General features: G+C 45.0%; 10 protein-coding genes across 16 annotated transcripts; 7 read left to right on the forward strand and 3 right to left on the reverse strand.

Annotated features, from left to right (window-relative positions):
* Positions 1–36644: 36644 nt before the first annotated feature.
* Positions 36645–36886, forward strand: Smim40 (small integral membrane protein 40). The gene is given in 2 exon segments (XM_046464396.1): positions 36645–36681; positions 36684–36886. Coding segments are annotated over 2 exon segments (240 nt in total).
* A 3824-nt stretch (positions 36887–40710) lies between these two features.
* Daxx (death domain associated protein) lies at positions 40711–45042 on the forward strand. 2 transcript variants are annotated; one of them, XM_046464397.2, is made up of 8 exons: positions 40711–40852; positions 41707–41965; positions 42120–42951; positions 43062–43270; positions 43427–43625; positions 43780–44257; positions 44412–44634; positions 44811–45042. In XM_046464397.2, exons 2-8 carry the CDS (start codon positions 41759–41761, stop codon positions 44868–44870), a joined length of 2208 nt encoding a protein of 735 aa, XP_046320353.1. In that variant the 5' UTR covers positions 40711–40852; positions 41707–41758; the 3' UTR covers positions 44871–45042. The 2 variants fall into 2 exon arrangements, with proteins under 2 accessions (XP_046320353.1, XP_046320354.1); XM_046464398.2 differs by having other exon boundaries at positions 40718–40852; positions 41710–41965.
* A 356-nt stretch (positions 45043–45398) lies between these two features.
* Zbtb22 (zinc finger and BTB domain containing 22) lies at positions 45399–48968 on the forward strand. Of its 2 annotated transcripts, none has more exons than XM_046464405.2 (2): positions 45399–45532; positions 46415–48968. In XM_046464405.2, exon 2 carries the CDS (start codon positions 46484–46486, stop codon positions 48383–48385), a length of 1902 nt encoding a protein of 633 aa, XP_046320361.1. In that variant the 5' UTR covers positions 45399–45532; positions 46415–46483; the 3' UTR covers positions 48386–48968. The 2 variants fall into 2 exon arrangements, with proteins under 2 accessions (XP_046320361.1, XP_046320360.1); XM_046464404.1 differs by lacking the exon at positions 45399–45532 and adding an exon at positions 45682–45767.
* Positions 48969–49157: 189 nt separating this feature from the next.
* Tapbp (TAP binding protein) lies at positions 49158–61260 on the forward strand. Of its 2 annotated transcripts, XM_046464406.2 has the most exons (8): positions 49158–49377; positions 49528–49698; positions 49926–50186; positions 57584–57982; positions 58286–58627; positions 58707–58796; positions 58906–58943; positions 60027–60181. In XM_046464406.2, the coding sequence occupies exons 1-8, from the start codon at positions 49341–49343 to the stop codon at positions 60036–60038; spliced, it is 1350 nt and encodes a 449-aa protein (XP_046320362.1). In that variant the 5' UTR covers positions 49158–49340; the 3' UTR covers positions 60039–60181. The 2 variants fall into 2 exon arrangements, with proteins under 2 accessions (XP_046320362.1, XP_058441583.1); XM_058585600.1 differs by lacking the exon at positions 58906–58943 and having other exon boundaries at positions 60027–61260.
* A 676-nt stretch (positions 61261–61936) lies between these two features.
* Rgl2 (ral guanine nucleotide dissociation stimulator like 2) lies at positions 61937–69303 on the forward strand. 3 transcript variants are annotated; one of them, XM_046464399.2, is made up of 18 exons: positions 61937–62069; positions 62294–62490; positions 63915–63998; positions 64255–64433; positions 64582–64632; positions 64718–65015; positions 65280–65531; positions 65612–65715; positions 65805–65889; positions 65967–66035; positions 66231–66305; positions 66955–66987; positions 67090–67229; positions 67318–67413; positions 67495–67606; positions 67714–68007; positions 68422–68536; positions 68661–69303. In XM_046464399.2, the coding sequence occupies exons 2-18, from the start codon at positions 62335–62337 to the stop codon at positions 68870–68872; spliced, it is 2355 nt and encodes a 784-aa protein (XP_046320355.1). In that variant the 5' UTR covers positions 61937–62069; positions 62294–62334; the 3' UTR covers positions 68873–69303. The 3 variants fall into 3 exon arrangements, with proteins under 3 accessions (XP_046320355.1, XP_046320356.1, XP_046320359.1); XM_046464400.2 differs by having other exon boundaries at positions 67108–67229; XM_046464403.2 differs by lacking the exons at positions 61937–62069; positions 62294–62490 and adding an exon at positions 63462–63817.
* A 902-nt stretch (positions 69304–70205) lies between these two features.
* Pfdn6 (prefoldin subunit 6) lies at positions 70206–71499 on the reverse strand. Its single transcript, XM_046464407.2, has 4 exons — positions 71192–71499; positions 70882–70952; positions 70679–70803; positions 70206–70423 (listed from the first exon to the last, which is right to left on the reverse strand). The coding sequence occupies exons 1-4, from the start codon at positions 71253–71255 to the stop codon at positions 70294–70296; spliced, it is 390 nt and encodes a 129-aa protein (XP_046320363.1). The 5' UTR covers positions 71256–71499; the 3' UTR covers positions 70206–70293.
* A 316-nt stretch (positions 71500–71815) lies between these two features.
* Positions 71816–81426, forward strand: Wdr46 (WD repeat domain 46). The gene is made up of 15 exons (XM_046464409.2): positions 71816–71970; positions 72068–72280; positions 72389–72469; positions 72607–72719; positions 73084–73171; positions 73409–73470; positions 74037–74141; positions 74248–74398; positions 74511–74646; positions 74969–75068; positions 79898–80211; positions 80345–80439; positions 80610–80705; positions 80849–80962; positions 81179–81426. The coding sequence occupies exons 1-15, from the start codon at positions 71902–71904 to the stop codon at positions 81281–81283; spliced, it is 1842 nt and encodes a 613-aa protein (XP_046320365.1). The 5' UTR covers positions 71816–71901; the 3' UTR covers positions 81284–81426.
* Positions 81427–81692: 266 nt separating this feature from the next.
* On the reverse strand, positions 81693–83850 carry B3galt4 (beta-1,3-galactosyltransferase 4). 2 transcript variants are annotated; one of them, XM_046464411.2, is made up of 2 exons: positions 83815–83850; positions 81693–83149 (listed from the first exon to the last, which is right to left on the reverse strand). In XM_046464411.2, exon 2 carries the CDS (start codon positions 83124–83126, stop codon positions 81978–81980), a length of 1149 nt encoding a protein of 382 aa, XP_046320367.1. In that variant the 5' UTR covers positions 83127–83149; positions 83815–83850; the 3' UTR covers positions 81693–81977. The 2 variants fall into 2 exon arrangements, with proteins under 2 accessions (XP_046320367.1, XP_046320366.1); XM_046464410.2 differs by lacking the exon at positions 83815–83850 and adding an exon at positions 83326–83448.
* A 284-nt stretch (positions 83851–84134) lies between these two features.
* On the reverse strand, positions 84135–88661 carry Rps18 (ribosomal protein S18). Its single transcript, XM_046464413.2, has 6 exons — positions 88531–88661; positions 87938–88036; positions 84741–84827; positions 84554–84655; positions 84373–84464; positions 84135–84256 (listed from the first exon to the last, which is right to left on the reverse strand). The coding sequence occupies exons 1-6, from the start codon at positions 88531–88533 to the stop codon at positions 84181–84183; spliced, it is 459 nt and encodes a 152-aa protein (XP_046320369.1). The 5' UTR covers positions 88534–88661; the 3' UTR covers positions 84135–84180.
* An 85-nt stretch (positions 88662–88746) lies between these two features.
* Vps52 (VPS52 subunit of GARP complex) lies at positions 88747–106362 on the forward strand. Its single transcript, XM_046464408.2, has 20 exons — positions 88747–89050; positions 89927–90011; positions 90695–90747; positions 90923–90998; positions 91187–91254; positions 91552–91727; positions 92119–92269; positions 92500–92600; positions 92711–92843; positions 92984–93041; positions 93552–93685; positions 94113–94268; positions 94712–94830; positions 95080–95203; positions 95454–95549; positions 95668–95775; positions 95982–96047; positions 105088–105199; positions 105395–105513; positions 105701–106362. The coding sequence occupies exons 1-20, from the start codon at positions 88961–88963 to the stop codon at positions 105845–105847; spliced, it is 2172 nt and encodes a 723-aa protein (XP_046320364.1). The 5' UTR covers positions 88747–88960; the 3' UTR covers positions 105848–106362.
* The last annotated feature ends 13687 nt before the right edge of the window (positions 106363–120049 follow it).

Here is a 120049-nt window from a genome sequence, read left to right on the forward strand (position 1 = left end):
GGAGCTAGGGGTGTAGCTCAGTGGTTAAGTGCCCCTGGGTTCAATCCCTGATACACACACAAACACACAAATAGCATGTGTGAGACCCTAGGTTTGATTCTCAGCAGTGATGACAAAAAAAAAAAAATTCCTACAACATACATCCCAATAATGGTAAATGTTTGAAAGCATATCTCTTAAAATGAGGAACAAGGATAGAATGTTCTATTCTTGAGTCGTGTGTGTGTGTGTGTGTGTGTGTGTGTGTAGCAACTTAGTGAGACCCTGTCTCAAAAAGAGAGGGCTAGGGATGTAGTTCAGTGGTAAGTGTCCCTGGGCTCAATCCCAAGTATCTCTCTCTCTCTCTCTCTCTCTCTCTCTCTCTCTCACACACACACACACACACACACACACATGAAAGTTGCAAAATAGTATTCCGTGTTATGACAGCAGCAGCCTCATATATCTTGTGTTTAACTGCATCTCTTGATTGCGTCAAAAGGCCATGTGTGTCCACCACCCAGTTGTACCAGGTGGATAGATTGTGGAGAGGCCAAAGAAAATACTCAGAAATGGTATATGGGGCATTAGGCTTTATGCTTTGTGGAGAAATGCTTACAGAAAAGGTTCAGTGGCAACAGGCTGAACCAATAGCATCTCTGTCACTATTCTCCGCTAAGCAGTGCCTTCTCTTCCTTTTGTCCAGTGGTAGCCTGCTGGATAAATAACATGTATCCTTTTCAGTTCCATTCCAGTCGCCACTGAGAGAGGGGTTTTATATGTTAAGCTGCAGAAGTAGTGCCATCATCAGCATTAACTTGCTTGGTTTGTTTATAAGACCAGCATCCTGGGGAGCAACTGTCCTGATGTAGGTGCAAAAAGCACCTGTCTACAGATAACACTAGCTTGTCCTAGTTCCCAGCATACATGAGACAAAGTCAGTGTCCTTCTGGTTTATCTAGGCATTCCTGGCTCAGGCTTTTTCTCTTTGTTCCCTAACTTGGCTAAGTTTTTGGGAACTAGAGTGGCATTCCAGGAACGTGATGTCTATTATCCTTCTTTTCGGATGATACACCATGTCAAATGATGGACCTCATCTACCACCTAGGTTTGTGTGAGTGTGATTTATGATGTTCTCACAACGATGGCATCATCTAACAATACATTTCTTAAAACATCCCCATTGTTAAATGACACAATTGTAACCATCTGAATATTATCTTGCCAAGTTAGATTCCAAATCTAGAGTTTCCTTCATTGTGGGTTGTGTTAGTCAGCTTTTCATCACTGGGACCAAAATACCTGATATGAACAACTTAGAAGAGAAAAGATTAATTTTAGCCCACAGTTTCAGAGGTTTTAGTCCTTGTTTAGCCAGCTCCATTGCTTTGGGCCTGACGTAAAGCAGAATATCAAGGCAGAAGGGCATGGTAAAGGAAAGCATCTTAGCTCATAGCAGCCAGGAAGCAGAGAGTGGGTGAAAAGGGGGCCAGGGACAAGAAGTAGTCCCCATGTGCCTGGCTGCAATGACCTACAGTTTTCTGCCACCTCCCAGTAATTCATTTAGCTATCCATGGATTAATCTACTGATGAGGTGAGAGCCCTCTTGATCTAATCATTTCCTAAAAGCCCCATCTTGGGACATTGCTGCTTTGGGGACAGGCCTTCAACACATGAGCTTTTGGAGGATATTCTAAATCCAAACCATGACATGGGTCATATAAGTAAAATAAAACGGTATTTACCTTATTCTGTTTATGCTGCTATAACAAAAGACCAGATGCTGGGTAGTAATTTATAACAATAGAAACTTGTTTCTCATAGACTGTGAGACTGAGAAGTCCAAGATCAAGACACTAACAGGTACAGTGTCTGTTGAGGGATCTGACGTTTCCTTTCTAGATGGCGCCTTGTTGCTGCATCCTCCAGAAAGCATGCAAGCTTTAGGTCCTTACATGGCAGAAGACAGCAGGGCAAAACAGATTTTTTTTCTTTTTTTGGGGTGGGGGTGAGGGTGGGTTTTGCTTGGTTTTATTCTTTTTGCTTATTTGTTTGTATGGCAGTGCTGGGGATTAAGCCCAGGGCCTCCTCACACATGCTAGGCAAGCACTCTGCCACTGAGTCACACCCCCACTGGCTCCCTTCCCCAGATATATTTGAAAAGAAAAGATGCATTTGGAGTACTGGGGATACAGATCAGTGGTAAAGAGCTTGCCTAGCATGCACAAGGCCCTGGGTTTGATCCTTAGCACTGAAAACATAAAAATAAAAAGAGTGGGAAAACATAATCAAAATGCAATGTTTTTTCACTGTTTTCAAATTTTATTAAGTATAGTTATAACACTAGGTATGATGTGTGTGTGTGTGTGTGTGTGTGTTGCTGGGGGTTGAAACCAGGGTCTTGCTCAAGCTAGGCAAGCACTCTACCACTGAGCTACATCCCCAGCCCTAAGAAATATTTTTGAAAGGTTTCCCTGAAACCAAGGAGTAAATCTTCCTCCAGACCAGTGATATCAATTGAGATGTTCTTGAGGACACAAAGGTCAGAGAGGGGACATGGAAAATTCCACTTTTTATTTTCTTACCAAAAAAGACCAATAGAGATTTCTTAGTCCATGTATTACTTATTTCCCTCATGATTTTCCAGTTCTCGGAAAGATAAGAGAGCTCCTAACATTAACTCCAAACAGATGGCTTCAGGATTTTGCCATCTCGCCCTTCCTCCCCAGATTCTCCCAGATTACTCATATGCAGCTAAAGGTGCCGACTGGAATAGGAGGCAGAAGCAAGTTGGGCTGAGAAAGTTTGTGTGACATCAGGTTTGAAGGCACTTTCAAAGGCCAGGTGTCATCTGTGTTTCATTTCAAATTGTGGCAGGAATGTTATTTCTAACCATGTGCAGATATCACAAATTCCGTGCTTCAACAGGACTGGTCATTTGAAGGTCCTGGAGAGTCTCTCATGATGGAAAAATTTAAATCTAGACTTGGAAATAGCTGGTCATTTAAATGGGCCAGGGATCGAATTAGGAAAAAAAAAATTGTCATTTCTTTGATAGAAAATGGAAGATTTTGAATAAAAAAAGAAAAAAAGAAAGAAAGAAAGAAAAAGGTCTGTGGCTGGAGATATAGTTTGCTTGGTAGAGTGCTTGCCCCCCATGCACAAGACTTTGGGTTCAATCCCCAGCACCACAAAAAAAAAAAAAAAAAAGAGGGTCTATGCACACACTCCCTTATTAGTCAACTTTGCATTGCTGACGAGAACAACTTGGAAGAGGAAAAGTCTATTTTGGCTCATAGTTTCAGAGGTCTCAGTTCATGGTCAGCCAGCTGCCCTGCTCTGGGCCTGAAGTGGGATAGAACATAATGGGTGAAGGGTGTGGTAGAGAAAGTTGCTCAGCTCAAGGCAGCCAGGAAGCAGAGGGTGGAGGAGAAGGAGAGGAAGGGACCAGGGAGAAGATAAACTATTCCAGAGCATGCCCCCAATGACCTCCTTCTTCCAACTATTTCCCACCTCCTAGTAGTCCATTCAGCTATCAAGGGGTTAATTCTCGTAGATTAATCCACTGATGAGGTCAGAACTCTCATGATCCAATCATTGCCTAAAAGCCCCACTTCTGAACCTTGGTGCTTTGGGGACCGTGCTTTCAACACATGCGCTTTGGGAGGACATTCAGATCCAAACCATAATAAACCCCTTCTCCCAGATCCCTGCCTTTAGACATAAAGATCTTCCTCTACGGTCCCCAATCCCAGTTTTCAGGGAGACATTACTCAGCACCACCACACCCTCCATCTGTGTGGACAGGGCTCTCAGAAGATGGCTTTGTGTAAGGTTCATTATCACTCCAAAATCTCAAAGATCCAGGAAAGATATTCCTTCAGAGGGAGTCTAATGAACCTTTTCCTTTCTGTGGTCATTGCTGCTCAGGAAAAATTAGCCATGAAATGGGGGCGGGGGTGACTATGCTTAATAACATCTTGCTTCATTTTTATGCAAGATGCAAATTCAATGTAAGAACCACTTATCTCATGCCAGCTGTCTGGAGCAGGGCTCTGTGAAAGCACCACACTGTGCTGGATGCTGGGAATACAGCAGTGATCAGGAGAGACATGAGGCCTCCCTTTCTCAAAGTTCCTGCCCCATGAGGAGTACAGTCAGAAGACAGGCAATGATAGAAATGGATTGTCAGTTAGCTCCCCATCACTGTGACAAATACCTAAGAGAAACAACTTAAAAAAGGAAAAGTTTATTGCGGCTCACAATTTCAGAGGTTTCAGTCCATAAAGTTGCTTGGCCCTGTTGCTTTGGGCCTGTGGCAGCACAGTACATCATGGTGGGAGCACTGGAGGAGGAGGTCTGTTCACCTCATGGTGACCAGTAAATGAAGAAGAGAGAATGGCTGGGTCCCAATATCCCCTTCAAAGGCATACTCCCAGTGACCTAAGTTGCTTCCACTAGGTCCCACATCCAGAGGCTGGCAACCAAGCCTTTAGCATATGGACTTTTGGGGGATATTTAAGATTCCCCCCAAACTGTAAAAGAGATCATGTGTTGGAAGTTATTAGCACAGTTAATTCAATCATGTGTATCCCTAAATTACAGCAGAGTGGGACAGACCAGAACCAGGCTCATCCAGCATGCAGAACTGGAGGGGCTAAAGCACAGGACAATTTGGGGAGGTGAGGATGGAGGGTTAAGTGGGAGTGGGCAGACCATGAAGGCTTTACCTGGGGATAGGAGCAAGAGGTGGTAGAGGACTGGACGTGGTGGCACATTCTTATACTCCCAGCTACTTGGGAAGTTGAGGTAGGATTGCTTGAGGTGAGGAGTTCTAGGCTAAAAAAAAAAGTTAGTAGAGGAAGTCATCTATAAAGCTTCCAGTAGGCGTGGGCCCCTACTTCCAGGTTGGGGAAGAATGGAACTTTACAGGGACAAAGACTGTGCAAAAGTAAATGCTCCTCTTCATATGCACTGAGCAGTTACGCACTTGGAAGCAATCTGCCACCATCTGCCAGTGGAAAGGCCCATTGGGCAAAGTTTCCTGATGGGACACTTCAGATGTGGTTGGGCTGCCTGGTGTCCAGGGTTACTTCTGGCCCAATCATTCAACCTTCGGCCCATGTTTTATACTGGGCTAATACTAATGAAAACCACAGCAGTATTGCCTTGGGGAGAAGCTTCTGGGCCTGCTCCCCACCCCCACATTATTTCTTTAATTTAATTAAAGAAATTAAATTAATTTAATTTAATCCATTGATGAGCTACATCCTCAGATATGTAATTTTTATTTGTTCTTTTTAGTTTCACATGACAGTAGGATGTATTTGAAAAAAAAATTTTTTTGTAGTTGTAAATGGACAGCATAACTTTTTTTTTTTTTTTAATTTTATGTGGTGCTAAGGATCAAACCCAGTGCCTCACACATGCTAGGCAAGTGCTCTGCCACTGAGCTATAGCCCCAGCCCAGTAAAATGTATTTTGACATATTATACATACATTGGAGTACAACTTCCCATTCTTGTGGTTGTACATGATGTGGAGTTATACTGGTCATGTATTCATATATGAACATTCCTCTTTTTTTTTTTTTTAACCCAGGGTCTCCTACATGGTAGGTGAGTACTCTATCACTGAGCTACATCCCCCAAACACTCTTTATTTTGAGACAGGATCTTACAAAGTTGCCCAGACTACCCTTGAACTTTCAATCCTCCTGCCTCAACCTCTTGAGTAGCTGGGATTACAGTTGTGCATCAACCTTGTCTGCTTCACTTTTTTTTTTCCATTTAATAAATCCTGAATCTTTAACAAGACACTTATTTTTTAAAAAGAACCTCACTGGGTGCTGTGGCGCACGTCTGTAATCCCAGCAGCTTGGGAAGCTGAGGCCAGAGGATCATGAGTTCAAAGCCAGCCTTAGCAACAGCAAGGCCCTAAGCAACTCAGTGAGACCCTGTCTCTAAATAAAATACAAAAAAGGTCTGGGGATATGGCTGAGTGGTTGAGTGTCCCTGAATTCAATTCCAGGTACCTCCACCCCCAAGAAAAGACCCCCAATTTCCAGTCTTCCATGACACTAGGTATTGCTGTGATTTGGGTTCTGGCCCACAGAATACAAATACAAATACAAATCATTTATTTACATTTCAGGGACGGCTCTTGAAGGCAGGATGTGCCCTCCTCCTGTGTTCTGTGCTCATACAGTTGACAAACAGGAGGTATGAGCCATTTTTTTGAGGATGGAAGAATAACAACCTAGAAACATCTTGCCTCCCTAATGATCTTGGAGGTGCCACACCAGATGGAGGCTAATCACCTCAGATTTCCTGAACTTTCCTGAAATTCATTTCTCTCTTGTATAAGCCATTGTTATTTGAGGTTCTCTGTCACATGCTGCTGAACCAGTCCTATCTGATGTAGGCGTAATTAGCACTTATTCAGGGTGCACAAGATTCCAGTCACTGCATCGGTTTGTAGCTGATGCTGCCAGTGACCTCTGGTACCTCCCAGAACTTCAGTCCAGGACATGTTGACAAAGGAACTCCCAACTCACCACCTCAGCCCCTGGGGATCAGCTTTCAGCCAGTGAGTGAGTCAGTAAAATCAACCCTGCTTCAACTCCTCATCCTTTCCACTTACTACTTCTATGTCCCTTTATGTCCAGACTTATACAGCAGGGTGTCTGCATTGTCTCCGCTTGCCCGTTCCTTCCTCACTCTCATGGGCTTCTATTCCCAGCACTCATCTAAAACTGGGATTGCAAAGGTTGCCCCCACCACCTGCATGTCAATGAAGCCAGTAGCAGTTGGAATCTTCCTCCTACTAGACTTCTCAGCAAGAAGGAAGTTGTGGCCACACCTTTGTTCTTGAAATCTTCAATAATTTACCTCTATGATGCCCCCGAGTCTATTTTCAGGCTGTTTTCCTCCCCCTGTCCTTCGAGCAGCTCTGATTTCTTAGTTCTTCTGGTCTTTCTCTCTAGATGATCACGTCCAATCCTCTGCTTTGATGGTCTCTGTATGTTTATGATTCTGAATCTCCATCCAGCACAGACTTCTGAGTTCTAACATCCATGTCCAGATTTCTTTTAGACACCCATTCTTTTTTATTTTTAATATTTTTTTAGTTATAGATGGACACAATACCTTTATTTTATTTATTTATTTTTATGTGGTGCTAAGGATTGAACTCAGTGCCTTGTACGTGCTAGGCAAGTGCTCTAGCATTAAGCCACAACCTCAGGCCTAGACACCCATTCTTGCTGTGCCTCAGCACAATACCACCCTCAGACCTAAGTAGTGATGGCCACTGCCCCTTACCAGGTGCTTCAGGGAGCCCTGCACTTTGGATTATCTTCCTTGACATTTCCTAAGTAAACCTACAGAGCTTGGAATCAGCCTAGGCCAGCATAGGATTCACTTCCATGGGGTGATTATGGGATTCTGTAACCCCACAGAACCACTCTGGTCCTGCGGTCTGGAGTGGTATTTTGTTCATAGATCATACATTATCAGGCTAATGTCATGGTTTAGATATTTGGTGTCCTCCAAAAACTCCCGTGTGAGACAATGCAAAAACATTCAGAGGTGAAATGATTGGGTTATTGACAGCCTTAATCCAATCCTGATGGGGATTAACTGAGTGATAACTAAGGTATCACTGGTAGGGTGTGGCTGAAGACGTGGGTCCATGAGGCGTGCCTTTCAGGTATATATTTGGTGAGCCGAACCTAGGATCTCTCTGCACTCTGATCATCCTGTGAGCTGCTTCCCTCCACCACACTCTTGTACCATGATTTACTGCCTTATCTCAAGCCGGGAGGAATGGAGTCAGCTGTCTGTGGACTGAGCCCTCTAAAAGTGAGCTCCCCAATAAACTTTTCCTTCTCTAAAGTTGTTCTTGTCAGTCTTTTAGTCACAGCAGCAAAAAGGATGACTAAAATAGCCACTAAATGGTATACCTTGACCTTAGGCTTGAGCTCTGTGTGTCAGCCCTTGCATTGGCTCCCGATCCCAGCTCTCTGCATCTCTGCCACCCTAGGGTGGCAGGTGGTTGGCATACCCTGTGTGCCCCCCACTATTGGCATCACTCCATAGGCTCTGCTGGCATCCAGGGAAGTCACCACAAGTACCCCCCAAGTCTCTGTGCTACATGGTAGGCTGTCTTCTGCCAGTCTCCTCTCAGAACTTGTTCCACAAGCCAACATGCTCTTCCCAATAATGTCCTTTGTTCCCTTCAATTGATGTGGTGAGTCCAAGCTCTCAGAGCTGGGTTAGTCTTTAGCTATGTAGGCCAAGGGCTGGGCATTCCTTGTGTAAATGGGGCTATTCTTACTCCACTTTCCAGCCCAGACATCTCCTATCCACCCTGCTGGCAGTGTGGGAAAGGCAGGAATGCCACCATCAGTGAAACTGGTCATATTCTAGGAATGCAGTGATTATGGTCTATAACCTCAAGAGAATAAATGGGAGAAAAGGGTCATTCTATGCCTATATTATCAAATTCCACATAACAAACTTAACATGACCAAAAAATAAAAAAAATAAACAATTATCCCTTACATTTTCCTGCATACCCTGCATAAGACTTGCAATTGTGGTCAATATCAGTGAAGCTCTGTGATAACTGTTGAGAGTGTTTAGAAGCAAGAATCATAATATGATGCAGGGTCATGAGTAATGACATATTAACATTAAGTAAATGGTATGAGAGGACTGCAAAGGTAAGAAATTTATATGATTTCATACAAAGAGCCATGTCATTGTGCATGATAATATCATTGCTGTCTGTTTCCTTTGGTAGAAGGTATGAAATTATCCAAGAGTAGCATATTTGACAATAAAGAAAATGAAGCAATGGTCCTTGAACCAGAATGGGAAGAGATGCTATCTACAAAGAATCTTCATGTGCATTAATTAGACAATTAGAAATACATAAGTACATTTCTTCAATACATCACTATACTTCACATAGGCCTTGACCTTCTATAAAACTTATAGAAGGTGCTTGACTCTCAGTGATGAACTTTGCCACCCAATTTCTCAATCCAGAAACTTAACATTCCCCCTCCAACTATGCTTTCTCCTCTAACACCCACCTCAAATCTCATCCATCTCCAAGTTCTGCAGGTTCTACCTACTAAGCCTCCTTCCCTATCTCTGACCTCTCTGAATCTCCAAGCTTGCACCTCTTTATCTAGGTTTCTTTTTCCTCTCATCTGCATGACTACAGTAGCATCCTGATTCCCCTCATCCTTTCCTAATTCTTGCCAACCTATTATGACATCTGACCCTGGATTAAGAGCATTGCCTCTCATGGCTAAAGTATAAAGTCCAAACTTCTTAACAGGGCTTAAAAGAGAGTACTAAAGAGCATTGTTCCAAGGGCCTGGGAGTTTAGCTCAGTGGTAGAGTGCTTCCCTAGCAGGTGTGAAACACTGAGTTTGATCCTCAGCACTCCATTAAAATAAGTAAATACATAAAAAAAAGGTATTGTGTCCATTTGCAACTAAAAAAAAAAAGCATTGTTCCACGTTTGGGATTCAGGGGGTTAAACATTTACTGCATGGAGCTCTGTCCTCCATCTTTCCATGTCACTATAGGGTGTCAAGAATATCCTAGCTGTTGTCAAGAGAATCAGCAATGCTGAAAAAAAAAGAGGCAAACACCAAGTTATTATTAGGTCATGTCTAAATTTATTGTCTGATTTCTAATTGTGATGATAAAACATGATTATATTGGCAAGTTTGAAATTATTGCTTATCACAAAGCTGGGGAAATTGTGAATTTCACTGGTAGTGTGGAGTGATCAGCTCCAGATCTAATGTGCAACTCAAAGACCTAGAAAAATGGCAGAATAATCTACTCCCATCCCGCCAGTTTGATTTCATTGTACTGACAACCTCAAGGTATCCTGGACCACAAAGAAACAAGACAAAGACCCACAGAAAGGAAAATCTCAGGATTTTCTTTCTAGGGAATTGATACATTACACACAATGAAATGCACTGATGGACAAAAAATAAATTTAAAAAAGTAGTCTTTAACTACTTTTATCACCAGTTTTTGTTTTGTCTTTTAAAAAAAATAGCATAATTTTGGGGAAAAGCCTAGTAAATTTACTTATGCCTCATTAATTAACTAACACAAATTTTTAAACCACCATTAAATTTCACAGACACCCTTATAATTTCTCTAAACAATGTGCTGGAAGCATTTGAAACAACTGAATCATATAATAACAGGTCTTCACAAATTACCAGCCCTAGGAGAATTGTTTTTTATTATTATTATTTTTTTTTGTAGTTGTAGATGGACAGTATGCTTTTATTTTATTTGTTTCATTTTTTATGTGGTGCTAAGGATCTAACCCAGTGCCTCACACAGGCTACACAAGTGCTCTGCCACTACTGAGCTACAGCCTCAGACCCAAACAATGTAATTTTTTTTTTTTTTTTTGGTGCTGAGAATCAAACCCAGGGCCTTGTGCATGCAAGGTAAGCACTCTACCAACTGAACTATATTCCCAGCCCTGAGAATTCTTATTTTTTTTCCCCTTGGATACTAGAATCTTGAGAGCAGTGAGTGCAATCCAATAAAAAAATGCATTCACTTTGAAAACTTTTTTTAGCTTTTTCAGGTTTTCTAAATCTAGCTAGTGATCCCTTTGCTAATTAAAAACATACTTCTACTCTTCAAAGGAAAATTCATATATCTGATCTTATATTTTCTTTTAAAAGAAGGCCTTAGCCAGGCCTATAATTCCAATGACTTTGGAGGCTGAGGCAGGAGAATTACAAGTTTAAGCCCAGCCTGGACAATTTAGCAAGGCCCTGTTTCAAAATAAAAAGGGCTAGGATGTAATTCAGTGGTAGAGTGCCCTTGGGTTGAATCCTCAGTACCAGATGATTTGTACCCCCATAGCCAGACTTCTGCCAGGCAAGTCCTCTCATAGCAAAATCCAGCCATAGAAGCTTTTTTTTTCCCCAAATTCCTCCAAAATGCCACATTCTCTCTCACATCCAGGCCTTAAAATACTTAAGTAGAAAACTATAGAATAGCTATAAGGAATGTATGAGCCTCTACCCTCTTATCCAACTGTAAAAGGAAAAAACAAACTGTTTTTCTCTTACTATGCTCCCACATGACACAGAATACTGTGATCAGATGTAGGGGAGGTGGTTCCTGAGCTGTTCTCCAGTGGACACCAGCTGGGTGCCCTCTAATTCAGTTCAGTTGATCTCCAGGTAGACAGTGTCAGCTTCCACAGGGCAAGAGCTCAGTCCCACAAGACTGCCCACCCCCTTCAGAAGTCGATCAAAAGTTCTTGTTGGGCTGGGGTTGTGGCTCAGTGGTAGAGCGCTGGCCTCGCATGTGCAAGACCTTGGGTTCCATCCTCAGCACCACATAAAAAAATAAATAAGTGAAATAAAGGTATTGTGTCCAACTTCAACTAACAAATAAATATTTAAAAAAAAAAAAGTTCCTGTTGTCACCTGTGCTTCTGACCAACTGGCTACGAATCAGCATTCCCCTTCTTTGGGTTCAACAATTTGCCAAGATGGCTCACAGAACTAAAGGCACGTTTTTTGTTGTTGTTGTTGTTGTTTTTTTGAGAGAGAGAGAAAAAAATTTTTTTTAATGTTTTTTTTTTTTTTTTTTAGTTTTCGGCGCACACAACATCTTTGTTGTTTGTGGTTCTGAGGATCAAACCCGGGCCGCACGCATGCCAGGCGAGCGTGCTACCCCTTGAGCCATATCCCCAGCCCCTACCATTTTTAAAAGATATTTATTTTTTAGTTGTAGTTGGACACATACACTTATTTTATTTATTTATTTTTATGTGGTGCTGAGGATCCAACCCAGGGCCTCCCACATGGGAGGTGAACGCTCTACCGCTAAGCCCCAACCCCAGCCCAGGGCACCATTTTAATTGGCTTAGTATAAAGGATATTTTACAAGATACAGATGAACCATCAGACAGCAGAGGTGTGTAGGGGGAGGTATGAGGCAGGAGAGGCTCCCAGTCTTCATGCCCTCTCTAGTCATACCACGTTCCCAGTATATCCACATGTTCATAACCAGGAAGCTTGTCAGTTCTTCCCCAACCCCCCAAAGGAGATAGGGTCTCACTATGTTGCCCAGACTGGCCTTGAACTCCTTGACTCAAGTGATCCTCCTGCCTCAGCCTCCTGAGTAGGTGGGACTACAGGTACACACTCAACCACTGCATTTTTAATGTGTCTCAAACTGGATTTATTTATGAGCTAACACATTGAAGTTTAATTTTGTTTTCAAATTATATTTGTCTGTTCCTTCTTCCTTTACAAGCACTTTCAAGACTTTTGGCTATACCCAAAGGTTTTCATTTCCATATGAAACAAATGCAGAGAACTGAGCAAGAGTTTGCTGTAGAAGTTTGGGTGCAAAGATTCAAATATCACATTCTGGGGGCTGGAGTTGTGGCTCAGTGGTAGAGTGCTCGCCTAGCATCCATGAGGCACTGGGTTTGATCCTCAGTACCACATAAAAATAAAATAAAGATATTGTGTCCACTTAAAACTAAAAAATATATATTTTTTTTTAAAAATTCATATTCTGTTGACAGCATAAAATCATCACTGAGAAGAAAAACAAGATTTCTTTTACCTGGTGAATGGGTTTCAATAAATACCAATAAAAATGTTTTTGATAAAATTCAAAAAAGCTGTGCAAGCATTGGCTCTTTTTCTTGGACTTGGTTGAGGTTAGGAGAATTTATTTGATTATTTTTGAATAGATGATACAGTTGCATGGTTCAAAATTTAAAAGATACAGCCTATAAGTCCAGCAATTTGGGAGGCTGAGGCAGAAGGATCACTTGAGTACACAAGTTCAAGGGACCAGTCTCAAAAGAAAAAAAAAAAAAAATTAAAAGATGCAAAATGGTGTATGTAAAAAGTTTCTCTGCCACTTTGTCCCTCATCCACATACTTCCTTCCCCTGAAGGCAACTAATGTTATCAGTTCCTTCCAAACTTTATTTAAATGTGAAGATATTCCAAGTATACTTCTGAAACCTGCTTACTTTTTTCAACCAGCTTTATATTTCTGAGACCTATATTTTGAAATATGTAGATCCAGATGGCTCATTTTGTTCCCTAGCAGTGCCGTCCAATAGAATTTTATGCACTGATGGAAATGTTCTATATCTGCATTGTCTACTATGGTACACACTAACCACACATGGCTACTAAGCACGTGAAATGTGGCTAATGTGATTCAGCAACTGAATTTAAAATTTAAAACATAGAATTAATTTTAATGAATTTAAATTTAATTAGATTTAAGTTTAAATAGCCACATGTAGCTTGTGGAACCATATTGGACAGTGCAGTTCTATAATATCCAATTATATAAATATACCACAAATAAAGTATCTATTTTTGTGTTTATGGGTATTAAAAGTAGTTTCTAGGCAGGAAGATCTCAAGTTCAAGGCCATCCTCAGCAATATAGGAAGACCCCCTCTCAAAATTTTAAAAAGGGCTGGGGCTGGGCACAGTGGCCCATGCCTCTAATCCCCGTGGCTCAGAAGGCTGAAGCAAGAGGATAGCGAGTTCAAAGCCAGTTTCAGCAAAAGCAAGGCACTAAGAAACTTAGTGAGACTCTGTCTCTAAATTAATCAATAAATAATACACTGATGAGGTCAAAGCCCTCATGATCTAATTGGTTCCTCAAATCCATAGCTCTGAACATTGCTACCCTGAGGAACACGCTTTCACCACATGAGATTATGAGATTTCGGGGTCATTCCAGATCCAACCCATAACAATGCCATATATGGTGTTTACTACGCTGTGCCTTTCATTTTAATTTTTAATTTTTGCATTATCAGTATATTCACCTGGGTCTGGTCATGATGCTCCATGGTAAAGCCTTTTAGCATATGAGAGGCCCTGGGTTTGATCCTCAGCACTGAAAAAAAAAAAAAAATGTACACACCTATACACATGTATTTCAAAAGGTGCCAAAAGATAATCAGGATCTTCAAAAAAGTTCAACAAAAGTGCATATGACTGACAAAGATTCTCTTCTGATCAAACTCTAGCCAGGCTCCTGTGAGCCCTTTCCCTATTAGGCCTCAACCTTGGAAGATAAAGACAAACTATATTTCTAACATAGAAACTGTGTTTTTGTTTTTGGGGGGTGGTGGTGGTGGTGGTGTTGGGATTGAACCCAGGGCCTCACAAATGCTAGGCAAGTGCTCTATCACTGAGCCATATCCCCAGCCCTTCTCTCTCCTCTTTCTCTCTATTCCCCCACACCTTTTTTTTGGGGTGGGTGGGTGGGAGAAACCGTGTTATAAAATAGCTTGAAAGTATACTTCCTTTAAGCTTTTATGGAAAGGTGTATTTTTTGGTCTTTTTTTTTTTTTGCTTATTTATTATAAATTTTTTTTAACATTGATTATAACTCCGGGTGAGGGGATAATGGTCTCATGAAGTGTTTCTATGTTATTGAAAGCAATTTGTATAAATCAGTGAGCCTCCCTTCCCCGACTCCGTCTCTGGGCTAATTTCTATTCATCCCTCAGTTCTCATTTAAACCTCACATCCTCAGAAAGATCTTTGCTGTCTCTTGCCCTGGCGTCAGTGTTCCTGTTCCTCACGCTCATGGCACACTGTATTTTCTGGGTCCTGGCTCTGCATTTCATTGGTGCGCATCACTAAACATTGGTAATCTTAGCCAGACCAAAGGCTGCAGGAAGGCAGGGACCTAATGTTTGTTCACCACTAGCCCAGTGTTCACCATGTTGATGTCACAAGTTGGCCATCGATAAAAATGTGTTGACTGAGTGAATGAGTGAAAGGAACAGCCTCAAAAGAGGACATAAATCAAGTTGTCCCTCCATATGGGCAAACCTAGCTCCCTGTGAAGGCCTCCTGCTTCAGAACAAGGGAGAAGACAAGAATCAAGGCAGGTTGCAGCCCCGTTGCAGAGCAGAGGCCTGTGGAAGGAATGAGTGGTCCTGACCCCTCTGCACAGGAGTCTGGTATAAAAACAGAGATGTACCACGCAAGGGACCCCATCATCACTGGAGGCCAGGGACATCAAGGGATTTCAGCAGACGCAGCACAACTGAACACTTAAGAGAGTCTGGGACACTCTTTAGGCCACCTGGGAGGGAACAACAATGTAGGGTCATGGGGCCCACAGCAGAGCTTCCTAGGGATTTCCTTCACAGAGAGAGGGGCTGGAAAGGGGCTAGATTTCTCTTAATAGTGCTGGTGCCTAAATATCAACTTAAGTGTTTTTTATGTGTTTGTTTTGTACTTTACGGTCAAATTGTATCCAAGCCTGTGGTTTAGATTACATTTTTAAAACTCTCAAATGCAGGGCTGAGGAGATAGCTCAGTTGGTAAAGTGCTTTCCTCGCATGCACAAGGCCCTGGGTTCAATCCCCAGCAACACACACACACACGCACGCACAAAACAAAACAAAAACTCTCCCAAATCCAGGCTGGGGGTTATAGGTCAGTGGTAGGGTGCTTAGCATGGAAGAGGCCCTGCGTTCCATCTCCAGCACCACAAATGAAACCCAAAACTCCCAAATCCACTCAAAGCCATGATGAGTCAATAGCTTCTGCAGGTCACCATGACCTTGCCTCTCTAACTCATGCTCAACAACCACCTCATTTAGAATGTAAACTCAGTACTAGGCAGTGCCTTGGACAGAGGCCCTCACTGGGCAAACAGGATATTCTGGACTCCAGATTTTGTCAGTCTCTGTCACTTTGGCTAACTATGAGATTACATGCCTCTGCCACGAGGTCACAGTCTTCCTGCCACACCACACTCCACGGTAGACTCACCATTGGGGAAGGGCTGGAAAAGGAAACTAGACCCTTTTTCTCAGCCAGTTCATCCTGATGTGCCCACTTACCTGTACTAGGCAAAATGTTTTACTAGCTTCAATAATTTCTTGAATTTTCTAGATATTTCTGAATGCACTTCCCAAGTTAGGGCCCAATGATGGCTATCTTACTTGAACCTCCCAGTCAATCCTAGAGAAGAAGGAGAAGGGGCAGGGTAGGCTTCTCTTCACACACACACACACACACATGAGCTGGGGATTGAACTCAGAGCCTCACACATAGTAGGCAGTTGCTCTACCTCTGAGCCACACCCCGAACCTGCTTTTACTGCTTTCACATCATATCTTCAGCTTCTTGGCTATAGTGGCCCGTTCAGCAGACAAAGGTTCCTTTTAGAAACAATCCTTTGAGGTAAGTGTTACTATCCTCATCATGGACAGATTGGAAATCAGAGATGAGAGAGTCAATTACCTCCTCCTTTGGGAGAAACTTGATTCTAGATCTGGATCTTGATTATATTAAAAGGGAGCTTAATGAATGCAGAAAATTGTTTCTTTCTCATAAAGTACGGTTTTCGGTCTATTGTCTTTGTGCAAACCCCTATTTTGAATTTCAGTAGATGCATATAAGGTTTTTTCCTTCTCTTTTTGCTTCTAAAACAAACTGAATATTCTCAGAAACAAATGGATGCTACAACCAAATAAGGGGGAACTTATTATTTGCTGAGGGCAAATGAAAAAATAGTCCCTTCATACATTTTCCATCCCAACTACCTGCTTCCATCAGACTTCCCCCACTCCAAAGTCTGGAGAATTTTTATCTAGTTTTTCAATGTATACAGGCACATGTGTGAGAGTGTGTACATAAGTGTATATGTGACAATGTTAAGAAAAATGAACTCAATTATTCTTCCAAAGCTGTATGTATTCATAATGAGTCCTTGGCTTTTAAAACTCCAAAGTTAATAATTTGACTCATTTATAATTGATGTCTGCTGCCATTTCTTTAGACAATAAAGCCAGAATTCTTGTGTGTGAGTGTGTGTGTGTGTGTGTGTATGTGTATGTTTTGTTATGGGAGATAAGGAGAAGAGTTACAGGAAATAGAGAATAACAGATAAATATTTTTAAAATATTTTGTAGTTGTTGATGAACCTTTAGTTTTTATTTATTTGTATGTGGTGCTGAGAATCAAACCCAGTGCCTCACACATGCTAGGCTAGTGCTTCACCACTGAGCCACAACCCCAGCCCCACAGATAAATATTTAAAAAATATTCTCTTTTGAGCTGGGCATGGTGGCACGTGCCTATAATTTAGAGATTCCAGAGGAAATCCTAGCAACTCAGCAGGCTGAGGCAGGAGGATCACATGTTTAATCCGAGCCTGAATAACTTAGTGAGACCCTGTCTTTTTATATATATATTTGTAGTTGGACACAAGACCTTTAGTTTATTTATTTTCATGTGGTGCTGAGGATCAAACCCAGTGCCTCACACATGCTAGGTGGGTATTCTACCCCTGAGCCACAACCCCAGCCCTGAGACTCTGTCTTAAAATAATAAAAAGTGTGGGCTGGGGATATAGCTCAGTTGGTAGAGTGCCTGCCTCGAATGCACAAGGCCCTCGGTTCAATCCCCAGGGTTCAATCCCCAGCACCACAAAAATAATAATAATAAAAAGTGCTAGGGAACCCAGCTCAGAGGTAAAGCATTCTTGGGCTCAATTTCCAGTATCAAAACAAAATTTCTCTCTCTAGGCTCAACCCCAGAAGGGATGGAAAGAGAGAACAATGGTAACCCAAACAAATGGCCATTGACTGAATCATAACGATGGTTGGAACAGCCTGCCAATGCAGAAAAATAAAACCAAGCTATTTTTGAGTGTCAGTGATATGCTAGGCAATATATGATGCACTTTTATATCCATCATCTCATTTTCCTCAAGGTAATCCTGCAAGGTAGGCATCGCCGAACTCACTTTTTAGGAATGAGGGAACACAGGCTGAGAAAGGTTGAGTAACTTCTCCAGGGCCACACAGAATGAAAGAGGTAGGATTCCAACTCTCATCCATGACTGCTAACCTTACCATCCTTTCCCTACAATAGTATTCTCTAGAGAAAATATGTCAGCACTATATGTTGAAGGCTCTATAAAGATTTTTCTACCTTATAGGAACTAATTTTAAAGACAAGAATAAAATGAGTTTATCCAACCTGGCTTTAAACTAGAGGAGTCAGACTTGAACCCCTGCCAAAGAAAGAGAGTCAGTGAACTCTGGTCCCAGCTTCTGTGGTCATATGCTGGATTAGAATCCACCTGATCTGGAGGTGATCTCTTTCCTTCAGCTTTTAATTATGACCAAAAGAAAAAATGCCTACAGTTTGTATTTTTCAGAGATTTTAAAAATTATAAAATGCATATTTTCTTCCTGACCACATATACTCTTTAAATTTTTTTAATTTAATATTTAAATTAAATAGTAGTTGACACAATACCTTTATTTTATTTATTTATTTTTATGTGGGGTGCCAGGGATCGAACCCAGGGCGCTGCCCGTGCTAGGTGAGTGCTCTACTGCTGAGCCACAACCTCAGCCCCAGACCACTTATACTTTTATTTGCCCTCTCTGTTTGGTTCATTTAGCCCAGTCTAAATGTCACCAGAGCTTCCTGGTCTGTAGAGGAAGACCCTCAAACATCAGTTTTGATTATCTATTGCTGTGTAACAAATGGCTCCAAAACTTTGCATATAAAAGTGACAACCATTTTAGGATTTCTCCCAATTCAGTAGGTCAGGAATTCCAGCAGGGCCTGGCTAGCCTCTGAACCATGTGGTGTCTGATGTAAGAAACACCATGAGGGCTTTTTCTTTCTTTCCTTTTTTTTAATTGGTGCATAATAATTATACAGAATAGGGGTTTCATTCTGGAATATTTGTACATGCACACATTGATCAATTCAGTTCTCCAGTACTTTCCCTTGTCCTCCCCTCTTCCCTCCCCCTGACCCCCTTTGTCTACCCTACTGGTCTTCCTTTTATTTTCATAAGATGCCCCTTTTTCCTTTTTTCTCTCTAGCTTCCATATATGAAAGAAAACATATGACCCTTAACCAGGTATGGTGGCACAGGGCTATAATGCCAGCGACTTGAGAGGCTGAGGCAGGAGGATCACAAGTTCAAGGACAATCTCAGCAATTTAGTAAGACCCTGTCTCAAAATAAAAAGGATTGGGGACGTAGTTCAGTGATCAAGCACCTGGGTTCAATTCCCAGTACCATAAACAACAACAAAACCTTGATTTTTTGAGTCACTTATTTTGCTTAACATGTTGCTCTCCAGTTCCATCCATTTTCCTGCAAAAGGCATGATTTTGTTCTTCTTTATGGCTCAATAAGATTTCATTGGGTGCCAGAAGCAGTGGTGCATGCATGCCTGTAATCCCAGCTACTTAGGAGGCAGAGGCAGAGGCAGGAGGATCACAAGTTCCAACCCAGACTCAGCAATTTAGCAAGGCCCTGAGCAACTCAGTGAGACCCTGTCTCTAATAAAATATAAAAAATGGGCTGAGAATGTGACTTGGTGGTTAAGTACCCCTGGGTTTAATCCCTGGTACCAAAAGAAAAAAAAAAAAAGATTTCATTATGTATACATACCACATTTTCTTTATCTGTACCTAGGTTGGCTTTTGTGAATTGTGCTGCTATAAACATGGGTATGCATGCATCTCTACAGTGTGCTGACTTTAATTCTGTAGGATAAATACCAAGGAGTGGAATAGCTGGGTCATATGGTGGTTCCATTTCTAGTCTTTTGATGAAACCCCATATTAATTTCCATAGTGGTTGTACTAATTTACAATTTTTACAATCCCAACAACAGTGTATAAGAGTCAGTTTCCTGCCTCCACCCCCCCCCCCCACATTCTTGCCAGCATTTCTATTGTTGGTGTCCTTGATGACTGCTTTTCTAACTGGACTTTAGAATTTTAGTGTTTTGTTTTGTTTTCTTTTCTTTTGTACCAAGGAATTGAACCCAGGGACACTTAAACACCAAGCCACATTCCAACACTTTTTACATTTTATTTAGAGACAGGGTCTCACTTGCTTAGGGCCTCACTGAATTGCTGAGGTTGGCTTTGAATTTTTTATTTTTTTTTAACTTGCTAGTGCTCTACCGCTGAGCCATAACCCCAGCCCCCCCACCCCCACTGCTTTGAATTTTTAATCCTACTGCCTCAACCCCCCAGACAGTGGGATTATAGGCATTGGCCATCTGGCCTGGTTTCAGTGTGTTTTTGATTTGCATTTCCCAGATGACTAAAAATGTTGAACATTTTTTCATATATTTGTTAGCCTTTATACTTCTTTTGAGAAGTGTCTGTTGAGTTTATTTGCTCATTTACTGAATGGGTTATTATTATTTTTTTAACATGAAGACTTTTTAACTCAAACGTCTAGAGCCTCAGTTTGGAGGGCTTGAATGGCTGGGGGGTGACTGGCACTACTCATCTGGGTCACACAGGAGACTCAGACAGGAATGGAGATAAAAGTAGGAATCAATACCTGTTGTTTTTGTAAAATGTCCTATAAAATGATATGACTTTTTGTTCTTTGGTTTCTTCATTGATTTTTTTTTTATTAAAATATAACATGCATACTCAAAGCATACATAAGTATACAACTTGATTTTTTTTTTCCAGAAAGTGAACCCAGCCTTGTAATTACCACATAGATGAAGAAACAGAGCTGGGCCAGGCACAGTGGCGTATGCCTGTAATCCCAGTGATTTGGGAAGCTGAGACAGGAGGATCCCAAGTTCAAAGCCAGCCTCCTCAAAAGTGAGGGGCTAAGCACCTCAGTGAGATCCTGTCTCTAAATAAAATACAAAATAGGGCTGGGGATGTGGCTCAGTGGTTGAGTGCCCCTGAGTTCAATTCCTGTTACCAAAAAAGAAAGAAACAGAGCTTGGTACAGTGGCATTCACCTGTGATCCCAGTAATTTGGGAGGATGAGGCTGGAGGATCATAAATTTGAGGCCAGCCTCAGCAACTGAGTAAGGCCTTGTCAGCCTCAGCAACTGAGTAAGGCCTTATCTCAAAAAATAAAAAGGGCTGGGGATATAGTCCTGTCTTAGCAATCAATAAGTAGACAGAAAATCAGCTGAAGATATGGAAGACCTGAAAACACTATCTAATTGACATTTATAGAGAATTTCATGCAACAACAGAACACACATTCTTTTCAAGGGTACATGGAACATTTGTCAAGATAGATTGTATTCTGGTCCGTAAAGCCAACCTCAACCAACTTAAAATAATTATAATAATAAAAAGGATATTCTCTGACCACAACTGAATTAAATTAGAAATTAATATCAGAAATGTCTGGAAAATCTGCCAAATATTTGCAAGTTAAGCAACACATGTATGAATAAGCAATGGGTCAAAAAAATCACAAGGGAAATTAGAAAATACTTTGAATTAAATAAAAATGAAAACATAGTCCACTTATGTGGATTCCATTCAAGGCAAGCCAGCTTTACTCTTCAGGTCTCTTCATCACTTTGGAATCATTGCATTAGAAGCCATTTCAAGAAAGTTTTGTGGGGCTGGGGATGTGGCTCAAGCGGTAGGGCACTCGCCTGGCATGCGTGTGGCCCGGGTTCGATCCTCAGCACCACATACAAAGATGTTGTGTCCGCCGAAAACTAAAAAATAAATATTAAAAAAAAAAAAAGTTTTGTGTGATTTGATTGTACTAGATATTTTTAAAATTATAGAGAATATTATTATTCCTTGTCTGGAAAATATAGTCACTTCTCAGAGAAAAAAAGAGGGCATTAAAATAAATCTTTATATACAGACATTCTAATAAGGAATGCTTGACTTTCATTACACACATTTCATTGTAGTAGCTGTAACCATGCTATAGAAAACAGAACATGTCCTTTTTATGCAAGTGACATTTTCATTTAATGTACCAAATTGTTAATTTGATTTTTATAATATAAGTTGAACACAGATCCTTTCTAAAATGGCATTATCTAATCTTTACTTAAATAATGTCACTTATAAATAGAAGAGACTGTACTTAAGTCAATGTATACAGCAGATTTAAATTGACTATTATGTTAAAGTTTGAAAGAATGAAACAGGTTCCAGTCATGAGAAGATGCTTGAAAAACAATCAAAGTACCCAGTGCAGTGGCTATAGTCTTATTTCATCATTTGATTAATCTTAAGTCATTTTGGAAGAATGAATACTTCAGTTTTACACTGCTTGCACTTTATTTTGCATAGATATCTCATTAACTCTTATTTGAGGGGCAACTCTTCTGAATATAGCTTTCATTTTGAGCAAAATTTGTCATGGCAATAAATAAATTATGCATTCAAGAAAAACCAAAAAAAAAAAAAAAAAATGAAAACATAACACACAAAAATCTGTGGAACATAGCCAAGATGGTACTTAAATGGTTTTTTTGGTTTTTTTGTTTGTTTGTTTGTTTTTTGTTTTTTCAGTGCTGGGAAATGAACACAGGGCATTGCTAATCAAGTGCTTTACCGCTGAGTCACATCCCCAGCCTTTAAATGGGAATTTAAACATTGCATTAGAAAATAAGAAAAGTTTCAGATCAATGACTAAACCTTCTACTTTAATAAATCAGAAAAAAAGAACAAGTTAAATCCAATAAGAAGGAAGATTAAAGCAGAAATCAATGAAATTGAGAACAGAAAAAAGAGAAATATCAATGATAAACAAGAGCTTGTTCTTTATAAAATGATCATTAAAATCGATTAACGTCTAAAAAAAGCAAAGAAAAAAATCAATACATTTCTAAACAGACACATAAATAGTAAAAACTATTTTGAAAAATCTATAAAGAGAGAAATCAGGTCAGAGTGCATCAAGATCAGCAGGTTGCAAGTTGGGGGAGGGGAGTGAGTGTAAAGAGACAGAAGGGAACTTTCAGGAGCTAGACAGGCTCTACATCCTGATTCGGATGATGTATATGATTGGGTACATTTGTCAAAGCACAGAGAACTATTTATCTAAACAGAATGAATTTTATAGTATTAAATTATCTCTCAGTAACCTGATGATAAAGAAAATATAAAGGCCAGGTGGGGTGGCACATGCCTGCAATCTCAGCCACTTGGAAAGCTGAGGCAGAAGGATCCCAAGTTAGAGGTCAGCCTCAGCCACCTAGCAAAGCCCTAAGCAACTTAGTTGGACCCTGTCTCAGAATAAAAAAATAAAAAAGCCTGTGGATGTAGCTCAGTGTAAAATACCCTTGGATTCAATCCCCAGTTCCTCCCCACTCAAAAGAAAAAAAAAAAAAAAAGGAGAGGGAAAGATAAAAAGAAAAAACAAGAATGCATTTTAGTATTTTATGTAGAAGGAGTTTTATTTTTCAGTGCAGGGGATTGAAACCAGAACCTCAGTATTGCTAGGAAAATGCTCTACCGTTAAGCTACATCCTCCATCCTACAGTGTATTTTTTACTCCATGAATTGTGGTTTAAAGAAGAAAGAAAACCAGTCAGTGCTTTAGAACATGTCAAGGTCTTTCCTGTCTCTGGACTTTGCACTAACTGCTTCTTCCTCTGCCTGCAATGCTGGGACATTCTCCTGTTTTAAGCTGCCTCCTTAGGGAGCCCTTCCCAAACTATTCTGAAATCTATCTTTGTTTTCCATCTATAGGAGGACTTTGAACCTCTGGACTTGAAGATTGCTATCATCTAGGAGTTCTTAGCACCCCGCCCCCTGCCATCCCTCACCCAACAGTAAATCAGCCCTGGGGCTGGTGGCCTAGCTCAGGGTAGAGCACTTGCCTAGTTTACTGGAAGCCCTAGGTTCAATCCCAGGCATTACCACCACCACCAAAACCCAAAAACCTCCTAACTTAGAATGAAGTGTCTATTCTTATCCAGCAGAGACTGGCTTGACACGGGCAAGTTGCAGGCTATCTCTTACCTCCACTCCCAAGGTTTCAATTTGTCTAGGTGTTAGACAATAAACCTGGATGCAGATTTATTAATTTTCAGTGGGCCAACCACCACCAGGCCTGGGAACAAGAGTGGCCAGATCTGAAACAGATACTCCCTTCCTGGTGGTAAGTGGTTTCCCTCAGGAGACCAGACTATTTATCAGAGGGTGTGCAGGAGAAATTCCAGCTAGCTATTCTAGAAGATCACCACTTCAAACCCTAATTCTTTTGATCAGGTCAGAAAGATTTCAGATAAGTCATTCTGAGTAACAGGAATGAGTTCATCAAAGGGATAGGAAAAGCCAGCAAACAAGTTCAAGCAAGTCTTGTGGATGATAAGATATGTGGTTCAGGCAGACCTTGCAATCCCAGCAACCTCTAGAAGCAGAGCTGTCTAGCTGACCAGCAGCTGACTGCTAAAAGGGAGAGAGTGGGTCCTCTCAGAGAGGAGAGGGCTAATGTGCCTCTTCTGCACTCCAGTTGTATTGGGATCCCAGAGAAGTTTTCAGAGAGTCCCACCCAAACCCACCTCTTAACTTTTGACTAAAAGCAAGATGACATCAGATTTTCAAGTACTCACTGCCATGGCAACTCTAGGTCACTTAGGCCCATACTGGCCTGTTCTGATTGGATTCTTAACCACATATTCTTACAGATTTTATGGTTAGGAGAAATTATCCTTATTTCCCTGAGTTTCAGGATCTGGTCACAAAAGTCTCTGCCTTCAAGGTAATTTGAGTCCCTCTTATACACATCATCTTGGGCCTGCATTTCTCCTAAAGATAACAAATAGTTCTCAGAGGAATGTGACTCAGCCTGTCCACTTAGGCTAGGCAGAGCTACAGGTAAGTTGCCTCTTGGAAAAGAAAGTATGTAGGGGTCAGCACAGGGGGTCCATTTTATAGAATCATTCCCTTAGCCTCCTGTTCCCACCATTTACACCCGTCTGTCTCCTAAAATTCCCATCAAAAGGTAGTTTGTTCTTCCATCCCTTCACCTTTATTCTTTTTTTCCTTTGAGATAGAGTTTTGCCCAGGCTGGCCTTGAACTCCTGGGTTCTCATGATCCTCTTGCCTCAGACTCCCAAGCAGCTGGGATGAGAATGTGTGCCACTGTTACTGCTGTTGACCTGTGATGAGTCCTTGTTTCCCCAATGTTGAAGAATAACACCAGAGAGCACACTCCGAGGCAAGGTCAGAGTAGAAATTAGAAGTTTATTAAAGGACAGCAAAAAGACTTCTCCCGGAGGAAGAAGGGGACCCAAGAGGTGGAATCCGTGGAAGTGCGGTTGTCTCTCCATTTTATAGTTTCTTTCAGTGATGGAATGTAGGTGGGAAGGCCCGAGGGGTGGAACACAGGTGGGCCAAAGAAGTAGTCTGAGCAGGAAGGACTTCATTAACACTTCTTTGGGATGGACTTTGGCCTAGGGCCTTTTCAGGACTTCATTAACATTCCATGAGTTGTCCTGCGTTTCCTGGAATCATTCTCAGCATGGCCTCCATTTTAGATTTCACTTGGTATTAGACCCGATTTATCTAACTACACTGACTACCTAACTTTAAATCTGGCTTCACCACCATGCCCAGCTTGCTCTGCATTTCTTGAATCTGGATTGGCCTTGTGACTTGGATTGTGCCACTGAGCACGGCAGAGCGGCACTGTGCTGGCTCTGAGCCTGGGTCTAGGGAAACCTTGTTCACTTTGCTCTCAATTCTGGATCATGGCCAGCAAACAAGTTCAAGCCAGTCTTGTGGAGGATAAGATATGTGGTTCAGGCGCGCCTAGTCATTCCAAAACCTCTAGAACAGAGCTGTCTAGCTGACCAGCAGCTGACCACTAAAAACCTTGTTGAGATGAAAAGGACTGCCTGTGGGAGCCCAGCCCATACTGCTGACCCATAGAAGCATGAGCTAACCGGGCACGATGGCACATGCCTGTAATCCCAGAGGCTCAGGAGACTGAGGCAGGAGGATCATGAGTTCAAAGCCAGTCTTAGGAACTCAGAGAGGTGCTAGGTAACTCAGCGAAACCCTCTCTCTAAAAAAAAAAGGGGCCGCTGGGGGTGTGGCTCAGTGGTTAAGTATGTGCCCCTGGGTACTTAACCACTGGTACCAAAAAAACAAAAACAAAAACAAAAACAAACAAACAAAAACCAACTCTTTCAGATCAACAAGAAAAAGATAACCAATAGAAAATGGACAAAGCATGTAAGCTATTCATAGGAAAGGAAGTTTGAATGGTGAAAAACCAAGAAAAAAAATAAAAGGCTTAAGTTTTCATTTCCCATCTATGTTGATCTTACAGCTCCTCCTTTTTGGTTTCTCATAATACCCTGTTTTTCTGTCACTCTCACTCTGAGGAAGTTTATTATAGTTGATATGAAGTGTTTGTCTTCTGACTGTCTCTCTTTCCTCTATCTTGATTTTTACATGTAATTCTGTTTTTTTGCTCATGTCTTCCTCAAATATCTGGTGGTCCTTAATGGAAGACTCACACTTAAGAAAGAGCCACCAACAGATTGATGGGCTGCTCTAGCACCTGGGCAGAAACCTAGTGGCCCTCACATTAATGGGATTAAGAAAGAACCTGGTTATTTTTTCTAAGAATTACATCCAAATGTCAATTTTTGAAGGTATTTTCTCTTTTCTTTTCTTTTTTTTTGGACTGGGTCTTGCTAAGTTGCCCAGGCAGGATCCTTCCTGCCTCAATTTCCTGAGTCACTGGGATTTACAAGCATGTCCCCCACTGCACCCAGCTCCTCTAGGTATTTTTCCTAGGTGAGCTCAGTTCCTCAGAGGTTCAGAATAAGAAGGGGGAAAGATGGATTGCCAACCTTCTGGAAACCAGTTGGAAAGGGGTCTGCAGAAGGCTTCACTGCCTGGCTCACCTTTACTAAGTTCCCTGTTTTCAGTCTGGAGCCTTATTCTGTCTTTCTGCTGGGCTTGGTGTCCCCAAAGCCAGACTGTCTGGTTTGTCCTTTCCCACCCACTTCTCCCATGTGACTAGGTGGGGTGAAGGGAGTGCTGCCTGGTCATCCAGTGTGGGGGAGGGTGACTAGCTCTGCAGGCATCTTGATTCCTTCAAGATTTTAAGTCCATCTTCCTATTGCGACACTGCACTCCTCTATCAAAGGAAATGGGGCCTTGACTTCTGTGCCTTCGCCCAGTTCTGCCTTTAGAATGGACTTGATTTTCTTTTATCTTTTTTTTTTTTTTTGGTGGCGCTGGAGATCAACCCAGGGCCTCATGCATACCAGGCAAGAGCTCTACCTCTGAGCTGCAACCCCAGCCCCAAAGCCCCAGTCAGCCTGCTTCTTGTTGCCTAGCAACCACTTTCCCCACTCAGGTTTTGTTTTCTCCAGTGGAGAAGTTGGTTAATACTTTTCTCTCACTCTGAACTCTCTCCATCTAAAAGTTGTCCTTTCTTGTCTGATGTTGATCTCTTCTTCTGTTTTCTTTGTCCCTGTAGGTCTGTGCCTTTTTTTTTTACATCCTTACTATCCCCTTTAGGGAGGTTTGAGGCAGGATCTCACTGAGTTGCTTAGCACCTTGCCATTGCTGAGGCTGGCTTTGAACTCAACATCCTCCTGCCTCAGCCTCCCAAGCCTCTGGGATTACAGACCGTGCCTGACAATTATTTTGAGACAGGGTCTTGCTAAGTTGCTGAGGCTGGCCTGAAACTTGTGATCTTCCTGTTTCAGCCTCCCAACTGGCTGGGATTAGAGGCCTGTACCATCACACCTGGTTCTATATTATCCTTTATTTCTCCTTGTCTTTTTCCTAAAACTGATTTGTCTGGGAATTGTTGTGCAGATCTGATATCTCTCCTTGACTTCTATCATTGCCCCATTCTCTCAAGGTAGGAAAATGTAAAAAACACGTGGGTTGCCAAACAAAAATGCAATTTGAAATATTGGAAATACCGCTTTTGAAAGTGAATGAGTCTAATGATTGAGTAATGAGCCCTGTTAGCAAGTCAAGTGGTTTCCAGATTCTTTGCTTTCGAAGATGTTGTAGGAGAATCTAATTGAGTTGTCAGCTTAAATATGATTAAAAATAATTTTAATGATAGCTCACAATGTGATTCTTGACATATACTTCAGAAGGAGTTCAAAGAAGGGAGTGTCATTGATAGAATAAAAATCTTTCCGTTGCCAGTTTTTTACGTGAGCAAGGACTCAGCCCTTATAGTAATAAAAAAGAAAAAATCCAGAGAATTGATACTAAATGCCATGTCATTGAGCAATACAATCAAATGACACACAAACTACTTGAAACTGACTACAAATGTATTTCTGATAAAATTTTGTATTTATGTTGGATAATTATTTATAAACCATTATAGTATTCTTGATTTTGATCAATTTGTGCTACTAATGATTCCATACAGAAGAAATTTGTTTGGGGGCTGGGGATGTGGCTCAAGCAGTAGCGCGCTCGCCTGGCATGTGTATGGCCCGGGTTCGATCCTCAGCACCACATACAAACATAGATGTTGTGTCTGCCGAAAACTAAAAAATATATATTAAAAAATTCTCTCTAAAAAAAAAAAAAAGAAATTTGTTTGGTACTGGGGACTGAACACAAGGATGCTTGCACACTAAGCACATGATCTGCTACTGATCTAGCTATACCCTTAGCCCAGAAGAAAAATTAAGCACTTAAAGAGTGTTACAGTTAAAAAAAAATTAAAGTGCTAATTATTTATTTATGTTTTGGTATCAAGCATTGAACTTAGGGGTGCTTACTCACTAAACATATCCCCAGCCTTTTTTATGTTTTATTTTGAGACAGGGTATCCCTAAATTGCTTAGGGCCTTGCTAAATAGCTGAGGCTAGTTTTGAACTTGCAATCCTCCTTCAGCCTCCAAAGTAGCTGGGATTACAAGCATGAGTCACATAGTGCCTGGCTTTCCAAAATGTTTTTAAGGAGCATGCGTGCCAAAAATTTGAAGACTGATGAATCAATCCTAGTACAGTTCTTATACTGCATAGGAAGAGACCTGCTTTTAGCCCCACAATTTAGAAGGCCCCAGGTAGCTGGGTGTGGTGGTGCATACCTTTAATCCCAGTGACTTGAGCCTGAGATAGAAGGATCTCAAATTCAAGGCCAGTCTCAGCAATTTAAGGAGATTCTTAGCAATTTAGTAAGACTTTATCTCAAGATGAAAAATAAAGAGGGCTGGGAATGTGGTTCAGTGCCCCTGAGTTCAATCCCCAGTACCAAAAAAGAAAAGGAAAAGGAGGAAGAAGAGGAGGAGGAGGAGGAGGAGGAGGAGGAGGAGGAGGAGGAGGCAGTGAAAAGGGAGACAGTAAAATACCAAGTCCCTGAATCCTGTCTCTCTGTTCCTCAAAACCTAGCCAAGTTAAGGAACACTGAGAGCAATCCTGAGCAGGAATTCAGATATATATTATCTTGAAAGACAATGACTTTCTCTTATACACACTGGGAAATAGGGAAAGTTGGTGTTATCTCCTAGAGAGCTATTTTCTTGCATCTACACCAGGACAATTTCTCCTTGGGATGCAGGTCCTACAAGCATATTAAGCACACTAATGTCACTGCTTCTGCAGCCTCACATATAAATCCCCTCTGAGTGGGATAGGCAACAGAATTGAAAACACTATGGAAAGGATATGTATCACTTGTCCAGCTGACCCCTCTGGACAGGGCACCGTGAGAGAAAGGAGGCACTGCTTGGGAAAGCATGGTGAGGGATGGAGATGCTATCTGTCTACCTGTCACTCCTGAATTCTTCTTGGAGCAGTCACTGATCTCCTGTAAGCTTTCCTCAATAAATCATGTCTTCCAGACTGCCTTGGGCATTCATTTTATTTATTTATTTATTTTTAGTTGTAGATGGACGCAATGCCTTTATTCATTTGTTTGTTTGTTTGTTTATTTATTTTTATGTGGTGCCGGGGATCGAACCCAGTGCCTCATGCAGGCTAGGCAAGCACTCTACCACTGAGCCACAACCCCAGCCCCCATATTTTAAAAAATACTTTCCTGCAACCTATCCCATTGCCCTAGCACAACTGGAGTGAAAAGATGTGGAGATATATATATATATATATATATATATATATATATATATATATATATATATATATATATAATTTTTTTTTTTAGAGAGAGAGAGAGAATTTTAATATTTATTTTTTAGTTTTTCGGCGGATACAACATCTTTGTTTGTATGTGGTGCTGAGGATCGAACCCGGGGCGCACGCATGCCAGGCAAGCGCGCTACCACTTGAGTCACATCCCCAGCCCCTATATCTCAATATATCGAAGTGCTCCAGTGTTGACTGCAGCACTATTCACAATAACCAAGATATAGAATTAATTGAGGTGTCCAATGATGGGTGAATGGATAAATGTGATTTATCTATCTACCTGTCTATCTATTCATCCATCCATACACACATACACACACGCACACACACAGAGGAATATTATTCAACCAAAAAAAGGAACAAAATCTTGTCATTTGCGGCAATGTGGGTGGAACTTGGAGGACACTATGTTAAGTGAAATAAACCAGGCAAAGGCAGACAAATATGGCATGCTGTCACTCATATGTGGAAGCTAAAAAAAGCTGATCTCATAGAATTAGAGTAGAAGAGTGGCTACTAGAGGTTAGGAAGGGTAAGAGGGAGGTGGGTAGAGGGAGGGAGGTACCAAAGTACAAAGTACCAAAACACAGTTAAAGAGGAAAAATAGGGCTTTTTTTTTTTTCTTTTGCAATATTGGAGATGGAACTTAGGGCCTTCGAGAATGCTAAACAAGTGCTCTACCAAGTTAGTCCAGTGAAAAATAAGTTCTACTATTCTGTAGCACAATAGCATGATGATTACAGTTCATAACAACTTACTATACAATTTACAAAGAACTATAAAAAAAGGAGTTTGAAACTGCCTAACATAAAGAAATGATAAACATTTAAGAAGATGGAAATGATAATTGCCCTGATTCGATCATTATACATTGCATAAACAGATCAAATTATTATACTGTTACCCACAAATGTGTACAAATATTACATCAGGTTTTTAAAAGAATTTTAAAATTGAATTAACAGTCAGACAATATAATTTTCACCAAAAGTTTCTCTCAAAAATTTAAAACTGATTAAATAAAATACATGTGAGGAAATAACATGTTTGGAAGAAGACATTAGTAAGATTCAAAAAATTTACAATCATCACTGTTTTTCTACTTTAACCCAGCTAGCACTTTCCTCATTTTTTCTATAAGAAAACAAGCATGTTTATCTAAGAATTTGTGTTCAATAATATTCATTTAGGTCTTATTAGACATAATGACAAATGGGAAATAACTTTTCAGTCCATCAGGAGAATGGTGAAGTTAATTATGGCGTGTACATCCTCTAGATAAAAAACACAGAGGCCAGGGGTGTAACTCAGGGGTAGAGTGTTTGCCTAGCATGTGTGAGGCCTTGGGTTGGATCCGAGCAATAAATAAATAAGTAAACGAACAAATAAATACAATGGGTAAGCAATAAAAATGATGGGAACTGGGAGCAGACATGCCCTGGGGGCAGTAATGCATACTTGAAATCCCCTTACTTGGGAGGCTGAGACAAGAGAATCACAAGTTCAAGGTTGCTTCCTCAGGCAATTTTGGAAGCCTGTACCAAAACAAAAAGGGGCTGATGAAGTAGCTCAATGGTAAAGTGCTGGCCTCACAAGTATGAAGCCTGAGTTTGATCCCCAGCACCAAAACCAAAACCAAATCCCTGTTATCTCATGGTTTTGTGTGTCAGGAATCCGGGTGAATCTTTTTCTGGGTCCATCTTTTATTGGCTCTTATAAAACTGCAGTCAAGAGATCTCATGTGAAAGCTCAAAAGGGAAAGAATATGTTCTTTTTTTTTTTAATATCTTTATTCTATTCATTCATTTTTATGTGGTGCTGAGGATCCAATCCAGGGCCCTGAATGTGCTAGGCAAGGGCTCTACCACTGAACCACAACCCCAGCTCCAAGAATCTGTTCTTAGCTCACTTAAATATTGGCAGGATTCAGATCCTTAAGGGTTGGATCTCAGCTCTGTTATCAATCAGCCTAAGGTTCTTTTTCTCAATTTGAGATAAAAATCATAAAGAGGCAAGCAGTATCAACCAAAAAGGCTTTATTGGGTCTTATGCTTGAGTTAAAGGAAGACAGCATAAGGGATAGGGTTCCTGAACTGGCTCTCAGAGGAGACTTTAGGGCAAAGTTTTTACAGCTCTGCTTGTGCAGGTGTACTTGGTGGCTATTGCACAAGGTCCAGGATTTCTGCACATGTCCTGTCTTCGCGTAGCACCAAGGCTTGCATTTGTAAAGGTGATCTGCTCATGCACATTGGGTCCATAAGCTCTTGACTGGTAAAAGATGGCAGAGGTGCTTACTACTGCCACCCCAGGAAGGTTACATAGCAGACAAAGCCAGGCATTCTGGGCCTAAGGAGTTGCTGGACCATCTGTTTACAAGCTGAGAGGGGAGTTGGTTGTTGCAACATAATTATCTGGAGAATATAAAACCTTGGTAGGTGGAGAGGTTGGGGAGTGATGGGGTGGGGATCAGAACCTCTTGATTTTGTCTGGATTCCTTATTGCATGTTGTCTTGAGGCCATGTTCAGTTTCTTGCCAAGTAAGCCTTTCCCACTTGGCAGATTGTTTCTTCCAGAGTCGGGTGTGGTGGTGCTGGTCTGCAATCCCAGTGACCCAAGAGCCTGAGGCAGGAGTATTGCAAGTTCGAGCCCTGCCTTGGAAATTTAGCAAGACAGCTGTCTCAAAATAAAAAATAAAAAGGACTGGGGATATAGCCCAATGGTAGTGCACCCCAGGGTTCAATCCCTAGTCAAAACAATAACAAAAACTGGGAGTTCCAGCAAGATGAAAGCCATATCTTTTATAACTTTACCTTAATCTTAGAAGTGATATCCATTATTTTTAGCATATTCTGTTTGTTGGAAACAAGTCATGAGGTACAGTCCACACTCAAAGGGAGGGGATTACCTTAGGGCAAGAATAAAGCCAGGAAGTAAGGATTTCTTGGAACCATTTTAGAAGGCTGCTTACAATATGCAATGGCAATCTAAACAGAAGTTGATAATTAATTCTACTCAGAACCTAGGGAAATGTGTCTCCATACCTCTTGTCCTGTTGTTGAAACAAAAAAATGACCAAATGCTGTGAAGATTTATGGGTTGTTCTGCTGCTGACTCTAGAGAAAGACCCTTGTTTAGAATTCAAGGCAGAATTTGAGCAATATAACTGAATAGGGAAGAAGAAAGACAAATTAATGAACTTTCCAAAACCACGTTCTCAGTCAATAGGGAATGCAATACCTTCTAACATAGCAATGGTGTCTGTAGGGCCACAGTTGCATATGGTGGCTGAGAAACATTTTCCTATACTAAATGGTTTCTGTTATTCTGAAACTTGTTTATAGTTGCTTCTTTTCTTACAATGGGGTCTCATCTCTCTATATGCATTGGAAGTTGAAAATATTGTAAATTGAAAATGCATTTAATGTATCTAACCAGTTGGGCATAGTAGCACACACTTGTAATAACAGCTATTTGGGACACTGAGACAGGAGGATCACAAGTTTGAAGTCAGCCTCAGCAACTTAACAAGACCCTATTGAAAGGAAAGTGACCACAACACTCAGAGCAACCAAAAGATCTTTATTGCAGCAGTGCAACAAAGAGAAAGGAAAGAAGGGGAGAGAGAGAGAGAGAGAGAGAAGAGATGAAGAGGGAGAGAGCAAGAGCAAGAGACAGACAGAGAGTGCGTGCAAGAAAGATAAAGAGCAAGAGAGAGAGGGCAAGAGAGAGAGAGCAAGAGAGAGAGGGAGCAAGAGAGAGGGGGGCCTGGCAGGAGGGAGTTTTTATAGCCCAAATCTAATGGGGCCTCTGAGTCTGCAAGCTGCCTTGTTGGCCCAAGGGGGGGTTAAGTGTTCAGCCTTGAGCAGGGTTGAATGTTCAGACTTGAGGGAAACAGGTGATAAAGGACCAGATAGAGGGGGGTTTGAGTGCGTGGGCTATCTTGCAGCCAACATCTGTTCAGCCTGCCCTGCAGACAACACAGTTCAGCCTGCTCTGCACCCAACACCTATCTTAAAATAAAAAATAAATAGGGCTGGGGATGTAACTCAGTGGTAAAAAGTCCCTGGGTTCAATCCCCAGTATAGAAAAAAAGAAAAGAAATACACCTAACTTATCAAATGCCATAGCTTAGCAACACAGTATACTATAGAGTACTTATTATCCTTGTGTATTACCCTTGTGATTATATGGGTGACTGGGCCCTGAGGCTCTCTGCCACTGTACAGCATTGCAAAGAATACCACATATCACCAACTAGGGAAAAGATCAAGATTGAGATTTTAAGGTGTAGCTTCTACTGAGTGTGTATCAGTTTTGTACCATTGTAAAGGAAAACATTGTAAGTCTAACCATAAGTCAGAAACTGTCAGTATACATAAACCTAGGTATAACAAGCATGACTCTTGAAGTTACACTAGCAAGTACATAGGTGACCAAAGCTTGAGTTACATGTAGTTTCTAAAAACTTTTGATAAAATGTCAGATTTCTGTAAACAATTTAACTTTTAATATCTATTAATTATAATTTGCAATTTTGTACTTCAATTTTTATTTTTTGTGGTACTGGGAATGAAATCCAGGGCCTGAGCAGGTACTTTACCACTGAGCTACATCCCCAGCCCTTTTTATTTTTTATTTGGAGACAGAGTCCCACTAAATTGCTGAGGCTGGCCATGAATTTGCAATCCTTCTGCCTCAGCCTCCCCAGTAACTGGGATTACAGGTGTGTGCCATCATGCCTGGCTACAAATTATGCAACGTTTGATCACAGTTGCATTTAACTTTTTAATTTAGTTCATTACCATCAACTGAACACAGATTATGTGAAAATCTTGATTATAGCAACATAATTAGTAACTTCACTGAAATGAAGACAAGAAAAACAAATTTGTAATGTGTATGTGTGTGTGTGTGTGTATTTATAAATAATGTGCTTCTGTTTTATTACTCATTCAACCATATCTGGTCTACCCTCAGAATTCCTAAATACATGCAATAATAAAAAAAATGTGGTCATTTTAATATTTTTCTAATCGTGTACCTGTGAGGGGCAAAGAACCAATTTTTTTCTTCCCCTACTCCCGCTCTCTTCTGGTACCAGATTTTTATGGGGTCCCTCCCCCCACCACACACACACACCAAGAAATTCTCCAATAGACATCTACTGGGTGGTTTTGTTTTTGTTTTTGGCACTAGGGATAGAACCCAGAGGCCCTTAATCATTGAGCCACATCCCCAGTCCTTTTTTATTTTTTATTTTGAGACAGGGTTTCAGTAAATTGCTTAGGGCCTCACTAAATTGCTGAGGCTGGCTTTGAATTTGTGATCCTCCAGCCTCAGCTGGGATTACAGGCGTGCGCGACGGTGCCCAGCTATTGGGAATCTTTAATTAAATTCTGACACTAACTACCTGGAGTTAGATCCTATAGGGTATGGGCTCAGTCCCACAAGACTGCTCTCTACCTATAGTATCAATAGAAAATAGTGGAGTACCACCTATACTTCTGACCCACTAGTTACAAACCCGGGTTCCCACAATTCTCTCCTTGGGTTCAATTAATTTGCTGGAGCTCACAGGACTAAGGACACCCGTTTCTTGGTTACAAAGGTTATTTCAATACAGAGATATAGCCACATGAAAAGTGCACAGGGCAAGATCTGGAAAGGAGCAGGGAAAGGGACAGGGAGCTTCTGTCCCTGTGAAGTTGGGATGGATCGTTCTCCATCCGGAAAACTCATCAAATCTTGTCTCAGGAGTTTTTAATGGAGCTTAATCTCCAGTCCGCCTCCCTTCCCTGAAGTTGGTGGATGGGACTGAAACCTTGGTCTTTCCGGAGACCAGACTCCACAGGCTAACTAGGGGTCCCACTAAGTCACCCCACTAGCATAAGCTCTGGTGCCCCAATGACAACTTACTTCCTCCAGGTTTTCTCCACCAGCTACCGCTCAGAGCACAGCGCTCCGCAGGCAAAATCTCGGTCCCCCTTAGAGTTTCCCCAATAATAGAGTTCCAGACACACGCCCTCGCCCCGCTGACCAATCACGCTCTTTCTTATTTCATGAACTTCTCTTGGGCTCAGGCAGTCCAGTTATAATCCTCCCGGGGCATCGCAGGTAACAGGAATTAGGGAGTCTTCATGCTTTTAAAAAGTCCCACCCTCAGCCACCCACAGAACCCGAAAGCACTACGCCTGCGCGAACTGGGACACCGCCCCCGCCCCCTGCCGAGCCCTCCCCGCCTTCCCTACCCAGTGGCTTATCCGAGACCACCTAACGCGTCCGCTACCCGCCAGAAAGCCGGAAGTGGCTATAGCTGCCTGATTGACCGCGGCTCACACTAGGTCATCTTGCTCACTGTAGGGGCCCAAGACTGACCCTTGAGCCTAGACTCAAAATGATGGACAGTTGCAGTTTATGTCTCTAGGTTGGTCCCTCCGTTTTCAAATCACTGGATTATACTATGGTAAAGCTGATCAGAGTTGAGAAATCATTTACTGTAGGCCTGTCACATCACCTGGATGATTGAATAATTGCTCCCAAGATTCAGAGACCCTTTTCTCCTTTCTCTCCGGTGTTGGAATTAGGGTCAAGAACGGCAGGTGCAGGACTTGCCACAGCCGCGTCCCTTAATCTTGGCAGTGCTGAGCCAAGGCTTCCATCCCAGGCCCACTTTTCCAGCCAGCTGTCAGACCATGGGTGAGAATGGCACAGGAGGAAGGCAAGGTGGACGAGGGAGATGTGTCCTGGCATTTGCCCAAGGTCCCTCTCCTCCCAGGAGTCCCCTGCAACGTGCTTTGGACACGGCCTTCCTTATTTTCCTGATTCTGTTCTTGACACTGCTAATGTTGGAGGCTGCTTATAAGCTGCTGTGGATTCTGCCATGCGCAAAACTGGGGGACTGGCTCCTAGGGACACCTCAGAAAGAGGAGGAGCTGGAATTGTGACCACCATTCCTATAAACTTCCTCTTTCCTTGCCACAGAGGTGAGAGGGGAGACAGGAGGGAAATGGGACTGTTGGGGCCTGTGGTGGGGATACTGGACAGCTTATGTCAGCAGTCTAAAATTTCTGCACCTACAGTCTGGGTAACAATTTGTTTAAAGTATATGCTCCCTAACATATTTTGTAAAACTTTTAAATTGACACAAAATTATTGTACATATTCATAAGGAACACTGTTATTTTGACCCATGTTTATGATGTGCAGTGATCAAATCAGAGTAATTATCACATCCATCACTTCAAATATTTATCATTTGTGTTGGGAACATTCAAAGTCCTGTCTTCCAGCTATTTTGAAATATACAATAAATTATTAACTATTGTCATCTTATTATGCTATAGAACACTAGAACTTAATAATCCTTTTTTTAAAACTCTCTATCCCCCTATACCCTTCCCAGCCTCTGATAACCACTATTCTACTCTCTACTTCTATAAGATCAACTTTTTAAGCTTCCACATATGAAAACATGTAATATTTGTTCATTACTTATTTCATAACATAGTGTCCTCCAGGTTCATTCATGTTGCCTTTTTATGGCTGATCTCTCTCTCTCTCTCTCTCTCTCTCTCTCTCTCTCTCTCTCTATATATATATATATATATATATATGGATATATACATGGTATTTTGGTATTTTCTTCACCCATTCATCCATTATTCATGGACACCAATGTTGATTCTGTATCTTTAATTTTTTTTTTAGTTGTAGTTGGACAATACCTTTATTTTTATATGGTGCTGAGGATCAAACCCAGTGCCTCACACATGCTAGGTGAGCACTCTACTGCTGAGCTACAACCCCAGCCCTGATTCTGTATTTTGATTTTTGTATATCCTGAATATTAATCCCTTGATGAATGATAGTTTGCAAATATTTTCTGCTGTTCTGCAGGCTGTCTGTCCACTCTGTTGGATGTTCCCTTTGCTGTGCTGGAACCTTCATATATTTCAAAGTAAGCATCTAAAATTTTTCATTATCAATTAAAATTGTTTCAAGGATGTAGTTCCTGGTATGTTGAAAACATTCATGTTTTAAGATAAGAAAAATTGCTTTTTTGAAAGTCCAGGGGATTTAAAATACCACAGCATCTTGGTACCTACCACCACCCATTTAAAATAATCACTTATGAACTGGGACACATTCTTTTTTTGTGTGTGTGTGGGGGGGGTGCTGGGGATTGAACCCAGGGCCTTGTGCATGCAAGCAGCCATCCAACTGAGCTATATCCCTAGCCTGGAACACATCCCTTTCTTTCATCAATTTTTCTTCTTGAACTTTTATTACCATTTCACTTCTTGACAACTGTTTTTTTTTTTTTTTTTTTTTGAGGGGGGTGGTACTGGGGAATGAACTCAGGTGCACTCGACCACTCTGAGCCACATCCCCAGACCTATTTTTTTTTTTTTTTTTTTTTTAGATACAAGGTCTCACAGAGATGCTGAGCACCTTGCTTTTGCTGAGGCTGGTTTTGTACTCAAGATCCTCCTGCCTCAGCCTCCCAAGCCACTGGGATTATATGAGTACACCACAGTGCCCGGCTTGGCCAGGACGTCTTTTTTTTTTTTTTTTTTAAGAGAGAGAGAGAGAGAGAGAGAGAGAGAGAGAGAGAGAGAGAGAGAGAGAGAGAGAGAGAGTGTGTTTTTAATATTTATTTTTTAGTTTTCGGCAGACACAACATCTTTATTTGTATGTGGTGCTGAGGATCGAACCCAGCGCAGCGTGCATGCCAGGGGATCGCGCTACCACTTGAGCCACATCCCCAGGCTGTCTGTTTTTATACTAGAAAGTTTTTTTGTTTTGTGCTGGAGATTGAACCAATGGCCTTGCACATGCGAAGTGGGGACTCTAAGCCATATCCTAGCCCCTAGCCCTGTAGTTTTTATACTGACCAATCATATCTCCCTGTATATACATATATATTAATTGAGAAGAAAACTCTTTGTTATGATTGTAGGACTCCAGTTAAAAAATTTTGGGTTATCATTACACTTATAAAAAAATAATCCGCAGGGCTCAGTGGTCTACCCCTGTAATCCTAGAGGCTCTTGAGGCTGAGGCAGGAGGATCCTGAGTTCAAGGTCAGCCTCAGCAATTTAGTGAGGCCCTAAACAACTCAATGAGACCTTGTCTCTAAATATATAAAAGGGCCGGAGATGTGGCTCCTTGATTAAACGACCCTGGGTTCAATCCCGGATTAAAAAAAAAATCTATTAAATCGCATAAAAATATGCAAATTTTTAAATTAAAGCGAAATTTTAATAAATTAGAAGAGGTGGTGTTCACAGAGCTTTGATGAAAGAAATAGGCTACATGCTTCTATATTTAAGAGGTAAGATTGCCCCAGGGGATTTCATAGTTGAGAACTACCTCTCTCCCTCTTTTTTTTTTTCTTTTTAAGAGGAAGAAGGTCCATCAGGAAAAGGAAGGGGAAAGGGGGAATCTAAAGTCCGCGTCTATTTAGGAAGACCAGTTTCAGGAAAATCGAGGATCTGGAAATTAAATTCTTTATATCTCAAGTCTCAACTTTTTGGAAGGTTTTCCTGTTCCCCAATTTGAAGGCTGTAGGTTTAGACAATGTAGAGAAGCGATGTGGGATTCTTCAATTGAAGGGTGACTTTGAGGTTCTGGGAGTCTTGAGAGTGACAGGAACGTAAGGTCTGCGGTCCTGGATTTTGGCAAGGTGCCCACCACTTGTGGAATGCGGAAGAATGAACAGGTGGGGCTCTCATTAACTGGGACCATATTAACCTTTCTGGTTTCTTCATCTCTCACCTCTCGACCCAGCCTTGCCTCCAGGAACCTTCAACCTCCCTAAATTGGGCGTGGCGGGCATCACACCCGATTTCTTCCCTCTTCGTTCTTTACTCGACTCTCAAGAAGAGGAGACGAGACCTGCGGTATTTTATGAGCCTCATTCCGTCTCCCAGCTCTCCTGGCGGCAATCTGAGTTCTTCTCAAAGTCCCAGCGCCTTCATCACCCGCCCTCCGGGCTCTGGACCTCCACGACAAAGCAGGGTCTTGGTCTTCACCGCCGGCCCTTCTTGTCCTTCAGAGAAGAGCCACTCGGGCCCCATCAGCTTGGTTGGTCTGTAGTTCTCTAGTGGAGCTTGAACAGCAAATCGGCAATAGCAATAATAAGCACAACCCATCTGTGTAGCGCGTTGTGCTCATTTGTATGTATGTGTTATGATTTCTCGATCAGAGACCCAGCCTCCGGCAGTGGAGGTAGCTGCTGGACAGCGGCAAGGAGCGCGCTGCCTTTGCAGTGAAGGGGCGAGCGCAGTCGATTAAGCCGTGGAAACGGGTACCTCCGAGATGGGAAAGCGGGGCCAGAAGGCGTGCCAACAGCCCAGCGAAAGGAAAAGATTTTATTTCCCACTTCAGACACTCCAGCCTTTTCAGGAAACGCTGCACAGCCTTAGAGAGCCCAATGCTTTATCCACCCTGCACCGCCCTCTTCCCCTCCGTGGAAAGGTGGTTTAATCCTCCCTGCACGCGACTCGCGGGCGATTGGGCCCGAGACCAGGAAGTTTCTGATTGGTCAAGTCGTAGAAGCACCGGATGAAAAGAGCTCCAAGGCTGCAGGCCCGAGTCCCCTAGAAGCCAGTGCCGTACGGCAAAATGGTGGTTCCCAGGTACTTTGGGACGCCTTGCCGGGACAAGCCCCGCCCCTTACAGGTTAAAGGGAAGAGAATCTTAGAGTATGTGGGCGGGCCTACAGCCACTTCCGGCCACTGGAAGCCTGAGTTCCGTACAATATGGCCGCGCTTGGTTGCATGTAGGCGGAAACTCTGCGACTTCCGGTCCGGAGTGGGGCCTGCGGTGGGAGGGGGAAGAAAGGCGCAGGGAACCATGCGAGGTTCTGAGATCAGCGGCGAGGGTCGCCTGGAGAGACCGTTTTTGAGGTGGGGGCCTGACCATGCGGGGAGTTAAGGCGGGGGCGGGGATATAGAGGAAGAGGTATTGGGGAAACCTGGGTACTGAGTCTGAGGGGCAAGCTATAGTACCTTCCCGTCCCTGAAGGGGAGTGGGGCGGCCGGGGCCCGAACTGGGGGAGGGGGTACTTGGCGGGAAGCTCATACACCGACCCGGCCTGACTCAGGGTTGGAGTCCGAAGGAATCAGGAGAGCCTGGAGGCGGGGTGCTCACAGTCGGTTACTAGTCACTGAGAGAATGGGGAAAATTAGGGTGGGGTGGGAGGGAGGGTACTTGTTGAAAAATCTCAACCTAAAGGTTCTTTAGAACCTGAGAGGAACCTATTAGAAGGTGAAATATGAAGATAATTAATGGAGGGGAAAGGAGAATGGGTTGTTGGGAGGGACCTCTTTCACTCAGTCTAGAAGTTGGGGTGATCATTCGGGATGGGGTGTGGGTTTGGCGTGTTTGAGGGTGAGGGGTAAACACGTGAGATGGCATTGACAGGAGGGGTGTGTTCCCTGTGGAAGCGGGTTTCAGGGAAACTTGGGATGCAGTGTAGGAGGTGGTACTAGAATTTAGAGTAAGAATTGCCAACTATGAAAAAGTGGGGAAATGGAACTGAAAGACCGGAAATTGACATGAGGGGTGGAGCTGGGGGTGGGGCCTTAAGGTTTCGAGGAGGTTTGCCCTCTCACATGTAAAGTTGCTGAAGATAGTCAGTGAGGACACTTTTGGCAGAGCTAGGAGGTACTGAAATGTAAGGTGATTGGAATATGTGTGAGCTGAAGGGATGGGCTGTCTATGCTGGAGGGGCTTTTTCTGAGGCCCCATCCCCTTCCAGCAGGAATTCCGAAATCCCCAACACTTCCTCCCTCCTGGGGATTTGATCCCCCATGGCCACCGCTAATAGCATCATTGTGCTGGATGATGATGATGAAGATGAAGCAGCTGCTCAGCCAGGGCCCTCCCACCCACTCCCCAATCCGGCCTCACCCCGGCCAGAAGCCCCTGGCTCCTCTGAGCCCCATGGGGCCGGAGGAAGCAGTAGTTCTGGCGGCAAGAAATGCTACAAGTTGGAGAATGAGAAGCTGTTTGAAGAGGTGAGCTTTAGGGGAGAAGATTCTTGTGCCCTAGGGAGGGGGATGGCTGACTGGCTCTCCTGTCTTGTCTTCCCCACTAACCCCAAATTGCCTTCTTTCTCTCAACCCCCTCCCTTGTTTCTTTCCCCTTCCCTTTTTTCCTTGAATCGTCTAGTTCCTTGAACTGTGTAAGACACAGACATCGGACCACCCTGAGGTGGTCCCATTCCTCTATAACCGGCAGCAGCGTGCCCACTCTCTGTTTTTGGCTTCTGCGGAGTTCTGCAACATCCTTTCTCGGGTCTTATCTCGGGCCCGGAACCGGCCATCTAAGCTCTATGTATATATCAATGAGCTCTGCACTGTTCTCAAGGCCCACTCAGCCAAGAAGAAGCTGAACCTTACCCCTGCTGCCACCACTTCTAGTGAGCCATCTGGGAATAACCCTCCCACAGATTCTGCTTCAGACCCTGCAAATGCTGAAACTACTGCTTCTGAGACCCCAAGGACGCGTGGTTCTCGGAGGCAGATCCAGCGCTTAGAGCAGCTGCTGGCACTCTACGTTGCAGAGATTCGTCGACTGCAGGAGAAAGAGCTGGATCTTTCAGAGTTGGATGACCCAGACTCTACATATCTGCAGGAGGCCCGGTTGAAGCGTAAACTGATTCGCCTCTTTGGGCGTCTGTGTGAGCTGAAGGACTGCTCTTCGTTGACAGGCCGTGTCATAGAGCAGCGCATCCCCTACCGTGGTACTCGCTACCCAGAGGTTAATAGGCGCATTGAGCGGCTCATCAACAAGCCAGGGCCTGATACTTTCCCTGACTATGGAGATGTGTTGAGGGCTATAGAGAAGGCAGCTACTCGTCACAGTCTTGGCCTTCCCCGACAGCAGCTCCAGGTCCTGGCTCAAGATGCCTTCCGAGATGTGGGCGTCAGGTTACAGGAGCGACGCCACCTTGATCTCATTTACAACTTTGGCTGTCACCTCACAGATGACTATAGGCCAGGTAGGGGGTTAGAGGGATGCTCATCAGTGATTCTTTAGTAGCAGAGGGGGCATGTCCCTAATTCCTTCCAGGGTTTGGGCTGAGTGCTGTCACTATATCTTCCCACATAGGCATTGATCCTGCACTATCGGATCCTGCATTGGCCCGGCGCCTTCGGGAAAACCGAAGCTTGGCTTTGAGCCGGCTGGATGAGGTCATTACCAAATATGCAATGATGCAAGACAAAAGTGAGGAGGGCGAGAGACAGAGGAGAAGAGCCCGGCTTCCCGGCACCTCTTCCCCCTCTGCAGAACCCCGCAAAGCCTTGGATTCTGGTGAGGTGTGGAAGGGATACACCCTTAAGAGAGACCTTATCCTCTCCCCCACAGTAACCACCAGGGATTCCAGGGTGACCAAGAGGGGGTGTGCAGAAGGAATGCAAGAACTGAACCCTCTGGGGCAAGGAATTTCTTAGAAAAACTGCTTTTTCCCTCAGGGCCCTAGTGGAATGGCATCTCCAAAGTGCCCTGCTACCTCCAAGGCCGAGACAGATGATGAAGAAGATGAGGAAACTGATGATGAGGAGGAGGAAGAGGAAGAGGAGGTCACAGATTCTGAAGAAGAGGAGGATCTAGAACAGATACCGGAAGGTCAGGGGGATGATGAAGAGGAAGAAGAAGAGGAGGAGAGAGCAGGTATGTAAGAGAAACCTCCTTCTTGTAAGTTCTACTCTTTTGGGCATCAGCCACCTGTTGAGACTCTTTTCTTTCCTCTTATTCCTAGTTTATTCTCAGTAGTATTTCCCCCTTAGTCCTCATACTACTCCTCCCTTCTTTTTTTCTTTCTCAGGTAAGGATGGAGACAAGAGCTCCATGTCCCCACTACATATTTCCAATGAAAAGAAGCTGGAATCTGGCAAAGAGATCAGCGGGTCTTCAGGGGAGCAGCAAAACAAAGAACTCACACTGTCACCAGCTTCACTGTTGGAAGAACCTCTGGCTCCCTCCAGCATTCATGCAGAAAGCAGTGGAGAACATCTTGAAGAGTTGCCCCTGGAGGAAGAGAGCCCTATGTCTCAGATCTTTGAGCTAGAGATTGAAGCATTGCCGGTGGATACTACCCCTTCCCCTGAAGGCAGCGATATTTCCTCATCCAGGAAGCAGACAGAGGATCCCCTCATCACTGTCTTGGAGAATGGGGCAGCCATGGTCACCTCCACGTCCTTCAATGGAGGTGTCTCTCCCCATATTTGGGGAGGTTCCAGTCCCCCCTGCAAGAAATTTCGGAAGGAGAGGAAGCAAAAAGGATCTGGACCATTAGAAAACAGGTAAAAACAACAGGAGGAAGAAGAGAAGTTGAGGAGGGATTGCCGGGTTCTTTCTTCAGAGAAATACTGGAGAACTGAGTCTGCTGGGAGAGCCTGTGCACTCTCCCTCCAGCCTTAGGTCCTCATACTCTTCATGCATTTGTTTTGTCCTCAGCTTTGTAGAAGATCAAAAGACAGTGCATGAGAAGAATGGGAAGAAAATATATACCCTGTCCAGCCCACCTTCCCCCTTGGCTTCCACAGTCCCAGTTGCCGATTCCTCCACGAGGGTGGACTCTCCCAGTCATGGCCTGGTGACCAGCTCCCTCTGTAGCCCTTCTCCAGCCCGGTTGTCCCAAATTCCCCAATTACAACCTCCCCGGCCTGGCACTTACAAGGTAAGAGGGGAGGCTGTTTTTCCCCTTACAGTTCATTCTCTTTCATTGCTTCAGTTCTGTAAATATGACACCTGCCACATCTCTTCCCTTTTTCCCATTCTGTTTTTTTAATCTCCTAAGTCATTCCCTCATACTTCTCCCCCAGTACTCCAGACTTTTCTCTCACTTCCCTGCAGATGAGTGTGGCCACACAGTGTGATCCAGAGGAGATCATCGTACTCTCAGACTCTGATTAGCTGCCTCCTCCTCTCCCTGCCTCTAAAATGTTTTGGGATAGCATTTGGAGGATGGTGGGAAGCAGATGACCGAGGAAGGGATGGACTGAGCTAATCTCTTTTTGGTGGTGATTCTTTTAAACAAAGCTTAAGTTTTACACAGAAACATTAATAAAGTTCTTTTCTTATTGTATTCCTGTCTTTTTCTTGTCCTTCTGTTGTCACAGCTTGGTATCAGCTGCCCCTTGGCTCAGGTTAGCCCAGGACCCCAAGTAGTGCAAGATTTGCCCTTTATACCCTGGCCCGCACACCTCTCTCGAGGCTTCCTAGCGCTCAGGCCTTCCTGGTGCACTCCTCTAGGCACTTAAAAAAACAAAAAGTGCTTCAGCCTCCTTAACGCGCTGTACTTTCTCACTTCAAGCTCTAAGAAGGAAAAGGCCAATCGGAGGCCGACTCAAGGTTACATGGCCAATCCAGGCCCGGAGGAAGGGGGCGGGGCTTCAACGAGACTGTCAGAAGCAGGGAAGAGGGTTATTAGATCCCCCAAAGCCGCTAATGGCCACAGCTTGGGGGCGGAGTCAGGAGCGAAGACCAGGACCCGTCACCAGTGGCTTATGGAATTAAAGGGGAATGAAGGATTTGGCTAAACCAAGTCCCGGGTCTTCAACAGAAGAGGGAACCAGGTACCTTTAAGGTGTAATGCGACGACGGTTCTTTAAAGGAGAAGTGGCTGAGTCGGCGGAGTATTGCCCAGCGGCACGGGCGGGTGCCCGCCTGTGCCTTTAAAGTCGGAGGGGCAGGAGGCGGAGCGGAGGCGGAGGGCGGAGGGAGTCGGCGCAAGATGGCGGCGGGAGGGGCCCAGGCTGCAGCTCTGGCCGCCGAGTGAGGGGCGGGGGGGGCCCGGGGGCGCGCGGCCCGGTAAGCGGGGGCGCGCGGGGCTGGGGGCGCCTTCCGGGTGGGAGAAGAGGCCGAGGTAGTGCTTGGGGCGGAGCAGGGGGGGCGGGGTCCGATGTGGGCGGGGGCAGCCAAGGGGCGGGGTCGAAAGATCCTGTGGGGGCGGAGCACGGGGAGGGTCTCGAAAGGGGCGGGGTTAGTGGTGCGCCGGGGCGAAAGGGGCGTGGTCTGTGAGAGGGGGTCAGAGCCCCAAGAGATGGAGCCAAGGGTGGTTTTCAGTAGAGGAGCAGACCTGCCCCGCCTCAAGCAATGGGTGCAAAACACCAAAAAGGTGGATTTTTGGAAAGTCAGGCTCTCAGGGAAATAGGATGTAATTCCAAGGTGAAGTTACCCTTACTCCTTAAGAGTGCCTTATTTCTCTAACCTTCAAGGAAAGGGTACTAAATTTGGGGTCTGGACACCTTCGTTTTCTGGTGCTGCCATTTACTGGTTGTGTGACCTTGGATAATCTCTTAATCTTCCTGAGCCTTAGTTTACTCATCTGTCAAATGGGGTTGAGAGGTATACCTTACCAGTATTGTAAAGTGTTGCTTAGAGACCAGCATGAACATGTTTTTAAACTGCAATAGTCTATGTCTTTATAAAATGTTATTCTTTTTTTTTTTCCCCAGAGACCCCCCCGGCCGCCCTCCTCCTTCCTTTGTTCCAGTGGCTGGGGGGGTGTCCCCTCCCTCCACAACATGGAGCCATCTGGTCTATCACCCAGTGGGGCAGCACTCCCCTTGCCTCTATCGCTGGCTCCACCCCCACTGCCCCTGCCAGCCGCTGCAGTGGTACATGTGTCCTTCCCTGAAGTGACCAGTGCCCTTCTGGAATCCCTCAATCAGCAGCGGCTTCAGGGCCAGCTCTGTGATGTATCCATCCGAGTGCAAGGCCGGGAGTTTCGGGCTCATCGGGCTGTCTTGGCTGCCTCATCTCCTTACTTCCATGACCAGGTCCTACTCAAGGGCATGACCTCCATCTCACTGCCCAGCGTCATGGACCCAGGTGCCTTTGAGACTGTCCTGGCCTCTGCTTACACTGGCCGCCTGAGCATGGCTGCTGCTGACATTGTCAACTTCCTCACTGTGGGGTCTGTGCTCCAGATGTGGCACATTGTGGACAAGTGCACTGAACTCCTCCGAGAGGGCCGAGCGTCAGCCACCACAACCATCAGTACTGCCGCAGCCACTTCTGTCACTGTCCCTGGTGCTGGGGCCCCATCAGGGAGTGGGAGTACTGTGGCCCCTACCACCACAGGCTCTGTGCGCTCCCATACCTCCAGCCGGGCCAGTGAGAATCAGTCTCCCAGCAGCAGCAACTACTTCAGTCCCCGGGAGTCCACTGATTTCTCATCTTCCACCCAAGAGGCATTTGCAGCTTCTGCAGTGGGCAGTGGGGAGCGACGAGGAGGTGGCCCTGTATTCCCAGCCCCTGTAGTTGGCAGTGGGGGTGCCACCTCTGGGAAGTTGCTGCTGGAGGCAGATGAGCTATGCGATGATGGTGGGGATGGGAGGGGGGCGGTGGTCCCTGGGGCTGGGCTTCGGCGACCCACCTATACACCTGCCAGTGTCATGCCACAGAAACATTGGGTATATGTGAAACGGGGTGGAAATTGCCCTGCACCAGCACCCCTGGTTTCCCAGGACCCAGATCTAGAGGAAGAGGAGGAAGAGGAAGACCTGGTGTTGACCTGTGAGGATGATGAAGATGAAGAGCTGGGGGGTGGCTCTGGGGTTCCAGCTGGGGGAGGGCCTGAGGCTACTCTCAGTATCAGTGATGTCCGGACCCTGACTGAGCCCCCAGACAAGGGCGAGGAGCAGGTCAACTTCTGTGAGTCCTCTAATGACTTTGGCCCTTATGAGAGTGGGGGTTCTGGGGCAGGGCTTGATGACTCAGGGGGACCCACCCCCTCCTCCTATGCCCCCACCCATCCCCCAAGACCCCTCCTTCCCTTAGACATGCAGGGCAACCAGATTTTGGTCTTCCCATCATCTTCCTCTTCCTCCTCCTCACAGGCTCCGGGCCAGCCACCAGGGAACCAGGCAGAACACGGGGCTGTCACCCTGGGGGGCACATCAGGGGGAGGCCTGGGTGTGCCAGGTGGCACTGGTGGAGCCCCTGGAGGGACCAGCAGCGGGGACGGTAATAAGATCTTTCTGTGTCACTGCGGGAAGGCCTTCTCCCACAAGAGTATGAGGGATCGGCACGTGAACATGCACCTCAACCTGCGGCCCTTTGACTGCCCCGTGTGCAACAAAAAGTTCAAGATGAAACACCACCTGACGGAACACATGAAGACACATACAGGTCTCAAGCCCTACGAGTGCGGTGTCTGTGCCAAGAAGTTCATGTGGCGAGACAGTTTCATGCGTCACCGGGGACACTGTGAGCGCCGGCACCGCATGGGTGGGGGCGGGGCGGGACTTGGACCTGCAGCGCCCACTGGGCCAGCCTTGCTTCCCAAGAGAGAGTCTGCCGGTGCGGGCGGGGGCAGTGGTGACGAGGCGAGTGGCACGCCCCCATCCAGCAGACGAGTCTGGTCCCCACCCACTGTCCACAAGGTGGAGATGGGCTTCAATGGGGGCGGCGGAGCAAACTGAAGGGGCAAGCAAGTGGGGTTACTTCGGGGGGAAGAGGGAATAGGGAGCACGATCCAGGGGCACCATGGCCCCCTGGTGATCTCCCATCACACTCACTGTCTTCCTTTATCTCTTTGGACTTGTATATATTGTGGAGGGGGAACCACATTGCACCACCGCCAGCCCATTCCACTCTTTAGCCCCTTCCTTTCAAGGTATCCGGAATTAAGTCACCTTTCTTTCCCCTCTGGTGGGTATTCCGAAGCCCCAGTTCCACATAGGAGGGCGAACATGGTGGGGGAGGGAAAGGGGCGTGTAGAGCATCTTGAATTCACAGGGTCAAGGGTCAGGTTGTTGTAGTCTGTGCCTGAAGTCTGTGTTTGTGTTGTGGGGACAAGGCCTTTGAGCCCCACTGTTGTCCTAGAACCTACCCCTTCCTGCAGGATGCGACCCTATTTCTATGCTCTCTCACACACACACCTCCCCTGGGGATCCTCACTCAACTTGGTTCTCAATAGGGAGTGGGTGGAAATAGGAGGGAGTAAGTCGTAGTACAAGCTTTTAATTTTTTAAACAGTGATTAAAATATTTATTGGTCATTTCACTTGGCTTCCCTATAACCCCTACGTGCTTATTGGGGACCTGACACCGGTGTGCGAAGCGGGAGTAATAGTTCTCAGGGAAGTGCATAGTGCGGGGAAGATCCTAGAGGGGAGTTTAGGTTTGGGGAGGGCTCAAATCCGGCGATGCTGGGTAGTCCAGGAGGTGGTGGCAGGGCTGAGGCGTCCACTGAAACCTGGAGAGGAAGTAACCAGAATATCCGTGCTTGACCAGTGGGGGATACATCCACCTCCACGGTCCTCACCTAACCTGAGCGGGGATTGCCTCGGCTCCTCCTGCTGTCCTTTGGAGGAAAGGAAAGCGAAAGTGAAAGGAGGAAGAGAAGGCTTCTCGGGGCTGAGGAGATTGCAGCGCCATGAAGCCCCTGTCCCTGCTCCTTGCTGTGACTTTGGGTGAGCGAACCCCGCGACTTCTCGCCCAGGAACAGGGGTGGGGAAGCGGAAAAGGAAGCCCCACCGAGCGTCGGCACCGTGTGTGTGGGGGGGGCGGGGGTTGGGTCATATGACATCGGCCGCCCAGTCACCCGCGGCCCGCTCCCCCAGGCCTGGCGACCACCGTCTCAGCAGGACCATCTGCGATCGAGTGTTGGTTCGTGGAGGATGTGGGCGGGGGCGGCCTGGCCAAGAGACCCGCCGCACTGCTTCTGCGCCAGGGACCCGAGGGACCGCCACCCCGGCCAGACCTCGACCCTAAGCTCTACCTCAAAGTGGACGGTGAGTCTTCCGGGACTCGCCCCCATCTCTGTGTACTCTACCGAAAATCCCTCCTCTTTAGAACGCGCATTGACCTCGGGCCTGAGTTTCTCCCTCTATCTAAATGAGTCTGGATTACCTCTAAGCTTCTCGCTACGAGGTACACTGTTCAACTGAAGTTTACTGAACCGTACCCTTCCAGTCCCGGGCAGTGACTCTACAGCTGCATTTCTTCCCCGATCTCACAGACCCCACGGGCACCCTGCAGGCTGCCTTCAGGAGGTACCCCCGGGGCGTCCCCGCACCACACTGCGAGATAAGCCGATACATCCCGCTCCCTGCCTCTGCAAATTGGGCCAGCGGCCTGACCCCGGAGCGGAGCTGCCCGCGGGCCCTGGACGGGGCTTGGCTGACCGTCAGCATGTCCAGCTCGGTTCTTAGCCTCTCCAGCCTCTTGCGACTCCAGCCAGAGCCTCAGCAGGAGCCTGTTCTTATCACCGTGGCAACAGGTAGCTGGGGAGGGGAGATAAGAGATGGAGGGGGAAATTCTAACCATTCTGATTACCTGGACTCGCAGTATGGTCTTAAGCTAATCATTTCTGCACTCAGGGTTCAGTTTCCGTTTTGTAAAGCGAGATAGTTTAGCTAGAATTAATCGGCCTCTAGTGTTCCTCCTAGCCCTGAACCAGTAAGATAAAAACCAACCGCGGTTTGGGGGCGGGACTTCGTGGTGCTTTGAAGGGCGGGGCTTTGGAGAGGCGAGGTTTCTGGGCATCAAATTTTGGGATATTTGTAAGGTTATGGAGTAGGGAGGTGTTTAGAAGCTGGAACTTTTTTTCTCCGCTCCTCTCAGGTCTGTATCTTGTTAGGCAACCCCCTAGCTTTGCAGTACACCCTGTTCCAAATACCAATCTTCGACCCTCACCCGCTCCCACAAGCCCGATGAGGCAATCAGCAAAGCAATGGCTGTTGCTCTAAAGTGCATTTTCCTTCCCTTAGGCACGTTGGTATGCGCTATGATTCCCCAAACAGTGGGCTCTAGTGGGCTAAAGGGACATGGCGGGAGACCACCTATGGCGTGGTACAATGCGGTCCTAGTGTCCAGACGTCTGACACCTTGCTGGGCAGTGGGTTTCTAAGTCTGGATTGGAGCAGATCTGACCTGGATGTCTATGAGCTCTTGCTTCTTCTCCCTGTGAGGCCAGGTAGTTACAGGTAGAATCCTTGGCTTCTCAATCTTGTCCCAACCTGATAGACAGGTCAGCCACAATGGAGCTCCTGCTTCCCTTCCCCGGTTCCTTTTCCCTTAATCACTGGTAGAGAATCACACATAGGAATATCACAAATATTCCTCTGTTGAGCACTAGTGTCCCCACTACTGTCTGAGACTCCAAAAACCTCAACTGTGTCAGCAGCTCCCACACTGGGCAGAGGCAGAAGAAAACTGCTCTTTGTGGGGACAGTAGTGCTCAACAGAGGAATATTTCCTAGGGCTGCTGGCTTCACTATGAGGTGGTGATGAGAATGTTTCTCTCTGAGTTTGTTCTTCCACCTGTAAAAGGTGCATACCATTTCCCACCTGCCTTTTAGTTGTGACTATCAAGGGAGGCATTGTGTTAATTTATTCACTGATTGAATAAATATTTGTTAGCACTAAGAAAAAGGGCTCAGGAGTTCTTTGATAAGGTTGCAAATAACACTTATGTTGGAACCTTCTAAAATATCCCCAAACCACAGGGCATTGAGGCACACTGCTGTAATTACAGCAGCTTGGGATACTGAGGCAGGAGGATCACAAGTTCAAGGCCAGTCTCAGCAACTTAGTGAGGCCCTCTCAAAAATAAAAAGGGCTGGGGATGTGGTTCAATGGTTGAGCATCCCTGGGTTCAATCTTCAGTACCAAAGTGTGTGTGTGTGTGTGTGTGTTTATATATACAACAAAACCTGGGTCCCTCTATAGGAAAATTAAATCAATATATGGGAGCTGTGTGTGTAGCTCAGTGGTAGAACACTTGCCTGTTATGCTTAAGGTCCTGGGTTCCAAATCCAGCATCGAAAAAAAAACAAAACCAATATGTGGGGTGGTCCTGAATACTGTTAAGGTCACAAACGTTATCAGGTGTAGATTGTGCCCTCAAAGAGGTTCTCAGATTTGTCATAGATAATCCTAACATAAAGTAGGAAGTGACTTGTGGGGCTCAGTTGGTAGAGTGCTTGCCTCACATGTATAAGGTCTTGGGTTCTATCCCCAGCACCACAAAAAAAAAAAAAAAGAAAGAAAGAAAGTGACTTGTGTATGGCTGAGGGTGTAGCTTTGTGGTACTTAGTGCCAGTGCTTAGAATGCACTGAAGGCCCATTTCTAATGGCCTTCTAAAAAACATTTCTAATTGATTAGGGACTATAAAAGCTATTATTATGATGTAACATTAGAAATGGAATCTCTTTGGGGTCAGATATCATTGATAATTAATTTTTACTTTTTAAAAAAAATTACGTGAAACTGAGGATTGAACTCAGGAGTGCTCTACCACTAACTTATATCCCCAATCCTTTTTATTTTCTATTTTGAAACTCTCACCAAATTGTCCAGGCTGGCCTCAAACTTGTAATCCTCCTGCCTCAGCCTCCCAAGTAGCTGAGATTACAGGTGTAGACCACTATATTATGTATTACAAATACACTTTCTTGGGTTTTTTTGTTGTTGTTTGTTTGTTTGTGTCATGTGGTGCTAGGGACCATGTGTGCTAGGCAAGTGCTTCCACTGAGCTATCACTCCAGCCCTCAAATATATATATTTTTTTAATATTTATTTTTTAGTTTTCGGCAGACACAACATCTTTGTTTGTATGTGGTGCTGAGGATCGAACCCAGGCCGCATGCATGCCAGGAGAGAGCGCTACCACTTGAGCCACATCCCCAGCCCCTCAAATATATTTTTTTGGCATATTTTGGGTATATAGTATTTAATTCTCACCTTTTTTTTTTTTTTTTTTTTTTTTTGGTACCAGGGATTGAACTCAGCCCACTCAACCACTGGGCCACACTCCTAGACCTTACCTTTCTCATATTTTATTTAGAGACAGGGTCTCACTGAGTTGCTTAGTGCCTCACCATTGCTGAGGCTGGCTTTAAACTCAAAATCCTTCTGTCTCAGCCTCAGGAGTCGCTGGGATTACAGGCATGCACAATCTGGCTAATTTTCACCATTCTTTTAGAATATTTTTATGGAAATGTTAAAGATACACAAAAGGGCTGGGGATGTAGCTCAGTGGTAGAGTGCTTGTCAAGGTCTTGGGTTTGATCTCTAATACCACAAAAACAAAACAAACAAAATTCCCCATAAAATTAGAGAACATAGTGAATGAACTCCTCTATGTCCATTTCTACCCATTATGCAGTTGGAGAGTTATAAAATTTTATCAAATTGTTTCACTTACCCTCCCTCTTTTTATTTACTTATTTTTACGGATACTGAGGATCGAACTTAGTACCTCACATGTGCTAGGCAAGACTCAACCGCTGAGCTACAACCCCAGCCTCTTTTTATTTTTTGAAGTGTTTGAAGGTATATTCCAAGCACCATATTATTTTACTCATAAGTACTTCAGAATGCATCTCTATTAAATAAGGGTTTTAAGAAAACTTAATCACAATATGTTTATCATACCTAACAAAACAAGTAATAATTCCTTAGTATCATCTTGATCTGGGGATGTAGTTTAGTGATAGAGAACTTGCCTAGCATGCTCTGGGTTGGATCCTCAGAACTGTAAAACAAATACCTATTGATTTTTGGGGGGAAACGTGGTCACTTGTTCTGTAGAATTTTCTTCATCCTGAAGTTGGCCAATTTTTTCCTCTTGTGTCATTTACCATATTCCACTTTCCTCTATATTTCCTATAAATTGGTAGATCTAAAGATTTAGATTTGTTTGTTTATTTATTTATTGGTACTGGGGATTGAACCCAGGGGCACTTAACCACCGAGCCACATCCCCACCCGTTTTTTGTATTTTATTTAGAGAGGGTCTCACTGATTAGGGCCTCATTAAGTTATTGAGCCTGGCTTTGAACTTGTGATCCTCCTGCCTCACCTCCTGAGTGGCTGGGATTACAGGCAGATGCCACCACCTCTGGCTGGTGATTTTTTTTTTTTCAGTAATATTTGATAATTAGTTGTTATTCACTTTTTTTTTTTTTTTGCTGTACTGGGAATTGAAGCCAGGGGGCGATCTACAGAGTTACATTCCCAGTCCTTTTTTAGGAACTCACTAATTTGTTCAGGTTGGTTTGGAACTTTGGATCTTTCTGGCTCAGTCTTTGGTATAGCTGGGAATACAGGACCAGACCACCAAGCCTGGCTGTGTTTACTTCTGTATTCCTACAGAGTACAATTTAAAGGATGCAGGTCTAAAATTGCTTTCCATAGCCCTTATTAAAGATCACTATTGCAGGGCATGGTGGGGCATACCTGTAAAACCAGCTATACTGGAGGATTGAGGCAGGAGGATGGCAGAATACCCCTGGGTTCAATTCCCAGTTTAAAAAAAAAAGTCACTGTTAAATTGAGAGTTAAACTGTAAAATCTTTAGATATTTATTAATCCTGATTTTTTTTTTTTTTTTGGTACCAGGGATTGAACACAAAGGCGCTTAACTATTGAGCCACACCCCCAGCCCTTTTTTGTATTTTATTTAGAGACAGGGTCTCACTGAGTTGCTTAGGACCTTGCTAAATTGCTGAGGCTGGCTTTGAACTCATGATCCTCCTGTCTCAGCCTCCTGAGCCACAGGGATTATAGGCATGCAGACACTGCACCTGGCTAACCCTGATTTTTACTTTTGAATTGCTTTTTTTAAAAATCAGGATTAAGAAAAATCCAAAAACATACTTTTGAATTGCTTTTTTTAAAAAAATCAGGATTAAGTAAAATTGCACTTTTTTTTTTTAACTAAACAATTGACTGAGACAAGATGCTATGTTGGACTTGAACTTTGCCTACATGCCCCCCACCCTTGAGGCCACTGCATCTCTGGCTCCAAGTCTCTCTCTCTCTTTTTTTTTTTAACTAAACTTTTGAGAAAAGTTTAACTTCATAAGCCTCAGAAACTAATATTAAAAATAAATAACCAAGGTGTGGTGCTTGAACCTGTAATTTCAGCTATTTGGGAGACTGAAGCAGGAGGATGACTTAAGCCTAGGAATTCAAGACATCCTGAACAGGGCTGGGGATGTGGCTCAAGTGGTAGCGCGCTTGCCTGGCATGCGTGCGGCCTGGGTTCGATCCTCAGCACCACATACAAACAAAGATGTTGTGTCCGCAAGGCAAGACCTTGCCTCAAAAATAAATAATGCCCAGTGTGGTGACCCTCACCTATAATCCCAGTGACTGGGGAGGCTGAGGCAAGAGGATTGTATGTTCAAAGCTAACCTCAGCGATTTGGTGAGACCCTAAGCAACTTAGTAAGACCCTGTCTCTAAATAAATAATAAAAAGGGCTGGGGATGTGGCTCAGTGGTTAAATTTCCCTGGATTCCATCCCCAGTACCAAAATAGTAGTAGTAATAATAATAATAATATACATAAATAGTAAATAATAGCAAATAGGAAATAATAGTAAACAAGGAAACAAAAATTTTTAGCAATAGCACATACCTGTAATCCCAGTGTCATTGGGAGATTGAGGCAGGAGGATCCCAAGTTTGAGGCCAGCCTAGGCAACTTAGCAGAGACTCTGTCTCAAAATCAAATATAGAAAGGGCTGGGGATATAGCTCAGTGGTAGAGTGCTTATGGGTTCAACCCCCAGCACCCCAAAACATGATAAGAAAAGAAAAATTACTTCTACATCAAGGACCTAGACATTTCTGGGAAGAAGTAGCAGTGGAACTAGCCTTGAAGGACATGAAGTGGTATTTAGATGTCTGAAGAAATAGAGGAAATACTGACTAGAGATGTAGCTCGATATAGGACACTTGCCTAGCATGCTTGAGTCCCTGAGTTGGATAGTTGGATCCCCAGCAGCACAAAATAAAACAAAAGACATTAGAAACCGTAGAACCTCATAACCAAAGCAAAAAGATGGCCAACAATTAAAATTTAGTCACAAGAAAGGCTTTTTTTTTTTTTTTTTTTTTAGTACCAAGGATTGAACCCAGGGACATTTAACCACTGAGTCACATCCCCAGCCCTTTTTATTTTCTATTTTCAGACAGGGTCTCACTAAGTTGCCTAGGGCCTCAATAAATTGCTTAGACTGACTTTGAACTTGTGATCCTCCTGCCACAGCCTCCTTAGCTGCTGGAAGTATAAGCAAACAAAGGGATTCTAATGTGACTAGTTTTCAGGATGTGAAGCAGTCTGGAAAGGTCGTTTGGGGATTGAGTTTTCAAATATCTGAAGGCTGAGTTGTATTCTGTAGATGATAGTGGACTATAAGAAGTTGTTTTTGTTTTTGAGGAGGAGTCATTTATCCCCAAAGCCTGTTATTTTCTTTGATTATCACAAAATATATTTAAGAATTGGCTGATAGGACTAGTGAGGAAAATATAGGTTAAGTGATGTATCTAGGAAGTCCATGATGATGATGAAGGTAGTGAAATTAGTAACAGCTAACATTTGTGGAGTATCTTCTATATGCTAGGCCCTGTTCTAGGTACTTTATATGCATAATCTTATTTATTTCTTCAAAAGTCATAGGACATGGGTGTGTTAGTATTTTTTTAATATTTCTTTTTTGGGCTGGGGATGTGGCTCAAGCTGTAGTGCGCTCACCTGGCATGCGCAGGGCGCTGGGTTCGATCCTCAGCACCACGTAAAAATAAAGATGTTGCGTCCACCGAAAACTAATAAATAAATATTAAAAAAATTTCTTTTTTAGTTGTAGTTGGACACAATACCCTTATTTTATTTATTCTTTTTTTAAAATACTTATTTCTTAGTTTTCGGCGAACACAACATCTTTGTATGTGGTGCTGAGGATCGAACCCGGGCCGCACGCATGCCAGGCGAGCGCCCTACCGCTTGAGCCACATCCCCAGCCCCTTTATTTATTCTTATGTGGTGCTGAGGATGGAACTCAGGGCCTCACACGTGCTAGGTGAGCACTCTACTGCTGAGCCACAACCCTAGCCTGGGTGTGTTAGTATTATTGCCATGTTGCAAATGAAGAAATCTGAGAGTAATTAGGTAACTTAACCAAGGAATATAGTTTATAAAAAGAAGGGTTCAAAATTGAACCCAGGTTATGTAGCTCTAGCCTGCATACCTTTAGCTACTGACTTCCTTGATAACTGGGATTTTGAGGGGTTTTTGTTTCTTTTTTGAGACAGTGTCTTAATAGATTGTCTAGGCTGCCCTTGAACTCCTGGGTTCAGTTGATCCTCCTGCCTTAGCCTCCTGAGTAGCTGGGACTATAGGTATGTGTCAACATGTCCAGGTGGCAGTTGGGATTTTTTTGAGGGGAGGTGGTGGTACTGGGGATTGAACCTAGAGGCACTCCAACACTGAGTTACTTTCCCTGTCCTTTTTATTTTTTGAGACAGGACTTGCTAAGTTGCCCAGGCTGGCCTGGAACTTGCAATCCTCCTGCCTCAGCCTCCCAAGTTGCTGTGATTATAGGAGAGCACCACTGCACCAGTTGGCAGTTGGAATTTTTAATCAGGCAAGTGACCTGAGCAGACATGTAGCCACACTGTTTGATTACAGGGTAAAGTAGGGATTGAAGGAGAGAATGACAATTGAGAGACCAGAGAAGAGGCTATTGTAATTGTCCAAATGTATGTTGAAAAGTACCTGAGTTGTAAACAGGTATGAGATCGTGATGAGAATAGCATGACATATTATTTTTGGCAATTTGCTTTTCTCTCATATCTCCTCCCCTCCCCTCTCATGCTGTCTTCCCCAGTGGTGCTGACTGTCCTCACCCACACCCCTGCCCCCCGAATCCGACTGGGACAAGATGCTATACTGGACTTGAGCTTCGCCTACATGCCCCCAACCCTCGAGGCTACTGCATCTCTGGCCCCAAGTCCCCCTCCCTTTGGGCTGGAGTGGCGACGACAGCACCTGGGTAAGGGGCACCTGCTCCTGGCTGCAACTCCTGGGCTGGGTGGGCAGATGCCAGCAGCCCGAGAAGGAGCAGTGGCGTTTGCTGCTTGGGATGATGATGATCCATGGGGCCCATGGACCGGGAATGGGACCTTCTGGCTGCCTGCCGTGCGACCCTTTCAGGAGGGCACCTATCTGGCCACTGTACACCTGCCATACCTGCAAGGACAGGTCTCCCTGGAGCTTACTATGCACAGTGAGTGGGGCCAGATGTCTCTGGGGGTAGAGGGTGGCCACTGGGGTTAGGAGGATACTATGACAGAGGGAGGGGTGATGAAAAAAGAGGGGCCCTGGGAATCAGAGAAGCAGTAGTGTGGGGTGGAGAGTCCCTGGGGATCTGATGGACTTTGGCTTGGAGATTCCTGTGAAGCACTCATGGGGACAGTGTGTTCCCCATTCTTGGAGAATACCCCTTGTCATTTTGGGGGAAGCTGGAGAGTAAGCTGAGGGAAGACATTGTGGACCGACTTCTCATGTTCATTTCCTTCTCTTTCCCCAGAGCCCCCCAAAGTGTCCCTGTCACCAGCACCCCTTGTTTGGGCTGCCCCAGGGGAGGCACCTCCAGAGTTGCTGTGCCTTGTGTCCCACTTCTACCCTTCCGAGGGCCTGGAGGTAGAGTGGGAGCTCCGGGGTAGCTCAGAGAGTGGATCTCAGAAGGCCGAGGGGCAGAGGTGGCTCTCCTCTCTGCGCCACCATTCAGATGGCTCTGTCAGTCTCTCTGGACACCTGCAGCTGCCCCCAATCACTGCTGAGCAGCATGGGGCTCGGTACATCTGTCATGTCCACCACTCCAGCCTGCCTGCCTCGGGGCGCAGTGCTGAGGTCACTGTGGAGGTGGCAGGTAAGACCTAGGGGCACTGTGGAGCCCAGGTGATGCCTCGGAAGACACGAAGTTCACTCTCTTCTCTTCCATCTGCCAGGTTTCTCTGGGCCCTCCCTTGAGGATGGCGTAGGGCTCTTCCTGTCTGCCTTCCTCCTCCTGGGACTCTTCAAGGTGCTGGGCTGGGTCGGTGAGTGTGACACTATCCCCACCATGGGAAGGACAGGAGCTAGACACCATTCCTCTGCCCTCCCCCTCTATATTCCCACATCCCAACCCCTCTTAATCTTTCTCCACAGCTGCCTACCTGATCATTCATAAGGATTCCAAGGAGAAGGTAAACAGTGCTCCATTTCCTCTTATCTTCTTCCCCTTCTTATTTAATCCCTCTCTTCCCAACTCATCACCCATGGAGGGAGGCTGCTGCTGTGGTGGGTAGAATCAGACTTGGAATTCACAGAGACCTGCCCTACATTTTAACTGTAGGGCCCCTTGAACATGCTTAAACTGCATCTGTTTCCTTGGATGTCTTGATTTAAAAAAATTACTTAGGCAGTGTTGTCCAATAGAAATATAATGTAAGCCACATATGAAAATTTGAATAATCTAGTAATCACATTAAAAAAGTGAAAAGAAGTTGATTGTGGTGATGCACATCTGTAATCCTAGCTACTAGGGAGGCTGAGGCATGAGGATCACAAATTCCAGGCCAGCCTGGGCAACTTAAGTCCCTGACTGGAAATAAAATTTTTAAAAAGGGGAGGGGGTGTGTAGCTCAGGGTAGAATGCTTGCCTAGCATGTTTATAGGCTCTGGGTTCAATTCCCAGTATTGCAAAAAAAGAAAAAGTAAAATTAATTTGATGCTTTATTTAATCAAATCCAAAATACTGTTATGTAGACATATAAACAATATAAGAAATTATAGGGCTGGGGGTGTGGCTCTGGATTCAATCACCAGTGTCAAAAAGAAAAAAATATATATATGTGTATATATATATATATATATATATATATATATATATAGAGAGAGAGAGAGAGAGAGAGAGAGAGAGAGAGAGAGGGAGAGAGTGCCTTTTTTCTAACCTAAGTGTTCACAGCTGGTGTTGATTTTAAACTATCAGCACATCAATTCACATTAGCCACATTTCAAATGCTCAATAGCCATATGTGGCTTCCACATTGGTGGTACCTTGACTAACAAAATGGTGGCTACCACATTGCACAGAGGAGCTCTGGATGACTATTAGGGGGATTAGGATCTGTTAGAAGATGCAGGAGACAAAGCACTCAGTACAGTAAGTGGCAGGCAGAAAATGTGAGCCCCATCTCTCTCCCACCTGCTGGACTGACCATGGGCAAGTACCTCACCCCACCTCCTGAAACCCCCAAATTCCTCACTTCCTTCTTATTTTCTTCCAGAAATCACAGTGAAGGCACTCAGCACTACCCTGTGGAAGCTACCATCATCTCTGGCCCTAGCTACTGTAGCAGCTCCCCCAAGCAGTACCCCATCACCTGCTCCTACTCTCTCAAAACTTCCTACACTGAATGGCTGGAATTTTTTTTTTTTTTTTTTAAAGACAAATCTTATGCATTTGTCTTCTTAAAGCTCTTGGGCAGTGGTTCTCAAAATTTTTGGTATCAGGACTTTCTTAAAAATTATCAGTCAGGCCTGTTGGCACATGCCTGTAATTAGGTGAGCCTCAGCAATTTAGTGAGGCCCTAAGCAACTTAGTGAAACCCAGTCTCAATAAAAAATAAAAAAGGCTGGGGATGTATCTCAGTGGTAAAGTGCCCTAGGCTCAATCCTCAGGGCCAAAAATCAAAGACTCTCAAAAGCTTTTGTTATCTGTGCTATAACTATTGATATTTATTGTACTAAAACCTAAAATAGAAAGATTTTAAACACGAGAATACATAAATACACATTCTATTAGTTTTGAAAGCCATGGTGTCAATACATATCATGTAGCTTCTGGAAAACCCCGCATGTACACTCTTAGAAAATTATAATGAAAAATGCAAATAACATCTTTATAGAGTTGTTAAGTTTTAACCTCAAATACCCACTGAAATTGTCTTGGGGACCTCTGGGACAGAAACCAACCTTGGAGAACCAGTGCTCTGGGGTAAATTCATTCTTCCTGCTCCGTCCTGTGAGTCCCCCCACCCTGCCCGAACACTGCCTACCTCTCCAGTCCTACCAGGTGCTCCCCAGCCCTCCTCTCAATGCTCATCAACAGACAGCTATTCCTTTCTTCCGATGAACCAAAGGCCTCCCGCCAGCCTCGAGTTCCGCAGCTTGATTCCCTCTACCTGGCTCCTTCCCTGGGCCCCCGACTTAGGTCTGCCTCGTGATTCCCCTCAGACAGTCGCGTGTCTGTCTTGTGCGGTTCACCACAGCTGTAGTTAAGTGATTGTGAGAATCGTGGTTAAACGCCCGTCTACCCTCCCGGACTGTGGCTCCTGTGGCTCAGCGTGACAAGCCTGTGTGTCCTCTGCTGTATGACTGGCTCCCACTGGAGGGCGCTCATTAAACAGCTGCTGAACTTAGAACCGAGGAAGCCGCAGCACAAGGGGCTGGACGGTCGTCGGCCAGACGGATGGGGAACGGGTCTAGTGTGGGAATAAAGTAGTGTTCCAGTGCTTCCAACCGGGTGTCGCATTCTATTCCTTTTTCAAAAACAGTCACCTTTGGTCTCTTTCAATTACCCTGGTCTCCCAAATGCCTCGGACATAGCCAATCTCCGGTGGCAACAGTGCAGAGTCACACACACCCAGCGGCTCCAAAGACGCCTTAAGCAAACGCTACCTCGGCCCTCCAACCAGCCGCGAGGACCGGAAACGCCCCAGAGCCGAGTCTCAACCGGATGTGGCGGCTTCCTGCCCCGCCCCCAGAGAGTGGGCGGGAACTAAGTGCTCCTCAGAAAACCTGGCGTGGATTCGGTCCGTTGCACTCCTGGGTTGGGGCTGGGAGAGTAACCTCGCGGGGTGCAGTAACCGGGTCTTTTCCCGGCTAAAGCGCTTTCCGCAATAGTGTTGGCCTTGTTCTGGTTGGTGAAAGGAATGTCAAATTCTGCTCCTGCCCTCCTCCGGAGGCTGGAGACTGGAATTTTTATTCCAATTCAGTGAAGAGCGACGTGAGCTCCAGAATCCTGGAGAGGAGGGGCGGGGGACAGTGGAGGTGGGGACCCGAGCCCCTGCGTCTCGGCCCCTGGACGTCCAACGTTCCCCTAGTCCTCGACTCTGGCTCCTGTCCTCACTTCCTTCCCTTTTTGGCTCCTGCTCTCGAAGCGGGCGGACGCGGGGGGGAGCGGAAAGGGCGGGAGGGCCCGGGAGCCCCGAGGGGGGGTGTAGGGGGGTGCGGAAAAGCCGCGGAGGGGACTCGGTCCAGGGACTCTGTAGAGGGCCAGAGACCGACAGGAACAGCGGCCCGGGACCCGCGCTGCCCCCACCGAGCAGGTCAGAGCCAGAGCACCGAATGACCCTGCCCGTCCTGTACTTGTGACCCCCTCATCCCTAAAATGCACCAAGGGCCCTCGTTTTCCACCCCTATTTTGCTCCCTCCCTCAGCCTTCCTGCAGGACTCCCATCCGGTTACCTTTACACTCACCCGCATTCTTTCCCTGTCCCGCTCCCCCACGCCCGCCTGACTCCACCCCACCCCCATCCCTGTCTCTCCCCAGGCGCCCCCATGGCCCGACCCCGCTGATTCCTTCACTTGGCCATGCTCCCGCGGCCCCTGCGGCTGCTTTTGGACACGAGCCCCCCCGGGGGAGTCGTGCTGAGCAGCTTCCGGAGCCGAGATCCCGAAGAGGGTGGGGACCCAGGTGGCCGGGCCGTGGGCGGGGGGCAGGAGGAAGAGGAGGAGGAAGAAGAAGAGGTGAGACGCGGGTGGTGGGAAGCAGGGGCAAACACATTTCGGAGACTCTCCGCCTTTCTCTCGGTGTCTCTGGCTTCCTACGGCGCTTCCTCCCTGCCTCAGTCATTTTCAAGCCTATTGCTGTGTATCTGTCTGTCTTCCTGAAGCGGGGAGTCCTGGAGTCTCTGTCTTCTCTGTCAGTGTGACTCAGGATCTGCCCGCGGGAACCTGCCTTGTTCCAGTCTGGAACGTCTGGCTGGCAGTCCCTACGGGGCTCTGGGCCTCTCTGCCTTTGCCTGCCTGAGTTTGTCTCTCGGGGTAGCTGTGTCCTGGTCCCGGTCTTCCTCATTTTTGTTTGGAGGGGAGGGGTTTGTTTCCACAGTAACCAATTCCTCAGACTCTGGGATTGGGGAGGGAGCCCTCAGATTTCGTGACCCCTCCCTCCTTCCCTCCCTCTCTCCTCCTCTTCTACCCTTGATGTTAGATAGAGGCCGGGAAGCCAGGGTTCTGGGACCTGGAGGGACAATCTCAGGCTGGGTAGAGTGTGGTTATCTGTTTTCTCTAGGGACTAATGGTGGTGGCCAGAAGCACGGTTTGGAGCTTCAGGAAGGGCCAGAAGTTAGATTTTTACCCCACTTTGATGGTGCTTGGGATCTAACCAGGGCTCTGCATGCTAGGCAAGCGCTGTACTACTGAGCTACATTTCCAGTCCCAGATGTTATATTTAAGGCCCAGAAGCCCTGGACTCCTGGGTCCAGACACTGGGTGAAGGCGGGGTGACTAGCAGGGCTGGTTTTTCGGGACCTGCCAGGGGAGGGGCTGAGACCACGTGACTCTGAGTCTACCAGCCTCTCCCCCCCCAACCATCATCCCCACTTCCCCTTCTCCTTCCAGTACTGGGATTGGAGCGGCCACCTTCAGGGGGGGTCCTCAGGGCTGGGATAGTGGAAGCCCCACCAGAGGGACCTGGGGAAAGGGGGCCTAAGGGGACAGACTAATTCTTCTGGCTTGTCCGGTTTTTGGCGGGGAGGGCGGGGCACGCTGCTGTGCCTGTGCCTGAGTTTTCTGCTTCTCAAGGTCTCTGGCTCTCTGCCTGTTTCTCTTCCCTCTTCTGCCCTTTGTACCCTGCTTTTTACTGTGCTGGGGTTCAGCTCTGGGGGGAAGGGGCATTGGGGGTTTCCAGGATCCTGGTTTCTGCGTTCCATTCAATCCCCCACTGCAACCCCCTCGACTTTACCGGGTCCTGAGGCTGCTGGGGGGGGGCTGTCTGGGCCCCCGTGGGGGAGACCTGGGGTCACCAGCCCCCCCCACCCCTCGCACTCGTTGGTACTGTCCCCTGCCATCACAGGTGAGGGGTACAGAGGGAGGAGCAGGGCCTGGGGTGAGAGGGAGGGACAATGGAGATGGTATGGAGTTGTCTGACTTCCTCTTCCTTGCTCCTCCAGGCCCCTGTGTCTGTCTGGGATGAGGAGGAGGATGGTGCCACCTTTACTGTCACAAGCCGCCAATATCGGCCTCTTGATCCCTTGGTGAGATCATGACTTTGGCTTCTCACCTCTGACCCCTCGTGTCCCAGTCCCTTTCCTCTGGCTGACTTTCTGACCAGAGTGCCGGATTGGAGGTCCAGAGCCTACCACTCTGCTGTGTGACTTAGGCTAAGTCCTTTGCCCACTTTGAATCTCATCAAAATGAGTCTGGATAAACTTCTAAGTCTGGAATTGTCCCCAGATATCTAGGGGGCAGTGTTGAAGGAAAGGCCAGTGACCAACTGTCTGTGTCCTCCAGGCCCCCACACCTCCACCACGGTCCTCTCGACGGCTCCGAGCTGGCACCCTGGAGGCTCTGGTCAGACACCTGCTGGATCCCCGGACATCAGGGGCTGACATGACATTCATGTCAGCCTTCCTGGCCACCCACAGGGCCTTCACCTCCACGCCTGCCCTGCTTGGGCTTGTGGCTGACAGGTCAGGGTCATAAGGAGCCAAAGGTCACGGAGGTGTTTTCTAAAGCTGGAACATCCATCCAAAGGAGTCAGAGCCATGAAGGGGGTGGGCAGGGGTGGAGGTGGTTGAGGGAGTTGGAAAGATGCACAGATAAGTTCTCTCCCCTCAGGCTGGAAGCCCTTGAGTCTCATCCTACTGATGAGCTAGAGAGGACAACAGGGTGAGTGATCCTATTCTCAACCTCAGTCTCCTCTGCCCAAGCTGTGGCTGGACCTCTGACCCCTGGCTGATTCCCCGTCTCCCAGGGTAGCCATCTCTGTACTGTCAACCTGGCTGGCCTCTCACCCTGAGGATTTTGGCTCTGAGGTCAAGGGTCAGCTTGACCGGCTTGAGGGCTTCTTGCATCGGACAGGGTATGCAGCTGGGGAGGGTGTTGGGGGGGGCAGCGCTGACCTCTTCCGCAACCTCCGGTCCCGGGTGGACCCCCAGGCCCCCGACCTTCCTAAGCCCCTGGCCCTCCCCGGCGACCCCCCTGCTGACCCCACGGATGTCCTGGTGTTCCTCGCTGACCACTTGGCCGAGCAGCTGACCCTGCTAGATGCGGTGAGACCCTGACCTTTGGTCCCTATGTCCCTTGACCCCTTACTAACCTCTCCTTGACTCCAGATCCTTGTCCTTGCTTCCACCCCATTCCTAATCCAGTTCCTAGCCTCCTCCATCTACTGTTTTGAACTTTTCCCTTGGTGGTTACCCTTTCAAACCCTGTACCCTTCTGGTTCCCTGGCCACCTGAGATCCTCAGATCCCTGGTATTGGAAGGCTCAACTCACTTGACTGTGAACTTTAACCTTTGCCCTCTGCCCTGCAGGAACTGTTTCTCAATCTGGTCCCCTCTCAGTGCTTGGGGGGCCTGTGGGGTCACAGAGACCGGCCAGGACATTCCCACCTCTGCCCATCTGTCCGAGCAACTGTCACACAATTCAACAAGGTGGCAGGGGCTGTGGTTAGCTCTGTCCTGGGGGCCACCTCAACAGGAGAGGGACCTGGGGAGGTGACCATACGGCCACTTCGACCTCCCCAGAGGGCCCGGCTCCTAGAGAAGTGGATCCGTGTGGCAGACGTAAGTAAGGATTGTCCTGTTGGGGACCATGGTGTGGAGAGGGGTCCCACAGCCTTGGCTTTCCTCTTGGACTCCCACAGGAGTGCCGACTTCTCCGAAACTTCTCTTCAGTTTATGCTGTTGTGTCAGCCCTGCAGTCCAGCCCCATCCATAGGCTTCGGGCAGCCTGGGGAGAAGCAGCCAGGTGGGGAGGCCAACGCGCTGGACTGAGGGTGGGAAGACAGGGTGACTAAGACAGGCCTGTCCTCAGGGCCTTTGTTCTCCTTCCCCCAGGGACAGCCTCCGAGTCTTTTCTAGCCTCTGCCAGATTTTCTCTGAGGAGGACAATTATTCCCAGAGCAGGGAGCTCCTCCTGCAGGTGAGGCCCTGTTATCTGGCATACCCAACCTTTCTTGTACCTACTTGCCATATATCTCCTTGTTTTGTCACCACCAGGAGGTGAAACTGCAGCCCCCTCTGGAGCCACACTCCAAGAAGTCCCCGAGGTCTGGTTCCCGGGGTGGGGTGAGTGATTAGCAGAGGGTTGGGGAGAGGTATGGAGTGCCTTCATAGGGAGAAGTCTGAGGGGTGGGAAGGGGAACCATAGCTGATTGAGGAGAATAAACATTTGTTCTCAGAGGCAATGAGGAGGGAAAGTATGGAGGGATATAGGATCCTTAGACCAGAGACAGGGCCTCTGATCCTGACATCTAACTTCAGGGTGTGGTCCCATACCTTGGTACCTTCCTGAAGGACCTCGTGATGCTGGATGCAGCCTCCAAGGATGAGCTGGAGGTCAGTGGTTTGTGTTTGCACTGTAATGATGTAACAAGGGGGCCTTACAGTCAGGTAGACCTCCCTCCAAAAGGAGCTGGGAGGCCTAAGCAGCTGAGCCCAGGGTTCTGGGCTCTGGTTCTGTGACAAGATGCTTCACGTTTTTGTTATCTGTAAGTGGGAAACTAGTGGCAATATCTATATCAATCTATTATTTATGAGTTAAATGGATTCATATTTGTTAGGTACTTACAGCATGCTTGAAATGTTGGTATATAGAATTTGTTAATTAAACAAGAACTGAGGGCTGGGGAGTAGCTCAGTAGTAGCTTACCTGCCTAGCATGCACTAGGCTCTGAGTTTGATCCCCAGCACTGAGAAAACAACGACAGATACCTTGAGCAAGTTCCTTGTCCTTTCTGAGCCCTATTTTCTCATCTGTAAAGTAGACACGTTTTTTACCTGAGTTATTAACTTAAAGGGTTAAATGGATGCTTAGGGCATGAGAGATGAGGAAGAGGGACAGGAAGGATGGAAGAGTCAGAGAGGCCAGCGGAGTGTAGTGTTTATGGGTTGGATGTGACGGTGTAGTGTTTAGGAGAGGGAACATTCTCTCTGTTGCTTGGAAGGCAGGGTTAAGACTTTTACTCTTATCCCATTGTCCTTGCAGAATGGTTACATCAATTTTGACAAGCGTAGGAAGGTGAGAGGAATGCGTGGGCTGGATGTTGGACATCTTTATCTGTGTCCCAAGAAGAGAATGAGGGGGGAAATTGGGGGTCCCTGAGAGTTTTGGCTCCTGCAGTTGAGGACTCCTTCCCAGGAGTTTGCTGTCCTTTCTGAGTTGCGACGGCTCCAGAATGAATGTCGTGGCTATGACCTTCGACCTGACCCTGATATCCAACAGTGGCTCCGGGGGCTCCGGCCACTGACTGAGGCTCAGAGGTGACTGGCTGGATGAGGTTGGGAGTTCTGTCTAGGTATAGGGGCTTGGTTTCACATCTTGACCTCTTCCCTTTGTTCCCCTCCCCAGTCACCGTGTGTCCTGTGAGGTGGAACCACCTGGTACCAGTGATCATCCTGCCCCACGGGTGCTTCGGCCAACACTAGTCATCTCGCAGTGGACAGAGTGAGGGAGTCAGCAGCTGGGGGGTGGTTCCTTGGGAACTTGTCATTCTTCTCTGATCCTCCCAATCTCTTGCCACTGTAGGGTTCTGGGCTCTGTTGGGGGCCCCACCCCACTTGTATCCTGGGACCGGCCCAGTGTAGGGGGAGATGAGGTTCCTGGAACACCTGCCCCTCTGCTGACCCGACTAGCTCAGGTGAGTTCTGCTCTTGACCTCTGGTTTTCACACTGACCCTGACTCTGTAAATGTGTTTTCCTTAACTTCCCTGTCTTCATGCTAGTCTTCCATGTCATTTGTTCTAGCATATGAAGTGGCCATCTGTCTCATCTCTGGATTCTGCCCTGGAAAGCAATCCCTCCCTGCATAGTCCAGCTGACCCCAGCCACCTCTCGCCCCCAGCCTCCTCTCCTAGGCCCTCTCGAGGCCACCGCCGATCAGCCTCCTGTGGGTCCCCATTGAGTGGGAGTACAGGAGAAGGGGCCTCCAGGGGAACTGGATATGGGGGAGGGGGATCTTGTCCAGGGGCCTCTGATTGCCGAATCATCCGAGTCCAGATGGAACTGGGGGAAGATGGCAGTGTCTACAAGAGCATCTTGGTGAGGAAGCCTGGGGCTGGGGGGTAAAGGATGGTGCTTTGTTGAACCAAAAATGTTGTCTTAAATTTGGGCAGCTAAATAGATTTGAATGTAGTTTTAATTTTGTCCTTTAGCTTTAGCAGTTTGGTTTATTTTGAAGGCTACTATGCATTACTTGAACTTCTGAAAGTCATTTAGACTTCAGAACCAACAGCAATTACCCCACAGGGAAATAGCCCCAGGGACACCATTTGGGCTGGTTTTTAGGGTACAGAGAACCACCATATTGGGTTTCCTATTAATTTTTAAAGTGTTAGACACAGGTAAACCTGTTTTTTTTTTGTTGGGTAGGTGGTTGAAAGATAGTAGGTTGGTAGGATGGGAAATAGATCATTATAGTTGATTTATTGCTCTTTTGGTCTCCTGTCCTGCTAGGTGACAAGCCAGGACAAGGCTCCAAGTGTCATCAGTCGTGTTCTCAAGAAAAACAATCGTGATTCTGCAGTGGCTTCAGAGTTTGAGCTGGTACAGCTGCTACCAGGGGAGCGAGGTCAGAGGCCAGGAGGGAAAAGAGACTTATGGGGGGACTGGTGCCCATCAGTAGAATGCTTCAACAACTGGGTGGTTGTTGGAGGGGATGACTATTTATGTTGACACCCACCTCTGATCTACAGAGCTGACCATTCCACCCTCAGCTAATGTCTTCTATGCTATGGATGGAGCATCTCATGATTTCCTCCTACGACAGCGGCGAAAGCCCTCCACTGCCACACCGGGTTCTGCCAGTGGCCCCTCTGCCTCAGGAACTCCCCCAAGTGAGGGAGGAGGGGGCTCTTTTCCCAGGATCAAGGCCACAGGGAGGAAGATTGCACGGGCACTATTCTGAGGAAGAAGCCCTGTTGGCTTACAGAGGTCATGGTGTTCAAACCAGATGTGGGTAGCCATCCTGAATGGTGTCAGTTACATCACACTGGGACAAATTCTGAAAGGTGGCCAGCCACCCTGGGGCAGTGAAGTGCCACTCATTTATCAGGCAGCAGAGAAATTCAGCCCTGTGGGAGCTGGTAATTTTGTAACCAAGTCAGATACCTGTATACAGCTCTTCACCTCTCAAGAATTCGGCACACAGAAAAGGGCACCAGTTTCTGATTACTGTCACATCCTCGCATGTGAAAGGTCAAGGAAAGGCCTACAGGCTCTGAGCCCCAGGGCAGAGGGGAAGGCAAGAAGTAGGTTCTAGTGGGAATTCCTTTTCCCACTCTGGGGCTTCCTGTCACTGTGACAACACTAAGATAATAAACCAAAACACTACCTGAATTTTACTCCCCCGTCCTTGCGGTGCATATGAACTGGCTACTGGTAGTGGGGGTGGGAAATTTGTGAAGATGGAACAAGAAAGTACACAATGTTTTCTCCCATGAAAAGCTGCAAGTAAGGTATTGGTGGAAATGGTTTCCTTAGAATGGTTTATTTCCCTTCAGGAACTTCTCCACCCCTTATTCCTTTATTTACTCTTAAAATTCTTCTCTTCACTGGTCAGGCCTTGTCAAGAGGTAGACGCCAAATTAAAGTGATTTGTATAAAGGGGCTGAGGTCATATGTCAGTGGTAGAGTGCTTGCCTGGCATGTGCAAGGCCCTGGGTTCAATCCCCAGTACCACAAAAACAAAACAAAGTGATCAGTATGGAGAACTACTGGGGGCAAATCTGTAAGAAACAATTTTAGGACAAAGAAATTAAAGAACAATAGTTTGTAGATAACACAAACTTGCAGGAGATTTAAATAAATTTAAGCTACATTCAGACAAACTTTAAGAGGCTAAAGAGAACTAAAAGAGATACCAGGGCCATTTGGAGGCTGACAAGTATTAATAGCAAGGAGGCTAAACACATTTTTGTCCTGGGGTCTCAGGTCAGAAAAATGTGAGCTTCTTCAATTAAACTGATACTCCCAAAAATATGCTATATTATGTATATCCTTCTCAGGCTTCTTAAAGGGTCAAGCTAGCCAAAATAAAGGAAAGTAAATGGTTGTATACACAGGCAAGCAGGTTTGAAACATTTCAAAGTAGTTTCAAGAAAAGAAAGGTCACTCTGTCAGAGATTCCAGTATCAAGAATCTGGACCTAAGGGAGTAAGGCAGAAGGTGTATGTATAAGGTGAAAGGGCTGGGAAATGGTTGGAGACAATTATGACAGAAAGGGGTGGTCAAAAACAGAGTCAAGTATTTTTACATTTTATTAGCTACAATACTATAGACCCTAGAGCTGCCTCATTCCCTCCCGTCCCCTTCCCCCCAGCCATGGGGTCAGGCCTTTCCAGGAGCCCCTGCCTTTGCTGCCTGAGCCCGTTGAAACTCCTGTTGTAGCTGAGCAAGGGTCTCCCTCTGTTGCTCAGACTGTCGTTCAAGGTCTCGGAGCTGGGATTCGTATCGCTTACTGATGAAATGCAAGGGAAACAAGCAGAAAAGGAAAAATTAGTGGGACTTACCATTTTGAGAGGGTACTGAAGGAAGAAAGAAATTGTTGGAAAAGTTGAGATCTAAGGGACAGAGGAGAAGGGGGCCAAAGAGGAAGGAGCTGGGAGAACTGTATAACTGAGGAACACGATGGAGAGTCACTCTACACATGTCCCTCAACATTTATACTCCAACAATGTCAGTTGTGGCACAGGGTGGTAGAACAAAGACTTACATTTCAGCTGTTATATAGTCCAGTCTCTTCCCCACTGTGGCCCGAGCTTCCCCCAGCTCCTGTTTGACCAGCACAGGACCCAGAAGTTTAAAGACCACGTTGGACCCATCCAGCAGGGCCAGTTCCTAATGAAGGGGTGGAAAATATATCATCAGAACCACTGCCAATACAAGTTTCTTAGCCCGTAAATCCCAGTCCCTCACCTCTTTTACGATATTATTTTCTGTTAGTTGTGCCTCAAGCTTCTGCCTCCCTGACATGGATTTACTCAAATCTGGGGGGTGGGAGGGAGGAAAGACACGATTAGAGACATCAAACATGCTACTGACTACCACAACCCTTTCAGAAGAAAATGGATGTAATAAGTAGACAAGGATGGGGTCAATGGTAGGGCAGAAAATTAAGGCGGGGAAGCGCCTGCACGCCATAGCCCGAATGGAGCGGTAAATCTTTTTTGGTATGGCTGGGTTGTGTGTGCATTGGGGCGAGGCCACACTGAACCTGCTCCCTTACCCTTTTGTAGCTGTTGATATTTCTCCACTTCTCCCTGTAGCTTCTTTTGGATCAACTCAGCCATGGCGGGGACGAAAGCCTGCTGGGAGCTGGTTGGGGGGGCTGGGTCTCAAGCCCTGTAAGAAGCCCGACCTCCCTTTTCTGGCCGGGCCTGCGAAAATGACAGCTCTTGAAAGGCAGCCTCTCCTTTTCCGGGTTATCGACGGTATCCTAGTCCCAGGAGATGGAGGGTGAAACGAGACCCCAACCCCTCGATCGAAACCCTGACCTACTCACGTTCTCCCTTCTGTATTAATAAACCCGGAAATAAACAAGGAATTCTGGGAAAAGTATGGCGCCGGAAGCTACCATTTAATACATGCCGGGAAATGTAGTATCTAGTTCTGTCTTGTTTAATGAGCGGTCTTCTGCTAAAATGACTGTTCTCGGGAGTTTTAGAAAAGTTGAGGAACCGAACACAGAAAAGGAAATGCATTGTTACTTTGTCCTTGGCCTTCCACTTGCATTTGTTTCATTACTCGGGTATGCTGCCCTTAGGAAGAACCTGCTCCGCCCCTCAAAGGAGAGCGTGCCCTCACTCAAGATGGCGCCAAGAGGCTTCAGATGTGACCGGCGCTGATTGGATGAAGAGAAAAGGACTTCCGGAAGTCTCAAGCTGACTGTGGGACTGCCGAGAGTTTTGCACGTGGATTGTTGTTCGGGTGGGCGAGATGGAGACAGCCCCCAGGCCGGGCAGGGACGTCCCACTCAAGAAGGACAAACTTCAGGCCAAGAGGAAGGTAGAGATCTCCCTGAGTGGGAAAATAAGTTATTTGCTGCGGGGTCGGGAGTCAGGGCTTGGGCTGAGGAATATCAGGCCTTCTGATCTGCCCGTAGAAAACGCGGCGATACTGGGAGGAAGAGACTGCTCACACCGCTGCGGGGGCCTCTCCGGGGCCCCCTGGTAAAAAGAAGAGAAATGGGGAGCACCGCCTCCAGAAGCCAAAGAACACTCCCATCTCCAAGAAGTCTCGGATCTCCAAGAAGCCTCAGGTTCCAAAGAAGCCCCCAAAGCGAAAGAAGCCGGAGCCCCAGCGGAGCTTGTCCGGGGTGAGCCTAGGACCTGATAGGGTGGCAGGACAGGTCATTTATGCTTTGAGAGTGAGAGGTATGGGGTCAAACAGGGCCTGTACGCTTATTGCCTCATTCCCATCCCAGGCCCAGGACCCATTTCCAGGCCCCGCCCCCGTCCCGGTGGAAGTAGCCCGGAAGTTCTGTCGTATTGACAAATCCAAAAAGGTGAGGACAGTAGACAGTGGGGAAGGATTGAGACTGGGAGTGTCTCTGTGAGTTGGGTGGAGGCTGGCTGGACTGGGTCTCCCGTGAACCTGTATATTCTTTGGTTCTTTACCTGTTCCTTCCCATCAACGTTATAGTTAACACGTTTGAAGTCCAAAACTCGAAGCAAACTTGAGGTGGCTGAAGCAGAGGAAGAAGAGACAAGTGTCAAAGCTGCTCGTTCTCAGCTGCTGCTTGCTGAGGAACCTGGGTGAGTGGACCCCAACCTGAGCTTCCCCAGCAACTGCTTTACAGAACTCTTCTTTGACTGTGTGTGTGTGTGTGTTTTGTACTGGGGATTGAGTCCTTTGAAGCTCTACAACTGAGCTATGTCCCCAATCCTTTTTATTTTATTTCATTTTATTTTATTTTTTGAGACAGGATCTCCCTAAGTTGCTTAGGGCCTTGCTAAGTTGCTGAAGTTGGCTGTGAACTTTAGATTCTTCTGCTTCAGCCTGTCCACTTGCTGGGAGTATAGGCATGCATCACCACAATGGGCTTCATTCCTCATTTTTATGTTGTTATACCCATCTAATATTAGGAAGCTTTGCTGCAGTTGTAATCATTACTTTCAGGTTTCTGGAAGGGGAGGATGGGGAAGACACAGCAAAGATACGCCAGGCTGATATTGTGGAGGCTGTGGATATTGCAAGTGCAGCCAAGGTGAGCTTGTGGAGGGAAAGGGGCCAGTGGGTTGATTGATGGTGCAGGAAAAGAGAGGAATGGTGACTTGGCAGAGGAAATTACCCAGGGGAGCTGATTTTTTTTTTCTTGATTTTCTTGTGTGTGTATGGTGCTTGGGATTAAACCCGGGGCCTTGCATATGCTGAACAAGCACTTGATCACTGAGTTACAACCCCAGACTCTGGTTATATTTTTTCTACTCTTTTCCTTTTTCAGCACTTTGACTTGAATCTGCGACAGTTTGGACCCTATAGACTTAACTACTCTCGAACTGGGAGGTGAGACTGAATTCCAGTCACTGGTGTTTGTGCGTGTGTGTTTGTTTCTGGGGATTGAACCCAGGGCCTCATACATGTCTAGCCCATGCTGTGCCACTGAACCATACTCTATACTCTTAGGCTCTAGTGACTCTTTTTTTTTTGAGTACCAAGGATTGAACTCAGGGACACTCAACCACTGAGCCGCATCCCCAGCCCTATTTTGTATTTTATTTAGAGACAGGGTCTCACTGAGTTTCTTAGCGCCTCGCCGTTTCTAGGGCTGGCTTTGAATTTGGGATCCTCTTGCCGTAGCTTCCTGAGCCGCTGGGATTACAGTTGTGTGCCACTGTGCCTGGCCTCCAGTGACTCTTGAATTAAGATGTGGATGTGTTTACTTAGCTATACCACCTGTGCCCTCTTCAGCTATATATGTATGAATGGGTTATTCATGAGGAGTGTGCACATTTGTCATAACATATTTCTTCTCACTTGAAAAGGAGGAGCTTGTGTGAGGCACATCTTAAATTATCTGAATCAGGGTGTTTTCCTGCATTAATGCCTTACCTTTCCTTCATCTCTAACAGACACATGGCTTTTGGAGGACGTCGGGGTCATGTGGCTACCCTTGATTGGGTGACAAAGAAACTCATGTGTGAGATCAATGTCATGGAGGCAGTGCAAGATATCCGGTTAGTGTCCTTGCTGTTGGTGGTCAGTGGGGGTGAGACAACCCATTTCTGATTGAATGATAGCCCCTGATCCCATTCCTCATTGACTACTCCTCTGTCCCCTCAGGTTTCTTCATTCTGAAACATTGCTTGCTGTTGCTCAAAATCGCTGGCTCCACATCTATGACAACCAGGGCATTGAGCTCCACTGCATTCGCCGCTGTGACCGAGTAACCCGGCTTGAGTTCCTGCCCTTCCATTTCCTTCTGGCTACAGCTGTGAGTGGCTGCAGAGCATAGGGACCAACCAGGTGGCAGCCCTTGGGAAGATCATTCTCTAAGGGAGACATGGGCAGTCAAAACTCACTCATTCATTCTTTTTCTCTCTCAGTCAGAGACAGGGTTTCTGACCTACCTGGACGTGTCAGTAGGGAAGATTGTGGCAGCTCTGAATGCTCGGGCTGGACGACTCAGTGTCATGGCTCAGAACCCTTACAATGCTGTCATCCATCTTGGACATGGCAATGGTCAGTTCTGACTTAACTTGGTTTTTCAGACAGGGTATCACTGTGTTGCCTGGGCTGTTCTCCAACTCCTGGGCTCAAGTCATTCTCCTGCCTCTGCTTCCTGAATAGCTGGGACTATAGGTGCATGCCACTGCACCCAGCTCTTGGCTTAACTTTGATTTTCTGACCATCCTGACCTGCTTTTTAAAAAAATACTTTAATGAGTTCTTTAAAGTTATCCTTTTTATTTTTCTCTCTTGTCTTTGAGTCCCCATTTTCCCCAAGTTTAATAACTTCAGGGTTAGGTTTGTATTAATAATTCTAGGTCTTTTCTTACTTCTAGGTACTGTGTCTTTATGGAGTCCAGCTGTAAAGGAGCCACTGGCAAAGATTCTCTGTCATCGTGGTGGGGTCCGGGCTGTAGCTGTGGATTCTACAGGCACGTAAGTCACTTATTTAGGGATGAGGTGTTAGGGATTGTGTCAGTCAGTTTTTCATTTCTATGACCAAAATATCTGAAAAGAACAACTTAGAGAAGGGAAAGTTTTATTTTGGCTTATGGTTTAAGAGGTCTCAGTCCATGGTTGGCCAATTCCATCACTCTGGACCTGAGGTGATGTGATGTAGGACATCATGGCAGAAGGATGTTGTGGAAGAAAACTGTTCACCTCCTGGCAGATGGGAAACAGAGAGAAGCGAGAGCCAGGGAAAAAATAGAACCCCAAAGGCACGCAGTGACTTACTCCCTCTAGCCACAACCTACTACCTATAGTTAACAACCAGTTAGTCCATTCAAATTAGGATGACTGATCAGGTCACATCTCTCACAATCTAATTATTTTGTAGCACAGAGCATAGAATTGAGTTCTTTGGTGAATTCAAAGAATGAAATCCACCCACAAGGATGAGAGCAAAGTAATAGCATTTATTAGAATAACAGAAAGCAGAGTTCCCAAAGGGATGGGGTCCTGAGAGAGATACCAAAGAGTGGTTATTGTCTAGGGGTTTACATAGCTCTACAGGGTTCAAAGAGCTAGTCCCCTACCCACTCCTGGGTAAGGCACTGTGTCCATGAACTCTTCACATGCCCTTTGGTCCAGTCAAGTTACGATGTCTCTTTTTTGATGGGGTGCAGATACCAGACAGCAGATGTCCCACTATCAGTTTTTTCTGCCTAAACAGGAATCAGCCTGACCTTGATGAGGCCTGACTTGTGTCTGTATTTTCTCTCCCTCCTTGAAGGAGCCCAAGTTTCCTGCCTATTCATTTTAACCCTTTCTTCTGCATTAATTTCACCTCTGAACATTCAATGCAGGAATTGAGCTTATTGGAGGACACCTCACATTCTAAACTATAACAGAAGTCACAGCTGGGCAGAAGAGTATGGAAGGCATTATGCCTTTAGTTTCACAGACTCAGGCTGCCTGGCTAGACATCCTGGATTTGCTACTGACCAGACATGTAAATGTGAGCACACAACAGTACTTCTGTGTGCCACAGTTTACTGATCCTAAGAGTGGGAATGTGAGTGTGGCCCAGGGTCAATAAACTTTTCCTTTAATAAGCTAGGTAGTAAATATTTTAGGTTTTGCTTCACTAAGAGCTAAAATAAAAGATATTGTTTAAATAATTAATGAGGAGAAAATAGTTATCACAAATTTCTAAGCAGTGAAATTTAAAAATACAATAATTAAATATGGTATTTTTTTTTTTTTTTTTTGTGGTGCAGGGCCTCATGAATGCTAGCAAATACTCTTCCATTGAGCTACATCCCCAGCTCTGAATATGGTATTCTTGTATTACAAGTCTATTATATGGGAAGAATTGAGGATAATATTTGCTTATTTTGAGGATAATATTTGCTTAATTGAGGTTCAAGATTGGTTCCAAGTCATCAAATTTGACCACAAATGTTCATCTACTAATTTATCTTTTCACACAGGTATGTGATGAGATAGATGTATGCAAGGTGCCCAAAGGCCATGAATTATAACTGTGTCACTGAGACTTGTAGTTTACAGAGCAGCAGTGCAAATCAGTAGGATGCTATGAACAGGGTTGGGGTTGTGGCTCAGTGGTAGAGCACTTGCTAGCATGTGTGAAGCACTGGGTTCGATTCTCGGCATATTTTTAAAAAATGAAAAAGATGCAGGCTGGGGATATAGCTCAGTTGTAGAGTGCTTCCTCTGCATGCACAAGGCCTTAGATTCAATCCCCAGCACCACCCAAAAAAAAAATGGACAAAAAGATGTTATGTATAGCACCCCCTGACTGGTGTTATAGTATGAAAGTAGCTATGCTGAAGTAAATGGTCTTGGCTGCAATAAAACTTTATTTGTGGATACAGAGATTTGAATTTCATAAAATTTTCATGTCTCAAAATATTCTTTTGATTTCTTCATCCACTGAAAAATGTAAATCCTGTTCCTAGCATATGACTTGTATAGAAATAGATGGTGAGCCAGATCTGCCCCATGGGTGACAGTGTGCTGAGCCCTAGTTTAAAGACTTCATAAAGCTGGTGTAGACTTTAGACACATAAAGTTTAGCACAGTGCCTAGCAAATAAGGAGTGCCGGGCTTAACATCATCAAAGGTGGTCACTGTTGCTAGATGTGGTAGCATATGCTTGTAATTCATAGTAGCTCAGGAGGCGGAGGCAGGAATATTGCGAGTTCAAAGCCAGCCCTTAGCAAAAAAGTGAGGTGCTAAGCAACTCAGTGAGACCCTGTCTCTAAATAAAATACAAAATAAGGCTGGGGATGTGGCTCAGTGGTCGAATGCCCCTGAGTTTAATTCCTGCTCCCCTCTACCCCAATGAAAACGATCACTGTTCTATCTGATCTGTATTTTCCTTTTAATTCCTTTCACTTGGTTAGGCATTCACAGGACATGTTGTGGGCTGGACTCTGCTGGGCTTCTGAGGTTACAGGGATGAGTCATTGCACCTGCCAAATGGTTGCATTTTATGTAAACAACAACAACAAAAACAACAGGTGGCTGTAGTTTATTAATGATTGACCAGGTGATGCATTTTGTTTCTATTCAATTGCCTTCTCTTACCGGATTTAATGTGTCCATCACTGAATATGTCACTTAATTGTCACCTGACTCCCAAAGTTCCTTCTCCCATTTGCCCAGGATTTTTGTGTTGTCACCCAAAATTTGACTTCTTTGACTCCTGCAGCTAGGTACACAGCCCCCAAGTTCTTCAGCAATCTATATTATAAGAAATCAAAAGCACTATTTACTGAGTGCTTTCTGGGTGCCCGGGCTCTGATATTTGCTTTGGTGGCATCACTTTGGTGGTACTCATGACCACCTCCGAAGTCCTAATGGATTTTTCTCAGGGCTCTCCTCGGGTGTTTTTCTCTCTCTATACTGTGGTCTCCTGTGGGCATGAGCAGTATAGCCAGTTTGTAGTCTTCCTGTCAGGTATTGTGGTCAGAATGATGTTTCCTACAGGCTGTTATCCTTTTACATTGCTGCATTAAATACAGAGTATATAGCTTTACTTTTAAGTTGTTTTAAAAGAAATCAGTAAGCAAATGCATGGGAAAAGGTAAAGCCCAGTGGTCACCAACTTAAGAAAGCCTTCAGGATTTTCCGACACCTTTGGCTGCCATAATTTTCTGTTGTGGACTAGTGTGATTTGGTTTTGCCCATTTCATTCCCTGTCTATGCCAAACTAGCTCTGGAGAGTGAGGGGGCCTTTCTGAGGTTTTCTGCCATTTGTGGGCCACTGGGCCTAACCTGTGACTTGCTGTCCCTGAGCTGTCTAGGCCACCCACTCCTTTGCCAAGAGCTTGATCACTTAGTTCACTGAGGCCTGGATTTTAGTTAGCACCTTGGTGCTGAACAACTCTGGTCCTCCTTGATCTTAGGGACATCACTGCTTATCTTTGATTCCCCTCAGGAGCTCTTCAGATAAGCCTCATAGCTCCAAAGGTGAAGCTGACCTTTTCTACAAGAGGCTTTCTGGAAGCTTGTATTAGGATTGGCTTGGCTTCTGAAGGCTGAACTGCTTTTTGTAAGTGTAGTAGTATAGTAGTAGCCTAAACTCCCATCTGGCTGGTGTTTACCCAGGAGTCCCATAAATGGGTATGTGGTGGTGGTGAGCCTGCATATATGCTCCTGAGTTGAATTGTTAGTTCACTCAGGGCGTGCCCTGTGTCCCAGGAGCCCTTGGTCATTCCTGGTTTGCACTAATGGTCTTTTGCTCCTGTTGTCAGAAGTGTCTAGCTGGGCTTCTATTGGGCTCCATCGCAAGGCAAGTCTGCTCATAGGAAACCTTCAGTCCCCTTTTCCTGGGTTCACAGCCAAGGCCAAAAAGAATTTCTTTGGTCCATTGGCAAACATATGTCCCTGGTCTGGCTGAACTCCCTTCAGCCTCCCTGTTTGAGAAACAGAATGAACATGAAAATTCCAACCTTTGAAAGTAAACAACTTATGGAGTGCATGATTCCTTGGGAGGACTTGATCACCAGCCTTGCTGGGAAAGCAAGGTGGTGGGCAGGGCCCTTTAGCATAGCTCTTCACTACTTTCTGAGTGGGTTTTCTCAAATCCATGTGGTCTTCACCTTGTGATCTGGCACTGCTAGATAAATGTTGGGATAATGATTTACGGTCTTCAATCTGACTTTAAGGAAACCCTACAGTTCATCCCTTCCTGGTTTCCCTCACCTTATTCCTTTCTACCCTTTCTTTTCTCCCTCTTTCCCTTCCTCCCTTGTATTTCCATAAATCCTGAAGACAAACCTCTGCTTCCATCTCATTGTGTGCATACTCTGGTGCTGGTGTATCTGGATTTGTTCTGTTTCTTGTGCTTTCTTGAGAATTATTTAGCACAGCCTAGCTAATTCTTCCTTTCCCAGGAAGCCTTCCCTGACCACTGCAGATGCTCTTTCCCCTTGCTGAGCTGCTCTACTGCCCTCTATGCAGTGGGACACCACATTTAAGTGCATACTGGCATTTGTTGTCATTAGATCCATGTGTCCTGAAAGGGCAGTTTGGTGTTAGTACAAGGAGAGCAGACACAAAAGAAATGGGCCTTACTTGACCTCCAACTCCGACCATTCACTAACCCAGATTGCCTTTCTCTGAGCTTTTTTCAGCTATAAAAGGAAAATAGTACAAAGTTGTGTGAAGCATAATGGAGTGTTTAATGTGATATTAGTGGTTACTACCATCTTTTCCAGATCTGACACTTGGACTTGACCACAGGCCTTAGTAAACCCATACCAACAGATAAATTCGTTCTCCATCTCCCTCAGGTACATGGCTACTTCTGGCCTGGATCATCAGCTAAAGATCTTTGATTTGAGAGGGACATTCCAGCCTCTGAGTGCTCGAACCCTGCCACAGGGAGCAGGACACCTGGCCTTTTCCCAGCGGGGACTGCTGTCTGCAGGAATGGGTGACGTCGTTAACATATGGGCAGGGCAGTGCAAAGCCAGCCCACCCTCCCTGGAAAAGTCATACCTCACCCACCGGCTCTCTGGCCATGTGCATGGTCTTCAGTTCTGCCCCTTTGAAGATGTGCTGGGGGTGGGGCACAGTGGAGGCATTACCAGCATGCTAGTGCCTGGTAAGTGTGCCAGGGCATGGGGCATTTAGTGAATGAATTCTGGATGAAAGTTTGGGTGGCCCTGAGACAGCCAGGGGAGAGGCAAGGGACTAAGTTGGGTTGGAGATAAATGGCTCCATGCTCCTCCCTCCAGGGGCTGCCGAGCCCAACTTTGATGGCCTGGAGAGCAACCCATACAGGAGCCGGAAGCAGCGCCAGGAGTGGGAGGTGAAGGCCCTGCTAGACAAGGTAAGCTGCTCCTTGCTGGGGCAGGTGTCCCCCATGTGGCTTGAGGCTGGGGTAAGGACCTCCCTGGTGCTTTTGGACCAGAGGTCTTGGGAAGAGTAGTCTCTCTGGCTTTTGTCCCTTTAAGTGTCAAAGACCCCTTACCCATTCCTGTCCACCTGTGACACCCCCAGGTACCTGCAGAGCTCATTTGTCTGGACCCCCGAGCCCTGGCAGCGGTTGATATCATCACTTTGGAGCAAGAAAAGAAGGAACGGATAGAGAGGCTGGTATGGAGTGGCCCCTGAGTGCCCAGGCCCTTCCTCATCCCCACTTCCTCTCCCCAGCACAGGCCTATCCCCAGAAATGGTGGATGCTGCCAGTTCCCTGAGTCTGAGGCTATTGCTGATTTTGCTTCTGTTTCCTTCCTCAGGGATATGACCCTGAGGCCAAGGCTGCCTTCCAGCCAAAGCCAAAACAGAAGGGCCGCAGCTCCACAGCGAGCCTGGTGAAGAGGAAGAGGAAGGTCATGGACAAGGAGCACAGGGTAATAGCGTTGGAGGGGTCCAGATTTCTCTCTGGCTGTACCCACCTCGTGCATGTACCTTGGGCTTTGTCAGTCCACCACTGCTCACCTGGCCCTGTGTCCTTTACCCCCCTTCTCTTTTTTCCTTTTTGGTGGTGCTGGGGATTGAATCCATGGCCTCAGTCTACCAACTGAGCTATATCCCCAGTCGCGCTCCAACCCATCTCTTGTTCCCAGGACAAAGTCAAGCAGAACATTGAACAGCAGCAGAAGCAGCAGAAGCAAGAGAAGGCCAAGCCCAAGGGGAGCCGGCCATCTGCCCTGGATAGATTTGTGCGTTGAGCCAGGCTTCAGGGTGACGTGGGATCACCTGATGGAAATGACTGTTCCCTAGAATAAGGTGACAGTGTGCCCTCTTTCCCTACTGGTGTTGGACACCAGGCTCCTTGGGTGGTTAAGTATTAAAGAAGGTGGGACGTTTTTTACATGGGTCTGGATCTTCCTGTGCACCTACTTCCCTCTTCCTTGTCCAGAGTGGGACTGTTCTAGGCTCAGGGGTCAGTGTCCTGCCTCCATCCCTGTCCTATACCTTATGAATGCTGTGGCTTTTGCCTTGCCTATTAGGGGCTTTCCTCCCCAGAGGGGCTATCCTCTTTCTCCCTTGGCCCTAAGAATGTCCTTATCCAGGAGGCTTAGAGCCTCTTAGCTCTCCAGGTTTTTGTTCTGGAAGTCAGTCCTGGTGAAGACACAATACATTTGAACAGTTGGAGAGACAAGTTTATTGGCGGGCTCTTGTGCCTCTCCTGCTCTGGCTGGAGGGAATTACCAACATTTTCCCTCTCTCCTTGGTGATCATTTTTGGGGCTGGCAGACCAAGCCCCTACATTTAGTCTGGATCACGATCTTTGGTGACAGACTGAGGGTCGGGTATGAGGAAACTAATTAGCTGCAGCCAACTAGGGCTCCTGCTTAGGGCCTGGGAAAGAGGGTGCTGGCTGGACCCACAGTTCCTCAGTCCCCTCATGGCCCCACACACTCAGCTATGCCTCCAGGCCATCATCCGACACCGCAGGATGCCTAGGACTCTCTGGAGCCAGGAGCAAAAGGGTGTAGTCCTTTCCCCATCCAGTCCGCTCACCAACTTCCAGGCTTCCTGCATCTTCCAGGGATCCAATTTGTGGGACGTCAGCAGGAATTTCCCGTAGCAGCACCGGTCCAGAGGATAGTGGGTGGCACCAGCCAGCTTCACACAGTGGGTTGGGGCAAGGCCTCCTCGTCGTGCACTTACCCCCACAAAGACATCCTCCAGTGGCAGGGGGGGTGTCCGACTGGCCACCTTCAGAATGAGCTGCACAGCAGAAACTGACAGCACATACCCTGTGCCAGAAGCATAGGGTGGAAAGGGGCCCCAGGTGGGAGGCCACTGCTCTTCTGACACTCTGTGCCGGTCCCCGGGTGTCCGAGAAGGTTTCACCCTCCAATGTACCCGGCCTAGGTACAGAAGTGGCACTGCCTGACTCCCCACTGCCTGGCTTTCTGGCTCTTTGTTTACAGCATCAGCTGATCTCGGGGGCTCCACACCCCTTTCCCATTGCTCCCCAGGACCCCCTCTCAGGATCAGTTCTGACACCAGCTCAGGGACGTTGACATAAACATCATCGTCTGTCTTTAGGACGTATCGGGCCATGGGGCAGTGTTTGTTGACCCAGTTCAGCCCACTGAGGGTCTTGAGGGTCAAGTTGCGGTAGGAATCCTGGAAAGCGGCCTGCAAGATGTCCCCTTGGGCTGCTGACTCCCATGCCAGATCATTCTTCTGGGCACCACTGTTGGGATGCTGCTCATTGGGCTCTCCCAGCAGAAAGAGTGTCTGCACCCTCAATCCTTGGGCCTCACGCAGTCCGCCCCACGAGGCCCTAATGGCATTTCTCTGGTTCAGGTTCTCCGGGGCTGTGCACACCAGGATTAGCAAGAAGGGAGGGGCGCCGGGCCCACTGCAAGCCTCCTGGTTGGGGATCAAGAGGCGGGGCAGGGCCAGGGGCGGCCCCGGCAAGGCGGGGGCTGGGAGCAGGGATGCTAGCGAGAGGCTCAGTAGCTCCTCCCCCACCCCTGAGGGCCCAAAGAGGGTCCAGACGATCACCAGCAGCAGGGTGGCAAGGAGAAAGCGCCGAAAGAGGCTGAGGGGCATGGTGTGACGCGGTCAGAGAGGATCTGGAGGGAAAGGAGGGCGGTTAGAGGGTGGAAAGCCCGGCTGGATAAGCAACCGCAGCCGCGCCGGGGATGGGGGTAGGGAGGTTGCAGGGCGTGTGTCAGGTACCAATGCACCACAAGGGGTGTGGGGAAGTATCCCGGCGGCGGACCACTGCTATAGCTGTGGGGACCGTTACCTTGTCGCCCCTGCCCCGCCGCCGCCAAGCTCGGCTCCATGGCTGGCCCACTGCAGTGCCTGCCGCCCCTTCCCCGCCTTTCTCCCAGTAATGCGCTGCGTTCCCATCATCCCCCGCGGAAGGAAGCGGTGCACAGGATACACCCGGGTCTGGAGCAGCAGCGTGGCACGCGTTGCGCCAGGGGGAAGAGGACCCAAACGCCAGCCATTTGTTGCCCCAAGTCAGGATTTTGGGCGTACCAGGTTACCCCAGATTTCCCCATTGAAGACTTCATCCTTTAAAAACCGTAGACAAGCCTGGCAGTTATGCATGCCTGTAATCCCAGCGTCTTGGGAGGCTTAAGTGGAATGATCAATTTAAGGCTAGTCTCAGCAATTTAGGGAGACCTTACCTCAAAAAACAAAAGAAAAAAAAAGCACTTGGGACTGGAAGTCAGTGGTAAAAGGCGCCTGGGTTGGGGGGGGCGGGTTGAGAAGGGCAGTAACTCACCAGAGTTGCAGCTTGCTGGGCTGTTAGCCACGCTCCAGTTACCACTCACCAACCCCACAGAACCTGGCTTAGGCTCCCCCTCCAGGATGCAAGTGTTCACTGTTTCTATCTTTGTCAAACTTTTACAGGGTGAGGTAACTAACTGCCAGCTGGAAACGGGGTTGCTTCAGATAGTGGTGGATAAACAGCACAACCACTACTTTTGAATGAGAGGGGGACACCTCCAGATTAAGTGGAAAGGGAGAAATGACAGGGCCCAGCATCATCATAACATCCCAGTGTATCAATGACACCAGACGAAAGAGAAGCACAAAGCAGGAAACCATCGGTATATAAACTATTTATTAACAGAAAAGGCCTACAGACTCATTTCTTCTTAGATACACCCACGGTGCGGCCGCGGCGCCCAGTGGTCTTAGTGTGCTGGCCTCGGACACGAAGGCTGCAGGTGGAAAAAAGAAGGGTCATACACAGCACAAAAATCTGGAATAATAATATGAGGCATGGCTGTGGGAATTTAGGAGCAGGCAGGGAGGTAAAAGCCCCATTCCCACTTACCCCCAGAAGTGGCGCAGTCCCCTGTGGGCCCTAATCTTCTTCAGTCGCTCTAGGTCCTCCCGGAGTTTATTGTCTAGACCATTGGCCAGAACCTAGATTTGGAGGCAAGGGATGTATTTTTGTTCCCTGACCAGTGCCCAGCTCTATAGGAACCCCCAAATCCTCCTATCTCAATACACACCTGGCTGTATTTTCCATCCTTTACATCCTTCTGTCTGTTCAAGAACCAGTCTGGGATCTTGTACTGTCGTGGATTCTGCATAATGGTGATCACACGTTCAACCTGGTAGGCAGGACAAGGTTAAATTTAGATGGCCGGTCCCCTTTCTAAGGTGGGCCCAATTTCCAGCCCCCTTCAGTGTCCTCACCTCATCTTCAGTGAGTTCTCCAGCCCTCTTGGTGAGGTCAATGTCTGCTTTCCTCAACACCACATGGGCATACCTTCGCCCCACACCCTGAGGTTAAGAGGTTTCAGAATTAGATTTGAATCTGAATTTTTGGTTTCCCTTAAAGTCCCAATATTCAAAAAGCCCGCAAAGATAGAACCTGCAATAATTTAATGCTTTGCAATTTCCTAGATCACTCCTCTCTCACATTCCCAGATATAAAGCCTAACCATTAAATACAAAGGAGAAAGAACTTGATTCAGGGTTAAGGACTGGACCAAAGAAAGAAAACCAAGATGAGTCCTTTTCTTCCTCCTCACTGCCCAGTGTATGTAGGTGTGCCTTGTGATTCCTCCATCATGAAGAATAAAGGGCTTCTTTCTCCAAGATGATATAGCAAAACTGGGGTCCTGTGAGTTAACAAGGTTGATGCTGGACTGCCAGCTGTCAGGATCTCTAAGTTTAACAATTCTTTTGGCAAGTCAATAGTGACCAAAGTTTTCCATGTTCACAAACTCAAAATTTGCCCAGGTTTCTAGTACACAGGGAGCCTGCCCAAATTAAAACTAATGTTCACATCTGTCACAACACAGCAACCAGCACCCAACTCTCTGAATCTATAAACCAAACTAATGTGGATATTGAATGGTGTACTGAGTTGAATAGTACTCCTCACCTGTTTTTGTCCACTTAGACTGCCAGAATGTGACCTATGTCTTCTTTGTAGAAGTGTTAGGTAAAGTAAGATCCCACTGGATCAGGGTGGGCCCTAATTCCGATGATTGGTGAACTTATGAGCGCACAGACAGGACAGTCAATGATGGGAGATAGAGAGGAATTAGTTGTTTTAAGCTACGTTTGCAGTAACTTGTAATAGTAACCCCAGGAAAAGAAAGTATTTGGCACTTCCTCTCTGTAAGTGACTTAGGACCAAATATCAGATTGATTGTGTAGAGCGCCTCTCAAATTTACTTAAAAATATTTATTATCTCATATTTACTTCAAAATGGAAATGGGTATGAATGAAACAAGATTTCTAATTTTTAATTTGTGACCAGGTCTTGCTAAGTTCCCCAGGACGGCCTGGAACTTGAGATCCTCTTGCCTTAGCATCCAAAGTAACTGGGATTATAGGTGAGCACCACTGCTCCTGGCCCAATTTTTAGTTAGAATATACAACTATGAAATGTTTCATTTCCTCATCTTTGTAATCCAAAAGCCTGACCGTATTATAGAAGAGTTAACACCAACTTGATATTACTCTTTCAAAGTATTTAAAGCAGTGCCATTCATTGGGGGGCGGTACAGGGGTTTGGGTAGGACAAGAATTTCTTTTATTTTTATTTATTTATTTTTTAAATATTTATTTTTTAGCTTTCAGCAGACACAACATTTTTATTTTATTTTTATGTGGTGCTGAGGATCGAACCCAGCGCCCTGCGCATGCCAGATGAGCGCCTTACCGCTTGAGCCACATCCCCAGCCCAAGAATTTCTTTTAAATAAGGATAATGGGCACTTCCCAATTTCAATCTCCCCTCTACCAATCTTCCAATTCCAAATAGCCAACAATTAGCAGTTAACACCCTGGGATGAAGGCATAGGCCAGCCCTAAAGAATACAAGCAACAACGAGGAAGCTGCAAAGCCAGCCTCAGAAACTTAGCAAGGCTCAAGCAACTCAGTAAGACCCTATATCTAAATGAAATCTGAAAAAGGACTGGGGATGTGCTCTGAGTTCAAGCCCCAATCCCCGGTACCAAACAAAAACAAACACACACACACACAAAAAAAAAAACACGAGGAAGACCATTATGGCATGAAATAATTTCACAGGATCTATGTTGTCTCTCAATAAATACCCTCTCCTGTCCATGTAAACTTCTTTGTCCTTTCCAGATTTATTTTGCTAATCACATCTTTGGAGACCCCCACCCCCCAATAACCAACCTCTCAGTATCCTTTCAATTACTTCCCACCCCCTATACAAATCCTTTAAAGACAATCTCTAGGGCTGGGAATATAGTTCAGTTGGTAGTGCTTGCCTTGCATGCACAAGGCCACTGATTCAATCCCTAACACCACACACCAGACACCCACAAAGACATATTTAGGGTGGGTTTGTGGCTCAATGGTAGAGCACCTGCCCAGCATGTGAGGCACTGGGTTAGATTCTCACCACCACATATAAATAAAGGTCCATTGACAACTAAAAAACAGACAATCTTTAGTTCTCCCACCAGGGAAGAGCTCTAGCTGACTTTGATGGTTTTCTACACAATTATTAAAAACTACAAGACTCATTTAAGCTGTAAGAATAGCCATTCCCAGGGACAAGCAGGATAGACCCACAAGAACATATGAAGGCTGTGCTACCTTGGGTATAAAATAAAAAATTTTTTTACAAACCTTATAAAGACTTACTCCATAAGTTATCTTTTTGATAACTATACACCCATCTTTACCCAAGTACCATCCACTGCCCAACAGGTATAACTACCATATATCAGAGGCTGTAGGTGATGATTAAGACATGCTGAGCCCCACCCCTATGGAGGCAAGAAAAACATTCAGATAATCCCACAATTAAATGTATGTTTTGACTGAAACAGGGAAAAAGAGGCTAGGGATGAGGTTTGGTGGTGCACAGCATGTGACAGACCAAGTTCAAATTCCAGTCCACCCCATACAAAGTTTCCATCTGGAAGGTCAGAAATTCTTTGTGAAGAGAAACATCCAAGCTTTTACTGTTTCAATTCTTACAAGCCATTGACTAGTGATGGGTTTCCACTTCAACTGGTTAGGAGCTGTACTTTTCACCTCTGGCATCCTGCTCACACACCGCCACTTCACATTTGGTATCTGTTAACCTTTCCATTCGCCCCTCAAGATGTACAGTACAGAAATTATATTATAATGCACTGGGGGAGAGAGGAGGTCCTGAAGAAACTGAATCTAGAAAGGATCTCACAAACTGATAATCCAAGAAAATTTGGATTCGATTCTGGCTTTTACTAATTCCCTTTTGTGAGAAATATGCTAAGGGTTAATGGAATAAAGTCATTCTCTTTTTCATTTCTTAACCCTGAAACTGAAATAATATAGACGGACTTGTGTCTCCTCAATCTTGCCTCTTTTCTAGAGAGCCAAGTTGCATTTGGGTTCCCTTACCCTACTTTACCTTAATGGCAGTGATGGCAAAGGCTATTTTCCGCCGCCCATCGATGTTTGTGTTGAGTACTCGCAAAATGTGCTGGAACTTTTCAGGAATCACTAGAGACTGAAAGGATATGGGGGAGATACAGGCATCGTCAACTAGCATCAAACCGTAAGGTCGCTAAGGAGAAGAAACACCCCCCAACAGGAACTTTAGGCTTGTCAGAGCGAATACCCCCCTCCCCTTTTTAAGATTTCAAACCACAACTAACGCCTCAGTCCACAGGGAGCGGGAATGTGAATCGTTCAAGCTTGGGAAAATACAATCTCTTGAAGGAGGTTGCACGTCGGCCGTTCCTAAAAGTACACTCTGGGGGAAGCCGGAGTCCCCACAGACGCCCAAGCCTCTGGCACCTTTGGGTGCCTGGGGAGCGATTCTTCCTCGAACCCTACTCCCCGGAATTTCAAGGTTTTGGCGTCCCTTCCTAGGGCTGCGATCCAAGGCTCCACACAGAAAGTTGCAGGCCCCCCAAATAGGGCGCTCTTGGTATCCTGGCAGCAAATTTTCCCTGACCCGGTTCCGATGTCGCTGGATCCCGGCACCGAACACAGTCTTACCATGGCGGCAGCAGAGCGGCGGCGTGTAGGCCTCCTGTGGAAGAGAGAGCGGAAGTTACGTAATATCCTTATATATTTCTTAGACGGAAGAGGCGGAGCAATATAGGAGAAGCACTTCCGGACACTGCTTCAGCGGGAGTTGACTTCTGAGAGTCTGGATTGGGTACCACAACTTCCGGTGTGGCCTTTCCAGGCGTAAAGTTCCTGAATATAAAAGCAGACAAAGTTCCGGCGCGAGACTGCTCAAGAGTTCCAAATTTTCTCTTCGCGCTTGAGTGGTCAGAGCTGAAAGGGGAAGGCTGAAGCCATACAGTCTAACTCAAATACCTGGGAACCATTTTGTGCTTTGCAAGACACTCTGGGACTTGTAGTTCTACTTCGGGAACGGCCTCACTGGGACTGACAGCTGCCGGAAGTGAGGCTGCGGGGAATGGCCGCCGCGGCGACCATGGCGGCAGCTGCCCGGGAGATGGTGTTGCGGGCTGGGACCTTAGATATGGAGGAAGAGGAGGGCCCGCTGGTGAGAGCGCGGGGCTGTTGGTCCTCCGTAGTCTCGTCCGGTCGTCCTCGTGTCCGAAAGATCTGGGTCGAGTTTAAGCCCAAGGGTTGGAGCTTGCCTGCCACCGGTGATGCTATGTGTTTGGCTCCTCATACCCATCCTTGGGATAGGACCCGAGCCTCAGTGGGGACCAGGATGGCTGGAACTCAGGTTCCAGGAGCAGTCTCAATTTCGCACTATTCTACTATATATATATATATATATATATATATATATATATATATATATATATGTTGTAGAATAGTGAAACAATCTAGTATAAAGCTTAAGAACATAGCCTCTGCAGCCAGACTGCCTGGGTTCTAATTCCACCCTCTGCTACTTACACACTATGTGTTCTTGGGCAAATTAACCATGCTTTCTGCCATCACTTTCCACAATTTCTCCATAAAGTGGAGAAAATAAGAGGACTTACTATATAGGTAGTCGTTAGGATTAGATGAATAAGTATGTGTAAGACTGCACCTAGTGTACAGGTGAACATTATATGCTGACAATTCTAGGAAGTCTGGGGTTCCCCAGAGGTATGATAGAACTGCTGAGATATCATGAGTTTGAGGGTACTAAAGTGAAATGCAAGTTTTGCTCATTCCTCTGCGATTTCTATTTTTCCTGATTTTGGACACCTCCATTGTCTTCATGGATTGCCTTTTTTTTTTTTTTTTGGTACCCTTTAGCCCAAAGGAGAGTACATTGTAAAAATTAGAAGTTTTTGATTTAGTACTTACGGTTTCCCACTAAAAACACCCTCCCTTCACTTAAAGGATTAGGGAGATCCAATTATATTTTGTTCTCCTCTCTCCTGTATCCCCTTCTCTTTATTGTATCCCTTCCCAGGGGGGTGGTCCTGGGCTTCAGGAGACACTGCAACTTGGGGAGTTGGATATCACCTCTGATGAGTTCATCCTGGATGAAGTAGATGGTAAGTAATGGCATTAGGGTAGGATCAGAGTTTGCTAGTTCCTCTTATCCTCTGGGAATATGTTATAGGAATTCCCTGTGTCTAGTAGATGAGCCCTGGTACCAAACCCTATACATACTATGTTTTTTCCTGTATATGCATACCTATAATAGAGCTTAATTTATAAATTAAGCATAGTGAAATATTAACAATAACTAATGATAGAGCAATTGTAACTATGTTGTAATAAAATCACCAGCTTCACTACTCTTGCATTTTGGGGCCTTCACTTAGTAAACTAAGGGTTATTTGAACGTAGTACTTCCATAAATAGACAATTGATGTGATAATTGATAAGGCTATTAAGTAACTTTGTGGCTGGTAGCATATATAGCATGGATACGCTGGACAAAGGGATGATTCACATCCTGGGATAAAACAGGATGGCACAAGATTTCATTAAGTTACTCAGAATGGCATACAATTTAAAATTTATGAATTGTTTATTTCTGAAATTTTCTATTTGGGTTCATGGTTGACCACAAGAAACTGAAATAGCAGAAAGTGAAACTATCTGAGAGGATTATACCTGTAATCTGAGAGGCATAGGGTTAGAAGCAATAGTACAGGGACTGATGTTCTGACGCTCAACATGGGGAGAGGAAGCTGTGGCGCTGGACCTTATGATAAACTTCTATTTCCAGTTCACATTCAGGCAAATCTGGAGGATGAGTTAGTGAAGGAAGCTCTCAAAACGGTGAGCATCTACACTATTAATCTTTCCCTTCCCTCTTCGCTCCCCCAAAGAAGAAAATAATCTCTTGCTCTTACAATATCACCTTGGTGTCTTACCCTCTTGTCCTTTTCTGATTCTGTTCTGGTATCCCTTCATTGTGATTTCTTCCTGACCTGTCATATTTATGTTCTCCCAGGGTGTGGATCTACGCCACTACTCAAAGCAGGTTGAACTGGAGCTGCAACAGATTGAGCAGAAATCCATTCGGGATTGTATCCTCCAGCAAAGGGAAAAGACATTGTTATTGACTTGGGGATTTTGTGGGTGTGGTGCAGACTGCCCAGCTGTGGCTGACATTTTCTTTCTGAGGTTTTCAGTTACTTCAGGGAGAAATTGGAGATGTACCACAGGTCTGAGGATCTCTATCTTCACTGTGAGGCCCTTGACTTTTGTGGATTAGATATCCAAGAGAGTGAGAATATAGCATCTCTGCACAACCAGATCACAGCCTGTGATGCTGTCCTGGAGGTTAGTAACCTTCGCCTGTGACCTCTTATAACTCTGAACCTGATTATGGTCTCTCGTGCCATTCTTTAGATCATTATCTTCAGTGACCCCAGGTGAGGGTCACTTTCAGGATGACTTCAAATAGACTTTTTTGGTTTAACTGCTATAACTCAAGTTATTTTCCTGTGTCCATTGGAGTATCTTCTGCCACCCTCGTGGACAGGTAGATACTAGACTATTTACCAAGAGACTCAGGTGGCTCACTTGTCCTCTACCAAACTTGTGACACTCTAGCCACATCTTATACTATTCCCTCAGCGCATGGAGCAGATGTTAGGAGCTTTTCAGAGTGACCTCAGCTCCATCAGCTCTGAGATCCGGATACTGCAGGAACAGTCAGGAGCCATGAACATTCGACTTCGAAACCGCCAAGCAGTTCGGGGGAAACTTGGGGAGCTTGTTGATGGTCTGGTGGTGCCCTCTGCTCTGGTCACGTGAGTCATTGGTTTGAAAGGTCAGAATGTCTACAGCAGGTAGATGGGCCGGGGTGACCTTCCCTATTTACCACCTGAGTCTCCTGGCTTAAGTCATTCTGTTCCTCCTAGAAATTAGTGAGTAGGTTGATAGTCATTTCTAACCTCATTTTATGTTCTAGGCATCACAGATTAGGAATGATCCAAGGTCGGTCATGAAGGGAGGGGGCCCAAGGTTTAGGTGTGTATGAAGTGGAGGTCTAGGAGTAGAAACCTTTGTTGTACATACATTTAGACTATGTGAAACACTGTAAGAAGGTGGAGAGGACAGAGGCTAGATGTACTGTTTGGGTTAGGTTTAGAGACATCTGGACTTCCCTTCTAATCCATCCCACCCATCCTCCCTACCCAGGGCAATTCTAGAGGCTCCAGTGACAGAGCCTAGATTCCTGGAACAGTTGCAGGAGCTGGATGCCAAGGCAGCTGCAGTCAGGGAGCAGGAGGCTAGAGGCACTGCAGCCTGTGCAGATGTCAGAGGTGTGCTCGATCGGCTCCGGGTCAAGGTAGGGGATACCTCAAAGGCTATTATAACTGGCCTCCCTGGAAACATCACCTTGCCTCTTCCTAGGAGATCTCATCTTTGTTTCTCTGGGTTTCCCTGAAAATATGACAGGATACTAAGAAATATTCTCTACCCTTTATCATATATTTAATATTTTTCACTTTCCCTTTTTTATCCTGCACAGTAAAAGGGTTACAACTTCATGCCCTGTGTTTGATTACATGTGTCTAGGCAGTGACGAAGATCCGAGAGTTCATCCTCCAGAAGATTTATTCCTTCAGGAAACCAATGACCAACTATCAGATCCCTCAGACAGCCCTACTGAAGTACAGGTCATCATCCCAAGGAAGGGCATGGGATGGCTTCTGAACTTTTGAGTAGCCCAGTGCAGGCGTCTTTTTTGGGGAAGACAAAAAGACTGACCTATCTCTGGCCTTTACAGATTCTTTTATCAGTTCCTACTGGGCAATGAACGAGCAACAGCAAAGGAAATCAGGGATGAGTATGTGGAGACGCTGAGCAAGATCTACCTGTCTTATTACCGCTCTTACCTTGGGCGGCTCATGAAGGTGCAGGTAAGGCCAAGGAGGAAGAGGCATTTCTGGACACTTGGACTGGGAGACAGGGACAGCTCTGAGCAAGGAGGGACAGGGATTTTTTTTTTCTTGCACTATTATAAGAGATGGTTATCAGCTCTTTTATTTCTTCTCTCTAGTATGAGGAAGTCGCTGAGAAAGATGATCTAATGGGTGTGGAAGATACAGCGAAGAAAGATATCCTTGGAGCTTAGAACTCTCATGCAAGGCCTTGGGAGCAAGAAACTTCTGGCTCCAGCCACCAAGGCACTGCTTCTTACCTTTTTACTGTGGGGCAAAACCTTTGAGAATGTGATGAAAGCTATGGCCTCCCTCCCAGAAAAATGTGTATAATCTTTTTTTTTTTTTTGGAAATATATATTTTTTAGTTGTAGTTGCACACAATACGTTTATTTTGTTTATTTATTTTTATGGGGTGCTGAGGATTGAACCCAGCGCCTCACACGTGCTAGTCCTGCACTCTACCATTGAGCCACAACTCCAGCCCATACATCATTTTGATACCTAGTTTTGCATATTGATTCTAGAAGGTGTAGAAACTCATTCATAGAGGTCATCTGAAATGGGGCCCCAGGCCTGGAAAGAGGGATGTGTAGGCTTTGTCTGGCTGCCTGGCATCCCCAGAGGTCCTGAATCTTTGGGCACCATTGTACTCCCATTGTTTTCCCTGACTCTGACCCTTCTCACGATTCTTCTCGAAGCCATCCCTCCGTAGCAGGAACACCATCTTCACCCTGGGCACTCGTGGCTCTGTCATCTCTCCTACTGAGCTTGAGGCTCCCATCCTGGTGCCCCACACAGCCCAGCGGGGAGAGCAGAGGGTATGAGGAGGAATGAGCTTCAGTTGTGAAGAGGACTCTGGGAAGGGAAGGCCAGATCTGAGGCAAAACTTCAGCCTGTGGGCCCTGTATTAATCCCCTTAGAATGGCCTTCTCCCATCCCTCTGGTCTGCTGTGATGTGAGAGGGGTTGGGAGCCATAGATTTCAGGGCATGTGGAGGGAGTGAATGGTTAAGGGGAATGACTGTTTTGAGGCAGTGGTTGAGGTGGATGTAGGAATTACAGTAGCAGGTGAGGTGAGTACTTCCTCTTGTGTCCTGTGCCTGCCAATTTAGAGTTTCTTTCCCAGCCTGGACTGAGGTTGGATGGGAAGGGTCTGCTGAGTTTATCACCCAGGTTTGATGAGTTTCCAGCTGTGTTGGTGGAGAGTCAGTGTTGGATCCATCTCTCCTTTGTCCTCCCCTCCTAGTATCCATTTGAGGCCCTCTTCCGCAGCCAGCACTATGCCCTCCTAGACAATTCCTGCCGTGAATATCTTTTCATCTGTGAATTTTTTGTGGTGTCTGGCCCAGCTGCGCACGACCTATTTCACGCTGTCATGGGCCGTACGCTCAGCATGACCCTGGTGAGATCCTTATTTCCTTGACTCTTGAACCCCTGTCTCCTCAGTCTTCATCAGCACCTGGTGGGGTTATAACTCAGGTACTGACTAAAACCAGGATCCCCTTGTTCTAAAATGTCTAAGCCTTATACTCAGATGTGACTTCTCATGAGAAATTCTCGAGAGTTTGAGCCTCTGATACTGCCCCTACTGCTGATTCAAAGGCAGGCAGTTGTACCCTGAAACTGAGAGGCCTCTAAATCTTGGTGCTCTGATGACCCAATCTGAGCCCTGGCTTGTGATTGAGACCCTGGTGAACAAGTGGCCAACCAAGGAAGAAGTATTTCCCTCTTAGGTCTTTCCCTGCCCAGTCCCTCATCCCCAAAGACACATATATTTATGTGTCCATAGCAAATGGGGACAACAAATTAACTAGCATTCTCTTAATCCTCTGCTTATTTCTACAGAAGCACTTGGAGTCCTATCTGGCTGACTGCTACGATGCCATTGCTGTTTTCCTCTGTATCCATATTGTTCTTCGGTTCCGCAACATTGCAGCAAAGAGGGATGTTCCTGCCCTGGACAGGTCACTGAGTTCTGGTTCTTGAGGCTCTGCAGACCTTGAATTCTTTGTGTGAACTTTGGGCTTCTCCTGACCTGATGTCATTGGTCCTTGTTCCCATTTGTCTGCTCCAGAGGCAGCACTGCTATTTTCTGACATACCTTTCATATACACCCGGCACCCCAATATCCATTAACCTGAAGGATGCCCTATTCCCTCCCCACCCCGTAACATTTCTTGCCAGCTGACCTCTGATTCTGTTTAAGCCCACAGGTACTGGGAACAGGTGCTTGCCTTACTGTGGCCACGGTTTGAGCTGATATTAGAGATGAATGTCCAGAGCGTTCGAAGCACTGACCCCCAGCGCCTTGGGGGTCTGGATACTCGGCCCCACTATGTGAGGGAGAGCAAGGGTACCAAAGAGGGTCTAGAGGACAGGGCTGTAAGCTTACTGTGGGGCTGCCACTGTCACAGTTGTGGACCACACCATGTTAGGGGACAGTCTGAGTATGGTTAGACTCACAGTGGGTTGGGCACTGTTGGTAGGAGGCATTGGAGGTGGGAGCCACATGGAGTTTGGTTGGTGAAAGGAGTGGGGAGGTCGTGTTGGTTGGGCTGGTGTGATGCTTCTTTTCCCTTTCTCTAAGATCACACGCCGATATGCAGAGTTTTCCTCAGCTCTTGTCAGCATCAATCAGACGATTCCCAATGAACGGACCATGCAGCTGCTGGGACAGCTCCAGGTGACTTCTATAGTGCAGGAGTGACTTCCCAGCAGCAAAGCCACTGCTGTGGGGGAGCATGATGAGAGGTTGGATGACCTTGTTGTATTGTGTCACTACATCCTTTTGACTTTTTCAGGTGGAGGTGGAGAATTTTGTTCTCCGAGTGGCAGCTGAGTTCTCCTCAAGGAAGGAGCAGCTTGTGTTTCTGATCAACAACTATGACATGATGCTGGGTGTGCTGATGGTAATGGATTCTCTTCCTGCCCGTTTCCTCACCCACAGAGTTTGGGTTCCCCTAGGGCTCTGTTTACTTTGGAAGGGCAGAAGGTGATGTCTGTGTGCTTGTTCTATGTTTTACTCTAGGGAGTCTGGCACAGTGTCTGAAATGTGGACCATCCTGTAGTAAAGGACTGTCTCCCAAACTGGACTTTTCATTTTTTCTTCCTTTAGGAGCGGGCTGCAGACGACAGCAAAGAGGTGGAGAGTTTCCAGCAGCTGCTCAATGCTCGGACACAGGTGGGGGATGGGGAAAGGGAAGGGACAGTGTTGTGTGCTGTATTCAGTTTAGTGTGTGGGTTGGGGGTATGTGGCATTATGAACCTCAGGTACATAGAATTTTAATTTAAACTTCTGGATTCCCAGTATGTTATTGATCTATTTAATTTTTTAATTTTTTTGTGGTACTGGAATAGAACCCATGGTCAGTTTACCACTGAGATACATCCTGGAACCTTGTAAATTTTTATTTTAAAGTAGGGTCTTGCTGAATTTCCCAGACTGGTCTTGAATTTTTGTTCCTCCCGCCTCGGTCTCCTGTACCATAGCACCCAACTTCATCTATTTAATTTAATTAATTTACTTATTTAATGATATGAACAACTACAAATTCATCACATAATCCAACAAACCTTGGCAAAAATCAGTATCAAAATTTGAATTCCTCTTCACCCCACCCGCTACTGCTTATGCAGAGGTATCAAATATAACCACAACCCCAGCCTCTTTTTGTGTTTTCACATGTTAAGTATCTTTTGTGAATAAGTGTTGTATTTAGAATTTTCTTGATTCCCACTGTTGTGTGGGTATTTCCCCCTCATGCTCTTGCTTTAGAAATAAAGTTATAAAAGAAAACTTAAAAGCAAAACAAAAATGTAGCTATATGTATGCCAAAATAATAATTATTTATATTTTTGAGTGTGATAAAAACAGATTCACAGGGTTTGTTTTTACAGTATTTGGGATTGAACCTAGAGGCTAATGTGTGCTAGGTAAGTGCTCTACCATTCTGCCACTGAAATACATGGCCAGGCCTTTTTTTATTTTTTAGTTATACATGGAGACAATATCTTTATTTTGTTTATTTTTATTTTTATGTGGTGCTGAGGATCGAACCCAGTGCCTCACATGTGCGAGGCAAATGCTCTGCCACTAAGCTACAATCCCAGTGCCCCCAGCCCTTTTTTATTTTGAGACAGAGTCTTGGTAAATTGTCTAGGCTGGCCTTGAATTCGTCTCCTCCTTCCTCAATCTGGGATTACAGGTGTCTACCACTATGCCCTGCTTGGTTATATTTTTATTTTCTTATCAATAGTTGAGGGAAATAAAATGCATGGATTTGTCTCTTTGTCTCTATATATTTCTATCAAATATTACTTTTAAATAAGCTTCAGCTTATCTTATGTAAATTTTTAAAAGTTTAGAATGGTTGGAACCAGGCACAGTGGCCCATGCCTGTAATGCCAGCAGCCTGGGAGGCTGAGGCAGGAGAATCACAAGTTCAAGGCCAGTCTTAGCAATTTAGACTATCATAAAATAAAAAATAGAAAGAATTGGAGCGTAGTTCAGTGGTAAAACACTCCTGGGTTCAATCCCTAGTATTAAAAAAAAAAAAAAAGTTTAGAATTGTTACATTTTATTATTATTATAAGAGCCTTTGTAGCCTTAATACTTTTTTTTGTCTTCATGTCTATTATGTTTGATAAGAAGATAGCTCTGTCAGCTATATTTGCTAAATATTTGTCTGTTAATTTGTTTCCATTCTTTTAATCTTTTTGTGTTTTCTTCTTTTTTTTTTTTTTAATATTTATTCCTAAGTTTTAGGTGGACACGGTATCTTTATTTTACATTTACATGGTGCTAAGGATTGAACCCAGTGCCTCATGCATGCTAGGCGAGCACTCTACCTCTGAGCCACAACCCCAGCCTCTTTTTGTGTTTTCACATGTTAAGTATCTTTTGTGAATAACGTATAGCTGGAAGTTTTAAAAAATTCAATGGGATTAACTCTGCCTTTTAACTTATGATTTAAATTCATTTATGTTTATTGGGATTGATGTTACTTACATTTAGACTTTTATTTATCATCTTTATTTTTCTGTTTGTCCATTGTCTTCATCTTGCCTAAGTTCTTACTACATTATTTTTTCACTAATTTTGTACTCTATTCTTTTAGAGTTGTTCTTTAAAATATACCCTGCATGCTGGGCACAGTGGCACACACCTGTAATCCCAGTGGCTCAGGAGGCTGAGGCAGGAAGATTGCAAATTCAAAGCCAGCAATTTAGCAAGGCTCTAAGCAATTCACAGAGACCCTATCTCTAAATAAAATATAAAAAAGGACTGTGGATGTGACTCAGTGGTTAAGCACCCCTGGTGCTTTTTGGTACCAATCCCTGGTACCAAAAAAAAAAAAAAAAGAAATGGGCTAGGGATATAGCTCAGTTGGTAGAGTCCTTGCCTTACATGCACAAGGCCATGGGTTCAATCCCTAGCAACACACACACACACACACACACACACACACAAATTTACCTTGCATTTAGCTTAACACCTAAACTTCATATTAAATGCTCTCTAAAATAATATATAGACATATATATAATGATATATAGACATTTTAGCTGGGCGCAGTAGTGCATGCCTGTAATCCCAGTGATGCAGGAGGCTAAGACAGGAGGAGTGTAAGTTCGAGACCAACCTGAGCAACTTTGTGAGGCCCATACTAAGCAATTTAGTAAGACACAGCCTCAAAATAAAAAATGAAAAGGGCTGGGATGTGGCTCAATGGTTAAGCACCTCTGGGTTTTTAATCCCTGGTACCAAAAAAAATTTTAAATGCTTTACTATTCCAATCACTTCTCTTCTGCCTTCTATTGCTAATTATTGACCAGTATTTTATTTCTATTCTAGCTTTAATTTTTGTATTTTAGATTTTTTAAATTTTTTTAAGAGAGAGAGAATTTTTTTAAATATTTATTTTTCAGTTTTTGGTGAACACAACATCTTTATTTTTTTTTTTTATTTTTATGTGGTGCTGAGGATGGAACCCAGTGCCCCACGCATGCCAGGTGAGCACGTTACCGCTTGAGCCACATCCCCAGCCCAAATTTTTGTATTTTATACTAATAATATTTAGATATTCATGTGTATGTTTCAGTTTTTCTTCTTCTTTTTTTTTTTTGGTGGTACTAGGGCTTGAACCTAGGGGTGTTCAACCACTAAGCTACACTCCCAGCCACCCCTTTTTTGTTTGTTTGTTTGTTTTTTTAGTTGTTGATAGACCTTTATTTTATTTATTTATTTATTTATATGTGGTGCTGAGAATTGAACCCAGTGCCTCACATATGCTAGGCAAGCACTGTACTGCTGAGCTACAACCCCAGCCTATCCTCCCAGCCCTTTTTATTTTTATTTTGAGACAGGGTCTCACCATGTTGCTGAGGCTGGCCTCAAACTTGCAATCCTCCTGCCTCAGCATCCTGAGTTGCTGGGATTACAGGTGTGTGCCACCATGCCCAGTGTTACTATTTCTTCTTAAAATAAAAGATTATCTGTGGGTATCATTTGTCTTCTTCCTGAAGTAGATCTTTTAGAAGTTCCTTTATTGGAGATTTGTTAATGGTAAACCTTGTTTTTGTACTTATATAAATGTCTGTATTTCATCTTTGTTAGGGAAAGATTTTTGCTAGTTTACTGTCAGATTCTAAGTTAACAGTTATTTTCTCTCAACACTCAGAAGATGTTGTCCACCGTCTTCTGGCTTACATCATTGCTACAGAGAAGCCATGTTTTTCTTCGTAGGCAATCTGTTGTCTCTGCTTTGAAAGTTCTTTTTTCTTTGGTATTCTGAAGTTTAACTACAGTATGTCTTGATGTGGCTTCTTGTATCTTTGAATTTATGTTTTTTTGGGGGGGGTTTTTATATTTATATTTTTAGTTGTAGTTGAAAGTTCTCTGCTTTGAAAGTTCTTTTTTCTTTGGTATTCTGAAGTTTAACTACAGTATGTCTTGATGTGGCTTCTTGTATCTTTGAATTTATGTTTTTTTTGGGGGGTTTTTTTATATTTATATTTTTAGTTGTAGTTGGACACAATACCTTTATTCCATTCATTTATTTTTATGTGGTGCTGAGGATTGAACCCAGGGCCCTGCGCATGCTAGGTGAGTGCTCTACTGCTGAGCCACAATCCCAGCCCCAAATTTATGTTTTTTAATTTATTCAGAAATTCATAATATCTTTTGAAACCTTGTTCTCCTGCATCCTTTCCTTTTTTTTCTCTTCCTGGGATTCTGATTAGTTCTAGGTTAGACTTCCAAGTCTATTCCCTTTTTTATAAGCATGTAATTGGATGAGAAAGGAAACATTTATACTCACAGGAACAGTTATTGTGATCAGAGGGAATGTCAGCTCACCTTCACATTGAGGTACCATTGGATTTGCCAGGCAGGTTGGTCAACTCTCCATCACTGTACCAAGATGAAACAATTAACTTATGAGGACAGAAGTTTTTTTTTTCCCATCTTTTTGGGAGACTGCGGCAGGAGGATCACAGGTTGAGGTCAGCCCCAGCCACTTAGCAAGACCCTATCTCAAAATAAAAAGTAAGCCAGGTATGGTGGTGCATGCCTGTAATCCCAGCAGCTCAGGAGGCAGAGGCAGGAGGATCCACAAGTTTAAAGACAGGCTCAGCAACTTAGTGAGGACCTTAGCAACTTAGCAAGACCCTGTCTGTCTCTAAATAAAAAAGAAAAAGGGCTGGGGATCTGGCTCAGTGGTTAACATCCCTGGGTTCAATCCCTGGCACAAAAGTAAATAAATAAATAAATAAAATAAAATAAAATAAAAAATAAATAAAAAGGGCTGGGGATGCAGCTCAGTAGTAGATTGCTTACCTAGCAAGTGCTAGGTTCTGGGTTCAAGCCCTAATATCACCAAAAAAGTTAAGAGCCAGACATGGTGGTGCATGCCTATAATCCCAGTAATTTGAGAGATGGGTAAGGAGGATCATAAATTCAAGGCCACCCTCAGCAATTTAGTGAACCCTGTCTCAAAACTAAAGAAATGATTCCGTGGTAGATCACCCTATGTTAAATCCCAACACCAAAATTAAAAAAAAAAAAAAAAAAAAAAAAAAAAAAAAGATTTATTTTGACTCACAATTTTGGAGGTTCCAGTCTCTGACTGATAAACCCTGTTAATTTGGGGCCCGTGGTGAGGCTCATCATGGCAGAAGCACATGACTCTACCTCATGGCCAGGAAGCAAAAAAAAGAGAGAGAGAGAGAAAGAGCCCAGAGTCCCACAATTCCCTTGCAGGGCATGTCACCAATGACCTAAAGACCTCCCACCAGGCCCCAGCTCTTAAACATTCACCACCTCCCAATAGTGCCATCCTGGAGACAAAGCCTTTAACATACACATGGACCTTTTGGGGACATACACAATCCATACTGTAGCACTGGGTATGGGAGCCAGCTGCCATCTATGCTCCCTATCTTTTGTTTGTCATCTGTTTGGTACTTTGTAGGAAAGCCTAAGTCCAGTGCCCTGTTTCCCTCTGGCCAATCCTCTGCTACCAAATATTCTCTTTTACTGAACAGAAAGCTTAAAGTTTATCCAAGTCTGGACAAATAGAAAGTACTGTCCAATAAAATACAATGCATGCCACATTGTCAGCCACCTCAAGTAACTTAAAATTTTCTAGTTGCCATATTAAAAAAAGCTAGGGGCTGGGAATATAGCTCAGTGGCAAAGTACCTACTAGCATGCACAAAGCTCTGGGTTTGATCCAGTACTGGGGATTGTACTCAGGGGCAACCACTGAGCCACATCCCCAGCCCTATTTTGTATTTTATTTAGTGAAAGGGTCTTGCTGAGTTGCTTAGCACCTCACTTTTGCTGAGGCTGGATTTGAACTCATGATTCCCAGCATGGCAAAAAATAAAAACATGAAAAAAAATAAAAGAAAGAAAGAAGGTGAAATGAATTTAGTAACCTTTTATTTTAACCACTCTAATCAAAATATCATTTCAACCTATAATCAGTTAAAAAATGTAATAATATGTTTAAATTTTTTCCCAGTACAAAGTCTCCAAAACCTGGTACATATTTTATGCTTATTACTTGTTTTAGTTCAGATTTCCCATGCTTTGTAAAATAAGTGGCTTGTGATTTGTGGACTTGTCACAAGTTAGCTCATTTTTTCTTTGCAGCCCACTTCCTGGGTCTTATACTATTATAATGTTGAGAGAGAATAATTGCATTTAGGCAATGATATAGGTTGAATTTTGTTATTTAATCTATGTCCAAAATCACATCGTAAATAATGATGGCTTAATTACAGAAAGATTCTTTCTTGAAGTCTGTCTCCTTAAGTCTCACATTAGTTACCTGGCAACCCTCAGTGGATATAAATGGATATTTTGAGGGAAGAGTGGAAAAGATACAAGTAATGTATTTTTAAATGGGCTAATAGTTTCATCTGTTCATATCTTAGCTCTCTGGGATTTTTCTTGTTGTTATTGTTTGGTATGTTGTTTGGCGCTGGGGATCAAACCTAGGGTCATGGGCATACTTACCATTGAGCTGCAGCCCTAACTACCACCCAATCCCCCCTTTATTTATTTATTTAATATTGGTTGGTACTGGTAATTGAACCTGGGGTCCTCTACCACTGAGCTACATCCCCAACCCTTTTTATTTTTTATTTTTTTGTTTTGGTGATGCTGGGGATCAAACCCTGGAGATTGAACCCAGGACCTCACACATGCCAGGCAGGTGCTCTAGCACTGAGCCATATCCCAAGCCCTTATTTTTTATTTTGAGACAGGATCTCACTGAGTTGATGAGGCTGGCCTTGAATTTGCAGTTCTCATACTTCAGCCTCCTAAGTCACTGAGATTACAGGTATGCCCCACTGTGCTCTGCCATCTCCCTCTTTCTCTTAAAAGGGTCTTGCTCTGTTGCCCAGGCTGGCCTTAAACTTCTAGGTTTATTTTCCCCAGTAGTTGAGACTATATAGTTGCATTCCACCATGACTAGTTTTTTTTTTTTTTTTTTTAGGTTTTTAAAATTTGTTTTTTTATTTATCTCCTGTTTTAATTCCCTTCTATTTATTTATTTATTTATTTAGCGGGAGGTACTGGGGCTTAGACTCAGGGGCACTCAACCACTGAGCCACATCCCCATCCTTATTTTGTGTTTTATTTAGAGATAGGGTCTCGCTGAGTTGCTCAGTGCCTCACTTTTTTTTTTTTAATTTAACTTTTTATTGTGGAAAACTTCAAATGTATGTGTTTATAGGATAGCACAATGAACCCTCAAATACCTCCACTGATCTTCACCCAATAACAACTCACCAGCAGTTTTATTGTACTGATATCCAATCCTCATCCTCCTTCTCTACTCCTACTTATTTTGAATTAATCTTATGTATCATTACTACTTCATCACTATCAGAATATGTCCTCACATATGTCCTTACAGGTGTGTGCCAGGTATGGTGGCACACAACTGTAAATCCAGCTATTCAGGAGGCTGAGGGAAGAAGAAAAAGTTTGAGGCCAGCCTCAGCAACTTAGCAAGACCCTTTCTCAAAATGAAATTTAAAAAGGATTGGAGATGGAGCTATTGGTAAAGTACTTCATGCAGAGGCCCTGGGTTCAATCCCTGTACCTCAAAAAAATAAAAAAGTGTCTGCATAAAGTAGTATTCAGATTTCACCAGTTATAAATGATATTCATGGTTCATATCAGGGCAATTGTAAGACACAAATATGCCTTTTTTAAAATCTATAGATTTCTATCTTTGCCCCTACTCCTCCACAACTTATTTGTGGAGGAAACTGAGTTGTTGAGTCATTTGTCATGTAGACTGACGTATGGTCTAGAATTTGCTGATTGAATTTCATGGTGTGGTTAAACTTCCTCTATCTGTGTATTTCCCATAAATATGTAGTTAGATGGAAAGGCTTGATCAGATTTCAGTTAGATTTTTAATAAGAATATTTAAGAGGTACTGGTATGTGCTTCCATCAAGGATCCTGTAATGTCATCTTGACTTTCTTCTTGTGATGTCAATAGCTATCAGTTATCACTGCCTAGGCCCATTAGTTAAATTTCTGTATGTTTTCTGTCTCAAAAATTTCCTGCTCCTTGTCTGTGCTGCATTCTGAGTCATTTCTTCAATTATAAATTCCATATCAGTGTGTCATTCTTCAGTTATAGCTGGTCTGCTGTTTAACCTGTTGATTTTTAAAATTAATTCTTCATTTCTAAAAAAAAAAATTCCACTTTTTCAAGTCTGACAATTCCTAGTTAAGTTCTTATTAATTTTTCATCTTTATGTCTTCATCCTTATATTTAAACATTTCATTTTTGAATATTCAGCTGAGCCAAGTGTGTTGGCATAGACCTATAATCCCAGTGACTCAGGAGGCTAAAGCAGGAGTATCCGCAAGTTCAAAGCCAACCTCTGCAACTCAGTGAGGCCCTATGCAAATTAGTGAGACCCTGTCTCAAAAAAAATAAAATAAAAAATAAAAAGGACTGGGGATGTTGCTCAGTGGTTAAGCACCCCTGGGTTCAATCCCAGTACCAAAACAAAAAACAAAAAAAAAACACATCCAACTGCTATGTACCTGACAGTTCTACCCCAGCTGCCTGGTCGTCTAATTCCACTGTTATTGTGTTTGTTGACTTTTTTGGGAGCTTGCCTCCATATATATGTGATGATCTTCAAGTTCATTGTTTGACCTTAATCAGTGGGAGTCATATGGGTCTGCGTTAGGATTGAGAATATTTTCCTCTGAAAAGGATTTGCCTCTGCTTTTGCAATAGCTCAAAGATGCATCCATCTGGATCTACATTGGTGCCTCTTTGAGGCTCTCACAAGACACCCAGGCCCAGCTTTCCCACCTGAAGTTGGTGTCAGGTTCAGTTTCCAGATATTAAAGGAGCTGTGGCTGTTTGCCTTCTAGTGGCCCTGCCTCTCCCAACTACCCACCCACTTGGACTCCAGCCTTGACTAATTCCTTGTTCTTCTGCTTCCAGCTTAAGTTTAATTTAGTTTAGAGTTTTTTTGTTTTTGTTTTTAAAGAGGAGAATTCTTGGAGATTTCCCCTACTCTTATGAGACCATCAATATCTGAAAATGTGTGACCTTTCTAGAGTTTAGTTGTTCTGCTGTCTAAGCACTTAGTCATGATGCCAGAACTGGGAAAATCTACTGACACCAGAACACTGGACCCTGTGTGTATGCTTGCCTGTCTGTCTTTCCAGGAATTCATTGAAGAGTTGCTGTCTCCTCCTTTTGGAGGTCTGGTGGCATTTGTAAAGGAGGCTGAGGCTCTGATTGAGCGTGGACAGGCTGAGAGACTTCGAGGTGAAGAAGGTATGAGAATAATGTGTTAATGATGCATTCAGTGATAAGGTGAGTAAGAAGAATGAGCAGAGCAGGAGAGGTCAGGTTGGAAGAACACCAGGAAAGTGGGGTTGATGGGGACAGCTTGCCCTGGGGAGGACTTTGTGGTGGAACTTCTCCTGGCCTGGTCTTTCTTTGCACTCTCTCTTTCTTCCCTGCCATCAGCCCGGGTAACTCAGCTGATTCGTGGCTTTGGTAGTTCCTGGAAATCATCAGTGGAGTCTCTGAGTCAGGATGTAATGCGCAGTTTCACCAACTTCAGAAATGGAACCAGTATCATTCAGGTAACGTGCTCCCATCCCCCATTGCTGATTATTTCCCCCTCTTTTCCCTGGGCTCAGTATCATTTAAATAACCTCTGTTTTTAACTACTACCTGTGCCTAAAGATCTGGATGTGTCCTAACGTGATTCCTATCATAATCATTAGCACCACCCCACAGTCTGATTCCTCTGTGACTTTTTCTGACCAGGGAGCCCTGACCCAGCTGATCCAGCTCTATCATCGCTTCCACCGTGTGCTATCCCAGCCCCAGCTCCGAGCCCTCCCTGCCAGAGCTGAGCTTATCAACATTCACCACCTTATGGTGGAACTCAAGAAGCACAAGCCCAATTTCTGATATGCCGAGATCCACACTGAGACCTGCCAGTCCTCTCCATGGATTTCTGCACCCCATCTCATACCCTGCATCACCTGGGTCCCCCTTATAGTTTTGCCAATGCCTCACCCAATCTCCATTGCCAGGACTCTGCCTCAACAGGATCAGCCCTCGAATCTCCCAGCGTCTTCAGGTTTCCCAAAACCACTTCCTTTTGGCTTCAATAATGATCTTTATCATTTCTCCAGTCTTGTCACCCTCCTCTCACACACCCAAGGCTCCTCTCTTCCCCTGGTTAAAACTTCACTGCCTCAACCTCTGGTTCACTTAACTGGAATTCTATGGTGTGAAGCCTGAACTCTTGGAATTGGTGACCAGGGATGACTGCCTCCAAGTCATTGATTTTTGTTTGACTCAAAGTAATTTCTGTAACATCTTGGCCTAAGGTCTCAGCAACTTGAACACTAAACCAGCCCCTCCTGGCTTGAGAATCACTCCAAGGTCAGTCTGCAGAAAACAATAAATATTTAATATGACATAGCACTCCTCCCTCATTTCCTTTCTCCTTCCCTCTGGATCTTTCCTCCAGAGTCACCTTTCCTGCCAGAGTACTTCCAGGGATTACATCTTTCTGGTGGGTATCTAGAAAGAAGGGGGCAGGCCGGACAGCAACCTCTAGCCTATAGCTACTTCAGGCCAAACAGGAGGTTGCATTGTTCAGGGAGGGGATGTTTCCTAAGTAACCAATCTGATGGAAGAAGGTGGTCTCTGGTTAAAATGGTAGAAGCCTCAACAGCTGGGAGCATGACCCTGCAGCTTCTGGCACTGTCCTGAGGGCTACCTTGGGAAAAATCCCAAAATAACTCTGGGATTGTGCCCTCTCCCTCTCTCAGCCCGCAATATCTCTGCTTGTGACTATCATAGCCCTTTATTGGAGGGCAGCACCTGCACCCATACCCACATCCACACCTTTGGGCCAGGAATAGACCAGGTTCTCAATTTATTCATATCCTCATTTCTATGTTGACTCGGAGCCTCCTGCGCTCCGGCTTACACCTCATTTGATCGACTAGAGACACATGAGCGCCTTTAAGCCTAAGGGAACATATGCTGCCCAGAAAAAAATGGTAATTTGGGGACGTTTTCTCTGTTCCCTCTGCCCGAAATCATTCCCTCCTCAAGTCCCTGTTGGTCCTTCCTTAGCGTCCTCGGATGCAGGCCTCGCTCTCCAAGGAGCCGGGTGTCTTGGCTGAGTGGCGCATCAGCGGTGGGCAGTGGCAGATCCCGGCCAGTGGGTTCGAATTGCCAATTGCCGGGGAGAGGGGGCGGGGCAGGGGGCACTGGAGTCCACTTCTCTGCTCCTGCATTTTTAGGATTCCACCCTATCCGAGAGCTGCCTCTGGTTGATTTTGGAAACTATCTCAGAGCTTCTGCCTTGCCTCTTTGAGAATCTTCAAGCCCAGAAGCACCCGAGAAGGACAAAGGGTGGGGTGGAGAGAGAGGGGATAGTCTGATGGGGACTCCTGATTGGTCTGAACGCGCTGAGGGCGGCGCCAGAATTGTGTCCTTAACTGACCTCGCCCGCCATACCTCGGCTTTGCCTGTTACCTTGACGTAGTTTCAGGTTTACCCAGTGTGACTGGCCGGCAGGTTTTCTGAGGTGTCTGGTGGTGTGCTCTCCCTAGACGCCGGTTCCAGAAATCCGCTGCTCCTCCCCCTCTCTTGTCCTGCCTCGTCCACCTCCGCCACTCCCTTCTAGGTTTCAGTCTTGGGAATCCAGATGTTCTGGTATATGACTCCATCCTCAGTTCGGAGAGGACAGGAGAAAAATCAAGGGTTTGGGATTTGGAATGGGAGGAGCTTAGGCTGCTTTGACAAAGAAGGCGAGTTGCCAAAGAAGGGGTCCCTGGATAGCCCCTGGAGAAGATTGCTTAGATAGGTGACTTCATCGAAACTCATCCAATGGGACTGGAGGGGGTAGCTCAGTTGTAGAGAGCTTGCTTAGTGTGTATCAGGCCCTGGGTTCAATCCTAAAACTAGCAGAAAGAAAACAGTCTTCAACTAATGCTCTGATAGGGGGAGGACTGTTCAGGCAGACACTGTGGTTCTTCATAGGTTGGTCTTTCCTTTCCCTGCCCATCTCCAACCCCAAATATTCAGACTTAATCCATAAGTGTGGGTTTCTGCAAACCAGAGGGGCAATGCTGGAGTGTGGACGGAGGGGCTACAGGACTGTTTAAGAAACTTGTGATTCTGGAATCCGGTGGGCATTCAAGTGAAAATGAAGCATGTGGTTTTCGGGGACATTTAATTCTCCCCCGGGATTCATAGGAAACCTCTGACCCACTAGTCTCTTAGGATAAGTTGATCCAGAACTGAGAAGATGGGGACAGCAAAGAAGAGAGCCGCAATCCCATACTGACCTCTAGGGGTCAGCATGGACCAGGGGATGAAGCTATTTTTGGTTCCCTCCAACACTGAGCCCTCTCTGCAGCTAGAGGCTTTCCTTTCAGGCTTAAATCCTCTGTTCTGTGATTATATGGATCCTGTGATCCCCAGCTGAAACTTGAAAATTGTGGGGAACATAAGTACCTCTAAAACTTCTCACCCATTTCTTTTGCTGAGAACAAACACTGATCTCAGACCAGGAGCATCTGGGGTCACTCTAGGGACTGAGCTGGTCAGTATCCTTTTTCCCTCTGCTAATCCCTGGAATTGGTGTCTGTATCTGACACCTAGGTCCCTAGTGTCACATAAGAGGGACTTGGAGTTGTTCTTTGGGCTATAACGACCCTCAGTGCTGTTCAGGGATTTCTGTCCTTTAAAGAAATATCATTTTCTGCTGGGTGAAGTGGCACACACCTGTAATCTCAGTGGCTTGGAAGGCTGAGAGAGAAGGAAATCGCAAGCTCAGGTCAGCATCAGCAACTTAGTGAGATCATGTCTCAAAAAAAAAAAAAAAGTCAGGAGAGGCTGGGGTTGTAGCTCAGTGATAAATCGACCCTTAATTAAATTTCCTGTGCCAAAATAGTAGTAATAATAATACAAATAATACAAATACCTTCATGCTCTCACATTGCCCAGTTGTTTCCAAACTGGGCTCTCTGGGGAACATTTACTAGATGTTCAACAGCACTGTCACTGTATGCTATATGATCCCCACCCTAGCATATTTCAGAGCTATCAAATGGGGACATGTATCCTGAAGAAAAAGAAAGAAGGCATATTCTCCTTCCCTCCAATCCTGTAAATGTAGACCTTCCTACTCTCCACTCAAGAAGGGTGACTTTTCTGATTTTAGGATTTTAGACATCATGGAGAACAGGTAAATTAATTGGGTTCCAAAATAAAGTAGTCAGACTTAATGTAAAGATTCAAGGAAAAGGCTGGGGTTGTGGCTTAGTTGGTAGAGCACTTGCCTCGAATATGTGAGGCACTGGGTTCAATTCTCAGCACTGCATATTAATAAACAAAGTCCATTGACAACTAAAAATATTTAAAAAAAGATTCAAGGAAAAGAAAGAGAAATCAAGAGTAAGACAAATTTTTTGATGAGAAAGAGAATAGAAATCAATTCTTGTCATCCTGGGCATAATGGACACAGCTCTTCCTATTACATACTAAAGTTGACAGTGTTTTCAAAAGCAGTATTCAACAAACCAGTGCGTACTTATTGATAACATTTTCTTTGTTCTACAATAGGCACTGTGGGTACAGCAGAGGCTAACTCATACTCCCTGATCTCCTAGAGCATATATTTTGTCTCACTGAATTCACACACCAGCCCTATAAGGTGTTCTGCTTGTTTTAAGTAATGAGACCAAAACTATACTGCCACTCAGTGTTTTGAACCTTTTGTGCCACATTCACCTTTTGTTCCATGACTCCAGGTTGAGAGTTATGGAGCTGAGGAGGCAGCCAGTTGTAAAGAAGTGACAGATTTAGTAAGAGTCAGTTATTGGAAGGACATTCACAGAATTTGAAGGAAAATCTGAACAGGAGTCTTTAGAAAGGAGAGAAGTCAAGACAGTTCCAGCATTTAGGTAGCTAGGGTCAGTGCTTCTACCTTGAATCAAAGGAAAAAAATTCTGACTGACCTAGCTTGGTCAATTGCCTACCTTCTACTGAGAGATGGCAGAGTCACTTGACAAACATACCTCAGCACTATTTGATGTTGGAGGATAGAGGCCTTAATACAAAAATGGAATCCTACTGGCCAGAAGAATGAGGACTAAATTAGGTGGCAAACTCCAACAAATAGCCACATGCTCAAATCCTGATTCCATCACTAATACACATGCAATCCAAGTACTGATGAAACTAATATCAAATCTCATTTCATCTCACCATTGTGGTATACACCATAGTTACCTTTACTCTTTACCTTTGCTTTATGAAAGCTGTCAAAATCAAGCAGATTTTTTATTTTCTTTTCAAAAAGCTTTTTTAAAGCAAAGAAAAAAGTTCATTGTCTTGGTCAATTTAAATTCAGACTAGTATGGGCTGGGGATGTGGCTCAAGTGGTAGCGTGCTTGCCTGGCATGCGTGCGGCCCGGACTCGATCCTCAGCACCACATACAAACAAAGATGTTGTGTCTGCCGAAAACAAACAAAAAAATAAATAAATATTTAAAAAAAATTCTCTCTCTGTCTCAAAATAAATAAATAAATAAATAAATTCAGATTAGTAATATTAAATACAATACAGAGAGGATTCATTGGAGAAGGACCAAGTACAACTTAGAAGAAGTACACTGTGTATTGGAGAATAAGTTTATCCTGCCCCAACTCTAAAGCTTGACCAGGTCCTTCTCAGGAGAAGTTTGCCTCCATCTCCTCTGGAAAAAAATTTCTTAAAATGTAGCTTTAAAAAAAAAGATAGAAATGTAATATTGGAGCAAAATCAAGCCTTTGCTTTTATTTCTGTGCTTTGTTTTATAAATGTAGCAATTTTTTATACTTTAATGTATTTTAACAGCACAGAAGTTGTCCTACATTAAAAACATGTAGGACAACTCAGAAAAGTATAGCAAATGAATAGTAAGGCTACAGTATGATAAAAGTGCTACAAACACCATTTAGTTGCTGTCCATAAGAAATTTACTTGTTTAAAAAAATCCAAGGGGCTGGGTTGTGGCTCAGTGGTTGAGTGCTTGCCTAGCACATGCCAGGTGCTGGGTTCAATCCTCAGCACCACATAAAATAAATAAATAAATAAATAAAATAAAGGCATTGTGTCCAACTACAACTAAAAAATATTTTTAAAAAATCCAAATACTGGCATTGTCCAGAAAAAAAAAAGTTTTATTTATAATTGTTATAAAGTTGAATTGCTGAAACTTGTTCTCTGAAACATTTTGAGTTGCATCGATATTAAAAATTCATATATATTAAAATTATAATCCCCACATTTATATTAAAAATTCACACACAAATGAAAGTGGAAAAATGGCCAGGACCTGATATCTGCTCCCAGTTTTTCCACTTGCAGTTATATACTTAGGTACCTTTTGACCCCATGGGAAAAATACCTGATTTTCAGAACTACCAATAACAGGAAGAAGAGAAAAAAAATTGTGGCAGGGAGAATGTTTCCCTTCCTAGTGAATTCTTAAGCACATTCTCCACATACGTGGTGTGCTAGCTGATGTCTTCTGGCTTCATTGTTACGTGTTTGGCATGTTTAGCACACAGGCTGGTGTCTTCAAAAAGGCCAACCAGATACGCCTCATTCTCCTCCTGCAAAGCACCAGTAGCTGCACGGTGGAAGCGCAGATCTGTTTTGAAGTCCTGAGCAATTTCTCCCACCAGATGCTGGAAAGGGAGTTTGTGAATCAGAAGTTCAGGAGACTTCTGATAACGTTGGATTTCACGGAATGAATGCCACAGTAGCAGGCCTGTAACGATGAGGTTTCTTCACCCCTCCAGTAGAGGGCGCACTCTTGCCAGCCGCTTTTCATAGCCAGTTTTTTCCTGGGCACTTTACCGCTGGTCGATTTGTGGGCAGTAGGCTTTGTACCAGCCTTGGTACAAAGACCTCCTTACCCAGTTTCTCTCTCACTGGAGCTCGGCAAGCTAGAGGTGGCCGCCCTGGAGTTAGAGAGCGACCCATGGGCAGGTGGGAACACAATTGCAGTGTAACAAACTTTTTGAAAAGTGAAACAAAGGGCTGGGGCTAGGGCTCAGTGGTAGAGCACTTGCCCCGCATGTGTGAGATACTGGATTTGATCCTCAGCACCACATATAAATAAATAAATAAAGATATTGTGTCCATCTACAACTAAAAAATATTTTTTAAAAAAAGTGAGGGCTGGGATGTAGCTCAGTGGCAAAGCGTCTGCCTTGCATTCGCAAAGCCCTGGGTTCGACCCCCAGTTCAAAAAAAAAAAAAAAAATAAATAAATAAATAAAGTGAAACAAAAAGCACCTCTTTGATGGAGATGCAACTTATGATGAATATAAGATACAAAATGTACAAGCTCTGGCACAGAGTAAATCCTCGGGAAATGTTAACTCTCTGTTCCCATGTGATATGAAAGGCTTTCCTGGACCAGTGTCACTTACTGGTGGCTTTCCTGACAAGTGCTGTGTGTCCCACTGAAGTCACCCTATGTCCTCTGCCTTTAGGGCGCTCTCACCTTAGAAAAGCATTATGGTGTCATTGTCCCTGTGAGCCAGAAAACAATCTGAACAAACATTTACCTTAGAGATGATGATAGAGCTGAATCCAAAGGCCAATTCATTTTCTATCCCTGACTTACCCAGTCTTTTTTTTTTTTTTTTTTTTTTGTACTAGGGATTGAATCTAGGGTTGCTTAACCACTGAGCCATATCACCAGCCCTTTTTATGTTTTATTTCTTTTACTTTGTGGCGGGGGGTACCAGGGATTGGACTCAGGGGCGCTCAACCACTGAGCCACATCCCTGGCCCAATTTTGTATTTTATTTAGAGACAGGGTTTCACTGAGTTGCTGAGACTGGCTTTGAACTCACGATCCTCCTACCTCAGCCTCCCAAGCTGGTGGGATTACAGGCATGAGCCACTGTGCCTGGCCTTGACTTACCCAATCTTGAGGGCTGTGGCTCACTGATTCAAACAGTTGGAGAACATTGTCACTGTGTGACTGAGTACCAGATCTTTTTCTTTTTCTTTTTTTGGTACTGGGGATTGAAGCCAGGAGCACTTAAGCACTGAGCCACATCCTCAGACCCTTTTTTTACATTTTATTTACAGACAAAGTCTTGCTGAGTTGCTAAGGCTAATTTTGAACTTGTGATTTTCCTGTCTCAGCCTCTGAACCAATAGGAGCGTACCAAATCTTTTCTCCAAATGTCACATCCTTGGGGACTTTGGATTATGAAAGGGTCTTCCATAGGGGTTCAAATGGAAGCACAACAGATATGTGGATAATGCTCACTCCCTGAGCCCTGAGAAAGGTTTAGGATGGAAAAGAGACTGCTAGGAGATTGTCTCTGACTGTAAAGCCGGCGAGCACCTCCTACTGTCAGAGGCTCATGGGCAGGGAGTAACCCATTCTCTTCACCTGGCTTCCTTTCCAGGCTGAGACATCACTGGCTCTAATGCAGGGCTCTTATCCCAGGGTCCCAATGTAATGGGAAAAATTACATTCTATTTCCACAGCCCTCAAGATTGGGTAAGTCAAGACCAGGCACAGTGGCTCATGCCTGTAATCCTCCCTCAGTGATAAATGTAAGCCACAGATCTATGCAAATATTTGCAGTAACTGTGATCATTGCCAATAGAATTCACAGACTTTATGTAATTTTCCAGTTATTGCAGAGATTTCAAAATGTCATGCATATGTGTCATTATTTTGTAGTAAACAGTAAGATTAGAACCACCACTACATCTTGTCCTCTCATGTTTGTTTTTTCATTTTGATAACTACTTCAATACAATTACTTTCCTCTGCAATCTTCTGTAATTCACTTTGTGCAGCTGTAAACTTTCCTGAGATTCTACAGACTTCACCAGACTGCCATAAAGCATATCCAAGACATATAAAGCTAAGAACCCTGAGAGCTCTAAGGAGATGGTCAAGTTTCCTATTTCGTATGATTTTACAACCATGGTAATTGGGAAGGTTTTCTTTGCATTTAAACTAAATGTCTGCTTGTGTAATTTCTGCCCATATTTTCTTGTCTCTACCATTACTCAATTCAATTACTCATTCACTCACCAATGACTTAGGAAACACATCTCTTGTACAAAACTGTGTTACTATGTGAAAAATAATCCTGGCTCACATGGGGGGGGGGTCTCATCCCCATCCCCAGTCCAGAAGGGGAGCCAGACTCTTTGCTTACCTAGGCCACACAGGCTGCAGTCTGCCAAAGGCTGGGTGAAGGGAGGTTGCCCCAGGGCAAGCAATAAGGGGTCTGTAGATAATTTAAAAAATAGTTCTTAAAGTTCACATTTCCCATTCTTCAAGAAAACTCTGGATTTCTGGGTCTCTCTAAGGTTTAAGTAACTGGTTTGAGGTCTTCTCTGATAGCTGAGTTTCTTTCTTTTATTTCTAGTAATTTTTCCTGGAAGTGTCACTGTCCATTTTTATACCTGAGTTGTCTTGATTCATCTCCGTCAAGCCACAGGGTCTCATCCAGAGATGAGATGAAATCACCTTCCATGGAGGATTTGAATAGAAGAATCAGCCTTCTCTGAATTCCTTAGGGAAACAGAGTCCAAACGGTCTGCATGACTCTCACAGAAGAAGAACCTCCTAATTTGTCCCCACTTTGAACACTCCACACAAAGGTCTGCTTTGCTCTTGGTCACAGATCATTCTTAAGGTCCATGGGGTGAAACCTATTTTGGATGAAAACAACTTACTCGTGGAGCTTTCCAGATGGCCCAGCTCTCCAGCCCAGCTGCTTTTGCTGCCAAGACAGCTTCTTCTGATCTTTGCACTTCTATTTTTAGGTATTATGTTCCCCCTTTGGTTGAAACTTTGCCCCCTTGACTTATAATTTGTAGCCTCTAATTTCATCTTCATCCAAAAGCTTTAATGCCCAGACGTGCAGGATCCCTGTTCAAATAACAGCAAATTCCACCTCCTTTAAGATTTCTTTGATTATCTTTGAATAGCTTGACCTAAAATTCTTCTGAAGATTTCTCATAATAATGCAACATTTGGAAGTATGCAGTACAAATTTATTCACTGTAATGTCTGGACCCAGACATATATACCTTTGTATTTCTATGTTCTTCTACCTGAAACCATCCTGATTCTATTCTTAATTTTCTCCCCTCTTTTGGGGATTGGTAGGTTCTGGGGTTTTCTTTGTGGGAGTTCCTCTGCATTCCTGGCTTTGATATCTTGTACATTTGCAGGAGAGCCAGATGTCCCACCATTTGAAAAGCCTTAACTTGGCCTGATATGTAGCATTGCAACCTTCAGTGACCTTGGGGAACCAAGCCTTATTGTCCAGATCCCACTTCTAGGGGATATCAGCAGGCTGCTGCCTGAAAAATCCATTTTTCCACTGAGCTCACGAATGTCATCACCCTTAGTGTCTCCATATACAGACATGTGCACTTAACCATAGGATACATTTGGAGAAATGCATTGTTAGTCAATTTTTTTTTTGGTATCAGGAATTGAGCCCAGTGGCATTCAACCACTGAACCTCATTCCCAGTGGTAAAATGCCCCTGGCTTTAATCCTCAATACCAAGGAAAAAAAGTACACACACACACACATACATACAACACACACACACACACACACACACACACACACATATATATATATATATATATATATATATATATATATATATATATATATATATATAGAGAGAGAGAGAGAGAGAGAGAGAGAGAGAGAGAGAACATGAACTGTATGAGGCTGTTTTTGGTGATACATACATACTGTGTTATGGTAAACCTCTTTTTTAAAACATAGAAGGAGTATACCCTAAAATAATAATAAAGACTATAGTAAATACATAAACCAGTTACATTAATCCGTTATCATTATCAAATATTATGTACTGTACATAGTGGCATAAGCTATACTTTTCTGTTGCCTGGCAGAGCAGTAGCTTTGTTACACCAGCATCTCCACAGGCACATGACAAAATCATTGTGCTACAATATTATGAAGGCTACATCAACTCTGGGCAATAGGAATTTTTCAGCTCCATTACACTCTTTTGGGACCGTGGTCTACATGGTCCATTGTTGACTGAAACCTCATTATGCAGCACTGAAATGTAATTCTTGCATATGTGGCAACTGTCCATCAAACTCTTCCCAGCCAAATTGCTGCTGCTCATATTTCCTACCTAATGAGGGTCAGGTTCCAGGTGAGTGACTAGGCTGCTCTGCCAGGCCTGGCAGTGCCCACCAAGTGTTCTGAGGCAGCTGCCCAGGCTCTATTTTAAAATTCAACACATTATGTCTTGAGTTGTCACAGAAGCCCCTGTGGAGGGGGTACTATTGTCATCCCCATTTACAGAAGGAGAAATGGAAGCCCAGAGACCTCGCCCTAGGTATAGACAGCCAGTGGGTGCCAAGGCTGGGATTGAATATGGGCGGGTGTGCTCTAGAGGCCAGTCCTGAGCCACCATTTTTTTTTTTTTATAGACTTCAAGACATGAACTGGACGAGATCCAGGCCACTTCCCATCACAGTTTCTATCATTTAATAGTGAAAGTGCAAACCTCCTCGTCTGCCAACTCGCTGGCACGGTTGTCCCTTCATGCTCTGTACCCTCTGTCTGCGACCTCCTCCTCCACTTCCTTCCCTGACCTTCCCCGCATCCTCTAATGAACTGCAACCCCCTAATACCCTTAATTTCTCCTTGGAGCATTCTCCCCACGCCTGGCTTTAACTGAAATTTAACTCTCCCTGTGGGGCACCACCTCCTCCGCAAGCTTCTGAAATGAGAGCTGTTTATTTTCTTCCAGGCGAGGGTGCTTTCCTACCCCTGATTGCTGCCTCCAGACCACTCATCCCCCAACCGCCAATTCCAGCTTAATAGAACCCGCTGCCTCCAAGGCGCAACCATTGTGCTGAACTGCCCTCTCCCCTACTCACTGCTGCCATCTGCCACCTGCCAGGCCACTCTTCCCCACTCAGGGAATGCTGACCCCCAGCCGACTGTCTGTCTTCCCCTCAGTCCTCCCACTGGGCAACTTCATCGCTTTCCCCACCTGACCTCTCAACACTTGGTGACTTTATCCCTGAGGACCTGCTCCACTGCCACTCAGCCACCCGTCCTTGTTATCATACTCCTGACCTTGTCACCGGAAGGAGATCTCAGGAACCATTCAAGCAGCCGCCTCTCAGCCCTCATCCCCTGTCCTCCCATCCATCATTGTCTGCTCCCACACAGTCATGCCTCCTGGGACCTCCAGGGTCAGTCATCGATGCTTCCTCCCTCCAACTCCTCAGTCCCTCCATATCCAATCTCTCCACTCCATGACCTCTTTTCAACAGCTCTCTTGATGACATCCTGAACTCACTTACTTGCTCCTCTTCAATCCTTTGCGCTGAGCTGGCCAAACCTCATCCCTGCTTGAGCCTGGTGATCTGCTTTCTTCGGGATTTTACTGATAGCTCAGAAGCACTGGGGGAAAATCATACAACCAGGGAGTGATCGTCACTCCTCATTTACGGTCACCAACCCTAACAAGACTCTCAGCATTGTATAGTGAACCAACCACATCCCTCTGGACAGTGGCTACCTTCAATCTTCCCAATCTTTGGTTCTGTGATGCTCTTTTTTCTCTCTCACCTCAATCTTGGCGAATGGTCTCTTACGTCACAGGGAAAACTGGAGCTATCAGAGGTGCACCCTTCAACACCTGTCACTCAATCCACACCCCTCCACATCTGTGTCCATACCCTCCCTGTCATGTGAGAGTGGAGCGATAGCTCTGCAGCGTGGGGTGAGCCAGATTCAATAGGTCAGGGCTGCAGTCACAAAATTTTAACTAGTTTCCAGGTAATATTTGAAGTCGCTGCTCTGAGGACCTCACTTTGCAAATGACTGGAACTGAGGAAACGCCCTCCTCTGCTCCCAGCCAGCCTCTGTGCCACATCCCCTCCACTTACCTCTTTTATTCCTCCTGGATCTTCATCTGCCCCTTCTCAAAATAAAACAAGATCAAGACCAAATACCAAGGTCAAAAAAGAAAAGAAGAGAAAAAGGAAGAAAAATAAAAGAAGACCCAAGTTCATTTTTCTTTGACTACTACGTGAATCCCCCTGCTCTCCCCATCACTTCACTGCCAGATGCCATCTCTCACTTTGGATCTTGTTTTGAAAGATATAAATGTAAGATATTTTGAGGTTAACTAAGGAAAATTTGAGTGTGTTCTCTATATCAGATGGTATTAGGGACAAGTTGTTATTTTCTTAGCTGTGATCATGGTACTGTGGTTATGGAGGGAAAAATGTTCTCATTTGTAGGAGATGCATGCTGAAGTCTTCATGTGTAAAGCATCATGCTTTCCTAAGTTTTTACATGGTTCAAGAACTACATATAAATGTATAAATATTTATATATATATGCACAAACAACTGTTATATCTAAGTAAAGTGGTGGATATATACAAATGAGAATTTTATTATATTTATTATTTTTTTCAATTTTTCTGCACGTTTGAAATTTTCCATAATAAAAATTGAGCAAAATTCTCTTTCTGTCCCCCTCACTGCTCAGAACTTTCAGGAAGTTGTTCACCTCTGCCATGTCACTCAAATGTTTTTGCAATGACCTTTATGCCCCTCAATCTATTTTTTTTAGTTTTCCTCTTGAACTTTCACTAACATTCAGCATTATCAACCCTTTTCTTCTTCTTTCTCTCTGTCTCTCTTTCCTCCCTCCCTCTCCTTCTTTATTTTTTAAAAATATTTTTTAGTTGTAGATGAACACAATGCCTTTATTTATTTATCTTTATGTGGTGCTGAGGATCGAACCCGGGCCTCACACATGCCAGGTGAGCGCTCCACCACTGAGCCCCAGTCCCAGCCCTCCTTTTTTCTTTCTTGTACTGAGGATTGAACCCAGGAGTGCTTTACCACTGAGCTATAGCCCCAGTTTTTTTTTTTAATTTGCTAAAATGTAATTCTGTTTCTTAAATTGGTTCTTTTTGGTTATAAATGACAATAGGATTCATTTTGACATAATTATAAAAGCATGGAATGTAATTTGTCCTCATTCAGTCCCCAGGACTTCCCTTTTCTCTCCCCTCCTCCCTTCCTCTGATTCCTTCCCTCTACTGATCTTTCTGTATGTTTAAAACACTAGAAAAATGAGGACTGGAAGGAACTTATCTCAACATTATAAAGGCTCTATAAGACAAACCCAAAGCCCACATCATTCTGAATGGAGAAAAACTGAAAACATTTCCTCTAAAACCAGGAACAAGACAAGGATACCCACTTTCATCACTCCTAGTCAACATAGTCCTTGACACTCTAACCAGAGCAATTGGGCAATAGAAGGAAATTAAAAGGATACAAATAGGAAAATAAGAGCTCAAATGATCTCTGCTGACTACATGATCCTATATTTAGATAGACCCAAAAAACTCCATCAGAAGACTTCTAGAGCTTATAAATGAATTCAGCAAAGCAGCAGGATACAAGAGCAACACTCATAAATCGATCGTGTTGCTATACTCCAAGGATGAGTATGCTGAAAAAGAAATTAGGAATAGGAAAACTATCTCACTCACAATACCCTCAAAACAAAACAAACAAAAACCTTGGGAATAAATCTAACAAAAGAGGTGAAGGACCTCTATAATGAAAACTATAGAACACAAAAGAAAGAAATTGAAGAAGTCCTTAGAAGATGGGAGGACTTCCCATGTTCTTGGATAGGCAGAATTAATATTGTCAAAATGGCCATACTACCAAAAGCACCATGTAGATTCAATGCAATTCCCATGAAAATCCCAGTCCTTTTTATTATTTTATTTTAAGGCAGGGCCTCATTAAGTTGATGAGGTTCTCACTAAATTGCTGAGGCTGGCCTCCAACTTGTGATCATCCTGCCTCAGCCTCATGAGTCACTGGGATTGAGGCATGTACCACTGCACCTGGCCACCAAAGTTTTCTTGCAACACTGTCTTTCTTTGGCCTCCAAAACTTGGCACCTCTCTGGGTTTCTTCCTAGCCCTCTGGCTGCTCTTTCACTCCTCTGTTGGCTCATTGTACTCTATCTGCTCATAGTGGAGTTCATGTAG

The sequence above is a fragment of the Marmota monax genome, unplaced genomic scaffold, assembly GCF_021218885.2.
Source record: "Marmota monax isolate L192 unplaced genomic scaffold, Marmota_monax_Labrador192_F-V1.1 WCK01_AAM20220418_F8-fsc00211, whole genome shotgun sequence".
NCBI classification, from domain to species: domain Eukaryota; kingdom Metazoa; phylum Chordata; class Mammalia; order Rodentia; family Sciuridae; genus Marmota; species Marmota monax.

Excerpts from the sequence above, each read along its gene's own strand:
- Daxx (XM_046464397.2), top strand. The coding sequence starts at position 41,759 with ATGGCCACCGCTAATAGCATCATTGTGCTGGATGATGATGATGAAGAT. Across the intron at positions 42,952-43,061 it reads CACAGATGACTATAGGCCAG|GCATTGATCCTGCACTATCG; the intron begins GTAGGGGGTTAG and ends CTTCCCACATAG. Across the intron at positions 43,271-43,426 it reads AAGCCTTGGATTCTGGTGAG|GGCCCTAGTGGAATGGCATC; the intron begins GTGTGGAAGGGA and ends TTTTTCCCTCAG.
- Zbtb22 (XM_046464405.2), top strand. The coding sequence starts at position 46,484 with ATGGAGCCATCTGGTCTATCACCCAGTGGGGCAGCACTCCCCTTGCCT.
- Tapbp (XM_058585600.1), top strand. The coding sequence starts at position 49,341 with ATGAAGCCCCTGTCCCTGCTCCTTGCTGTGACTTTGG. Across the intron at positions 57,983-58,285 it reads CCTGGAGCTTACTATGCACA|AGCCCCCCAAAGTGTCCCTG; the intron begins GTGAGTGGGGCC and ends CTCTTTCCCCAG. Across the intron at positions 58,797-60,026 it reads CAAGGTGCTGGGCTGGGTCG|AAATCACAGTGAAGGCACTC; the intron begins GTGAGTGTGACA and ends ATTTTCTTCCAG.
- Rgl2 (XM_046464399.2), top strand. The coding sequence starts at position 62,335 with ATGCTCCCGCGGCCCCTGCGGCTGCTTTTGGACACGAGCCCCCCCGGG. Across the intron at positions 64,434-64,581 it reads CTTGGGCTTGTGGCTGACAG|GCTGGAAGCCCTTGAGTCTC; the intron begins GTCAGGGTCATA and ends CTCTCCCCTCAG. Across the intron at positions 68,537-68,660 it reads GCTGCTACCAGGGGAGCGAG|AGCTGACCATTCCACCCTCA; the intron begins GTCAGAGGCCAG and ends TCTGATCTACAG.
- Pfdn6 (XM_046464407.2), bottom strand. The coding sequence starts at position 71,255 with ATGGCTGAGTTGATCCAAAAGAAGCTACAGGGAGAAGTGGAGAAATAT. Across the intron at positions 70,804-70,881 it reads AAAATAATATCGTAAAAGAG|GAACTGGCCCTGCTGGATGG; the intron begins GTGAGGGACTGG and ends CCCCTTCATTAG. Across the intron at positions 70,424-70,678 it reads GACTATATAACAGCTGAAAT|TAAGCGATACGAATCCCAGC; the intron begins GTAAGTCTTTGT and ends GCATTTCATCAG.
- Wdr46 (XM_046464409.2), top strand. The coding sequence starts at position 71,902 with ATGGAGACAGCCCCCAGGCCGGGCAGGGACGTCCCACTCAAGAAGGAC. Across the intron at positions 72,281-72,388 it reads CCCAGCGGAGCTTGTCCGGG|GCCCAGGACCCATTTCCAGG; the intron begins GTGAGCCTAGGA and ends TTCCCATCCCAG. Across the intron at positions 80,212-80,344 it reads TACCAGCATGCTAGTGCCTG|GGGCTGCCGAGCCCAACTTT; the intron begins GTAAGTGTGCCA and ends TCCTCCCTCCAG.
- B3galt4 (XM_046464411.2), bottom strand. The coding sequence starts at position 83,126 with ATGCCCCTCAGCCTCTTTCGGCGCTTTCTCCTTGCCACCCTGCTGCTG.
- Rps18 (XM_046464413.2), bottom strand. Across the intron at positions 84,828-87,937 it reads TTGCCATCACTGCCATTAAG|GGTGTGGGGCGAAGGTATGC; the intron begins GTAAAGTAGGGT and ends TCTTAACCTCAG. Across the intron at positions 84,465-84,553 it reads AGGATGGAAAATACAGCCAG|GTTCTGGCCAATGGTCTAGA; the intron begins GTGTGTATTGAG and ends CTCCAAATCTAG.
- Vps52 (XM_046464408.2), top strand. The coding sequence starts at position 88,961 with ATGGCCGCCGCGGCGACCATGGCGGCAGCTGCCCGGGAGATGGTGTTG. Across the intron at positions 95,204-95,453 it reads TGGATACTCGGCCCCACTAT|ATCACACGCCGATATGCAGA; the intron begins GTGAGGGAGAGC and ends CCTTTCTCTAAG. Across the intron at positions 105,200-105,394 it reads GAGACTTCGAGGTGAAGAAG|CCCGGGTAACTCAGCTGATT; the intron begins GTATGAGAATAA and ends CCCTGCCATCAG.